Here is a 142,107-nt window from a genome sequence, read left to right on the forward strand (position 1 = left end):
ATGATCCATGTCCCAAGAACATTTTTGAGATCAAACACACTTGTGCAATGATCCATGTCCCGAGAACATTTTTAGATCAATCACACTTATGCAATGATCCATGTCCCGAGAACATTTTTGAGATCAAACACACTTGTGCAATGATCCCTGTCCCGAGAACATTTTTGAGATCAAACACACTTGTGCAATGATCCATGTCCCGAGAACATTTTTAGATCAATCACACTTGTGCAATGATCCATGTCCCAAGAACATTTTAGATACCAAACACAAGGTATATATGGAAGTCATACTAACGATACACATTAACATTCGCTGGATATTATACTCTTCATTATAGGAAAACATATTATAGGTTTATGTCATTACATATTGTTGTCTTAATGTTGACTCATGGTTAGTTTACTGACTGCTTTAACAGTCCAGATTAAGTAGTGAATCACGGTGTGACGATCCAGTCTTCCTGTAGATATCTACACATGTGCCTTTTGTTTACTATGCTTGGCTGTTTTGGCGGTTTAAGATCACTGTAACATTTAAACAGGATAGCGACACACGATTATTTAGTTCCTATCATTGATGAAGAAAAGATGATTGGTGAATTTCGAATTCTCTACAAATCCCAACTTTATTGATCATCCCGAATGGGCAATGTGACGAAAGAATAAATTGGTATATTTTTAATTTTAATTCACGCCTCACTGACCACCCAATATTTGTAAGCGCATTGATAAGGAAGAGGATTAATAAGTGTATTTCTCCAGACTTTATTGGTGACTTAAGAACATTGTATCAGTCTTTGTTCCGCCAATGGTCAGCATGGCAATTACGCCGATATATTGGTCAGTGTAATTTATTGACCCATACTCTAACCGGTAATGTATTCCTAGATTTGTAGGGAAATAACAACCACAGCAAAGCTATCAGTGTACCTGTTATATAAAAAAATATCACAGTTGTTCCTCTTGGAAGGTGACACTGATTCACAACAAAATCATTTGGAGACAGCACCACCTGCAACAATAAAACGTGTCGATGATAACAAAATTCTGACACAACGTATTTCATAGTCAGACTAATACACAAACAGAAATGAGATGAGCGACACTGTCAGAGTTACTGTAATGTATAGAAGGTTATTTAACTCGTGAGTGTTTATGTTTATATCACAAGAACCGATTTTAATCTAAGAGTAACCTCCCTTGTCAAGAGTGGCAGTATCTAATTATGTTGTCGGTGTTTTATTTTTTTTTATTTATTTATTCTTCTCGTCCTTATTCTTCTCATCTTATTTAACTTTGTTTCCTAAAATTTCCTTAATTTTTGTAAATGTAGCATCGCTATTTATTTATATCTTCACAATGCAATGGATTATCTTTGTAATACCTTTGATATTTATTGACGGGTGACAATAACATTTCAAAACTTAAGTTTTGTCTTGTGGGAAGAGTTTGGTTTTGTATTGCTTAACATACCACCAACATCTATGGTCATTAAAGGATCAAAGGACAATTATTCATTTCACTGCTTAAATGATTATAATTTCAAAATAAATTCAAAGGGATTGTATCCATTTCTCATAGATAAGCTAATTAGGTAAGTATTGTATCAGTTTTTTTAATTTTAGGGGGTGTATTTTACTGCATATATAATACTATTTTTGCAGGGGGGTTATATTGCCTAGAGAAGAGTACTTATATTAAATATCTAATGCCTATACATATTTCATTTTGCATCAAACAATCTTATCTAAAAAATACTGTCAACTTTGGAATTTGGAAAACATGATGGATATTGGAATCTGTAACATATAAACATACCTGTAGAAATGAAGGGTTGTTTTTATTGTGCCAACTTAAGGAGGCAACTGTCCATTCTGGAACAGCGTTGTGATGGAGACGATAACAGCCATGGTGGGTATGAGCACTCAAGATCAGGCGAGGTTTGATCCACTCAAATACCTGTATAAAACAGGTCACATACATCCCTAAATATACATTACCTCACCATCAAAATTAATACGATAATATATCTAGTCTATGAGATAATACATATAGCACATACTTCCACTATACTTTTAAAATTGTTGCGTTTTAGTTGTTTTTACCTGACTGCTGGACTTTTCTGAAAGGCAATCCCAATTCACCGTGAAAGGAATCTCTTTTTCATCAGGAGGTGCCGAGTCTGGTAAACTACAGTTTGCATCTGAAGGCCGGTACATTGGAAAATGCTGAAAAAATTATGGATATTTTTGCTCAAACTCATCATTGCAAGAACGCTTTATCTTCTTACGATATGGTCTAAGTTGTGAAGAAAATATGTTACCTTTAAGAGTTTAACTATTGTTCTTTAAAGTTGCCTCGATTAGAATCTTTGACGGTTTGTTAGAGTTATCTCCCTTAGAATCCTTATAGTATTCCATAATCCGTTTAACCGTGATTTCTTTAGAGTTGTCTCCCTTAGAATATTTCACGGTTTGTTATAGTTACCTCCCTTATAGTATTGCATAATCCGTTTAACCGTGATTTCTTTAGAGTAGCCTCCCTTAGAATATTCCTTGGTTTATTAGAGTTGCCTCCCTCAGAATCCTTATAATATTCATTAATCCGTATAACCGTTATTTCTTTAGAGATGCCCTTTTAAAACATTTAAATTCCTTCAACCAATACCTTATCGTTTTGGAGTTATGAGGTTAAATCGATTGTAATCTAAGTAAAGAAACATTCATCTTTACTTCGAACATATATTTGGTGAATATTACTGGTTAAGTATGAAACCTACAGCTTGAAATGTTACTCACTTGCAGTAATATTGGAGGAGAGTAGGCCATTTTTTCCATAGCCTCACATTCACTTGGGGGACTGTCACTTGATGTTTGTCCCTGAGTCATAGAAATAATCATCAAAATATATATCTGAACTGTACCTACTAAATTATTGCATTTCATTTATAAGATTTTATAAGATAATAAGTTGATGCCTGGCTGAAAGCAAACCCATATTAATTGCTGTTGAAAATAAATGTTATTCTATCATGCAACCAGTACGGCAAACCACTTAACTTAAGGGAAGAATTTTTATACAGTAATATGAAGGAGCACATATCTACCAATGCATTATTTAGTCAGTATCTACATATGGAGAGTAAAACCGATATTAACCTGTTGAAAATTGACATTATGAACACCTGTGATTTTAAGGGAAAGAACAAAGGAACGACCTTCTAGAAAAAGAACAAAATGAAAGTACAAATTTTCATCCCTAGATAAAAAAAATCAAAAAGATATAATACTGTCAGAGAAATTTCACAGTAGGGAATCTCGAAAGACACACATAAATATTGAATGCTGGAAACAGAAGTGCATAAGCAATTCACCATAGCAGTCAAGTCAGTAAAATTAAGATTTTCCTCAACAGTAAGAAAAAAAAAGAAATTACGAATATCTCAGCATAATCTTAATCCAAACTCAAATAAATAAAACCTAAGACAAAATATGAAAAAAAGAAAGATTTACACGGATGCTTCGGGAAAACGTGCAAGCAAGGAAAATAAGACCAGGTGTTCAGGAAGAGAAAGCGTGATGGAAAGCTTGCCATAGTAAGTGATGGAGAGAAATCTTAGTATCTTAAATTATTTCACTGTCAACCTGTACACTTTCTACTTCTTGATTAGTGTATAAACCTTGTGTTGGTCATGTCTGATGAATGTGACTTATGTTTAAGTATATTTTTTCAATTACCTCTGCACACTTGAGCTGCTGTGAGATTTTTTCCAGAGAGTTGACTGTCTCAGCACACAACTTGCACCCATCTCCTTCCATGGCCATGCTATTCATCAACACAAACAGGTTTCCATGAAACTCAAAAAGCTGGACTGAAGGTGACGAGAATGCTTTCTCAAATCGTCTGTTTCTATTTTCTTTCATCCTATAAATTGATGAAAAAATTTTAAATAATAAAATTGTCTCAAATTATATGCACGGCAGCAATAACAAATGAATCTGAATTTTTAGTCAAGTGAAACTTATGTTAATATCTAAAGCAATGACTGCTGATATATCATGTCAAATCAAATCAAATATAAAAACAGAAATGAGGTTTCTGCAAAGGAAACAAATGTATCATTGAACTAAGTCTTTTTTTGTTAAAGATTTAACCTGCACTGTGCAGAACTATAATTACACAATTTTCAAATTGTTGACTGATTTTAGTAAGTGGGTAAAGTTGTCTTCCCTTCAATCAAACACGTTTGATAAAGGGGGGTAACTGATCAGTAGGACCACATTGGATAATCTAACTTTAAAAAAAAAAAATTGGTTAGACCTTTTAACTGCAATTATGATACTGATTTTGCCTCACATTGAAGTGAGATTTGAATTTTATTTTTAGTTTGGTTTATTTACGCTTTACATTCTATTAAAAGTTTGGGTCATTTACTGACGTGCCAGGTTTGGTTGGTGGATGAAAGCCGGAGTTCCTGTATGATACCAACCTACCTGCGGTCAGTACCTGGCGACTGCTCCGCGTGCATAATGTAGTTGAGCATAAGTTGATAGCTAATGATAAAGACCTTCAGAGACTTTAACCTTGCCACCCCAGCCAAAATGCGACCGGCACACACAAGTACCTTAGTATCATTATTTCTATTACTTTCACTTTTTACCTGTTTGATTGCAGCCAATTATAGAACACTCAAGTTTTTTTTTACAATAAACAATATTTCATTACTGAAGGTACCAACCCGTACCATTCTTTAAGGGGGTGTTAAGATATTGTATCTAAATAGATGTAAAGAAATTCTAGCTAAACAGTTAGGTTTCTATATGATTTATCTAAAAATTCACAGAATTAAATTAATTAACCCCAACAAATCGAATGACTTCCCAGATCTGAATCAGAACCCCCTTAGACATGTGGAGAGATCCTGATTCTTAACCCGTCTGAATCTGTCCTTATAGAGCTGCACTTACATGTGATGAAATCCAATGTCATGGTTACCTACAAGTACCCTTGTAGTTGTATCTTTCGGTGTTGAAAACATTTTTTTGAATCTGGCAACATCCTTCTTGAACTCTGCATCAGTGGCCCACCTGCCATCATCTAGCAGATCACCTGTTAAATGACTGACTTGTATAATATTTTGAGTTTTAGGATGTAATTATCAGCATAAAAAAGTTCTGACATTAAACAACTTTAATCAGATTACGATTTAGAATAACACCACAGAATCAGTGATAATTTGTAAAATATATTAATTTTTGAAAATAAGGTAGGGTTTGCTGAAAACAGTTCTCTGTGAGAATTGAGTTCTTCAACCATGATCAAACTAATAATCAAACTGTGATTATGAAAAGGAAGCAATCTTTGGCATGTTGTTGACTGATTCACAGTCAATGTATTCCATTAACAGACGTGCATGTTTACATTTCATTAAACTAGTGCTCTTTTTTAAGGATTTTAGACCTTACAACACCAAGAGTTTAATAGCCAGCGAAAAAGGGAAACATCATAAGTATAGCTTTAGGGACAGAACGATAATTTCGAAATTGCAAGAAAGATAGAAAATGTGTAAGTTTGTCAGTCACTTCATATAAACACAAACTTCCACAGGATGTTATTTGGAATACTTTATCACATGGATTATCAAACACGAATATGTATACATTACAACTTAACAATACCTAAAATGAAGACCACATCAGGACGATGTATCAACATGCTTGTCTGGAAGGATATTTCCATCTGCCATTCTCTGGAAAAAAGACAGCCATGCATTATTTTATGGAGTTTCACAACACATCAGTCACTTGACACTGGACAACACAACTAAATTCACATGACAAATCGATGATGGTTTCTACAGACGATGCAGTAACACAACGGCTAACGTCATATGACGACTATGTCTACTAAAGATGGGGTCAAACAACAGCTAAGGTCATACGGTGGCTATGTCTACAGATAATCGGGTCACACATTATCCATATGACGAAGTTGGCTTTCATAAATTTAGATGTTACATAACAGCTTAGGTCATAAGAAAATATTATTATGTCTACAGTTTATTTGGCACACAACAGGTACACTGACATGACGAAGGAATCTACAGATATTGAGGTCACTCAACGAGTAAAGTCACATGATGGTGGTGTCTACAGATAATGGTGTTGCAAAACTTGTAAGGTCAAATGGTTATTGTATCTACAGATGATGGGGCCACACATAACAGGGAAGGTCAAATGATGTTGGCGTCTACACACAACGGGGCTATACAACAGTAAAGTCAAATGGTTATTGTCACTGATTTGGGGGCCACACAACAGGTAGAGTCATATAATGGCAGTGTCTACAGATAACGAGGCCATACTGGTAAGGTCATATGATGGTGGTGTCTACATATAATGAGGCCACACAACAGGTAAGGTCATATGATGGTGGTGTTTACAGAAAATTAGGTCACCTAGCATGGAAAGTCATATGACGATGGTGTCTACATATAATGAGGCTATACAGCAGATAAGATCATATGATGATGGTGTCTGGTGTCTACAGATAATGTGGCCACACAACAGGTAATGTCATATGATGATGGCGTCTACAGTTATTTGGGTCATACAAAATCTTAGGTCTATTGAAGATGTTACCATAACACAACAGCTGATGTTTCACATGACAGTGGTCTCCGAATCTATGATTATATGGAGCCACACAACAACCAAACTGTCATCTTGTTTTCAATATACACAGACAGTGAGATGTTGAATATTAGCAGTTGCCACTATGACAAAGAAATTCCAATTAACAGTTAATAAACTTACCTCCTAAATGCATCAAACCAATTTCCTGTCCTTATTCCAAGTAGGTGAGTGTCTGCTATAACCATGGCCTTGACTGGCTTGTTGATATCATCATTTCCATAAAGGAAACCTTCACTTTCCGGTAACTTTGGCCATTTACACATGAGCAACACAACAAAATAATGAAAGTACTCACAATAGAGAACCAACAGAAGCACCATGAAGAGGAATCGCACTACTCGCCTAGTCCTGATATAGAAGAACACACGCCAAGTGATCTGACATATTGTCCATATCACCGTAATAAGTGCTGATCTCACCGCCATTGAAACTTTGTACTGGTCCAACTGTTGTTATTCGTCACAGCAACCACAACAAACAACTGCCAAAATAAAGAATGCATTAGAAAATTATCATGATTTATGTTGATTTCACTGAACTGTACCAATAACCTTTTTCCATCAGATAAGACAAAAAAAATCAGATTTTACTCTACATACATAATAACTTATTTCATACAAGTAAAACACTATCAGGAGCGTTAGATGTCATTAATAAAGTGCATCGTACCATAATCCAACTATTGTTTTAAACCTCCAAACGTGTAAGACTGAATATGCTAATAGTGATGGAGACTTGATACTGTAGAACATCAGTAGTAGAGCCACACAAGCAGAGCATGATTATTAGATTTCGCTTGCATTGTGTCCCATCTGCTGAAAGGTAGACTGGCTGTGATAGCCGTCAAAGAATTCAGCAACTGACAGAGACGATGGCTGGTGAACATTATTTGGAAGTTTTATAGTCATCATACTTATCTCATTACATGATTGACTTACATTGACCAAGATTTACTTGGCGTTGCCATCGATCGGCAGACGAAGCTTGCCCTTTCGATATTGATGGTATCTCAACATTTCAAATTGGTGTTTAAGTAATGAAACCCATCCCCTAAAAACTAACAATTGTCTATTTTTCTATGCCCCTGAAATAAAATAGGAGGAGGCAAATAGCGTTCCCTATCCTTCAATTCTCGACAAATTTATTCTTACACAGATTTTATACAAAGGTCAATTACAAGTATACTTTGGACATTGTCGTGTTTCAGGGGTCAAAGGTTAAGGCCATGGTCAATGGCGCTTTTTACAAATGAAGAAAATATTATCTAGTTCATTTTAAACACTTCATTCTTTAATTTGATTTTGGTCATACAAGATTAATTATGAGTATATACTTTGGAGAACTGTCTGTTTGTTGTTTTTTTTCAACATGAAGATGTGTAAAAATGACTGCAAACAGGGGACACCCTTGTTTGTGAACAAGTACTATAACAATGATAGAGTTTAAACAATAAGATAGTTATGACTGGCATGACAGTCGCACAACAACGTCATAAATTGGATGATCAGCGGCATCTTGCACCTAGTGAGAGTTATGGGATTTTGAGAGTTATGGGAGGATTGAGAATTCTGGGACATGATTTACTTCCAGAAGTTCTGTAGTGGAGATTTATTTGTGTATCAATTCTTCATAAATGAAAACATCGCTGGACATTTACCCCTACGTGTCAGTTCAGCTATGTGTGCATTCTCCGTGTTAACTTCAATGGTGCATTTCATTACCTCACAGTCTGTCAATCAGGGTGATTTTTTTCATGTTATGCCAAGTGTGCAACACAAAAAACATTAATATAATCCACATGAATGAAATGCTGGGCGCGAAAATGTCCCAGGACGCTCATTAGGTACATCGACACATGGTGTCCCGTCTTACACATGTTATAATTTTAGGTGAGATGAACAACAGGATTTAATGTCACCTTGCAATGCGGTAATTTTGCTAAATATTTATACACATTTACAGGTCGGCTTAAATGAACTGTTATTAAATACATAAAAGATATGATATGCTTGACAAATTCCGCTTACTTTGAGAAAAAGGAGAGTCGCGTCGCTTGACTGATCTAGCAACCGTGACACGATATTTTGATTTCGCTAATTCTGCTTTTAAGTTTCATTTATGAATTTGAACATTGTATTGCTATGTTGAGTGATATTCTTTGACTTCAATTTTTGTGATGCATGTATTTGCTTTTATACGAATGCATGAATGCATGCCAGTGCAAAATATACTTAAAGTGAAACTGAAAAGTAGCTAATTCCAAGCATAAAGAAAAACATGTTTAAAACAAAATTGGGAAATTATAGCAAATAATATGATCTTATGCTTGGGGACGAGATTGACACCATTTTTGATTGGGATGCTTTACATGGTATTCTACCAATTTATGTCGTTGTCTGGTAAAAATAGCTTACAAAATCCTTCTAAATATAAAATCAGGGAAAACTCAAAATTTACACGGAAAAGATTTAATGGAGAACCAATTAATTCGGCATCCGATTCATTTCTATCTGAACAGAAAAAATGGTGGATTTCAATGAAGTAACTCTGATAAGTAAAAACAACAGATATATCATCAATGGAAAAGTGATATTATTACTATCAAATCTGTTTTAATGAAATTAATAAAGTCCTTTATTTCACCAGCACAATGCAATAAACCAGCATACATTATTACGGTGCATGTCATGATCAGGTCAGGTCACTCATTCTCAGTAAAGATACAAGCATACATGTCATGATCAGGTCAAGTCACTCATTCTCAGTAAAGATACCAGCATACATGTCATGATCAGGTCAAGTCACTGATTCTCAATAAAGATACCAGCATACATGACATGATCCTGTTAAACTAATAAAAAGTATGATATACAAAATGTAACATTTTTCACCTGTTACAGAGTGATGCATTTATATATCGCTGTTTTATATACAGAACAAAGCAATCTCATGAGCTGAAATGTTTCTCACTTTTTGAAAACATTGAATGGAATAGTTTTAAAAATTACAGGACCAGTGAAACAGAGAGGGCCTTGGACCTAGTGAATCAGTTCTACTTATTTCTATATTATTATAAAGTTATAATTTATATTATTATATTAAATCTAAAACAATATGTATATAAAATGTCAATTTAACAGCATCAATAAGAATTGAAATAGATACAGTAATCTTACCAGCCAATATTTACAGCAGTGAATCGTTTCTAGTGTGCTTGTTATCAAGTTTTGTAAATGGTATAAAGATGGTACACAATTTGATACTGAAAGTCATTTTACTGCAGTATGAAGATATTTTCGGAGTTTGTTTTCAGATTTCAATTTGACAATGGTATTGATTTCAATGACATGTTATTGTATGGTGATGAGAACAGGAACATTAAAGATGTTGAATCTTTACGTATGTGAAACTGTGATGATGGGAAAATATAAAAATGTATGTAAATATATAGAGTCAAGCCTATGGTTTCTTGAAAAACTGCCAACATTAATTTATAAATATTTAATAAAGTTAATAGCCTACACACTATGAAACGCTAGTTACATGTATGATATTTGACGTCGATAGCATATCTATATGTGCATAATTACAGAATATTATCGTGTATTTAAAGGACATAGATTCATTAACAGATAATATAAAGCAGTATATCAGATATACTTACCTTTGTCCGGTCACCTTCCTTCTGGCATTCTATCACTTTCTCTCCTATCCTTCACGTCTCATCCGTTATCTGATATCTTGTGATTATAATATTTCACCAGAGTGAAGATATCCTTCATCGAGTATTCTACATGGAAGAATTCTAATAAGTAGAATCAGTAATTCGTCTGTTTACATTTCTGAATAGTTAACAGAGGGAGTCGTGGTATTTGAAATCCAGCATGCGTGAAAACTGAACACGTAGAAATTGACAGAGGCCATGCGTATCACATCCTACGCTTTCTCATAAAAAGGTCGATTTATCACGTTAAATAGTTAAACAGAGTAATAACATATTTAAAACCGCAAAGAAAATTGGAAAATTTACTGAAATAAAATATTTTGTTGAAACAATTTGTTAATTAGTACATTTTATTTGTCTTTAAATACTGTATAAGAAATCGGTCGAACAAGTACTGTCCTTAGAGGTCGCTTATACAACATCTAATGAAGTGTGTCTCCATTGAAGATATTTCAGGTGGAACAAATTTTCTCTCGTCATGGATTTCTTCTATGACAAGGAGCTCAGGACAACTTGTACAGAAAAGTAATTTAGTGTCTTTATAACTTTGCATTGAAAAGCTTTGATTTATATATGACAGGTGCAAATGAAATAGTGTATTTGATATGTTTATTAGTAACTCAATGAAATAAACAGCATTGGCACAACAAACGAAATTATGACCTAGTGACGTCTATGGGCATTGACTAAAACAGGTTATGTTACACTTTCGTCAATAAACGACCTTTCATTCTGAAAAAGATCAATGGTATCAAAAGATATAAGATATCAGGAAAATAGAATACGCTTTGCCAAAGATTAAAGTCGGACACGATTTATCAATACATTATATTTCTAATATTTATTGTCTGTGTTGATTACAATTGACGTTGTAATAAAAATCGAGGTTTATATCAACACAGTATCATCAGTTATATGTACGTCGTTTGAAGTAAATACAGTTATAAAGTTTTTACCTTATTAAAGTCTACACAATTATATATCAAATAGAAAAATATTGTTGACCTTTTTAACGTTCAGCACTGATTGCTGTATAAAACATTTAAACAGATATCAAGTATTTTTATATAAAGGGGTCGAGACATTAACGATATTGTTACAATATATTTAAATACGTTTTCTGAACAGATACATCGTTTTCTATCTATAGTCAATGCTATTTCCTATTTAACTGTATGTTATGGGTCAGGGAACTACACGAAGAACACCCGCTACAATCAAATACACTATTCACTTTTCTTGACAAAGCTATTATATGAATATATCTGTACAATTGCGACGGTGTCAGAATTTTAAAGCATATTGATCTCAAGTGTCATCCTCTAAGATACTTATTTACCGAGGCGAGGCAAAATTGTGCCCCACTATTTCATAAATATATTCTGTAAGGTTATTGATCAGTGATATTCAGTGACGTGTTAAAGTTGGTTTCAATAAATTGTTGTCAACATTTTTTTTAATAACACATATATCCATGAAACGCTAGCGTTGCATTTTATTGTAAAATGAATAAAGTTTAAAGTTTTGGGGTGGACATGTTAAATTACAAATGCTGTATAGCAACAGATGAATAGGCATACACATCAAATCACAAACAAAGAGATTATATCTTTTGTACTCGACATTGTCATCGTGGTTTCCACTTTAAGCAACAAACCAGTACTATTTGTTTACCTTTTCACCACGGTCACAATAGTGGCAACAGCTCTAGAAATAGTACGATCCTGAAATATGCAGCAGCCAGGGACATATGATGAGGAGTTTCTAGGTAGACCCCAAACGCCAGGGTTATATGAGGAGTGGTTTCTAGGGGCATACTAACATCCAGGGTCAACAGGGGAAGGTTATTAAGGAGACACCAACACACAGGATCATATGAGGAGATGTTTCCATGGAGACACCAACAATCAGGGTCATATTAGGAAGGTTCTAGGGAGACTCTAACAACAAGGGTCAGAAGAAGAGGGATTACCGGGGACACATCAAAACCAAGGGTCATTTAAAGAGGGGCTTCTAGGGATACACCAACAACATCCTGGGCCATCAGGGGAAGGTTATTAAAGAGACACCAACAGCAAGGGTAATACGAGGAGGTGTTTCTATAGATACCAATAGCCAGGATAATATGAGAAAACCATAAACCAACATCAGATGAGGATTCGTGTCCAGGGACACTGTAAAAGAATACTGACTCCAAAAACAGGAAAGAAAGTAAAAGATATTTGTTGCAATAAGGACAGTGATCACGTTTGGTCTCTTCAATGTCTCTTCAAAATTAACATCTCGATTTATCGGCGTAAATTCTAAACACGTTCTTAGGTTTATACAGTCTAAATTCTAACTGATATCAAAAGGATTTAATTACATAGGTAAGATGCACTATCAGCAGACACGATGTGCTTCAAGTAAAATGACTTTCTAAAAAAAATCTGATAACACTCAACTGCTTGTTACATAGACATCTATCGACAAGCTAGAAATAGATGTATTTATTTGGTAAATAACCTCAATTAACCCAAGCTGTATTCATGGTCATGCACATGAAACTTCATCTTGGCGTCATGTTGTATCTGGTAAATTTACATGTAACAGGTAATTCATCACTTGAAATACAAAATGTGATAACATTTCTAAGTATAGGTGCTAATTTAGATATTGACTTTAGATGGTACATTTAATGATTACTTAATAAGGTGTTTGATTGGTCGCCACTTTGTGATCTTAAGATGTTACTGAGTATAGTGTTTGTTTTTGTGTGTACATAAACGTAACGTCGCTATAGTGTCATAAATATATTTCACGCGAAATACTGATATATATCTCACAACTGTTAAGCAGAAGTTGAAAAATAGATATCTCCTGTGATACGAATGAAATATATCATATCAAACAGGAAATCATTAAATTTCTTTTTCATTAATTTTAAATGTAAAACAAATAATAAATGCTAACCCAAACACAAAGAAAAAACATGTTTAAAACAGAATTGGGAAATTATAGCAAATAGTATGATGTTATGCTTGGGGACGAGATTGACACCATTTTTGATTGGGATGCTTTATATGGTATTCTACCAATTTATGTCGTTGTCTGGTAAAAATAGCTTACAAAATCCTTCTAAATATAAAACCAGGGAAAACTCAAAATTTACACGGAAAAGATTTAATGGAGACCCAATTAATTCGGCATCCGATTCATTTCTATCTGAACAGAAAAAATGGTGGATTTCAATGAAGTAACTCTGATAAGTAAAAACAACAGATATATCATCAATGGAAAAGTGATATTATTACTATTGATGATAAAAGCTTTTATATAAAATCTGTTTTAATAAAATTAATAAAGTCCTTTATTTCACCAGCACAATGCAATAAACCAGCATACATTATTACGGTGCATGTCATGATCAGGTCAGGTCACTCATTCTCAGTAAAGATACAAGCATACATGTCATGATCAGGTCAAGTCACTCATTCTCAGTAAAGATACCAGCATACATGTCATGATCAGGTCAAGTCACTCATTCTCAATAAAGATACCAGCATACATGACATGATCAAGTCAAATCACTCATTCTCAATAAAGATACCAGCATACATGTCATGATCAGGTCAAGTCACTCATTCTCAATAAAGATACCAGCATACATGACATGATCCTGTTAAACTAATAAAAAGTATGATATACAAAATGTAACATTTTTCACCTATTACAGAGTGATGCATTTATATATCGCTGTTTTATATACAGAACAAAGCAATCTCATGAGCTGAAATGTTTCTCACTTTTTGAAAACATTGAATGGAATAGTTTTAAAAATTACAGGACCAGTGAAACAGAGAGGGCCTTGGACCTAGTGAATCAGTTCTACTTATTTCTACATTATTATAAAGTTATAATTTATATTATTATATTAAATCTAAAACAATATGTATATAAAATGTCAATTTAACAGCATCAATAAGAATTGAAATAGATACAGTAATCTTACCAGCCAATATTTACAGCAGTGAATTGTTTCTAGTGTGCTTGTTATCAAGTTTTGTAAATGGTATAAAGATGGTACACAATTTGATACTGAAAGTCATTTTACTGCAGTATGAAGATATTTTCGGAGTTTGTTTTCAGATTTCAATTTGACAATAGTATTGATTTCAATGACATGTTATTGTATGGTGATGAGAACAGGAACATTAAAGATGTTGAATCTTTACGTATGTGAAACTGTGATGATGGGAAAATATAAAAATGTATGTAAATATATAGAGTCAAGTCTATGGTTTCTTGAAAAACTGCCAACATTAATTTATAAATATTTAATAAAGTTAATAGCCTACACACTATGAAACGCTAGTTACAGGTATGATATTTGACGTCGATAGCATATCTATATGTGCATAATTACATAATATTATCGTGTATTTAAAGGACATAGATTCATTAACAGATAATATAAAGCAGTATATCAGATATCCTTACCTTTGTCCGGTCACCTTTCTTCTTGCATTCTATCTTTTTCTCTCCTATCCTTCACGTCTCATCCGTTCTCTCATATCTTGTGATTATAATATCTCTAATCTTTTCTTATTTTCAATAAGTAGAATTAGTAAATCAGTGGGAGTCGTGGTATTTAAAAATCCAGCGTGCGTGAAAACTGAACACGTAGAAATTGACAGAGGCCATGCGTATCACATCTTACGCTTTCTCATAAAAAGGTCGATTTGTCACGTTAAATAGTTAAACAGAGTAATAACATATTTAAAACCGCAAAGAAAATTGGAAAATTTACTGAAATAAAATATTTTGTTGAAACAATTTGTTTATAAGTACATTTTATTTGTCTTTAAATACTGTATAAGAAATCGGTCGAACAAGTACTGTCCTTAGAGGTCGCTTATGCAACATCTAATGAAGTGTGTCTCCATTGAAAATATTTCAGGTGGAACAAATTTTCTCTCGTCATGGATTTCTTCTATGACTAGGAGCTCAGGACAACTTGTACAAAAAAGTAATTTATTGTTTTTTATAACTTGGCATTAAAAAGGTCTGATTTATATAGGACAGGTGAAAATGATATAGTGTATATGATATGTTTATAAGTAACTCAATGAAATAAACTATTCCGCGATTTATGACAGAAACAATATTGGCGATACAAACGAAATTATGACCTAGTGACATCTATGGACATGAACTAAAACAGGTTGTTACACGACCTTTCATACCGAAAAAGATCAATGATATTAAAAGATATAAGATATCAGGAAAATAGAATACGCTTTGTCAAAACTTAAAGTCAGACACGATTTATCAATACATTTTATTTCTAATGTTTATTGTCTGTGTTGATTACAATTGACGTTGTAATAAAAATCGAGGTTTATATCAAACACAGTATCATCAGCAATATGTACGTAGTTTGAGGTAAATACAGTTATAAAGTTTTTACCTTATTAAAGTCTACACAATTACATATAAACTAGAAAATATTAGTTTTCTGAACAGATACATCGTTTTCTATCTGAACTCAATGCTAATTCCTATTTAATTGTTGAGGGTCAGGGAACTACACGAATAACACCCGCTACAATCGAATACACTATTCACTTTTCTGGACAAAGCTATTATATGAATATCTATGTACAATTGCGACGGTGTTAGAATTTTAAAGCATATTGATCTCAAGTGTCATCCTCTAAGATACTTATTCACCGAGACGAGGCAAAATGGTGCCCCACTATTTCATAAATATATTCTGTAAGGCAATATATATTGATGAGTGATATTCAGTGACGTGTTAAAGTTGGTTTCAATAAATTTTTGTCAACATTTTTTAATAACACATATATCCATGAAACGCTAGCGTTGCATTTTATTGTAAAATGAATAAAGTTTAAAGTTTTGGGGTGGACATGTTAAATTACAAATGCTGTACAGCAACAGATGAATAGGCATACACATCAAATCACAAACAAAGATATTAGATCTTTTGCACTCGACATTGGCATCGTGGTTTCCACTCTAAGCAACAAACCTGTACTATTTGTTTACATTTTCACCACAGTCACAATAGCGACAACAGCTCTCGTAGTAGTAGTATCCTGAAATATGCAGCAGCCAGTCATAGGAGAAGGAGTTTCTAGGAAGACACCAACAGACAGGGACATATGAGAAGTTTCTAGGTAGACACCAACAGCCAGGGTCGTATGTGAAGGAGTTTCTAGGTAGATACCAACAGCCAGGGACATATAAGAAGTTTCTAGGTAGACCCTAACAGCCAGGGACATATGAGAAGTTTCTAGGCAGACCCCAACAGCCAGGGACATATGAGAAGTTTCTAGGTAGACACCAACAGCCAGGGACATATGAGAAGTTTCTAGGTAGACACCAACAGCCAGGGTCGTATTAGGAGTTTCTAGGTAGACACCAACAGTCAGGGACATATGTGAAGGAGTTTCTAGGAAGAAACCATTTGCCGGGGGCATATGTGAAGGAGTTTCTAGGTAGATGCCAACAGCCAGGGACATATGTGAAGGAGTTTCTATGTAGACACCAACAGCCAGGGGCATATGTGAAGGAGTTTCTAGGTAGACACCAACAGACAGGGACATATGAGGAGTTTCTAGGAAGACACCAACAGTCAGGTTCATAGGAGAAGGAGTTTCTAGGTAGACACCATTTGCCAGGGGCATATGTGAAGGAGTTTCTAGGTAGACACCAACAGCCAGGGGCATATGTGAAGGAGTTTCTAGGTAGACACCAACAGCCAGGGTCGTATTAGGAGTTTCTAGGTAGACACCAACAGTCAGGTTCATAGGAGAAGGAGTTTCTAGGAAGACACCATTTGCCAGGGGCATATGTGAAGGAGTTTCTAGGTAGACACCAACAGCCAGGGACATATGAGGAGTTTCTAGGAAGACACCAACAGCCAGGGTTATATGAGGAGTTTCTAGGTAGACACCAACAGCCAGGGACATATGAGGAGTTTCTAGGTAGACACCAACAACCAGGGTTATATGAGGAGGGGTTTCCTTGAGAACAGTATTTAGTTTTTGTGTGTACATAAACGTAACGTCGCTATAGTGTCATAAATATATTTCACGCGAAATACTGATATATATCTCACAACTGTTAAGCAGAAGTTGAAAAATAGATATCTCCTGTGATACGAATGAAATATATCATATCAAACATGAAATCATTAAATTTCTTTTTTATTAATTTTAAATGTAAAACAAATAATAAATGCTAACCCAAACACAAAGAAAAAACATGTTTAAAACAGAATTGGGAAATTATAGCAAATAGTATGATGTTATGCTTGGCAACAATATTGACGCCATTTTTGAGTGGGATGCTTTATATGGTATTCTACCAATTTATGTCGATATCAGGTAAAAATAGCTAACAAAATTCTTCTAAATATAAAACCAGGGAAACCTGAACACAGAAAGAATTTAATGGAAAACCAACTTATTCAGTATTCGCTTCATTTATATCTGAACAGAAAACGTTTTAATGCAGTAAGTCTGATAAGTAAAGGCAAGAACAGATATATCATCACGGGAAAAGTGATATCATTACCATTGATGATCAAATGTTTTATATTATATCTGTTTTAATTATAATTGATTAAGTTCTTTATTTCACCAGTACAATGCAATAAACCAGTATACATTATTACGATACATGTCATGGTCTGGTCAAGTCACTCATTCTCAATAAAGATACCGGCATACATGTCATGATCAAGACAAGTCACTCTTTTTCAGTAAAGATACCAGCATACATGTCTAGTCAGGTCAAGTCATCCATTCTCAGTAAAGATACAAGCATACATGTCATGATCTGGTCAAGTCACTCATTCTCAATAAAAATACCAGCATACATGTCATGATCAGGTCAAGTCACTGATTCTCAATAAAGATACCAGCATATATGCCATGATCAAATCAAATCACTGATTCTCAGTAAAGATACAAGCATACATGTCTCAATAAAAATACCAGCATACATGTCATGATCAGGTCAAGTCACTGATTCTCAATAAAGATACCAGCATATATGCCATGATCAAGTCAAATCACTGATTCTGAGTAAAGATACAAGCATACATGTCATGATCTGGTCAAGTCACTCATTCTCAGTATAGAATCTATTAATCTAATAAAAAGTATGATATACAAAATGTAACATTTTTCACCTGTTACAAAGTGATGCATTTATATATCGCTGTTTTATATACAGAACAAAGCAATCTCATGAGCTGGAATACTACTCACCTTTTGAAAACAATGAATGGAATAGTTTAAAAAATTACAGGACCAGTGAAACAGGGCCTTGGACCTAGTGAAGCTGTTCTTATTATTTTTTATATTATTATAAAACTATAATTAATATTATTATATTAAAGCTAATTGGGTTTTTTTCAGAATTTAATTTGACAATGGTATTGGTTTCAATCTTGGATCTTGGATCTTTATGAATGTGAAACTGTAATGATGGGAAAATGTAGAAATCTATGTAAATATATAGTCAAGTCCATGGTCCCTTGAGAAACTGCCCACATTAACATAGATACATGTGTCATAGGTTTACTGCTGAAAAACTTCAAACACAAACACAAGTTACAGGTTTGATACATGATGTTTACATGAAAAATTAATCCTGAACTCTGACACATGTCATCGGTACATATATGATATCTGATGTTTACATTAGGAATGAGTCGTGAACTCTAACACATATTACAAGTACACCGTTAAGTCTAAACAGAGAATGTAGGCATCTCATCTAATTTAGCAATGTATCATACTAAATGTATCATAATGCTAAAATTAACAACATGTATTATATTATAGGTAGCAGGCATATTTAATATAAAATACTGGTGTAATATTTTATATAGCCTACTCACTTACATCCTCGTCCCAGTTGAAAGTCGCACTACCGTTAAGTTATAGTGCGATTTTTACCTGTGACCGAGGATGTGTTACGATGGATGTTGTGGAAACTTAAATCTTGTACTTCTTGCTCTAATGCTAACATATATTTCCATGAACGAGTGGAACCAAGCAGGTAGCATTTAAGCCAAGGATGAAAATAATCTACATGATACCGTCTACATGTATATATGTATACAGACAAGGAATGGCTAAAATATATAATCACAATGGTTTATAAAACAAATAAAAAAAGGAAAGTAAAAGTTTTTTTTATTAACGTTAGGTATACATCAAAAAAATGATCACCTCTTACAGATTGCTTAAAAGATGGCGATGTACTGATGACAACCCGAAAAGGGTCATTGCCATGTGTATGGAAGCCCTTTTGATATAATAGGAATCACAAAGGGAAAGAAAGGCAGTATTTTTACGAATATTTTATCTCAAATATTTGGAGGTGGCGTGTCTTATTTGATAAAGTATACAAGGATTAGCCTTTCATGAAGGCGTTCGATGGGTGCTACTGTTTCCTCCAGCAGCAAGACTCCTCGCCCGCGTCCATCCGGACTGATTGATAAAGGTATGCAGTTTGTTTCGCAATCGTTGAAAAATAAATATAGTTTTTTTTTTATAATTAACATCTCTTTTTTCCCAAAAGCGGTATGTTTTTATAATATACATACGGAAAACTCAAAACATTTTCTATTGACAGACTGTAATCCCTGTGTAATGCTGGTAAAGGCAAAGGCTTCAAATTTAATAGCTGAATCATGTATTTCGCTTGTACTCGAATGAGAGGATAGATATAACCCTTGTGGTCCAATCATTCTAACCAGCTCTTCGAATTATCATTATTATTTATCAATTCATGGGCATGCAAATCAACATTTACATTTACGTTTCGTCAAATTTTACACGCAAGTGGCCTTGGTTCTTTAATGCTTTTGATAGTTGACAGCAATTATCACACCCTGAAAAGGCTCTACAGTAACACTTGTCAGATCTACGTCCTGTCCAACGGGAGACGAGTTATCCGTCGTCACGGCAACAGTTCCCTTAGTAGAGAACACCGGACCGGAAGAAAAGTCGTGCGTTGCACTCTGGGAACTCAGGTTGATTATAACAAGGTGCATCTGCCAGCCAGCGGCACTTCTTATGTATGATAGAATATCTGAGGTCACTTCTGCAAAATCCAGTTTACTGGTCTCAAAGGACGGGTACTTTCTTATATCAATTAGGTTTTTATAGAGTTGTAATATTCCACTTGCGTTTGCTTTCTGCAGCTGAAATAAATGATATACATGAATATGAAGCATTTTGCAACACATTGTTTGTTTAAACAGTTTTTAAACAAAACTGAAAAAATTAATGCTTGTACTAGAATGCTTAAGATTTTCCTATCATCATTAGTGATAAGGAAACAGCAGAAATTGTATCAAAATAGAAATTTAAAAAAAAAAAAAAAAAAAACACGAGAAAAGCGAATTATTTTTACACCTACCTCAACATTGACTTTGGGAGATTCTGGACTCAGGTGGAGCCAGGGTGTCGCGGAATCATTGGTAAACCCAGCGTTCAAGGCAGATGTCCATTGCATTGGTGAACGTTCCGGATCCCTTGTTCTATTCTCATATCCTCCCTTCAATTACGAAATAAAAATGGTATCAATTAAAGTAATTGTGTTTAATTCCATTGCTAATTAACACGACTGTGTTTTGTACCGATGGCAAGCTTAAGATATTATCAAAAGAGGGTAAGCCTAACAATAACATAGCCAGCATCAATGGTATTAGTTCAATGGGTGTTACAATAATCAGCAAATAAGAGTGGTCAATATTTGTCTAATTGCTATTTCGTTGCGGATAATAATCAAGTTATTCACTGCTCACGTTTTGAATGACATTTTCTGGTTTGGAAAGGTCCCCGATGAAAATTGAAAACATATTGCAAATTTTCACATATATGCGTGCTTCGGTTTGATCAATATTAAGTTTGTGAAAGGTTTATGAACCGGCGGGGAGATTCATATCTTATCTTATTTATTTACTTATTTTATTTATTTACATCGGTTGTTTCTCGAAACACCTAATGTTGCGCGTGATGCACCTGTAGAGCAGCACAATCCAAACGCCCACTCTCACCTTCCCCAGTCGGAGTCCAAATGAATCCTGACCCTCATCAAAAGTATAACGTACATCCGCCATGCCGATCTCCTCGCCATAGTAGATGATGGGGGTACCAGGTAGTGTTAGAAGAAGCATAGCCATCGCTCGTGTCTTATCATTGCCAAGTCTAGTAGCCACCCGAGAAATGTCGTGACTTCCCGTCTACAATAAAACCATGTCCAAGTATCAGAAAATCCTACATGATATACATCAAAGTTTTGTGTAGGGTTAGTACATGTAATTTAAATGATGTTCAAATCAAACTGATGTTTGTCAGCAACAACGGGACTATCAGAGAAAGGTGATGAATTATCAATACAGTAATTATTTCTCGGAGTTGACTGAGGATTTTTTATTTTTTGTTTGAGTGTGTGCGTGCGTGTGTGTGTGTGTGTGTGTGTGTGTGTGTGTGTGTGTGTGTGTGAGCGGTGTGTGTGTGTTTTTTTTTCTTTCTTTTTTTCTTGGTGATAGATATTGGCATCGTGAGTATATCTTTGTATTCATTGTATGCACGTGTCTGTTAAGCGCCATTAACGACACACAAATGGAAAGCACCTCTGCATTATAATTTTGAAATTTTAAAGGCATCATACCGCTGTTTCGTCCTTCTAGGAATGCTAAGGGCCTAGATATTGAAACCTGAGGTACAACCACAGTAATCGAACGAAAATTCAGATGCTGTGGGAAGGTGTCCTTAACCCATAATTCAATTAATTTCGTGAAAAAATGTGGTTTCAAAATTACGTAGCTGTCGGTGTATCCACGTGTGTTCAGTGAATATTGTATGCGTACCGGTGTAAAGATGTACATGCACTTTACCAATAATTAAATCGATTTCGTAAAAAAAAAAAATTTAGTTTCAACTTGCTTAACATATACGTGTATACGTACATTGTATGTGTACTTTGAGTATATTATGACATTGGTTACAAACGTTGATATAAGTATGAGAATGAAAAGTATCTTACTAAGAAAGTTGGCCAGTCGTTTGACCCCAGCTTTGTCATATATTCCGAAATTACGTCTCGCATGCAAATTCCGCCGCACGTCCTGTTGACCTTCTTGACCAGGTCAAAGTTGAATGGTATTGTGCCAGCATCGTAGTATTTCTTTATTATCTCGGAATCAACAGATGTGGTTTCTGAAAACATGACCCTGTACAGAGAAAATGAACGACATCAATCAACATAGTAATATACACATATAAGAGGGATATTTCATTATGGTATTCGAATGAAACAAATCCCTGTTAGCGTTAGCTTTTCAAATCAGGCCCCTTTCTCCACAGTCCGTTTACCTTGGCGGATTACTGTATGCGTCTAATAATTTCTTCCAATCTTTGATCACTGGAAAAATCTCCGGTAAATTCACAGTCTCGTTTTGTATCACCTGACCATCTATAACCTGCGATAAAACAAACATAACAATATTGTATATATATATTCATAAATATAATACTTTTCACCCCACAACAATAAAAATATTTCGGTTAAATTATAAATAACGATGTAATATATGTGTACTTAAGAGTGCCTGCAATGTTGTAAAATTTTTGTAATATCATTTAATGAATGGAACATGGTTTATCTCCAAGTCTGGATAATACGTGTTCTATCCCACTGATAGCTGGTGGACATCTATTCATTATCATTTGTTGTTCAAAATTTGATTCCTTTTCAGCTGTTTGAGACTTCTGTGTGATCTCCATCTTTATATTTCATTAAATCGTTAGATTTCGCCCAAATAAGTCAACTAAATCGATTTTGCACAGTTTTAGATTTGAAATTAATATTGATGGTAAAAAACTTATATACATACCACCTGGTCTTGAAGATCCTCACTCTCAAACAAGTGAACAATTGCGTCAATACGGAAACCAGCCACTCCCTTCTCCAGCCAAAATTTCATTACGTCCTACAGGAATTGGAAATGTGTGTAATTCATTTAACTTATACTGCAACAGTAAACTGCTCTCATATGCTAAGGTAGTCTTAATATGATAATAAAAATCTTGTGCTTGTATATTGAGAATATTTAAATCTACTGTCGCAGCGGAAAGATATCCTCGTACAAAGTACAAAGTTGTTCTTCCCTGTAGCTATCAAAATCTACTGTCTAGGTACAAAAATGTACCTCCGTGTAGCTATCAAAGTTTACTGTCAAAGTACAAAGTTGTTCCTCCCTGTAGCTATCAAAAGCTACAACTATCGCAGCGAGATTTTGAGAGACTTTGCATGTCCAAGTACTTACCCGTAGCTACCAAAATATACAAAGCTAGAGAGCTCCAGACCAAGTATATCGTTGTTGCTGTCGACATAAGTCTATTGAATCTTAACTACATATACATCTGTATCGTGAATTTACATGTTACAACTGGCCTGATAATCTCCAAACTTTGCCTGCGTCACCAATGTGTGTTTTATCTTTTATTTATATTTGTCGCTAGTTTTATCTTTTCCGTCTTTTCATTTAACCTTTATTATCATTATTATTACTATTTTCTTTTCTCTTATTGCTTGAAGTGAGATTGTAAGAAAAGCATCAAGGTGCTGTATTAATTACACCCACTCTGTATGTACATCGTGTAACTTTCGTTAAATCATTGTATTAGTTACGTGTAAACTGTATTGTCCCCTTTTCTTACCAGAACAGCGGCTTTGACGGCGGGGTTTCTGTAGTTGAGGTCAGGTTGTTCCTTGAGATAATTATGATAGTAATACTGTTGTCTGGTTTCACTCCATGTCCAAGCTGACATTCCGAGGGTATTATTCTGAAATGATACAACAATGTTATAGATACATATTTTCAGTTCATTATTTACTCTTAAGCATCTACATTGTAACAGCATGAAAATACCGACAGGTCATCAAAATCTCAATTTAATTTTTCAGTGAAATATTGGCACTTAATGAATAAAAGAAATATTCACAATGAGACACTTAAAAGTTTAAGGAAAACAAAAGCAAGTGTTACTCACTTACAAAACAAAACATGTGTAATGAAAATATGTTCATAAATTCTTTATAAACGTTCTTTGTTCATCAAAAGCTTTTAAGATCAGTATATTCTAATAAAAACCAGTTAAATGTTATCGACTAGATATCAGTGAGTTAACTTACCCAGTTGTTAGGGGGCGTGCCGACTGTACCATTTACCCATACATAGAAGTCTTCGTAACCTTTGACCCTATTTTCACTGTCAATGAACCACTGACTTTCATTGCTCGTGTGATTCGGAACGAAGTCGACAATCACTTGAATACCTGTAACATCAATATAACACCACGCCTGTGGGGCAACTGGAAACTGCGTGTGTTTTCGTTTTTTGTTTTTTTGTTTCTTGTTTTTTGTTTTTGTTTTTTTTTTTGTTTTTGTTTTTGCGTGTTCTCTCTTATATACAAATTATATTGCATTTAAATGTGAACTGTTTGTAAGAAAGGATATATATATATATTAAATTTATTTTCAATTCCGTTATTGTTCAGCTTGCCTATATGATATGATTTAAGATATATATCTCACTATTGACAAGACAATTTAGTATTTTGGTCTGCTCATTAACGCCAACTTTAGGCAAGTGAAAGATAATGACAAAAATATCATCCATATTGTTCAATCATACATTAATTATTCTTCATTTCCACAACCGATAAATTAAAAGCATAACACCAACAAAATAATATAATGTTTCCCACGACACATTTCAACATACAGTATTATGTTACGTTTGCCTCCTTCACTAGTGTAAAGGTGGCTTTGTTCACTGGTTTGTTTGTTTTTGTTGTTTCGTCAAAAGTTAAGGCGAAAACAAATTGTTTTGTGTATGGAAATTATGATATGATTGACGTATGTCTTCAAATTTTGTGGCGCCCTTGGAAAAACAAAACAAACCAAAGATCGTTAACTGAAAATAAAACCTATGTGTTTTAATATTTAATTTTCATTTGTTTTAATTTTTGTGCTCAACCAAGACGTTGAAGTTTAATAATATGGCTTTAAATTAACGAAAATGTGTAAAAAAAAAAAAAAAAAAAAAAAATGCAAGCGCCTTCTTTGCGTACAAGATGTTATGATTTAATATTAATTTTATTAACCTAACAACTTTTCACGTCCGTTCCGGAAAGTCCGGACGGCTAGGTGAAAGACAAGTGCGTTTCTTCTTCGCCATCCGACTAACCATGATTTAAGTGCTTTAACAAATCAAATTGGTTTAAATCTCGGAAGATATTTAAACTGTATCTGACACATCACTGATTAAATAAGAGTTAGGTTAAGTCTGACCCTTTTTATTGGCTTCTTCCAGAAGACGGTCGAAGTCGTCCATGGTTCCGAATATAGGATCGATAGCTGTATGGTTGCTGATATCGTAACCGTTGTCCATCATTGGAGACTCATAGAAAGGGCTTATCCATACGGCCTTCACCCCGAGGTTAGACAGGTACGATAACTCCTCTGTGATACCTGTACACATTAGGATACACCGATCATACCATAAACATTTTATTATCAGTGCGCATCGTCTGGTGATATATGTTGTTGACACCATCACCAATGAACATCGTCACATGATTTCTATAATCAATTGATCCTGATTCTCATATAATCCCTAAGCATCACTGAGAAGCTAGAAGCTGTATGATGCAGTTTGATTCATTAATTGACTCTTCTCTGTCTTATTCTTAATTTCTACTGAAAGTTTCTAATCACTTGTGTGTCTTAAGTACAACCTTCCTTGCCCGGTGGACATTGTTAAATGAAATCAAAAGTCAATGGTTATTGTTTATTGATTAAGTGAACATTGAAATCAAAAGCCAATGGATGTCAGTAATTGGTCCAGTGGACATCGTTGTATGAAAAGAAAAGTTTATAAAAAGAATTTTGTTTAGACTTATATCCGAAAACAGACAAATTAACTAGAATTAGTTGATGTTAACAAATTTTGCTTTAGAGAAAACAATACAAAATATTTCAATTCGTTAACTTCCACGTTTTTGTATCGAACTTTATTATCGCTCGTTAATATACATGTATTACTTACCATTGAGATCACCCTTTCCGTCATCATCCGTGTCCTTAAATGACATCGGATAGATCTGATAAACTGGTGTTGTCTTCCACCACTGCAGCACGGACGTATCATATTGAATCTTCTCTCGGACGTCTGCCGTGAAAGTGACCACACATATTACAGCCACACTGACCAATAGACAGACAAACACGATAACGCTACAACGAGTTTTAGAACAGCACGACTTCTTCGGGTTGTCATCAAATAAATCCATCTTTACCTTTCAGTACCAGATAAAAGCACAGACGACTCAAACCTTTATACTTTCTTCAGTTTTTTTTACCTTATTTGTCGGATATGAAGTGTATACCTGTCCTCCTGTAGCTCTATAAACAACCTGAATTTATCGTCAGCATTCTTAGGTTGGTAGAGATATCGCTTTGTTAACGTCTTTGAGGGTAATCCAACCTTGCGAAGTTTACCAACGTAGGCAATGGTGTTACTACGAGCAGAATACTGTTATCATTTCATAGGGTATGTCCAATATATTTGTCTGGGTCTAGATATCTTTGTTAAGTAAATAGACTAGAAAGCTTAGAATAAGTAGCATTTTAAAATATACAAGACCATATCAGGTTTAAAACTTGACAGAGTTGATATCTACAGCCAGGTGGATTCATCTCTGTTAAACATGTACACACGTGTACTGTGATTAAAGTCACGTGAGAAGTGTATTAAATCGCAGTTGTGATAAACATATTGCTTCTTTTTCAGCGCGTGACTGACATTATTTTGAAGACATGTGTGTAGCGAAGATTTCGACATGCTCAACAGAAGTGAACAATGAATTCTGTGGGATTTTGTTTTCTATGGTTTTTGAGGGTGATGGTGTGCGAGGATGTGTGTTCCATTTTTTCAAAGTTTTTTTTTATACTTTTAGTTCAATTTTATTTTATAATAAATTGGTATTCAAAAGAATGATATTTACTATCACCATATTTTTTTCTTCTTTAATGTCTGACGTACAAGTACCTTAAAACACCTATAGTCAATACAGATAAGTTCTCTTCCAGGTATTCATGTCAACAAGAGCAGATCCAGGCCTTTTTTCAGGGGTCATTATCATAGCCGAACCACAGTTTAAGATAATATTTTTATTACACAATGTTTGCCGTTTATCTTGTGATCGATCCTGTGTACAAAAGCCCGATAAACGCGAAGTATAGTAAACAAGTATTTTGATGATAACCTATATCTTAGCCTCGAAGATATTTTTTCTGAGATAGAACAATTTGTAACGTTTTCTATTGAATTAACAAGTTAAAATGAAACCAGATGACATAACTTGATACCACTTACACGCACAAAATTTGCTAAAATTGGCTATCAGCTGTTTATATAAACATATATTGGTAACCAAACTTTAGTAACTCTAACCAACTTTAACGCATTTCTATACGTTTCTATATCATATATATTTACATCATTTTACAGTGGAAGGTACATCTTATACAGAGAGTGAATCAAACAACACCACACGGCTATTTCGTCCTTCTGGGATCGTCAGTGATTATTAATTAGACTTATTTTGTGAAAAAAATTACAACTGATATCAGTCACTCTTGTTGACCCTCATGGAAGCTGTCTTAACTTTCATTTGCATTTTTTCACCATGAATCGTATCGCGAATACGGAACAAATGTAAAGTTAGGAACTATTTTTTTTCTGGTCCCGTTTCTTTCAACATTTCCATGAACGATATAATTTACTTCACAGCTACGTGAACAACATACTTTATTCAATATGGTCGAAAGCTCACTATTCACTACAAACAGACAGTTGATTTCTTCATACTTCGTATTAATGTAACAGAAATCATTATTTTTTGCAATCCTTCCGGTAGGAATCGAACCCGGGACCCCTGTTGTCATGCATATACCCTCCGTACCAGGTGCACGACTGACTCAAATGTGTTTTATTTCTTATGTACATTGTAATTGTGCATGTGTTTTATATGTCAGTATTTATTCAAATCTCTCTTTTATTATTTTTCTGTCAAGTACCGACGCGTGTAAAATAAAGAAATAAATGTTGGATTGATTGAGTTCAATATGTACATCCGTCAAACAGAAATTTGAAAGACATTTTCTGAGGACAGTTGTCACCCTATATCGCCTTTCCGCTGACGATCACTCGATAACTTAAACTGTCCGGCACATAACACTTGTGTTTTCCCTCAGTCGTTTTCTGACTAGCTCTTAGCCTAGCATAAACCATCGTCAATCGGGTTCATAGTTAAATATAATAAAAATGTTTAGTCGCACGTTTGTTGTAATGAATTTTAATGACAACAAAAAATAAACAAAACAACATTATAATGAAATGAATTTATATGCAATGATATTGGTACAGTATAAGATAGGAAACGTACCCGGATCGAGTAAATTGAAAGCTTCAACTTGAATAATACAAAGTGACTCCATGATTATATGATGCGTCGTAAAAAATGTCAGTAGTTTTACAAATGAACGCTCGGTTTGAAGAATTTATGTTTTACCGTCTAATATGAACATGAAATTATAACAGAACGGTTTGAGGACGTGTTTGAACGATAAAGAACAACCAATGTAAATATGCAAATATTATGACTAAAGCAAGCCTACTTATCGTCATGTGACCTATATTCGGGTAATTTGATCATGTGACTTCACACAGAGATAGTGTTCAAAATGGCGGACGGAGGCAGTGGTGTTGTGATAGTGAGATAGAATTTTGTTTATCATGTCGTACATCGAAGATGATGACGATGAGGAGGCGAGACTTCTCCAGACTCACCCACCTCCTCCGGTTTACAGGTAAGTAACTTTTTGAGTAAATCCAGTGGGCTGTAACCATAATGACCGATATACGTAACTCGTGTATTGTCACTGATCCCTGATAAACATGATACAGAGTGTGCGGGGTAGGTAAACAGTGACGCAGGTAAATAACTTCATCGTCGGGAGTTTGTTGAAATATAATATAGTTTCAAACTGTTCTATATACATGTATGAAACTGAAAATTATTTTGCAATGTCCACAACTTTCTCGAAAAGTTTTTTTTTTCACTCTGTAGTGACGAGTAATGTAGCATATAATGTCTTTGATATGTGACCCACGAAATGTGCACTGTATATATGACTCAGTACAAAAAGAAGATATTGTTACAACTTAATATTCACAACATAGGGAAAATGACATTGACACGAAACTTAATCCACACGACGGTTGTGTGGATAAGCACGGTAAGTTCAATCACTGAGTCTTTATTTCATTTTTTGTTTATGCAACTCATCGATACATGAACAAAATACAAATTGTATTACATTGAAGGTCCAAAACATGACCTGTGGAATAATAAGGATTAATATGTTTTCATAGCTACTTGATCATCTGCTATTCAATTAATACACAGTACAGTTGTATGCTAAATGCGCCTATTGAGATAAGACGATAACGATGGACATGTATCAGAAAACCAGTGAATCTAACTACCGACTCCAGCAGTAAAGATAAACAAGTTCCACGTGTTCGTACCCTGGGACCCAAAGATCATGTCTTCCGGTCCCTTTTTATTCAATTCTGCTTTTAAGGAAACTAGATGTTTCGGAGTGATATGAATATCGCAGCCGACAACGAAGGAGAAGTTTGGAACCATTTTATCTGTTGACTCGGGAAAATTGATGTCCTGGAATCAACGGTAAAGAATCTGAAATGATATTAAAGATTTGTTAGCAAATTATCTTATCAACACTGGAGTCGGCAAGGCTGTTAAGTATTAGTCTTGTTCGTTTTCGTGAAAATTTCCATTAAAATTCTTAAAACAGAACTTGACCAGCAATTTATTATAAGGTCGTAGCTCTTCGTAGTAACCAGGATGGATATATGTTCGTTTCTGTTATTTTTTTTTTAATTTGTTTCACCTTCAAATATTCATCTTGATTATCTGAAATTGAAGATTTTGGTTTTCTTTGACACATACTTATAAGGATAGGCTCAAGATACGGTATGTACATAGTTATTCGCTACTCCGCTACCAAGATATTGACATTTAGGAGATGGTTTTACATAAGCTTTAAGCTTGTTACCAAATCCTCTTAGTTAAGATTTGAATTATATGTATATCTAAATGTTAAACATTGAATAAAATATTGTTTAAACTAAGATATTGACATCCGGATTAGTATATATCTCACAAAGCATGCTCAGTTCGAACGTAAACCATTCTTTACATTAATGAAGGAATGCCTATAGTTACCGTTGTAATTGACTCTTAAACCTTTGCAATTCTGGTTATCATGTAGACGGATCATGAGTGTGTCTTTCGTGCACATGACTTGACCTCGTGAACAAAAGACTCCCTCGTAACGCCATCAGACCACACAGTGGGTTTGAACTTCGCGCGTTTTAAAAAGCATTCACGAAATAGTGTCAGTTTGAAACAAGGGCCTGAAGTCAATCTAGTCTAACTTTTGAGGTTTGACGGAATCTCAATAGGGTAAAGTTTGCATTTTGTATTTAGCAAAAGGTGAAATGAAAATATGTGGAATCAAAAAAACTATCTTCCGTTTCGTTGGTGTGGCATCAGAAAATCTGAAACAATAGGCTATTCCATGATGACAATTTTTAAGCCGGCAAAAGCGAAGTAAAATTTAGCAAAGTGCAATTGTAGTTATCATCTGATAACCTAAAAAAGTAGAACTAAAACCCAAAATAAATCTTACTATCTGACATCATTACATTTAAACGTAACTCGAATTGAATAATTAATTAGTTTATTATATCAAAGCTCGATACAAGTCGCATAATTCAACAGTTGTGGTAATTTTTGTACGTTCATATATAGAAGGAACCTCTGCCAAAAAACTCGGGTGTCGTCTGTGAGACAATACTACAGCCATGCCAAAACGGTTTCTCTTGCAAGTTTGCGACCGTATAATGCTTTGAAAAAGTGTTTTTTGTTTTACTAAACATTCAACTCTAAAGAGTACTCACTACATTAAAAAAATTATTGAACATTTCATTATCGCTACTGTGCCGTGTTAGGGTACCTGACCAGGAATTAGCAATGAATGTTTCGTCCGTTGTCTGTTCAACCATAAACTGGTCACGTTTAACACTGATTATAGAACGGCCCGATATCAATATGGCCGTCATCTTGAAGATCACATCATCCCCCCACGCCCCCCCCCCCCTTAGAACTAAGTAATCCAATGGTGTACTTTAGAAACGTCAAGTGATTCAGTAGATCAAGTAGTGTATCTTCATTTCAACATCCACTGGACATTCCGTCTCGGTTGAACATGCCCTATACAATTTCAAATATCATTTTAATATCAATTTCACTTTGTATACGTTGTTAGCCGGTGAAAATAATTAGCTATGATATACCTATTCTTGTCCTCTGTCTGTTCCATTTTACAATCTCATGTGTTTGCACTGTTGTCCGCAGCTTTGTAATTTTCCTGGCCCATGGCGGGCCACGAACGTTGTAAGTAAAGTCCACCGATGAATTTGATTCCCATTTCGTCTTGGCTTGCTGCTGGAGTCATTTTTCCCTCTCTCGGCCTTTGTTAAGTCATTGCTGATTTTTATATTTCTTCCAATTTCCGAGATTTTTATCTTATATTTAAAAAAAAAATTTTCTTTGATATCAACGGTATTAAGTGTTACAAGTAATGACCTGTCCTTTCTGTGCTCTAATGGTGTATCCTTGTTAAATCTTCCAAGTCCTTTAGACATGGTTCCATTTGTTCCTTCCTCCTGGGGAGTGACATTACATTTATGGAATATTTCATTACTAATATTTGTGTCATGCTTTGTCCTTTTCTTCCTGTCAGCTAATTTACATTCTGTCGCACCATGTAATATAATATTGCATTCCCTAGAATTTCTGTCACTAATTATTTTGGTAAGATTTTTCACTGGTGTTGTGGACTTGACTGCATCCTGTAGTTTTGGCCATTCAGTTGGGTATAGCTGCTCTTGTCGCATATTGTCGCTATTTTTGACTCTATAACAGAGATCCTCCCCACCCCCCTCCCCCAAGTCCTGAGCGAAAACTTTGCATCTTTCTTCTATTTCGCTATCAGTGACAATGCTTTTCTCGACAATTTGTCTGCAGACTACGCAGAACCACATATAGTCCGATGTTTGCAGGATCATGTAGTCCTCTTCTGATTTCCTTGGACACTTGATGCCGTGGTGTGATCTACGTCGCTCACATTCCGGATCAGGAAATACCCTGGTGCCATCCTTACATGTCCATCCATCTTCCTTATCATTTACTGCATTCCCCAATTTGAAGTTTACAGCGAAGTTATAACTCGATGATATCGACTTCAGATTCGTTCCCGATTCGGATTTCCTATTTTGGGGGTCTCCCTCAGCCTCGTCGTTGCGGGTTGCCAGGGACGCCGCCGCCATCTTTCGTTTGTTGGTCTTTTGACATGCCTCATGATCCAGCGGTTTCACTGCTTTAACGCCTCAAACTAAAAACCCGATTTCACAATTAGGCTCTAGCATCGGTTTGTCTTTCTGCTCTTAGCAAAAATGAAACTTATATTTTAAGACACTGACCATGAATTCAATTTATCGTTAAACCTTGATTGAAAATCAGATCATCAAAATTTTAAGTTTTGTTGTTCAAACGTTGTTAGCTGACGTTGACGTTACGCTGAATTTTGCCTGATGGCATACGCCAAAATATTTTGTTCCACGCAGAAATTTAGTTCCAAACGTCAACAGATACGATAGCGATTTTTAATTTTTTTTTTAAATAAACTTATTCATTACAACTTATAAAATCACTTATTTTAATAGTCATTTGTATTGTATTGATAGACTTAATTTTAATAAAAAAAAACTTCAGAAAGTAATTCTGTTCAAGTTTTCCATCACTGCCAAATGCAGAAACGTAAATGTGACAGGTGTATTCCGAAAATGGCAGTGCCAGTTGCTGGATAAAAATAGATTTGGAACAACTACATACGGACAAAAACAAGCATCTTACGCCAATTAGAATAACAGTTATACTGACCGCATAGAACTGTCACATCGTCGTGAGCACGTGAAACTACTTTAATCATTCCAAGAACACGAACTCGTGATCTCGGGGATGACCTTCCGGTCTGGCACTGTCTCCACATACGTGTACATTATTCCTGTAAACTTTAGTTTGTTAAATGTGAACTGGAACTTGTTGGGTTTACCTGCTATCCTATGTTAGAAGCTATCACTGATCTAAGACTACATTAATTGATAGTAAAATGTAAGTGACTTTGTCGCTTGTCCAAGAAACCTTATTATTAAAATGACATTGCCGCCGGTTGTTTTACTGTACAGTGAATCATTGACCACTCATTAGAAGTACCGTATTCAACATTTAAAGAGCACCGGGACTGATTCGAAGTGATTAAAAATAAATACTTACGAATCTGCCTGTCCTGTTGAATGGACTTTTCAGATAAAATGCATGTTAAATATGATCACTTGATAAATAAATCTTTGATTGAACAATATGGTATTATACATCAAATCTATCATAGTATTCTGATCCGACTTTTTCTCAATTATGTAAAAGATAAGCATTTCAAAAGTGCTAGTGCACCTCCTATTGTCATTTTCTGTGATCAGTTGTGATTTTCTTCAGTCGACGTCTCGGTTTTTAAGATCTTTATATGTAAATTTACGAGTCCTAAATACAGGAAAACACTGTATGACTTTCTGGCTGTACTGTATCTTATCTGAGTTTGTATTGAAATGTGCCATTCACTTGATTCTTTCTGTTCTGGTAACTATACTTCCAACACCAACAGCAAATTATGTAATTATGTAAATTTTTTTTTAATTGATCGTTCTGTCTTCGGGTTAATATTTCAATATAACGAGTCTTTATATTGACATATTCATGAACATCCCTTAAAAATACGTGTCTTCATTTAGTGTAATAGCACGTGATACTTTAACCGTAAATCCTCAGCAACATCATATTACCAGAACTTGAAAAGGTCTTTTGTCTGTGTAAATGAACTAGGACAAGGTGACGGAAGTGCTTGTGTATGCATGCTTTATAATGGAGTGGATTTCTAATTAGATGTTACCATTATTTTGCTCCAAGGCTAAAGACTTGAACACGATTACCTGGGTAGACACAGTCGCTCAATAGCGTCAGTCATACACTCTAGCAGAAGCCGGGATCGGTGTTAATGTTGTTATAGTGAAGTACTTTGAGCTGTGATTTTTCGTGAAATTCACTCAACCGGTCTCAATCATGACAAAATTAACAGTGTTGGAAAAAGGACCAATTCAGCTGCTAGACGTGAAAAAACTTTCACTCGGTAGGAAAAAACTGTAAGTGTATGAAATATCACTTATCTATTAGTCAATCCTCGCTTTACTGCTACAATTTGCATATGACTAGCTTATTTTGTCTGTTTACTGTTTATTTCTGTATATCCTTAGTATCGTTTATGGTTCCCTGTTGCTTTGGATGAAATCGCGCTGTTTTGGTCTAAACTGTTGATGTACCGTGTGATACCAGTTACAGGTATGCATGTTCTATTGTTTTATAAACGGGTAACTGAACTGATTGACTTTTTGTTGTGACATTAAGCTACCGTGTTTAGGAATCAGTAAGTCTCCACAACACCTCGTTTTCAGTCCTTGTACATCTCTGATATATCTAGGAACGTCTTCTTATGTACGTGTGGATTCTTGATGTGTTTTTTCTACATTAACATTATAACAATAAAATCTGGTAGTGATTTGCCAATGACTTGTATCAAGAGTGGCGGGTATTTTTCTAGCCCCTCTGGATATTGTTAAACATAGCTAAAGAATCACTTGCGTGTAGAAAAAAAATCTTAAGAATATTTTCAGTGGTTCGATTTTGTATCGACAAGCCACGGCTATTGTCGTCTCCGCCATCTTCTTTACACTGCTCTGCGCATGGCGCCACTAAAACAAGGTGACTGAACAAAATCCGAATATGCCCTTCGTGACATGGGAGCTGCTTTTCTGTAAATAATAATGAATTCTGAAGTAATATTTTTTTCTTTTTATTCGTACTGACAATGACCCCAAAATTTCATACCAATATACAGTAGATTCTAATGTACGTTATGTTCAACGTATTATTTCTTCTACTGAAATGTTTATAATATACCAATAAAAAAATCACTTGTTGAATATTCGTGTATGTCTATATGTGGTTAAATTGATCTTGTCTCATTTGTTAAGTAATAACACAGTTTAAACAGAAACCGTTCAAATAAATGCCGGGACCTACATCTGTAGACTTCTAGACAAGTCTCTTGTCAGCATAAACATACCGTTTTTTTTTTAATTTGCAGTAGAGATGAAACCATGTGAAAGAAACAATAATTTTATGCTTTGTTGTATATAAAGAACACGACTCATAAGTCCTGAAGAGCTATTAGATATCAAAATGAAACCTTTCCCTGAAGTTATTAACTACATTGAAATAATGCACTCTCAGATACCAGGTACAGAAATATGCTGACAAATAAAATCTTTGCACGATAAAATTAAGCGTAACTTTATATTCTACTTTTGTTGAATCTTTGTTTATTTTGACGTGAAGTATTTCACCGGAATAATTAACATACGTATACATTGAAGTGATACCTATATATAGCCTAATTTTAGTGTAACAAGATTTTAAGGAAGCCTCCAATTATAACTTCACCAATGTCACGTATAGGCTCAACAACTGAAGACATTAACGAGAATTCTTAGTTATTCTCTTTATTCATCGGCGTCTTGTTCGAAAATGACCAGAACGGCCGAAGACGCTACCAGTAAAGAATTCTCGGAACTTTCCTTAACCAATCGAATTTTATTTTACATGTGACTTTGAGTGGCGTTTCGGCCATTGACCAATCGGATCTAGCCTAACTGTTTCAGCGCACCTGTTGCGACCTGTCAACAATAGCTTGGCTTACATGGAGATACTGTGACACCATCGAGTAATGCTAACAGACCCCTTGATTGCAGACAATGAGAGTAAATCCTGACGCTAACTGACTAAAACGCTAACGCTAACAGATTAATTAAGAGGCTAATACAACGTGAAGCACCTTTGACCGAAACTTGTTAAGATGCCTATTTATATAGTTCTTTGATAATGACATGCTTAATGAGGTTTTAATGAAGACTTTACTTGAGAACATGTCCTAATCCTGACATTATGTAAAGTTTAGTGGCTTTGTAAGAAACAAACTGACAGAATAACTCTCAGTCCACAGTAAAATATCCAAAGAAAAATCTAAATTATCTAAACTGTATATACATATATTTATCTTTCTAATTATTTTTCCTAAAAAATACTAAAAGATAATGAGTGCTGGGACACTTCCTCCATGATTAAAAAATCAATTCCTCCGGAATTGTTCAATATAAAAATACAAGAAGACACAAGAAAGAACAAGATACAGTGAATATATATACAAAAACATCAAATAAATCAAAACAGATCAAGTCAAATATGAACACAATTGTTAAAATAAATAAAAACATATAAAATCAAGATATATAGTTTGAATCACACGAGGCATTGTCAATGTTCAAAGCGTATTTGTAACAGTAACAAAGGGAAGTAACTCCAGTCATGGATGAAAGGAAGGGACTCCCAATCATTTGGACCCAGGGAAACAATCTAAAGGTGATCAAAGGGAAATAACTCCAATTCAAGATCAAATAAATTCATACTGCTGTGAGTTGGGTCCTTGTTACAACCTTTTAACAGTATTCACTTCCCCCATTCTTTTGCACGCGAATTCAAAACACACTATCCCCAGAATCCATGTCTTGGTGTGAAATAATGCACATAAATTCATCATTTAATAAATCACCATTGATCCACACTGAGGAACAGATAAAAACCATTGCAGAATAAATGAAATGTAAAATTCGGAGCACATGTCACTTGTGCAGTTTGCAGTAAACAACGCTAATAAATGACAAACTAAAAAAAATGAAAAATGTCGACGATAATGAAGTTAGCTATATGATTGTTGGATGTCGTTAAAGGACAATCCAGTCACATTGTACCCAGCTGAGAATGAGCTCCATACTTAGATACACGTTTCACAGTCAGGTGAGTCTTTTGCTGTAAAAGTGGAGAAAATATGAAGTAATTTTCAAAGGATGAAGAATCAGTTTCATTGGTGAAAACCATCCATCCCATAAATTATTATTGAATGTTTTGAAATCCCACCCAGGACTGATAAAGAGAAAATCACAAACACTTGTTTGTATGTCCAATGAAACGCTTTCCGTTACTTCCTGAAAGTAACAAAACAGTGTCTTAGTAAGACAACGTAGTCATTAACTTTCATCTTTACATCGTATCGACACGTGTACTTAATTATTAAAAAGGGGTATGTTTTTTAATATCAGGCATTCTTTCATACTACAGACTATAGTCATACCAGATTTTGACTCTAACCGATTATCTTCTCGTTATCTCCCTTATATATGTACCAGGAAATAAGATATATATTGTATGGAGGCAGATGCTCTACCTCTTTATCTAAAATATTATATCTAAATTACTTCTTACACATTATAGTATTATGAGTTTGATCAACTATATACCATATATTATATATGTATTTGATCTGTTTAGAACAGCTTTTCAATGCATTACGTTCAGCAGCAACCATATACATGTACGTGTATATGTGTCAGGAGATAAACTTTTCACCAACTTTGTAAAATGAAAACGTGTTAGATGTTTCGATGTAGATGTCGTAGTGTTGATAATGAAAAGACCAGTTCATGTTGGATGTATTTTATTCGTCTGCATGGATTTATATACAATATACATGTGAACTATATACAACAACCATCCTTTACCGTATCAAAGTTTAGATGTAGAGATGTTCTTGCATCAGTTTCTGGTTACTTTGGTGTAGAGGTAAAACATCATTGTCTGGTTACTTTGGTGTAGAGGTACGGCATCAGTTTCTGGTTACTTTGGTGTAGAGGTACGGCATCAGTTTCTGGTTACTTTGGTGTAGAGGTACGGCATCAGTTTCTGGTTACTTTGGTGTAGAGGTACGGCATCAGTTTCTGGTTACTTTGGTGTAGAGGTACGGCATCAGTTTCTGGTTACTTTGGTGTAGAGGTACAGCATTAGTTTCTAGTTACTTTGGTGTAGAGGTACACTATCAGGTTCTGGTTACTTTGGTGTAGAGGTACAACATCAGTTTCTGGTTACTTTGGTGTAGAGGTACAGCATCAGTTTCTAGTTACTTTGGTGTAGAGGTACGGCATCAGTTTCTGGTTACTTTGGTGTAGAGGTACAGCATTAGTTTCTAGTTACTTTGGTGTAGAGGTACAGCATCAGTTTCTGGTTACTTTGGTGTAGAGGTACAGCATCAGTTTCTGGTTACTTAGCCTACATATCTGAGACTGGCAAATTGATATTTGCAACATATCTATGATTAGACGAGTTAACGTTCGATGATCGGATATAAAGAAACTACTGATAAATGCTTTTAAGTTATTTTGAATCACAGAATATGTCAATGCCACATTCGCACTTAAAATGTCTAAGAACATGCTCTATATTTCAGATAATTAGAAAACCCAACGATGTTTTGCTGTACTTATGTGTACATTTACGCTTAAATGCCGTGAACAATATGTGACGTAACGTCGATAGGTGTACAACCATTAATGCGCACGGCAGCGCCTATCTTCATTTCCGTACTTACACTAAAATGAGGAAATCAATGTCTTGTGGTTTTGAAACATATACCTTCGTCTCATTTGTTTTGGAAAATCATGATTTTCGATAAAAAAAAATAAGCTGTCGTGGTGTCTGTTTTATCCGCTTTTCTCGCAGGGTATCACTTTGAGTACACACACCTTGTTTAATACCAGAAGTGACGACATATTATAATTAACGGTTCTATTAATAAACACACGCGCTCTTAAAGTCCAACCAACACACGAAGACGAAGTTTTTGATCACTCTCAAAATTAAACAAATATTTTGGAAATATTGTTATATTTTTGGGTAGAGTCACATTGAAAAATATATGTTAGCAGTCTTTATATCATCAGTTTGATTAAATCTGTGCATGACCTCATTAATGGATATAATATTTATTAAATATTCTGTTCTACGCAATGCATTTAATATTTCAAACATTTCAATTTCAGTCCCGGATCTGTCGGTGTCCCCAGTACAATATTGGAACCTCCAAATGTGTACAAGAGCAGATGGCGATCAATTAGGGTCATGTACCTCACTATGTTTCTTAGTAGTGTGTCATTCTCCATATGTATGTCCTCCATATGGCCTTACCTACAGTTGGTAAGTATGTTTCTCTGTGTATGTCTCCCATATGGCCTTAACTACAGTTGGTAAGTATGTTTCTCAGTGTATGTCCTCCATATGGCCTTACCTACAGTTGGTAAGTATGTTTCTCGGTGTATGTCCCCCATATGGCCTTACCTACAGTTGGTAAGTATGTTTCTCGGTGTATGTCCTCCATATGGCCTTACCTACAGTTGGTAAGTATGTTTCTCGGTGTATGTCCCCCATATGGCCTGACCTTTTACGTTTTAGTCAAAACCTTGGCTGGTAACGTGTTCGGGCATCCCAGGGTGTTCCGTTTATGAGAATGTAACAATACTTTCCTTTCATTGATGATTTGAGATTTGTATGGCGAGTGTCGTTGATGAAGCAGAAGACGCTTACCCCTCCGGAAATCCTCCTTGTGTTTGTTCACCGTCCTTCCTGTAAATGTTTCCTTTGTCCACATTTTGCCTTCGTGTCGTAGATTTTTATTTTTAATCCCGATTCGTTAAAATGTCGGGTGTTTTATTAAGCCTCTTTATGTACCATAACGATGTTGATTGGCCTTATTCTTTATTCTTTACTAGCAGCATGTTATTGTACGTTGGTATGCCATAAGGGTTGAAACATTATTATCCATCATTATTGTTGATGGATAAATAATCAATTTTAAATGTATATTGCAGAACATTTTCTTCTGGTTGATAAATTCAGTACAGTAACAGTTGTTACAACACAATCAGTGAATGTTTTTGAGTGTGAGGTTTCGATGACTACACTGGCTAAAATGGCCAGTGCGAAGCTCACTAACGCTGACGTACATGGTTTAAGAGATGGTAAGGAAACGATGAACTTCACCAACTGTTCTATAATTTTATGTACATTAAAGTTGATCTATGACAAAGTGATAAAAAGCGTAGCCGAATTGACCATATTAAAATGCTACCATAATCCGTATTGTTTTGGTCTATAATATGTTTTCCATCTCGTTCGAACGAAGTGTATTTAAAGTGGATTAAAATGCAACCGATTTCCTACCATCTGGTACGCTACATAAGTCAGTTCGAGTACGCCTCACACAGGTCATTTGTCCGGTGAAGGTGACCATGTAGTCATCGGAACATTACACTAAAATCTTCTACTGGTTGTGTTATAAGAACTTTTATTCTAAATAGCCTATAACATCCTACCATGAGAAGGCAATATGAATCCACCAGTAAACATTATATCTGTTTGTTTACAGCTGGACCCGTCTGCTACCACTAACTTCCTAGGCTGGGTGGTGGCTTCATATAGTTTGGGACAGCTGCTAGCCTCTCCATTCTTTGGTTTCTGGGCTAATAAAAGAAAAAGAAGTCGAGAACCCCTGGTTGTGTCCCTTATCATCAATATACTAGCGACTGTCCTGTACGCATATCTTCAAAGTCTAAACTCGCATCGGAGTATAGCACTTCTTCTATCCAGAGCATTCATAGGCTTTGGAGCAGGTAGGCTGTTGGTTCAAATGCTACGGAAGAGTTAAGGAATTTCGTATAGAAATCTTCACAGGTGATTAACAAATAGGAAGGCACTAGAAATTATGTCTATTCGATAATGAAATGAAAAATCCGTTTCTCATTACTTTGTGCGATAAAAATAATTGTTCAGTCCTTCCGTACCAAGTGATAGATGGATACTACTTGCATGAATGGATCATCATGAGTTTTTTTCATTCTGTAATGCATTTGGCGGAAGCTGCATTCAACCTGCGATTGATGATTGGATAATACTTTCATGAAAATGCAGAAAATAATACAGAATGATTACTCATTGTATTTGCCATGTATTGTTGAAAATAATCTCCCCTAGTGGAGGATATCGGTAACGGTGTATTCTTGTTTTTATTCCATTTCATTGTATATTTCTAGTACAACTTATGCATATCGTGTACGAATGCATTTTTAGATGGACTACATTGGATAGATATACTCCAGGAGTTACAATCACTTTCGCTCTCTGCACCATGGAACATATCATTTCAAAATGAATTGTTCCAGGAGAAAAAACACTGACCAATCACAGGCTGATAAGCTCCTTTGGAAGATTACAAAGGAGTTACAACCAACTTTAAAGCCATTACAATATACCGTTATGCCTCGAGATTATTTTTGATATACATCAAAGTCTTTTTGACTTGTCCACAAGGTGACACACATGGAACCTTCACTTTTGCCATGAAATGTTCCAGAGGTGCAGAGATCGTAACCCCTGGATTATCGAGGATGTTTATATCCGTTCCCGTGTAGGCTATCTTAAAACGCATTTTTACATATAAGATATGTATGCGATCAAACTTAAGTGTTCTTCATCTGCGTCTTTGGTACTATAGGTAATGTAGCCGTTGTGCGGTCCTATGTGTCTGGAGCTACTACTACACGTGAGAGGACAGGGGCAATGGCTAGTATGAGTGCCTGTCAGGCAGTGGGCTTCATATTTGGACCATGTGAGAGTTTATAATAGATATAAGCATTTCAAAGTATATATTGTAAGAATGGAATTTATTTGTGGTATACCTATTTTATACTTATGTTATACTTATCTAGAAAATATCAAAAAGATAAGAAACAATGGAATTTGGAAGAGAGTTTTCACTGATATTTCAATATCTTCGGTTACTCTTGTGTTAATGACTTATATTGTACTAAAAATAACTGAAAGATGGCGATACTATTAACCAACATTCTTTAATTTGCGATTCCCTTTTCAATGGTTGCGTATTTTACGATCGAAACAAATTTGTAAAAGTTAGTCACCGCGAAGAAATAGAAGAATGGTGGTTCACAGTACTTAACTTCAATATGATACAAGTTCTACATGGTTTACATCAGTTATTTGTTTTGTTATTTCATTTTGTTTTTATTTCTATTTTATCAATTTGAAAAAGTAAGGTTTTATATTTTAGCAATCCAGACAGCGATGGTGCCTATAGGATGGCCTGGACCTGTCCACGAGGCTGCTTTCCACATTGATCTCTACACAATGCCTGCTTGGCTTAGCGCTGTTGTTGGCGTCATCAACATAATACTTTTGGTGGTAGTTTTTCAGGAGCACAAAGTTGACAATGATGAGGATATAAACTTCAATATCCAAGGAGGTGGTATGTTGATTACGTCGCTGCTGTGATAAAGTACAAAAGACGGATCATAACACAGTATCATGTTAGAATTTCCAATTAGAAATACTGTGAAAAATCAGTATTATATTACAAATGAAATCGTTTCTTATGTTGTTCAATACTTACTAAGTTGTTCAGTGCTTCATATTTAAAGTCGTTAAGGTCAGATATAATATCTGAAGCAGGTTTTCGCTTAAAGTTATCGCTTACTATTGAACAGACGAAATGCCCGACTACACACCAGATCGTACAGCTGTCATCGCCTCACTCATACTATTCTTCTTCGTTTTATTCCTCTTTACAGTGTTTGAAACGTAAGTCTGACATCGTCGTTTGTTTTAAACTGACCGAATTTTTACAAAGTAATGATACTTTATGTATGTTGTGCATTTGATTTTGCAATTTGTTAAAAAAGATACAACATCATGTTTTGTTTCCTTAATCAAACTAATGTTGACTTGTTAAATTTTTGCTGCCATTTAATACTTGTAATAGTGTGACCAATTTTAGCTCACCTGGTACGAAGGATCGGTAAGCTAATGCCATGGTGCGGCGTCCGCCATACGTCCATCGTTCGGCGTTCGTCAACTTTTAAGTAAAAATTGTTACCGGTCATACACTACAGAATTGACTTAATTTGGTCAGAATCATGGTTGGGGGAAGGGGGAGCCAAATTTATAAGAATTAATTTGATGAATGTTGAATCTGTTTTCTTTTCGACCGCAAGGGCATGATTCAATAGGAAAACTATTTCAGGAATTATTTGGTCATATTTGAAATTTATTAAATGACTGAATAGCTGAATTATCCAGGTGAACGATGCAAGCCTCTTTGGCCACTTTTTTCATGCTGTTTTATTTCGTTACAATATCTATCTGTTTTGGGTTGTTTTGTTTCCAGTATTGCCACGCCATTAACGATGGATATGTTTTCCTGGACAAAGAGTGAAGCCACATTGTATACAGGGATCATCCTAGCTGTTGGTGCAGTAGTCTCTGTTTTTGTCTTTTTTGTCGTCAAAATCCTCGTCAAAAGGTGAACCGAATTTATCCGATATCTCAAGTTTTCATTTATTCCTATCTTTTATTCAAATTAAGGTCTAAAACTACCAAGAATATAATCTATATAATCTTATTGGTTTAATCGGAATTTACATTTAGTTATATATTATATTGGTGTTAAATTTTCCAAAGAGGGGGTCAAGCATAGAGAGTCTATACCTCGGTCTTAGTTTGGTTATTCGGAGTAGACTTATATATAAACTTTTGAGTAATTACGTTTGTAACAGTTGCTGTGTTACATGTAATACTATAATAATTGAGTAATAAATTATGAACTAGAACACGTTTTATTGTTAATTTACTCTCTACAGTCACGCTATGTTTGAAATAATTTGCGTATTTCTAAGTAATGTGCGATATACCACTCATGTACAGGGTATTTTTATAGGACTTTTTTGTAATTTGTAACATTTGTTCTATAGGTATGTTAATGAAATACATGTGCATTTATATATGTATAATTTGGTTGCGGCTGTTGTGAATACTTGTTTTTATAAACCACTTTTTAGTAGTCTGTTACCTGGTCCTCGCACATAAAAACACTGCTGTCCTTTCAGGTTCAACGAGCGCTATATCCTAATAGGGGGATTTCTATTCTGCCTGTGTGGGTTCGCCATCTTCCTGCCATGGGGAAACCATTACCCAGATTACCAAGATCAAGGTCTCGTTTCAATATTGATGTTATTTTATTTTGCGATCTTATGACACCTTTTTTTGGATAAGACATTTTACACTTCAAAGTTAAATGAGGAAAAATAACATGTTTTGGCCTTTGTTTGATGATACTAATATAAAGATGTTGAGTTGAGGTGCTGTGATACTGCATTTTCATGAATGTTCGTTTTGTGATATAATATTGATATTTTTCATATGAAAACAACGTGATTTTGGCTTTATTGTTTCCAAAAAACACTATATCAATGTTACGTAGTTTGTGTATTGTCGTTTAGAGAATTCTGGAGTCCAATCATAACCAAAAGGAAACACTTTCACAACAAGCAAATAAAGCTACCTGACATCCGCGGTTTTAAATGTTATTAGTATTATTATTGTTGTTATTATTTTATAATTTGCAGTAATGGTATAAATTATTGGGTTAAATACATGTGTATATGAACCATTTGTTTTATTTCTTGCAGACTTAGTACCATCCGCACTAGCTAATCCTACAATTGCGCCAAACTCAACCGCAGCAACAAATTGGTCAACACCTTTTATAACGACCCCGGATAGCATTTGGTCAAACGCAGCAGACACAACGCATTCGTCAACGCCATTTGTAACAACACCAAATAACAACAGTTCAACAGGTGATGAACCCGAGAAGAGGGGTTGTCCTATTTCCTACAAGTGGTGTGCTTACACACCGCGAATACCTTTACCTCAGTTCCTCGTGGGCACACTCATGATTGTCATTGGCTACCCCATTTGTAACTTGATGATATACACACTGTTCTCAAAAGTCCTTGGACCCAAGCCGCAGGTAGGTGTTTAAGAGGTTTATCACGTGAATGTCCTGCTATTCAATGAATATACTTGTACTCTTTTGTGCGATATGAAGTTGGACGTATGTGATGCTCGTTTGTTAACCCTGTTGGTTCAGTTGTCGTACACCATATTCTCATTTGGGCAGAAGACATTACTTATTAATAAAAATTTACATGTTGGATGACCACGATAATTGAGAAAACTTTAAGACTCTGGTCTTATTTTCCTCGTACTTTTTTCAGTGGTTCGCTCATATCTTGCATTTTCATTTTGCATGTTTGGCATTTTGATATTAACAAAATGTTGTGGTGTACCTATGCTAGTTGCTCGCACCGCAATGGTACGCGAATCTTTTTATCTTTTATCCTAATGTACTTTCATTACCACCATCACTGAAAACTTCTGCTCTGTCATTTGAATGTCATTTGTATTACAGGGGGTAATGATGGGACTTCTCACCGGTTCTGGGAGCCTGGCACGAACCCTCGGACCAGTGTTTGTTAGTCAGGTGTATAATGCCTATGGACCGAGAGTAACGTTTATATCCACGTGTGGGATAATAATCCTGTCATTAGTTGGATGTTTATCAGTGTTTAAGAAACTTGTACCATTTAGATACCAACAAAGTAACAATTTGTAATGCGACCATATTAATAATGTGGTGCACTGGACTACTTATCATATCATGAAATAACCTGTGCTATTTGACATATTTTCAATTGCCAAGACGGTGAGAAACGCGAGACTATATCCAAAAGAGTGATGTGAAGAGGATACGATCTCTTTGCATATGAAATCAGAATACCCGATCTTTTGAATTTAATATTTCAGGGACGTTCGCATGAAATATGATATGAAATAGCATTACTTGTTCTTTCTTGATTCTAAATCATATTTTCACTAGGCGTTGAAAATATTAAGATTGATTGTATCTGTACTGTTAAACATGGTTACCACAGCAGCATTAAATCTTGATTCTAAATCATATTTTCACTAGGCGTTGAAATTATTAAGATTGATTGTATCTGTACTGTTAAACATGGTTACCACAGCAGCATTAAATCTGTTCTTTCTTTATTCTAAATCATATTTTCACTAGGCGTTGAAAATATTAGATTGATTTTATCTGTACTGTTAAACATGGTTACTACAACAGCATTAAATCTGTTTCAGTGCTGTATTTCTCCCATCCACATTTGGTTTTAATTATCTTTTCCGAGGAACATATCACTATAAGTGAATTTTAAAGAATGTGTTGTTGATGTTGAGTTCTCTATGTTTTAAATACTCGCATTACGTGATATATTTTTTTATTTTGGGTTATTTCATGTGTTCTAAATGTGGATGACAGTGAACGATTTTTGTTTTGTTTCAGTTTTACTCAATACTTGCCAATATGAAAGTGACTAAGCACAAACCGAGTTGTTTTCTGTTAAATATCAAGAGTATTTAAATTGAATTGTCATATCCTGAAACATTATGCTCTCTTAAGTGTGTATTATTGTCTATATGCAAGTATCCAATGTTTATTACTGATATTTTACTTTGATTAATGATGTATAATTGGATTTATAATTGGATATTATATAAAGAGGGACAGCGTTGATTATAGGGAGGAGGTCCGTTCCGTTATCCATTATATATTTCTAAATATTTGTTAAAGCATGATATGATATATATTTAAGAAATGACGTTATATTTAATATAAAGATCAAGTAATATTTGTGAGTTTTATTTATTACAATACAAAATAGATATATAACGTTTCTCTCGTTCAACGGACGATAGATCGCCATCTGTTTGTACAAAAGCTGTTTCTACTCAATCCATAGAAATTCTGGATGTAAAAACTAAGGACTTTTTATTTAGCCAGCATATTGCCATAAACGTGTTCACGTTTAAGTGTGGGTTGTAAGCACTTCTCCTTAATTTTAATTGTCGTAAATGAGTTAAATCAATGCGCGGCTTATATTGTAAATGTTTGTCAGCATTGGATATATAATAAGTTAATTATGTGTTCTATTATCTTGTACGTCGTCTGTACAATTTTCGAGATCGTAAGTGGAATACATTACTAGTGAATTTTGAGTCGTCGCTGTTGGCCTTAACCTGCAAGTCACGTTTCAATTCATTCATACAAAGTCACGGTTCAGAACATAAATGTGCAGTTGACATTCGTCTGATACATTTCTTTGGTGCACCTCTCATCCAGTTTTTTTGCTCTTTATTTTTTTTTTTTTTTTTTGAGTTTCGATTTTTTTCAGTTGCCTCCTAAATTCCTAATTTAAGCATTTTGCATCACTGACGAGTCCTATCCTTAAAGGACGAAACAGCTGTATGATGTAGCATCACTGACGAGTCCTAGAAGGACGAAACAGCTGTATGATGCAGCATCACTGAAAAGTCCTAGAAGGACGGAACAGATGTATGATGCAGCATCACTGACGAGTCCTAGAAGGACGGAACAGCTGTATGATGCAGCATCACTGACGAGCCTAGAAGGACGAAGCAGCTGTATGATGCAGTTTAATAAGTAGGTGGTTACTTTATCCACTTCTAAAGTTGTATCGAAAGGTGCTATTCTTTTGCATGTCTTTTGTTTGAAAATACTAGATTTCAATCTGATGTTAATATCAAACTTGCAAGACATGTAAAACTTTTTAAGCATGCAGACCTTTAGCGTATTAAGAACCCCTTAGTGTTCTTTTTTAATTTAACTAAAACTTAAGTTGTGTATACATACGAACGTACATGTGCATTGTTGTATCTCGACCCCAAAACTAACAAGAGGAAATCTAATCGATTTCAACCATGCTTTATTTTCAAATCATAAACAATGTTCCTAAATTTTTTAAACTGGTATGTTCCCGATATTTTACTTGTTATAAACAGGTCTCACCCTGCCATAATTTGTTTTAGAAACTATTCCAAAGTAGCTGGATTGTCACAGTTATTTTTATCACATGAAGCGCGAAATTTAGCTCACTTACTACAATGAATTTGAGATCAATTTAATTATACACGTGTACAACCTGGAGTACCGACCATTGCTACATATACGCAGACACTAATGTACAAGTTACGACCAGATAACTCAATTAATAAGGAATGCATACTATCAATTTCACTATATTTACAAAAACATGAATTAAATGCGTCCCAGTATTGAAAACTAAATTAACAACTGATAAATTAATAGATATATGTTGGTATATGTCAATTTTCTCAAGAAGTCTCAAATATGTCAATATTTTTTTAACACGTCTACCTGTATCTACTATATTTGAAGACATATCTTACCACATGATAACGATAAGCGATACCCGTTACCTGTCGTTTGTAACAGTGAAACGCGATCAACTGGAACGGCAGTCTAGTGATCGAAAGAAACTAACCACCGTCTCTACAACACATTGATTCCATACAATTATACGTAAAAGGAAACTGCAATATATCTGTCGAGAATACATGCACTTTACATAATCCAATTTCAACATCACTAACAGTATATGGCACAATACATTACGCAATGCATTATTAAAAGGCGTTGTCCGCCGCTGAAAGAACCGTCATAGCTGCCGAAGATCCCAAGAACAAGCATACAAAAATCACGTACTTACGGGGGCATTTCTTCATGATATGATACCGTTTAAACAAAGTATTTATCGTAGTCTGGTGGAAGTAAAAACTAAGACTATTCGAAATAGTAGACTTAATTCAAATAACAGAATTTCGATGCCACTGTTTGTATTATCAGTTATCCCGAATACTAAATGAAATAATATCTCATCTTGATATGGTGTATTTCGTTGCCGCTACATCCTCGATATTCCTGGGGTTACGATTAATTGCAGTCTTAGGAGTTCTAATAACACTCGCATATTGCGGTAAATTTAACCATGGTATACTAACTTCTTTTTGGCAGGCATGCATTATTAAAATATTTACAATGATTGATATTAAAAGCTGTCACAATATACTGAATTCTGTGATTCGCGGTCAAGTACAAAATTTGAATTCCTTAAACAATTACGTTTGTACTACAATTAAACCCCGTTATAAGTCTTATCAAGCTTTTTTGACGTCTCCGGACACATCGCCAGAACACTGACTTCGTCGGTGAGACGATACCCGGACATGCGAGGAGTCGCGCAGACGGAAAACCTGTCAATCAACCAGCCCGACCAACCAACAAAGTACCAACGGCTTCAAAGCACAGTGTAATATATAATCAAAATAAAGAAAACACCATATTACTTTAAACAAATAAATCAGAATATCAACCTTAAACTTCTATATTAAATAATTTATAAGTACTTTAACAATTTAGAATAACAAGTTATCTATGATAACAACAATATTTAAGACATACATATCAACAATGGACAGCAAAAAAATATATGAAAAATATCAACCATATGATATGGCACATGTTCACATGTATCAATGTAACAAAATTACAACATATAAATAAAAAATGCTCTTTACAAAATCAGGGGATAAGTGATATCACATTTCTCTTTTCTCCACTCTGATTTTATTTCAGTTGCCATGACATCCAAGGAAAACATCGGTCAGATTAATACAAAATTGATTACGGACAAGTTACATACAAAATATGATTACTGACAAGTTACATACAAAACTAATTACCGACAAGTTACATACAAAATTGATTACTGACAAGTTACATACAAAATTCGATTACTGACAAGTTACCGTCAACTGGTCGCTGACGTCAAAAGATTTAACAAAAAATTATTTGGATGAATTTGTTTTGATCTTATGTGAGTTTCCATTCGATCTGTTCAAAACAATTTTTTTCTAAGTCTCTACCATGCTAAAATTTCTAGAACAATCAGAAATTATAAAATAAAACACGTTTGTACAGTGCATGATCTTTCAGTGTTTAAAGAGCCAGACCCAGGGCAAAGAAGATGGCTAGTTCATACTTTTGTATCGCTCTCTGTTTGGCTCTCTCGTGTAGTATCACTCTAAAATCATATTCATAAATACTCTTATGGAATATTCGCTTTAGATAGATCCATTTCGCGATGTTCTATATGTTCGTTACCGTATCGTAGCCCCCATTTGAGGGCCTCTTTGTAATTAATCGTAGTTTTCCTCGTAATCTTCACGTTTTTGTGTCACATCTAAGCATTAAAAGATGTGATAAATACATACGTTAGATGATTTCCATACATGATATATAGAGTATTGATTGCATTTATCGGTAAAATCTCTTTACAAGCGATGTCACTTGGACGTACTACTCACCTCTTCCACCATTTTTGTTTTGGTTCTGACCGCGTCTGAACGTATCACGCGACATTTCCTCATTAATATTCATATCCTGGTTTTGATTATTAAGACTAATTCCGGCACCGATATCTCCGGTACCCTTTCAATTTCAAGTTCGAAACTTTATACAAGTCTTTATCTATATATTATCTATTAGTATACAACCAACATTTCCAGTCAATAATACATGAAAAAATATCTATAACGGAGTGGGTCTGGCTCTTTAAATGAAAGGTCAGTCTTGTCTCTTCGCTTTAATCATAAGACATCACTTTACTAAATTGAAAGCCTACATGCAAATTTCATAAATATAACATCACTCCTAAACTGTCAAAATTCTGGGGTACATCACACCAAAATGGGGACCAAGAGGAGAGCTTATCTATTTCTTCCGATTTTTCAGATCACCTTCAACAAAGCCGACTGCTTTTATATCAGGGATCGTTCCAGGACGGACTAAGGACCACGTGAATGCCATTTGATAATATTCGCATGGAAAATATTGATTTCATATATTTTATATATATATATATCTCCTAAACATAATTGCAATTAGGGGCAAGTAAACATCTGCATCTTGATTCTGACATTTCTTTCGATCAATTTTAGATTTCACATGTTTCAAAATTTAGGCCCTTCTCGTTACTGATGAGTCCTTGAAGGACAAATCAGCTGTAAGGTAGCTTGTATAAAAAAGTGCTTTTTACTTGCGTCTATTGATACAATCTTTCAGTCAAATGTGCAACATATAAGGTAGTAATACAAAGATACTGTATATGTACACTGTCATCTGTAGGAAAATGTATGTAATTCAGTTTCGCTATCAGTAATATATATAAAATTTGTAAAAAAATATATTGAATGTATAATTGCCATTAGAACCAGCAATGGCTATGATACTAAATGTGAAATCAACATAAATAGTTATAATCAGTTAAAACTTCAACAAAAATATTGTTATAATCAGTTAAAAACTTCAAAGAAAATATTGTTATCATCAGTTAAAACTTCAATTAAAACAATGTTAAAATCAGTTAAAACTTCAATGAAAACAATGTTAAAATCAGTTAAAACTTTAACGGAATTAAGTGAAGTTTCCATGGTCACATGTATCAGATCGACTCAAATTTAATTTGTAGACATTTTATTAAAATTTTGTATAAATATATTTTTATCATAATATAAATTGTCAATAGTGGAATAATACATATATATATAACATTTTATCTCAAATATACAATTTCAAAAATATATTTTCATAACATCTTTTCAACAAGGGAGACATTATCATAAGATAACAAAAAAGAATATATAATATAGCAACATACATCACTTTAAAGTTATCACTACTCTTGGCAAACATCGATATCAGAAATGAAAAACCGAGATATAACTGAATATGATATCATAAAATAATGATTTTGTGTCATTGCCGTCACTCGAGGAGGGATTCACAAATCCCTACTGGAAATATGCCAGATATACTCTAGATGGAGATAAGCAGTGAACATGGCTCTATTTAATGTTAGAATACAAAACTGTATTTTGTATGCAGCACACTACCATTCTAAAATGTATGCATGTCAAATTCAAAAGGGAGTGAACGTAATACAATGTCAAGCACTTATAACAATAAACAGCAAAAGAAAGTTTCCACTCTAATGGTAAATTATCCGACGTCAATGAAATAATGCATAATTTTAATTGATCGTGTCAGTCCTACAGTTAGACCTTAGGGCAAAACTAAAAATTTCTTACTAAAAGTCAGGGGTGGGTTAAATGTAGGATAGAAATTCTTAACGATGTATAAATGCAAGACTTGTTAAACGACAAAAAAGGCACGATGAATATAGTCTATTTCAAATCAAAGTCAGGAAATACCTTTAACTAAAACTTTGTTAAATAGTACTTCAAATATTACAAAGATACATTTCAAACCCATACTGTTCTTTCACTTAATGAGGAATGTTGGTTTCACTCTAATATTGCCGGTCGATGGCTAGAAAGTTATCCCAATTGAGAACGTCCCCAGTATCAGATCTTTTTCTACATTACAATAATTTCATATCATGTCTGATAACCTAGCTATAAACTCCTCCTCGAGATTGGAGATCTGCATCTTCTGTTCCTGTACTGATGCCTGAAATACAATTTTGATTGAGAGAGTAAATCAATAGTGCAGACATCGGAAAATTTAAAAAAAAAACACACACACTGAAGCACAATAATGTCAATAAATCTGACACTTATGAAGAAAATGCTGATTATTAAAAAGAAAAAAGAAAGACAAAATCCATGGAGTGACGAGAATTTCATCATATACTCATTTGGAATACAATATCATACAGTGCAGTCAACACTGTGATTCCATCTATCTTACCTTTAGTTTGAAGACATTTTGAAGTAGCCCTGAACTGCTCTCGCCAATATCAGTTTGTGTGTTGGTGACAGAAGACAGATTTCTCTGAACCTGATCGAGGATGGACTCTTGAGATAACAACAACTCGTTGAGCTGCTTATGTTTGGCATTGATCTGGTCTGCCAGTTGCAAGTATGCACTGTCGCTCTTCTTCTGAACATCTTCAGTAGACTTATTAACAGAGACATATTTTGGCTCTTCCTCATTGAAACTACTATTGTTGATTTTGTTTTGCTTAACCATCAGATTACTGCCATTATGAATAACATCAAAGTCTGCGTTACTGATTTTTCTGCTTCCATGTACTAGATGTAGCTTGGATGATATGACTTCTGGTATAGAGCTTGGAATATCTCCCGGTCCCGAGTGACACAGTCTTCCATGATTTTGTTGAGCACACCTGTGCGGACTCAATCCTGAGCGTTGCTCCTTGTAAAATGACGTTTTATCGTCAACATTTCCTGATGGCTCAGAAGAACTCTGAACAGTAGACAACAAATCAATATCTTCGTATGTAAGACCAGCTTGCTCAAAATGCAGCTGATTACTGTGATTACTTTGTACCAAATTAGACTCATGTCTGAACGATGTTTGACCTACAAGCATTGGAGGTGGTAATTGTGACAGTAGCGGACTTGAGATTTCTTTTGAATTCTTGTGGCTAGTCCAGTCTAAAGGTAAACATGATTGGCAAGCGTAATGATCTCCACATCCACTGATAAACTTTTTGGGGCTAGTCTTGGTAAAGAATGAAACTGGTTGTACCTGGCTAGATTGTGTACATAATGGACTTGATCCTTCACAGCTAGTGTGGTTGTGATCAACATTGGACTCAAAAGAAACATATGTATTGTAAGGTGTGCTAAATTGTTCTTGGTTAGACTGATTCTGCAAAAGGTTTGACTGAGTAGTGCTAGATTGATCAACTGGAAAGCTTGTCGGACGACTATGGTTTGAATCTACATTACATGGTGTGTTCAGGGAAACGTTGGCCTCTTTTAGATTTGTCTGGTCAGGACAAAGTGTTCGAAGCACTGTTGTTTTATTGTGACAAGCCTGGTCTTCATGTGATTGTGAATGTATTAAGATTGGTTGACTGAATTTTAAGTTTGATTCATTAGAACGGTTTGTATCAAGGCAACTATGAGTAGGGCTGCTTTTGTCAGACTGACAATGGACAAGGTTACTTCGATCAGAGTAAGCATCCTGGGTATTACTGATATCACTATCCATTTCTACTTCAGTAAGGTAATCGGTCCAGTTATTCACATTCTGTTTGTTCACCTGGGTTTGAAGCACCTGGTCACATAATGATCCTTCTTCTGTCACGCTTAATAAGTTTTCACAGTTTACTGCAGTGTTGGCATATGGACTCCCATGATGAACATGAGGTCTTTCCTCACTGTGTGACTGACAACTTCTAGCTTCGTGGTTATGAAAAGGGCTGCCTTCCCCACAAGGAACATAAAGACTTCCAACACTACATCTTAGAGCACTGTCTTCTCTCCCCGAAATCTGTGGACTCAAGATTGGTGGACTACCACTTATGGTTTCAGAAGTACCAACGATGGTCTGGGAGTTTTCCTAGTGAGAAACACTTTTGATGGACTGAAGGTCATCACTACAAATCGAGCGAGAACTAATGGGACTGTTATCACTGCCAGCCTGAACACTATTGTTACATGAGGTTCTGGAAGTATTGGTTAGGTCACAAACCAGAAGACTTTTAAGCAAAGGTGTGTCAAGCTTTTTAGCTCCTGAAATACTCCCACTACAACTTACTTCCATGGATCCTGAAGACATCGCTGATGCTTTGGATTCAAAATCTTTGTTGCTGGTGAGAGGATTTTTTTCACCCTTGTCACCGTCATTTTTTATCTCTGAATTTTCTGCTCCATCTTTATCATGAAGTGGGAATTCGGAGATATCTTCCTGGAGGCTAAGTTGTTTTGTAACTGCAATAAGGGTATTCACTTTCTTTTTCTGTTCTTCTAATAACTGATCTCCTTCAGTCTTACTGGAAATGAAGAAATAACGCAAAATAAAGTGACACCACGACATTTAATTTAAGACATCGCTGGTTTTGCTCAAAACTTTTGGGGAAGATCTCAAAATGTTTGCCTAAAATTGGCAATAATTTATCACGTTTTTGAGATTTCTAATACAACGTTATCTGATCCATTTTACTTCCAAGTTTTGATATTAAATAACATGGTGTATATGTGTAACAGAAAGGTGCATGCACTGGACACAATTCCTTAATGCCTTTTCGTCTGAGAATTTACTTTAAATGCAATCTTCAAGTTTCAGTGATTTTTGGGTCCCTGCCATTTTATGGGTCATAAGGATATTTGTATTTCTGTGAAGACAAATTTATACTAAAAAGTTAATACTGATGTCATTTTACAACAATGTTGATGATGTCTTGCTTACTCTATGATAATATTGATACTGGATATGAATTTGGCCTCCTTCGTCCATGTGTCCCGTACAATGACAGATCGGGACAAAACAAACTTCACCGACTGATTTGGTATCTTTAGTCTAAAAATGGTTTGTGGTACCTCATTGTCCGTCATTACTGTAAAAAACAAACAGGATAAACATATGATTAAAACGGTTTAAAATCATCAATATTCTTCATTACAGTAACTGTGATCAGATCGCAAGTCATCAATATTGAGTAATAGAATTTTACAGTAAGGCTGAGATGTCCCTGTCCACTAAGAGACCCATTTTTGCTTATTTTGTTTGCTAAACTTAAAAACAAGCTGTGAAACCTCTTCATCATGCACTCATCAATATTCCATGAAATAAACATTGAAATTGATGATGAAATTGATAGTTATCAATTTGAGGCATAGTTATCCTACGAAGAATTTGTGAGCAGCATCATAACAGGTGTCATCTGTTATACGATAGGCCCAAGGAGTGACAGAAAAATCTTGTAGTAGGTAAATGGGAAACAAATTTGTAAACGTGTAATCTTTTCTCTTGTCTTGCACTAGTGAAATCGATCATTGGGTTGAAATGAGATTAAACCAACAAGTCAATGTTCTTGAGTCAATAAATTAACTTTCGTTTTCATTTACATCAAAACCTGTCTCATTAATCTCAAACATAAAGCAAATATTTAATATCGGTGAGATTTTTAAAAATAATTACTGTAAAATAATAGATTTTTTTTTTCAAATATGTGGGCTACCTCAATCCATGAATTTCCACATCCATGAAATGATGAACAGATAAAAGTTGACACAGATTTCAATATTTAATATGTGACTTTGCAGTATAGCATAAAGATTCAACGATGATGTTTGTTTCTTTGCTTGATGTCTTGCATTGTGGCATCAACATTAGCCAGCTGAATGAATCATGGATGAACAGGCCAATGACCGAAGCTTCCAAAGTGTAGCACACAGAAATGACATTACCTAGATAAGGTAGCATACTACCCCTTTCTGTCATATCATATTAACACAATGGTCCAATAAATAGCACTCTGATCTTCAAGAGTTACTGCCCTTTGTTTCACTCTTTATGTACAGTGGTATAGTGATAAGCTAGACCTGATGGGGGCCAAGCATAATGAATAGTAACATATTAAAACAATTTGTAACAGACACACAGGGTAGTACACAGGTAACTAGTAAAAACATACAGGTAGCACTTTTCCTTCAATAACATGATAGAAAGCTAATTAATGACATGTATCATGTAACTAACAGAACACATAGGTCACTACTCCATCACCACTTCTATTCACAGGTAACACTTCTAACGCTCAGACTGAAGTTACAGGTCTGCATGTTACTGTTCATATTTGTCAATTGTGCATGCTCCTGCATGATACGCAGCTTTTTTTTTGGGGCAAAAAATTCTTGAAAAGAGCTTGCCACCTAGTGTAGATACATGGTTAGGTTAAATAATGTGTCTCCTGATTGAAAAACTATGCTTTTATGTGGTGTGTTCAATGAACTGCTATCTGTCATGAATATTGAAGCTGACGATTACAGAATCAATAGGGATCGACTGATAATCAAGAGCACACCCAGGCTAGAATAACATGCCCAGGCTAGAATAACATGCCCAGGCTAGAATAACCTACAGGTACCTGACCTAAGGTATATACTTGACAAAGAAATGTTGCATTTCATACTTAAGAAAAATATCTAGAATCTTACATCAAATTACGTCCTGTATATGAATTAATTTAAATTTGTTCAATCACTTTGTGCCTCATCCAGGATGAGTATATGAGTAAGAAAGATACAAATATCAGAGCTGATATGCACAGGTCCTTTGGTTCTTACGGCATGGATTAAAACTATCCGACATCAGAAAAAAGTCTGTGTTCGTCCTGTTTATACTATTTCATAATCTCTAGAGAACAAAATTACCTCATTACTGTTTTACCTCGAAAATGGACTTTCCCTTGATGCAAAATGGATGACAATTGGATATGTCTCTGGAATAATGGTGTCACTCCCATGGTTTAAGATAACCCAGCAATATTTTTTCCAACACTATCGCATAAATAATATGTAATATATATGCATCATTTCCATCAAGCATTTAATACGCAGCAAACCTACTTCAGCATATGTTCAGTGTTTCCAAAAATAGAACAAGTCGTCCCAAAGTGAGAACCTGGCTTCATCAGAAGATATAGATGACCTCAGATATTTTTTTCAGTGCTTATTCAGAAGGACATATATCTACCGATGCAGTGCTACAATTCTTCAATGGAAATGCTGCTTATGTTAATATAAATATCTTCATTATTAAAGTTACTCCCAACAACTAATTTACATTGTTCCATAATTCATCAAGATAAAAGTTGAACATATTAAGCATGGAAAAACATTTCTAATCTTGTGTTTTTATTGCTTTAACAGCACTGTACATTTTTTTATTTAGGAAGGCATTGATCTATTTATGAGCAAGAGTTTGAGCATGAACTTTCATGAAAATGCCTTGTCCTTGTGTGGATCACGTTTTTGAAAAACAAAAATTTCCCCCAAAAAATTGCATTGTTCACACATCACTGACAACTTTTTTCGAGTTTGCAATTTTGGCATGTCAAAGCCAGACATCCAATCACCAAAATATAAACGCATGAAAATCATTACAACTAACAGTATATGTTGATAGACTATAGAGATTACTTACTTTTCATATGACTGATGCTGACAGCCTGGATGTCCTCTGGTACAATGTATTCATAACAGGAATAGCCAGTACTCTCTTCCGAGAACAGACCCAGACATTGAGATACTCTGTAACACGATAACGTATAAATATTGCCTTGAAAGTGTGAGAAGATTTTTTCAGTGAAATTGGCTTGGTTGTAATTATAACTATTATCTTCTAATTGAAAAAGAAAACAATATCACTCTTTCTTAGCAAAAAAACCATAGAAAGGTCAGTAAAGCATTGATAATTTGGTCAAGCATTGGCCAAGCATCACTATATGACTTAACTGAATGACAATGTAGGTACATGTAATTAAATATCAGTTATGCAAAGTAATGAATATCATGTTATATACAACTTAAGTAATAAATCAAAACACGTTTGAATATCCTAACAAGAGATCCCAGAGGGATCTTGGCGCCCACCATATAAATAAGGATCTGTTTTCAGTTCTTGAAGATTTATTTATTTTTTTGTTACAGGTATTGTTCATGAACTGGTCTTCATTGAATGTACTCAATGATGGCACAAGATATTTTTATTAAGCACCAATTAGCAAATATCATTTGAAAAAGATCCCAAAGTATTATTAGATATCAGTAAGTTACAGGTGGATAATGGACATGGTCTTGAATCAATATGATAGAATATCGAAGAAAATATGCTTGGGCTGTATTACTGTCGACATCCAAGAAGGTTGCCAGTGGGCCACCTTGATTTCAAATCAGTCCAAAAAAGGTACAATGCACAACTGGGGATCAAGGGAAAACTGCATATGAAATTTGAGAAAGATCCATCCAGTACTTTCCCAGAAATAGCATTAACAAACTGTCGGCCATCTCGAATTTGAATCAGTCCAAAAAAAAGACAATGCACAACTAGGGACCAAGGAGAAACTGCGTATGAAATTTGAGAAAGATCCATCTAGTCTTTTTCCATAAATAGCGGTAACAAGAATTGTTTACGGACGGACGGACCACGGACGCAAGGCGATTTGAATAAACTGAAAAATAAGCCACCTCCAAAAATTCCTCTCACTTATTGGGAATCAAATTTGCAGTACACCTCAGTTCAAATAGGTGGGTAGTTTGAACACAGGATTTAAAAAAAATAATTTTCTGTCTAGTGATAGTTTGAATCCTTTCAAATCTTGTTTCACTTACATTTTGATATGCTCAAACATATTGTGAGACTGTATATGTGGTTACCATAAACATTGATGTTAAACCCTGTGGGTAGCGAGCCGTAAATGTCCATCATAAGCCAAGTTACACACATACATGTCACTTAATCAGCCCCTCTTAAGGCGATATTAATGTTCAATTAAGTAACTTCTCTAGATATGGAAAGTACTGCACTTATCATACCGTTGGTCATTAAAAAGGATTGTTCCATCCATACTGTGTTGACTACACCACTCTAGTTTGTCCAAACCCATCACAGACAACTCGTGTATCACCCTGTTTCTGACTGGCCGCCCAACAGCTACCAGCCAAGTGTTCTGTTTATCTGAAAATATAACAAGTTATTATTTTTTGATATCCCTTGAGCTGCATGTACATACTTGCCAGTGAGACACCTATCTCGAGAACATGTTCAGTAAACTGGAATCTTCTGATAAGGTAATAAGGATCCTCTAGCATCAGTCTTAATGATAGCATGACCAATAATGCGCAACACAATTTTGTGATTTCTATGACTTTTATTCAATCAAGATATGAAGGAGAAAAAAATAGAAAATGTTTATAAGACATCATTGCTCCTGTTCCAATGCATTTAAGTACTGTTATTTGATAAATTTGCAGAAGTTGTCAAATGTGACCTTTGACCCTTTAACCTTCACAAACAACCACCTTAATGTCATATGATGTAGAAGTTGATGTTATGATACTATGGGGGAAAAACATGAATAAAAATCTCATGGTTCTCATGATATTAATTTGGAGTAAGACAGGACACCATTAATAAAACTGTACCTGTATCTACAAAGAATGGCACTTTACTCATACTCTTTACCAAATACTACTAACAGTTCACAGAGCCTGGTAGTTCTCAAGTATGCAGTGGAGCTTCCTACCATCACAGCTCACCATATTTCCTTTTTGTGTATTCTACATCTGCAACTACAGCTAAATCATACATTGATGAGGAAATTGGCCATGGGCATGGCCATTGTAAAGCCCCCTGCCCCACCCTAAATTTCCCCATCATTGCTATATTTATTTTGGTGTCATTAAGTGTGGAGGACCATAATTAAGATAAAATATTAAGCCAAGAAACATGGACTGAAAATAAAGTATAGAGCGTCTTCACCATGGTGGGGTTCATTTCAAAATAATGGTGAAATGAACCACGGGACACTTTACCATGGGCTTATCATATTACACAGACCCAAACTGCATTGCAGGGTGGATAACCTGACTTAAGACAATCTTTGATTCAATGCAGAATGTAAATTTCAATCAAAGGAACAATAGAAGATGTTACTATGCGTAAGTCAAGGACAACGTTATGACCAGCAGAGAACGAACCATTCCCTATTGCACCATATAAAACGATTTCTTCATGCTGGACAAACAATTTGTCTCAGTGGAGGAGTGAAAAGCTTTGACAAACATGGATTGAGAATGGTTTCATAATACATTATGTGACTAGTGTTATATGAATACAAACTTGATGAAGGAACTGTTCTCCCACCAGTCTTTGTGTCATCTGTTGAGATCTTTCCTAGAAAATGGATGGTCTCATACTGCAGTTTGTCACCGTATTTTGGCAGAATTTGCATCTGTACCAGGAATGATCTGTGATTGCTCTTGAAAGTACTTACTATAAAAGATCATTATAAAGTACACTCTAAACATGTGTAAATATTTGCTGTTGTGAGCAAAGAGAATAATTAACTGAAAAAAATTATACAAATTGAATGTAGAAATAACACACAGAAATGTTATGTCTTCACATTTTATAAGGAATGTTAATTAACTCCATAAAGAAAGGTTATGAGTGATATTTCAATGACAGCACTCCTGATATGTCGTCTTCATCAGAAAATTGACAAGTGAGTGGGAGGATGATAAAACTGACAAGGTTTTTCAGCTATACTGTCAGTTTCAGAAAATATCTTGGTTACAGAATTTAACAGTTCTTTCTATTATTTATAGGCCAAAATAAAATAAAAAAATCTGTAACTATATATAATGAAAAATGTTTGATGTTATATCTGTGTTAGCGCATTATCTGTAAACCGAAAGTCAAAGTGTCATTACCTATGAAAGACAAAATTAGGGATTCATTCTTCAGATCAAAGAAACATTACCTATGAAAGACAACATTAGGGATTCATAATACAGACATGTCTTAAAAAAATGATGAATATGTAACAGTGTAAAACATACTGATGATGCATTTGTGTTAGTAAAATATCCCAAGTCAAAGATTTATTATCTATGAACTACAATAATAGAGATTTGTTTTTTTTATCTATGAACAAAAATGTCATTGATTCATGTTCTCTGAACGACAATGTTTGAGATTCATAACTATCAACAACAATGGTTGAGATTCATTATCCATGAACCACAATGTAGTGAGACAAAGCAAATCAACTTACTCTGTACTCTGTCCTGCTCAGTTGGCATACTGTTACTCATAAAAACATGTTCATCTGCTATCTGAAACTGTCGACTAAACGTCTCACAGTCATCACAATGCAGTAGAGTGGCAATCGGGAGACCTATAACATTCACCTAGATTAGACAAAAAGTAGATAGTAGATATCAAAGAAAATGTTCAGTCCATGACTTATGAGCAGAATGAAACATGATCTATATATATGCAGGTACTTGTAAAAACAATGGAAGAAGACTTTTATAGAGAATTTGCTCTATTTCCCTACTGGGCTCTGCTCCTCCCATCCCAAGTTTATACAAAATTATCTCCCTTAACCTTTGTATACTTCTGACCTAATTGGGATAACATCCAGGCATTCCTACTGAAGAAGGATTTTGAAGAATTTGCTCCATTTCTTCTATTGGGCCCTGTCTTGGGGGCTGAGACCTCCCCTACATTCTCTTTCACCCAATCATACAGACCAAATTGGGACAGAATCTTGATATTTCTACAGAAGAAAGGTTTAAAAGAATTTTCCCCATAATTGGCCCTATCCCTCACATCTCAGAAGTCCAGGACCCACTAGTTAGACAAAATTGAATTCCCTTCACCCAAGGATGCTTCAGATCAAATTTAGGTCAAATCCAATCATTCCTACATGATGAGTAGGACTTGATATTCTCTATTCCCCTATAATGACCCACCTTTTCATCAAAGAGGGCTGAGACCCATCGTTTATACACCATTCATCATTCAGCAGGCAAAACTGGAACAGAATTATGGAATTTCTACAGAAGATGGGTTTTAATTAATTTCCCCTATTGAGCCCCATCTATCAGACCCCTGGGGCCAAGAAACAATGCTTTATACAAGCTTGGTTTCCTCTCCATCGAGGACACTTCTAAGTAAAATTGGTCAAAATCCATTCAGTCATTTATGACTATTAGTGATTCTTAGTAAAAAGTTGATTGATGGCAGTGTCATGCCATTGCATAAGCTATTTGGGCTCCTTCAGACCAAGTGAGCTAAATACTGGTGCTTTATACATCGGGAATCTTAGTGATTCTTGGCTGTAGTCTAACATAGCACAAAGAAGCTGGGGAAATGTATCAGAAATATGATATGCTGGGAACAAATTCACAGGCAATCACTCAGGAGACAAATGAATGTACAGTAGATAAATGTACAGCAGATAAATGTACAGCAGATAAATGGATAGCAGATAAATGTACAGTAGATAAATGTACAGTAGATAAATGTACACCAGATAAATGTACAGTAAATAAAGCAGTAGATAAATGTACAGTTGACAAATGTACACCAGATAAATGTACAGTAGACAAAGGTACAGTAGATAAATGTACAATAGATAAATGTACTGTAGATAAATGTACAGTAGATAAATGTACAATAGATAAATGTACTGTAGACAAATGTACAATAGATAAATGTACTGTAGATAAATGTACAGTAGATAAATGTACAGCAGATAAATGAACAGTAGATAAATGTACAGTAGATAAATGTACAGTAGATAAATATACAGTAGATAAATGGACAGCAGATAAATGTACAGTAGATAAATGTACAGTAGATAAATGTACAGTAGATAAATGTACAGTAGATAAATGTACAGTAGATAAATGTACAGTAGATAAATATACAGTAGATAAATGGACAGCAGATAAATGTACAGTAGATAAATGTACAGCAGATAAATGTACCAGAGACAAAGGTACAGTAGATAAATGTACAGTAGATAAATATACAGTAGATAAATGGACAGCAGATAAATGTACAGTAGATAAATGTACAGTAGATAAATGTACAGCAGATAAATGTACCAGAGACAAATGTACAGGAGAAAACTTTACAGAAAACAGAAGTACACAAAACAAATGTAAAAGACACGTATGAATGACAAGTTTACGGGAGACATACGTACCGGTAAGTGTCCGAGTATACTTGAAATGCTTTCAGACACATACACAACAATTCCTGTGTGTGTAACAACCATTAGAAATCCACCAGCAGCCTGTTAAATAAGAAATAGTGTTCACATAATGTATAATAAGTAACCCTGATTCTAATTCATAACAACTTGATTATGGAAATTTTATCAAGATAAGGTAATGATGCTATTGAGATAAAGTATACATTTATGTGATCTCTTATAGATACAACATACATATGTATAATGTAGTTCTGACCTCATTCAGATACATTGTACCTGTAGTGTATGTAATGTACATATCTGTATTATGTCTATGACATCATTCAGATACATTGTACATGTAGTGTATGTAATGTACATATCTGTATTATGTCTATGACACCATTCAGATACATTATACATGTAGTGTATGTAATGTACATATCTATATTATGTCTATGACATCATTCAGATACATTGTACATGTAGTGTATGTAATGTACATATCTATATTACGTCTAAGACATCATTCAGATACATTGTACATGTAGTGTATGTAATGTACATATCTATATTACGTCTATGACATCATTCAGATATATTGTACATGTAGTGTATGTTATGTACATATCTGTATTATGTCTATGACATCATTCAGATATATTGTACATGTAGTGTATGTTATGTACATATCTGTATTATGTCTATGACACCATTCAGATATATTGTACATGTAGTGTATGTAATGTACATATCTATATTACGTCTATGACATCATTCAGACACAATGACAGTTATGCAGTGTATTTATGACTTTATATTACAGTCAAGCCAATGTCACTTGCGAGTGAGTTGGTTGATAAGTGAGGCGCTGCACATTGGGTGTGAATACCAAAAAGTATGCAGGGCGTGTAAGATTAATCCAAGTAAGTTTCAATCACAACACACATGAAGCTTCACCAGTGAGCAGGATATCTGCTGGGCTGACTAGTTAATTTGCCTCTGACGCAAAGCTTCATCAGGGCCTTGTATCAGAGATGAAACTGGTCAGTAAATATTCCACTCACTGGTGATGCTTGGTGTGTGTTGTGATTGAAACAGATGTGGATTAATTATGACTCCACTTAGATACAATGTACATATGAGTACTATACTTAAGATGTCTGTAAGGTATGTTTTTGTATGTGTTCTCTACCTGTAATTACCTTATCTATACAATGTATGCATGGAAGCCATTGCCTCATTTAGATACAATGCGCAATGTGCATACACTGTATTTGATGGAAATCAACATATTCTTCCTATGTGTCATTTGTTTCCAAACAGCAATATCAGCCAATTTTGATGCAGTAACAGTTTAGTAAGAAGCACTCTGATTGGTCAAAACTAGGAAAGTTATATAATTATAATTATCAATGCTGTGATGATATAACATTTTTTCAAACAGCTTAATTCCCATATTTCACTGGCAAAAATGTAATTCATTTCACAATTATACCTTATTCTGAAAGTGTTTCACTGTATCAATATGGCTGTTACCTCAATGAGACACTGTTGTAGAGTGTCAGATGACAGGAAATTTGGTTTCCATTTCTTTGGAGCCATCTTCTTTTCCTTAACACCTGAAACAGGAGTATATATGTCTGATAATTACTTATTACCTAGAGAGAGTTTGGCTTGAGTATCTTTACATAGCTAAAATGAAAAATTTGGTGAAAAGTTATGATTTTAATGGAAACCCAAGCAGAACTGTGCATAAAATGCATTTTGTTACAAAACTCATCCCTGTTGCTACTGGCCACCATGATTAGTTCTCTTTATTGCTTGTAGCTCACTTTGTGTATATGACCCTCAAAAGGTCAGAACAAAGCATTCTACTTGTGTAAATGAACATACTTAGAAACCCTTCCTCCAACCTGCCCATGTGTATGCAAATTTTTCAATTCTCTTTGTAACAAAGGTTGTTGAGCATTAACTTTCTACTATTTACCGATGTAAAAATGCAAAATATGTACTCCTAAGTTTAACATTACCTGTAGTTAACTGATACTTTGATTCGACCAAATTTCTTTAATAAATTCAAATTAAAATTTTCTCGAAATAGAATAAATAATCTACAAGTTTAAAAAACATCTCTTCTTGACATTTGTCAGATAAAGACATTGAAATTAAAAAACTCTTTATCTAATCAAAACACCTGAGGATGTACAGGTACCAGGTCTTTTTAATAAGTTAAAAACTTTTCCACACATTCAAACTAATATCACTGAGGTTGAAAAAGGTATTAATATTTCTAGATCATTATGAAGTGATCAAGACCCATTTACCTTTTCTGTTCCAATTTAACCGTTTGCATTTATGGCTTCTGTTTGTAAAAGATTCAGTTGGAAATTTTTCAGATTATAAAATAAAAAAAAATGTTTTAATCCTCCTCCACACAAGATATATTTTAATATTATGATTTAATTGTAGCCATATCTAAAAAAAATTTACAAAATGTTATCTATTTGAAGCAAATGGTTCCAAAAGACTCTGTATACACTTCTAAAATTCATAATTATATCAACTTATGATCATTACTCCTTATTAGCTGTCACAATGTCCTTTTGGTGACTAGATGACAAAATTTTTTTCAACAAGGGAGACAATCAAAATATTCAACTTGAACTGAAACAAATCTTGGCATTCCATAGGGTGGACCATTGAATATCATTATTATCATTGAATAAAATCCTGTTTTTCGCAAATAGTGCAACAAAATACGCAGTGGGCCACCTACACCTAACAAACAAATCAAAAGCAAATTGCATGATTCTCTTTTGAAAAAAATCTGCAAAATGTTCTGAACTCACCATGATGGAACTTCAGGTAGTTAACTGTGAGTTTGAGTATCTGTGAACGGTCTACACGGTGGTTTTTGTCAGAAATCCAAGGTATTTCCTGGGCAAGGACAGACAAATACCTCTTCATTTTGTCTCGCCTCAGCTTTTCCCCAGCTTTTCGGGACAATCTAGAATATTACATAATACACTGGTTTATGCTACGTCAAATTTATCACCAAATGGCCCAATGGATATGCAATACTCACCATTCAAAGTCAGGAAGGTCAGATTCATTAAAAACAGAATCTTAACCCCTTTAATGTCAATCCTCACGTGATCACATTAGAACAATCCTATTTCTAATCATTTGGCCCTTGAGACCTTGACATTTGGTCAAAGATATTGATCTGTACCATATAGCCTTTCAAATATTGGACAGGCAAAAGAATATGATCTTTGAACTCTTTTATAACAAACTGCATGACCATTCAAAAGGATTCATGTACATGTTTGAACATCTTTTGTCCTTTTTTGCTTCAAATGTTGTTTTTTTATTTTTTTTATAAACCTGTAGTCATTCTTCTCAACAAGCTACTGACTCATACAATGACTCTGCGATGGATGGTAATTAAAAAATGAAATTTTGACAAGTTTACCTGTTGTAAATCTAAAATATTGGCCATTCATGTCAATCACTTGCAAAAATTTGAAAACATTTCCTCCAAGCAATTTTCCTTCCGACACCGTTAAGAAGACATACAAAAAAATACAAAGCAGAGATATCAAATCAAAAACACAATCATAAAGACCAAGTAAAATCAATACATAACATGCTTGTAAGACTGATTCCTTTGTGAGACTAATTCCTTTGTAAGACTGTCCTTTGTGAGACTGATTCCTTTGTGAGACTAATTCCTTTGTAAGACTGTCCTTTGTGAGACTGATTCCTTTGTGAGACTGATTCCTTTGTAAGACTGTCCTTTGTGAGACTGATTCCTTTGTAAGACTGTCCTTTGTGAGACTGATTCCTTTGTACCTGTGAGACTGATTCCTTTGTGAGACTGATTCCTTTGTGAGACTGATTCCTTTGTGAGACTGATTCCTTTGTGAGACTGATTCCTTTGTGAGACTGATTCCTTTGTAAGACTGTCCTTTGTGAGACTGATTCCTTTGTGAGACTGATTCCTTTGTAAGACTGTCCTTTGTGAGACTGATTCCTTTGTGAGACTGATTCCTTTGTGAGACTGATTCCTTTGTGAGACTGATTCCTTTGTAAGACTGTCCTTTGTGAGACTGATTCCTTTGTGAGACTGATTCCTTTGTGAGACTGATTCCTTTGTAAGACTGATTCCTTTGTAAGACTGTCCTTTGTGAGACTGATTCCTTTGTGAGACTGTCCTTTGTGAGACTGATTCCTTTGTAAGACTGTCCTTTGTGAGACTGATTCCTTTGTGAGACTGATTCCTTTGTGAGACTGATTCCTTTGTGAGACTGATTCCTTTGTGAGACTGATTCCTTTGTGAGACTGTCCTTTGTGAGACTGATTCCTTTGTGAGACTGTCCTTTGTGAGACTGATTCCTTTGTGAGACTAATTCCTTTGTAAGACTGTCCTTTGTGAGACTGATTCCTTTGTAAGACTGTCCTTTGTGAGACTGATTCCCTTGTAAGACTGATTCCTTTGTGAGACTGATTCCTTTGTAAGACTGTCCTTTGTGAGACTGATTCCTTTGTGAGACTGATTCCTTTGTGAGACTGATTCCCTTGTGAGACTGATTCCTTTGTAAGACTGTCCTTTGTGAGACTGATTCCTTTGTGAGACTGATTCCTTTGTGAGACTGATTCCTTTGTGAGACTGTCCTTTGTGAGACTGATTCCTTTGTAAGACTGATTCCTTTGTGAGACTGATTCCTTTGAGAGACTGTCCTTTGTGAGACTGATTCCTTTGTGAGACTGATTCCTTTGTGAGACTGTCCTTTGTGAGACTGATTCCTTTGTGAGACTGATCCCTTTGTGAGACTGATTCCTTTGTGAGACTGATCCCTTTGTGAGACTGATTCCCTTGTGAGACTGATTCCTTTGTAAGACTGTCCTTTGTAAGACTGTCCTTTGTGAGACTGATTCCTTTGTGAGACTGATTCCTGATTCCTTTGTGAGACTGATTCCTTTGTGAGACTGATTCCTTTGTGAGACTGATTCCTTTTGAGACTGATTCCTTTGTAAGAGACTGATTCCTTTGTGAGACTGATTCCTTTGTGAGACTGATTCCTTTGTGAGACTGATTCCTTTGTGAGACTGATTCCTTTGTAAGACTGTCCTTTGTGAGACTGTCCTTTGTGAGACTGATTCCTTTGTGAGACTGATTCCTTTGTGAGACTGATTCCTTTGTGAGACTGATTCCTTTGTGAGACTGTCCTTTGTGAGACTGATTCCTTTGTGAGACTGTCCTTTGTGAGACTGATTCCTTTGTAAGACTGATTCCTTTGTGAGACTGATTCCTTTGTGAGACTGATTCCTTTGTGAGACTGTCCTTTGTGAGACTGATTCCTTTGTGAGACTGATTCCTTTGTGAGACTGATTCCTTTGTGAGACTGATTCCTTTGTGAGACTGATTCCTTTGTAAGACTGTCCTTTGTAAGACTGTCCTTTGTGAGACTGATTCCTTTGTGAGACTGATTCCTTTGTGAGACTGATTCCTTTGTAAGACTGTCCTTTGTGAGACTGATTCCTTTGTGAGACTGATCCCTTTGTGAGACTGATTCCTTTGTGAGACTGATTCCCTTGTGAGACTGATTCCTTTGTAAGACTGTCCTTTGTGAGACTGATTCCTTTGTGAGATTCCTTTGTGAGACTGATTCCTTTGTGAGACTGATTCCTTGTGTGAGACTGATTCCTTTGTGAGACTGATTCCTTTGTGAGACTGACTGATTCCTTTGTGAGACTGATTCCTTTGTGAGACTGATTCCTTTGTGAGACTGATTCCTTTGTGAGACTGATTCCTTTGTGAGACTGATTCCTTTGTGAGACTGATTCCTTTGTGAGACTGATTCCTTTGTGAGACTGATTCCTTTGTGAGACTGATTCCTTTGTGAGACTGATTCCTTTGTGAGACTGATTCCTTTGTGAGAGATTCCTTTGTGACTTCCTTTGTGAGACTGATTCCTTTGTGAGACTGATTCCTTTGTGAGACTGATTCCTTTGTGAGACTGTCCTTTGTGAGACTGATTCCTTTGTGAGACTCATTCCTTTGTGAGACTGATTCCCTTGTTAGACTGATTCCTTTGTGAGACTGATTCCTTTGTGAGACTTCCTTTGTAAGACTGATTCCTTTGTGAGACTGATTCCTTTGTGAGACTGTCCTTTGTAAGACTGATTCCTTTGTGAGACTGATTCCTTTGTGAGACTGATTCCTTTGTGAGACTGTCCTTTGTGAGACTGATTCCTTTGTGAGACTGATTCCTTTGTGAGACTTATTCCCTTGTGAGACTTATTCCTTTGTGAGACTGATTCCTTTGTGAGACTGATTCCTTTGTGAGACTGATTCCTTTGTGAGACTGTCCTTTGTGAGACTGATTCCTTTGTGAGACTGATTCCTTTGTGAGACTGATTCCTTTGTGAGACTAATTCCCTTGTGAGACCGATTCCTTTGTGAGACTGTCCTTTGTGAGCCTGATTCCTTTGTGAGACTGATTCCTTTGTGAGACTGTCCTTTGTAAGACTGATTCCTTTGTAAGACTGTCCTTTGTGAGACTGATTCCTTTGTGAGACTTATTCCCTTGTGAGACTAATTCCTTTGTAAGACTGTCCTTTGTGAGACTGATTCCTTTGTGAGACTGATTCCTTTGTGAGACTAAGACTGATTCCTTTGTGAGACTGATTCCTTTGTGAGACTGTCCTTTGTGAGACTGATTCCTTTGTGAGACTGTCCTTTGTAAGACTGATTCCTTTGTGAGACTGATTCCTTTGTGAGACTGATTCCTGTCCTTTGTGAGACTGATTCTGATTCCTTTGTGAGACTGATTCCTTTGTGAGATTGTGATTCCTTTGTGAGACTCCTTTGTGAGACTGATTCCTTTGTTAGACTGTCCTTTGTGAGACTGATTCCTTTGTAAGACTGAATAATTTGTGAGACTGATTCGTTTGTGTGACTGATTCCTTTGTGAGACTGATTCCTTTGTGAGACTGATTCCTTTGTGAGACTGATTCCTTTGTGAGACTGTCCTTTGTGAGACTGATTCCTTTGTGAGACTGTCCTTTGTGAGACTGATTCCTTTGTGAGACTGTCCTTTGTGAGACTGATTCCTTTGTGAGACTGATTCCTTTGTGAGACTGATTCCTTTGTGAGACTGATTCCTTTCCTTTGTGAGACTGATTCCTTTGTGAGACTTCCTTTGTTGATTCCTTTGTGAGACTGATTCCTTTGTGAGACTGATTCCTTTGTGAGACTGATTCCTTTGTGAGACTGTCCTTTGTGAGACTGTCCTTTGTGAGACTGATTCCTTTGTAAGACTGTCCTTTGTGAGACTGATTCCTTTGTGAGACTGTCCTTTGTGAGACTAATTCCTTTGTAAGACTGTCCTTTGTGAGACTGATTCCTTTGTGAGACTGATTCCTTTGTGAGACTGTCCTTTGTGAGACTGTCCTTTGTGAGACTGATTCTTTGTGAGACTGATTCCTTTGTAAGACTGATTCCTTTGTGAGACTAATTCCTTTGTAAGACTGTCCTTTGTGAGACTAATTCCTTTGTAAGACTGTCCTTTGTGAGACTGATTCCTTTGTGAGACTGATTCCTTTGTGAGACTGTCCTTTGTGAGACTGATTCCTTTGTGAGACTGTCCTTTGTGAGACTGATTCTTTTGTGAGACTGATTCCTTTGTGAGACTTATTCCCTTGTGAGACTGATTCCTTTGTGAGACTGTCCTTTGTGAGACTGTCCTTTGTGAGACTGTCCTTTGTGAGACTGATTCCCTTGTGAAACTGATTCCTTTGTGAGACTGATTCCTAACTCTTTTATGACGGCAGATAAGTGGGTCACAGTACATTATATGGCACATCTATATACATGTATCAACTTTGAATAAAAATAAAAACAAAAATAAATCATGAAAAAAATTACTTTACTAACCCATAAAAAGTTTACCTACTTTTTCATGTTGTCCTTGTCCTCATGGTGTTGGCATTTCTCTTTGTCCTTGCCATGAATGGGGCTGTTAAGCACATAAACAGATTTACATGAGACACCCAATATTTTGGGCAGTATTAAACAGAAATCATTATTTACTATAAAAAACTCATCTGCTCAACAATAAACAATTAGGTAGAGATTATACAATGAGTGGTTGTCATGTATGGTATTTCTTCCAATGGTTGCCCGTCAGCCATTTTGATTTTCACTTTCAACACAAAAAAAGGCACAACAAGGGAACTTGCATTTGAATTTTGAATGACATCCATCCAGTACTTTTCAAAAAACAGCAATATCAAACATTCAATGTCAACATGGCTGCCTGTTAGTCATTTTGCTTCTCTGATTAGTCTGAAAGGAAAAGGGCACAACAAAGGGTAACATGAACCTAGATCAGAAACTTCTCCAGAAATAATAGTTATCATTATGAGTAGCAAAAAATCAAGACGGCCTCCTGTCAGCTATATTTTTCCCCAATCTGTCTCATAACTGGCCATGCAGAACTAGGAACAAAGGCCTAGCTTTATAAGAAATCTGAAAATGATCCACTAAACACTTTTCCAAAAAGAGTGATAAAAACCAATATGACTGTCAAATTCAAAATGGTCACCTGTCAGCCATGTTTTTTTTTTTAAATCAGGCACAAAATGGATTATGGGTAACTTGGGACTAAGAGGCCTAGTACAATCGCAATGTAATCGAACAAGTAGACACATGTAACATACTTGTACATGTATGTGTAGGATTGATTCAGCTGTTTACACTCCAATCCACTGTATATTGTGTTCACATCATGGACAGGGTTTCATTTAATTGTCTAGTCTCTCTGACAATCCATCCACTATTCGTCCTTCTTTTCTTTTTCTTTTTTTTTTTTATCACCGACAATCCTCAAAAAGACCATTTTTAAACCATTGATGATAAAAAAAACACCTCAGGTTGATAGAGTTTGTCTAGATAAACATTAATAAATTTTACCTAAAACTGGGTCAGCCTAGAGTCATAATACAGCCATACACACAAGGGCATGTATGTATTCTGATGTACCCCATAGCTTGACAATAATCAGAAAACAATGACATAGCTTTTCATTCACAGACCGAGATATTTTCAACAACAAAACTCCAATAATACATGTGTAATAGAAAGGAGTACTGAAAACACCCTGTCATCACTGGGGTTCGAACTAGTGACCCTTTGGTCTCTAGCCAGACACTCTACCACTTGATTAAAGGGAAATTACCACTAGCTGAGACTTAAGTAAGGCAACCTGTACTCTCAACTTTAACTAGGTGATATGTTATCACTACACCCTCCTTCAAAAAGTCTTTGACCTCGAAGACAAGAACAACCAACATTCAATATCTCTAAGGAAGCATCTCAATCTCCTATAGCTTCTATCCTTGGAGTGGTCAACGGCACCAAATCCGTTATAGGAAGGAGTAATGAAAAAAACCTGCCACTGCTAAGGTTCGAACTTGTGACCCTTTGGTGTCTAGCCGAACACTCTACAGCACAACTACAGGTAAATTCCCAGTACCTGAGGCTAGTAAGACAACATGTACTCTCAACTTCTACATATGTAATATCTACTTTTGAACATAAATTAATTAATTTATCCAAACCATGCACCAGAAACCTTTTGTCAGAGAAAACACAGGTGATCATGAGTACATTCTAAAAAAACTTTTGATTTTCTTGTGCTCGGTTCTACTGTGAATGTCCATTGGATTACACTGTGCAGTGTGCGGTTTATTGAATTGTAAAAAAATATTCTAATTTTTTTCAAATATATGCATACATGTCATGGTTATTTTATTGTGAATATGCAATTTTGTCTGTTTTTTTTAATGAGTTACCTGTACACCGATGTGCGCATCCTCACAAAACCACTAATGTCCGTGTTATATGTAAGATCTATAAATAGCACCATTCAGCACTCTTATTAACAGCTGAATGTATTATATACCACGGGGCCTTTTCCTATGAATTATTAAACACATTGTTCATACAGTATATGCCTACATATGTATAATTTACACAAGCCTCTGTGATAACGAGATGACAACATGCACTCTCATACACCCATGCATTAACTTACCTGGGTGCACTCATGTCTCAGGCGATGACATTGACGGAGCCTGTTGCTCTTTGATTGCAAACATCAAAAGGACTTGATTTGTTTGTCAACACATATCGCGATTGTCGACCCTATATCCGGCTCCGAGATGTCAACGGAAAAAGACGGAAAGGACCGAACACTGAGATACATATACATTGTATGTACTAACTCCAAATAAAAGAAATTAAAGTATTGTACTACTGAGGACATAGAACACCGAAAAAAAATAGCTCTGATTGATGTGAAAGCTGTAAATGTTACACAAAATAAAGAGTTTAAAATATTAATTAAGACAGAAAAAATAAAGAGTTATGCGGATAAACTTTCATTACTTGAAATTATGTAGCTGGATATTTGGAATATGCATCAAACATTCTTTAAGATTACAAGGGTTGAGTATTGCTAATACACTGACACTTGCTTAGAACACGGATTGTAAGTCCGTGTTCAGACTATTGCGATGAAAAAAATAATATTAGGACCAGTTTTAATCCCAGTAATCAACGTGGAACTTAATTGATTTTTTTTTGTTATTTTTTGTTATTGTATGGAACACCCACACTACACACATAAAGGCAAATAGTCTAGAAATTAGATCGTTATCTGGGGAGTGTGTATTCACAGAATAGATAACGTATGATCAAATGTGAGTCTGTAACAGGTATGAAAATCGGTCGACCACGAACTCTTATTGTTCAGCATCACTAATTTGATACTGTGTTAACCTCTCTATGCTGTTATGTACAGGTAAATTTTTATCTCACATTAGCTAAATTTAACCTTAAACGACAGCTTTCCGCTCTTGGTGGGATTTTTTTTCGATAAGACCAATTGGATGGAGAAAGTGAAAAAGGTCATTCGAACTGTTTGTTGTGGAAAAGGTATCACAAATTCCTACACAGAAAAGGGCGTTGTTACTCCACTGTGCCGGGAGGAGATAGCCACCCATCCACAGAAAGCACCATAGATGCTAACTACAAATACCTCTGTCCATTCCATATATAGGTTTAAAGGTCTTTTATCACTATGCAGTCGACAATTTCTGACGGTTTAGTCCGTTTTCATAATTAATGTAATTAATGCATATGTTTATCAGTTCATATCCATATAATACGAAGTAATCTATTTATGTAATGTATATATGTATATATTTCAAAATATATTATAATTACGTTTAAAAATATACTTATTCTAAATATGTATATATATTTTTTATATTCTCATGAATACTTATATCAATACTTGTCTATAGATTACGCAACTGTATGCATGTATAACGAATATCGGCCTTTTATATCTTTCCGTCCGATATATACACTGTATCTACTGTAATATTACCTGCAACTTTGTATTATTTGTTGTATCCCTTGTTCTCATTTGTGAACGTGACATTACTTACTTGGATTGACCAAAGTTTACATAGCGGGTGTCGTCGATGAAGCAGGAGATGCTTACTCTTCCGCGACACCTGGTCTTATTCTCCTTGAACATTTTTTATGGGTCTCCGTGTAAATTTTTCTTTTGTTGTTATTTTGTCTCAGTTTTATTGAATTTGAGTTTGGATTATGATTATGTGGACATGCTTCATGCTTTTTTTTGTATTTCCTCATGTAACACTTTATATGTGTCTGAGTGTTAATCAGATCTTGAAAATCTTGGTAAACAGTTCCTCCAACATGATGTGAAACTTGAGGACATTGTTAAATCTTGTGTATTATCTGGATATCAAAACAAAATACAAGTTTGTAACATGAAACTTTCGTCAAAATACAAACGTCCGAACTGTCAGTGTACAAAGGGGCTTAACTTGTATAAAGGATATATTGGGTCGCATGTGATAGTGTATTGTGGATTTTCCTTAAATTTGTCAGAAGTATAACATATGATTATTCACAGTTCCTAATTGATATCTAGGCTAAATTTAATTATAATAACATGATATTTCGATGCTATAAAGTAGTATTGTGTAGTATTTGGTGGTATCGGGGTAGTATTTGGTGGTATCGGGTTAGTATTTGGTGGTATATGGTGGTATTGTGGAGTATTGGGTAGTATTTGGTGGTATTGGGATAGTATTTGGTGGTATATGGTGGTATTTGGTGGTATTGGGTTGTATTTGGTGGTATTGGGGTAGTATTTGGTGGTATTTGGTGGTATCGGGTTACTATTTGGTGGTATATGGTGGTATTGTGTGGTATTGGGTAGTATTTGGTGGTATTGGGATAGTATTTGGTGGTATATGGTGGTATTGTGTGGTATTGGGTAGTATTTGGTGGTATTGGGATAGTATTTGGTGGTATATGGTGGTATTTGGTGGTATTGGGTTGTATTTGGTGGTATTGGGGTAGTATTTGGTGGTATTTGGTGGTATCGGGTTACCATTTTGTGGTATATAGTGGTATTGTGTGGTATTGGGTAGTATTTGGTGGTATTGGGATAGTATTTGGTGGTATATGGTGGTATTTGGTGGTATTGGGTTGTATTTGGTGGTATTGGGGTAGTATTTGGTGGTATTTGGTGGTATTGGGTAGTATTTGGTTGTATTGGGTTGGTATTTGGTGGTATTGGGTAGTATTTGGGTATATGGTGGTATATGGTGGTATTGGGTGGTATATGGTGTTATTGGGTGGTATCGGGTAGTATTGGGTATTGGGTGGTATTTGGTGGTATTAAGTAGTATTGGGTGGTATATGGTGGTATATGGTTGTATTGGGTAGTATTTGGGTATTTGGTGGAATTGGGTAGTATTGGGTGGTATATGGTGGTATATGGTGGTATTGGGTAGTATTTGGGTATTTGGTGGTATTGGGTGGTATCGGATGGTATTGGGTATTGGGTAGTATTGGGTATTGGGTGGTATTTGGTGGTATTGGGTAGTTTTGGGTGGTATTTGGTGGTATTGGGTAGTATTTGGGTATTTGATGGTATTGGGTAGTATTGGGTGGTATATGGTGGTATTGGATGGTATTTGGTGGTATTGGGTAGTATTTGGTAGTATTGGGTGGTATTGGGTAGTATTTGGTGGTATTTGGTGGTATTTGGGTATTTGGTAGTATTGGGTAGTATTTGGTATTGGGTGGTATTAGGTGGTATTGGGTTGTATTGGTCGGTATATGGTGGTATATGGTAGTATTTGGTGGTATTGGGTAGTATTTGGTGGTACATCGTAGTATTTGGTGGTATTTTGTGGTAATGGGTAGTATTTGGTGGTATTTGGTGGTATATGATGGTATTGGGTAGTATTTGGGTATTTGGTGGTATTGGGTAGTATTGGGTATTGGGTAGTATTGGGTATTGGGTAGTATTGGGTAGTATTTGGGTATTTGCTGGTATTGGGTAGTATTTGGGTATTTGGTGGTATTGGGTAGTATTTGGTGGTATTTGTTGGAATTTGGTAGTATTGGGTGGTATTTTGTGGTATTTGGGTAGTATTTTGGTGGTACTGGGGTAGTATTGGGTAGTATTTAGTAGTATTGGGGTAGTATTTGGTGGTATTTGGTGGAATTTGGTGGTATTGGGTAGTATTGGTCGGTATATGGTGGTATATGGTAGTATTTGGTGGTATTGGGTAGTATTTGGTGGTATTTGGTGGTACATGGTAGTATTTGGTGGTATTTTGTGGTAATGGGTAGTATTTGGTGGTATATGATGGTATTGGGTAGTATTTGGGTATTTGGTGGTATTGGGTAGTATTGGGTATTGGGTAGTATTTGTATATTTGGTGGTATTTGGTGGTACATGGTAGTATTTGGTGGTATTTTGTGGTAATGGGTAGTATTTGGTGGTATTTGGTGGTATTAGGTAGTATTTGGGTATTTGGTGGTATTGGGTAGTATTGGGTATTGGGTAGTATTGGGTGGTATATGGTGGTACATGGTGGTATTGGGTAGTATTTGGGTATTTGGTGGTATTGGGTAGTATTGGGTGGTATATGGTGGTATATGGTGGTATTGGGTAGTATTTGGGTATTTGGTGGTATTGGGTGTATCGGATGGTATTGGGTATTGGGTATTGGGTAGTATTGGGTATTGGGTGGTATTTGGTGGTATTGGGTAGTTTTGGGTGGTATTTGGTGGTATTGGGTAGTATTTGGGTATTTGATGGTATAGGGTAGTATTGGGTGGTATATGGTGGTATATGGTGGTATTGGATAGTATTTGGGTATTTGGTGGTATTGGGTAGTATTTGGTGGTATTGGGGTAGTATTTTGTGGTATTGGGTGGTATTGGGTAGTATTTGGTGGTATTTGGTGGAATTTGGTGGTATTAGGTAGTATTGGTCGGTATTTGGTGGTATTGGGTAGTATTTGGTGGTATTTGGTGGTACATGGTAGTATTTGGTGGTATTTTGTGTTAATGGGTAGTATTTGGTGGTATTTGGTGGTATATGATGGTATTGGGTAGTATTTGGGTATTTGGTGGTATTGGGTAGTATTGGGTATTGGGTAGTATTGGGTAGTATTTGGGTATTTGGTGGTATTGGGTAGTATTGGGTATTGGGTAGTATTGGGTAGTATTTGGGTATTTGGTGGTATTGGGTAGTATTTGGTGGTATTTGGTGGTATTAGGTAGTATTTGGGTATTTGGTGGTATTGGGTAGTATTGGGTATTGGGTAGTATTGGGTAGTATTTGGGTAATTGGTGGTATTGGGATAGTATTTGGTGGTATATGGTGGTATTGGGTAGTATTTGGTGGTATTGGGTAGTATTTGGTGGTATCGGGGTAGTATTTGGTGGTATCGGGGTAGTATTTGGTGGTATCGGGTTAGTATTTGGTGGTATATGGTGGTATTGTGGAGTATTGGGTAGTATTTGGTGGTAATGGGATAGTATTTGGTGGTTTGGTGGTATTTGGTGGTATTGGGTGGTATTTGGTGGTATTGGGGTAGTATTTGGTGGTATTTGGTGGTATTGGGTAGTATTTGGTGGTATTGGGTTGGTATTTGTTGGTATTGGGTAGTATTTTGGTATTTGGTGGTATATGGTGGTATTGGGTGGTATTTGGTGTTATTGGGTGGTATCGGGTAGTATTGGGTATTGGGTGGTATTGGGTATTGGGTGGTATTGGGTAGTATTGGGTGGTATATGGTGGTATATGGTGGTATTGTATAAGTATTTGGGTATTTGGTGGTATTGGGTAGTATTGGGTGGTATTGGTGGTATATTGGTATATTCGGGGTATTTGGGTATATGGTGGTATTGGGTGGTATATGGTGTTATTGGGTGGTATCGGGTAGTATTGGGTATTGGGTGGTATTTGGTGGTATTGGGTGGTATTGGGTAGTATTTGGTGGTATTTGGTGGAATTTGGTGGTATTGGGTAGTATTGGTCGGTATTTGGTGGTATTGGGTAGTATTGGGTGGAATATGGTGGTATTGGATGGTATTTGGTGGTATTGGGTAGTATTTAGTGGTATTTGGTGGTATTTGGGTATTTGGTAGTATTGGGTAGTATTGGGTATTGGGTGGGGTGGTATTTGTATTGGTGGTATATGGGTAGTATTGGTAGTATTTGGTGGTATATGGTGGTATTGGATAGTATTTGGGGATTTGGTGGTATTGGGTAGTATTTGGTGGTATTTGGTGGTATTGTATTGGGTAGTATTTAGGGTATTGGGTGGTGGTATTTGGGGTATTTGGGTATTTGGTGGTATTGGGTGGTATTGGGTGGTGGTATTGGGGTATTGGGGTATTTGGTGGTATTGGGTAGTATTTGGTGGTATTTGGTGGTATTTGGGGTATTGGTGGTATTGGGGTATTTGGTATTGGGTGGTATATTGGGTAGTATTGGGTATTTGGTGGTATTGGGTGGTATTGGGTGGTATTGGTGGTATTTGGTGGTATGGTGGTAGTATTTGGGGTATTTGGTGGTATTGGGTAGTATTTGGTGGTATTTGGTGGTATTGGTGGTATTGGGTAGTATTTGGTGGTATTGGTATTGGGTAGTATTTGGGTATTTGGTGGTATTGGGTAGTATTTGGTGGTATTTGGTGGTATTAGGTAGTATTTGGTGGTATTTGGTGGTATTGGGTAGTATTTGGGGTATTTGGTGGTATTGGTAGTATTGGGTATTGGGTATTTGGTGGTATTGGTATTGTGGTATTGGGTAGTATTGGGTGGTATATGGTGGTATATGGTAATATTGGGTGGTATTGAGTAGTATTTGGTGGTATTGGGTGGTATTGGGTATTGGGTGGAATTGGGTAGTATTGGGTGGTATTTGGTGGTATATGGTGGTATTGGGTAGTGGTATTTGGTGGTATATGGTGGGTGGTATTGGGTATTGGGTAGTATTTGGTATTGGGTAGTATTGGGTGGTGGTGGTTGGTGGTATATGGTGGTATTGGTAGTAGTATTTGGTGGTATTGGGTAGTATTGGTGGTATTGGTGGTATTGGGTAGTGGTATTGGGTAGTATTTGGTGGTATATGGTGGTATATGGTGGTATTGGGTAGTATTTGGTGGTATTTGGTGGTAGTTGGTGGTATTTGGTGGTATTGGGTAGTATTTGGTGGTATTAGGTAGTATTTGGGTATTTGGTGGTATTGGGTAGTATTTGGGTATTTGGTGGTATTGGGTAGTATTTGGGTATTTGGTTGTATTGGGTAGTATTGGGTATTTGGTGGTATTTGGTGGTATTAGGTAGTATTTGGGTATTTGGTGGTATTGGGTAGTATTGGGTATTGGGTAGTATTGGGTAGTATTTGGGTATTTGGTGGTATTGGGTAGGAGGTGGTTATGGTGGTATATGGGTAATATTGGGTAGTATTTGGGTATTTGGTGGTATTGGGTAGTATTTGGGTATTTGGTGGTATTGGGTAGTATTTGGGTATTTGGTGGTATTGGGTAGTATTGGGTGGTATATGGTGGTATATGGTAATATTGGGTGGTATTGAGTAGTATTTGGTGGTATTGGGTAGTATTTGGGTATTTGGTGGTATTGGGTGGTATCGGGTAGTATTGGGTATTGGGTGGTATTGGGTGGTATTGGGTATTGGGTGGTATTGGGTAGTATTGGGTGGTATTTGGTGGTATATGGTGGTATTGGATAGTATTTGGGTATTTGGTGGTATTGGGTAGTATTTGGTGGTATTTGGTGGTATTGGGTAGTATTTAGTGGTATTGGGTAGTATTTGGTGGTATATTGTGGTATATGGTGGTATTGGGTAGTATTTGGGTATTTGGTGGTATTGGGTGGTATCGGGTAGTATTGGGTATTGGGTGGTATTGGGTGGTATTGGGTAGTATTGGGTGGTATTTGGTGGTATATGGTGGTATTGGATAAGTATTTGGGTATTTGGTGGTATTGGGTAGTATTTGGGTATTTGGTGGTATTGGGTAGTATTTGGGTATTTGGTGGTATTGGGTAGTATTGGGTGGTATATGGTGGTATAGTAGTATTGGGTGGTAATGGTATTGAGTGGTATTGAGTAGTTTTTTGGTGGTATTGGGTGGTATTGGTATTGGGGTATTGGGTGGTATTTGGTGGTATTGGGTAGTATTTGGGTATTTGGTAGTATTGGGTGGTATCGGGTAGTATTGGGTTTTGGGTGGTATTTGGTGGTATTGGTAGTATTGGTGGTATTTGGTGGTAGGTAGTATTTGGTGGTATTGGTGGTATTGGGTATTTGGTGGTATTGGGTAGTATTTGGGTATTTGGTGGTATTGGGTAGTATTTGGGTATTTGGTTGTATTGGGTAGTATTGGGTGGTATATGGTGGTATATGGTAATATTGAGTGGTATTGAGTAGTATTTGGTGGTATTGGGTGGTATCGGGTAGTATTGGGTATTGGGTGGTATCGGGTAGTATTGGGTGGTATTTGGTGGTATTGGATAAGTATTTTTGTATTTGGTGGTATTGGGTAGTATTTGGGTATTTGGTGGTATTGGGTAGTATTTGGTGGTATTGGGTAGTATTTAGTGGTATTGGGTAGTATTTGGTGGTATTGTGTATTGGGCAGTACGTATCACAATGAGTAATTGAGTAATTATATAATTATTGAAAACAAAATGGAGAAAAAATCACAACAAAACGACAAATACCTGTAGGCGTCATTAGAATGAGATAAAATGGTTATCATGTTTATTTCTTTATTATTTTTTTATTATATTTTTATTGAGTCTTTCCACGCACATATTCACGTGACAACATTTATTAAACTATAACAGGACATTTGGTACCAAGCCATTTTATACACAGAATATTCAGTCATTTTAACCACGCTCAGAAGTGGTTTTGTATTTGAAATTTTCACTTGAATATACATATGTATGTATATAGTGATTGTTGGTAAAAAATAAAAACACGCAATTACTTGGTGCATACTTGATTAAGAAACAAGTGTTTTAAAATAAATAAATAAAAGATATTGCTGTCTTTTCTTTAAATGTATCTGATTAATTAGTCTATTTTCAGGTCTGTTGTATATCTGTTGCTGTTACGTAAACATCAAATCTTAGATATTTAAATTTAGAGATATCTCTGTAACAAATGAAGGTTATTTAAAAATAATCCAATAAAAACGTTTTTATTTAAAAAATTCTGTTATCGATCAGATATTAACGAGATAAATAAAGGTGTCTCTTACAATTTATTATATACTCGTCATTGTTAATTATGTTCATTTATTTTCAGCTAACCATGATTTCTGACAGGTAAAATCGATCCTAGCGAAATAAAGCAAGTGTTTAGAAGACGACAGATGTGGAAATCCTTGCAGGAATCCTAGCCATGAACGGAAACTACCAAAATAAACCTCTGTTACATCTGATGATTCTTGAGACAGACTTAGCAAACACACATTTGTCATGTGACGGTTGGTTAACTCGTGCATATTCCATCGAAACATAGCGATTTTTTCAAATGACTTACGGAACTAATTCCTGTTGCACCCACCCCCTTTTTTAAGGATGAGATATCAATGTGTTTACAGAAAGTTCTTTTTGAGGGCACATACAATAAAAGAAACTAATCATACAAATACAAACGGAATCCCAGCCCTACACACATATATAATATATATGGTAAACTATTTGTTAATTATTGTTTAGGACAGGTTTGACATTTTGGGGGTTGCAGGTGGGGGTTAACCATTGTTTAGGACAGATTTGACATTTTGGGGGTCGCAGGTGGGGGTTAACCATTGTTTAGGACAGGTTTGACATTTTGGGGGTCGCAGGTGGGGGTTAACCATTGTTTAGGACAGGTTTGACATTTTGGGGGTCGCAGGTGGGGGTTAACCATTGTTTAGGACAGGTTTGACATTTTGGGGGTCGCAGGTGGGGGTTAACCATTGTTTAGGACAGGTTTGACATTTTGGGGGTCGCAGGTGGGGGTTAACCATTGTTTAGGACAGGTTTGACATTTTGGGGGTCGCAGGTGGGGGTTAACCATTGTTTAGGACAGGTTTGACATTTTGGGGGTCGCAGGTGGGGGTTAACCATTGTTTAGGACAGGTTTGACATTTTGGGGGTTGCAGGTGGGGGTTAACCATTGTTTAGGACAGATTTGACATTTTGGGGGTCGCAGGTGGGGGTTAACCATTGTTTAGGACAGGTTTGACATTTTGGGGGTCGCAGATGGGGGTTAACCATTGTTTAGGACAGATTTGACATTTTGGGGGTCGCAGGTGGGGGTTAACCATTGTTTAGGACAGATTTGACATTTTGGGGGTCACAGGTGGGGGTTAACCATTGTTTAGGACAGATTTGACATTTTGGGGGTCGCAGGTGGGGGTTAACCATTGTTTAGGACAGGTTTGACATTTTGGGGGTCGCAGGTGGGGGTTAACCATTGTTTAGGACAGGTTTGACATTTTGGGGGTCGCAGGTGGGGGTTAACCATTGTTTAGGACAGATTTGACATTTTGGGGGTCGCAGGTGGTGGTTAGCCATTGTTTAGGACAGGTTTGACATTTTGGGGGTCGCAGGTGGGGGTTAACCATTGTTTAGGACAGGTTTGACATTTTGGGGGTCGCAGGTGGGGGTTAACCATTGTTTAGGACAGATTTGACATTTTGGGGGTCGCAGGTGGGGGTTAACAATTGTTTAGGACAGATTTGACATTTTGGGGGTCGCAGGTGGGGGTTAACAATTGTTTAGGACAGATTTGACATTTTGGGGGTCGCAGGTGGGGGTTAACCATTGTTTAGGACAGGTTTGACATTTTGGGGGTCGCAGGTGGGGGTTAACCATTGTTTAGGACAGGTTTGACATTTTGGGGGTCGCAGGTGGGGGTTAACCATTGTTTAGGACAGGTTTGACATTTTGGGGGTCGCAGGTGGGGGTTAACCATTGTTTAGGACAGATTTGACATTTTGGGGGTCGCAGGTGGGGGTTAACCATTGTTTAGGACAGGTTTGACATTTTGGGGGTCGCAGGTGGGGGTTAACCATTGTTTAGGAAAGATTTGACATTTTGGGGGTCGCAGGTGGGGGTTAACCATTGTTTAGGACAGGTTTGACATTTTGGGGGTCGCAGGTGGGGGTTAACCATTGTTTAGGACAGATTTGACATTTTGGGGGTCACAGGTGGGGGTTAACCATTGTTTAGGACAGGATTGACATTTTGGGGGTCGCAGGTGGGGGTTAACCATTGTTTAGGACAGGTTTGACATTTTGGGGGTCGCAGGTGGGGGTTAGCCATTGTTTAGGACAGGTTTGACATTTTGGGGGTCGCAGGTGGGGGTTAGCCATTGTTTAGGACAGGTTTGACATTTTGGGGGTCGCAGGTGGGGGTTAGCCATTGTTTAGGACAGGTTTGACATTTTGGGGGTCGCAGGTGGGGGTTAGCCATTGTTTAGGACAGGTTTGACATTTTGGGGGTCGCAGGTGGGGGTTAACCATTGTTTAGGACAGGTTTGACATTTTGGGGGTCGCAGGTGGGGGTTAGCCATTGTTTAGGACAGGTTTGACATTTTGGGGGTCGCAGGTGGGGGTTAGCCATTGTTTAGGACAGGTTTGACATTTTGGGGGTCGCAGGTGGGGGTTAACCATTGTTTAGGACAGGTTTGACATTTTGGGGGTCGCAGGTGGGGGTTAACCATTGTTTAGGACAAGTTTGACATTTTTTGTGGGGAGGGTTTGTTGGTTCAGGTTGGGGTTTAAGTGGAAGTCTTTCCCTTTTTACAGTTCAGACTGTTCCTTGGAATAGTAAATGATCTCGTGTTACATTTATGTTGTTCCTCCAACCCCTTTACCATATTTGGTATACACAAAATACTGTAGCGTAGGTTTATAACACTGATCACTGATTGTTTAAGATTTTATTTGTGTATAAATAGAACAACAAGTTAAAACATAGATGTGATATTAGCGATAAAGTTGCCTGGTGACGTAGTTAATGACGTTTGATTGACCATACCAATTATTGTTTTATTTACAATCTGTGACGATTCTACTTCCGGTATGACAGCCCAATCAGGATACACGTCCAACCGGAAATAGGCCATACCCCAAGTGTTAATGGCGACAGTAACAATGGCCACACACAAAATGTTAAGGATCCAACCGGCTTTTACCTACAAAGGACAAGTACGGGTTTAATTAGTGCGATCAATTCACGTAGGCCTATCTATAATGAAATCTGTAGTTATTAGTAGATATACTGACATCCATACAAGGTAGTAATCACCAACATTTTCAAAGCCCAAGTAACTGAGCGGTCCATAACATCAGGAATTCGATATTTTGATATTTGATTCTGGAAAGTAATTATGTAAAGCATCAAACACAAAGCATACTTTACATGTGTCATACATGGTATTTATTTGTCCTGAAAATTATATTTGTTCAACATCTAGGCACGTCGACAAGTTTAATACATTATGCCAATGTCAATTTGATGAATTTGGTTGTACATAATGTAGTTCCCAAGATGAATGGAAGTTCAACTTAATTCTTAAAAGGAAATATATTTCAATTTCTGTTGTTCCAAGTCTGCATAAATAGTAGCATGCATCATGATTCGTCTGTGAACATGAGCCAGCTCTAAAGCATATTTTACATACCATGTCGATAATTTTTAGATATCCGTATGAGAAGGCGATGGTGTTAGGTGGTGTGGCTACGGGTAACATGAATGCAAACGAACTGGAAACCGCTGCCGGAAGCATAATATAGATGGGATGTACATGGATCCCCTTGGCCTGAAAAATAAAATAAAAAAGGTATCACTTGATCGTCTTGTCTTGATTATCAATGAAAGAACGTGTGCGGAATTTTGAATTTTGTTAATATAAAAATATTTGATTTTATTGGTTTTTTATGAATTGTTGTTGCATGAGAAGAACGAAAGATAATTAATCTGTCTATCTATTTGCAAACGAAGTGCACGCGAAGAAAAGAACGCAATAGTTTTGTCATATAACACATCGTGTTGATAGAGCCAAAAACAATAATATATTTTTTATCGTTGTGTTATACTGTCAGACTTATCTCAACCCTAATGTGATATATTAATTTAAGTACGAAAAGATGTTGAGGTCACCCCCAGGCAGGCAGTATTCTATCATTCAAGGGGCATCGTAAGATTTTCTTTCTCTGGTCTATATGACCTAGAGATCTACTCATCCTGTTTCCCTTCATGTTGAAGAATTGGCGATATCTAGCCGTGTTATGGGACATGATGACTCAGATACCGCTATCAATATGATTTTGTTTCATGACGATGAATATAAGGATTATTCGAAGTCACGCGCAAGAAATAGTGAGTGTATGCGGTGAAATTTCAATATGACACTTTACTCACCAAATCCGCCAGGATAGGCATAAAGATCGTACACACGGCGGTATTGGTTGTAACTTCCGTGCACAGTGAGATGATAAGACAAATGCTTGCAACCATTGCCCAAACTGGGATGGCAGTCATTACCGCCATCTGTTGGGCTAGCCACAGCGACAGACCAGATTCCTGTGAAGTCATAACTCAAGAATATATACTCATAGATATCTAGTTGTTTTTGCCAATTAAAATATACATGTATATTGCGAATGCGTTTTCATAAACTAAGCTCTATTATTTGATTGTATCTACATGGATGATATTCACGCAAGGCATATTATTCATGTTCATGTCAGACCTCAGTATATATTGAAAAGTACTTTTTAAGATTTCTCGTTTAGACTCCACTTGATCTTATGTTGTGCACTTGATAAGTCATTGTAGAGTTTTAACAGTCACAAAACAGCAGCATGATTCCTTAGAGTGAGCTAGGATCACATTTTATTCCTTAACATATCATATGTTTTTGTGTGGTGACAAACTCCAAAAGCTTACGCCATTGTGCAAATCATCAAGATCTTATTGCGCTAACTCTGGCACTGAATCGAGTATGTATGTTAGCACATTCAGCGTAATTCATTTCCTAACTAAACAGCAAAATTCGGTCTCTACCTTACATGCGTGAGCAAGAGCAAATCCCCCACCAAGAAGTAGGGCAACGCCCCAAGGTAACTTCCGGTTTAATGTTTTCCAATCGAGCAGAGTCCGACATGTTTCGTCTGTGGCTGAAATAAATATCGAAAGATTTACGTCATGTTTGCATAATGAAAAAAAATTATCGAAAACAATTTTAAACGGGCCACTGTAAATTTCATTTTGGAATAAGGTGTACCTTTCCGTTCTTCCCTGGAGCTCGGAAACACGAAAAGAAGACAACCAATTAACATGGCAGGGACAGCGTCACTGAGGTATCTGTTAAATAAAAAACAATGGAAAAAAGGATGCATCCTTCTGAATCATGAAAACAGCCAAAATACAAAACAGATGTCAATATTGCAATATATAATTGTATTATATATCATTATTGACGAACGACAGGAACTCTTGTTGTATTGACGTTTTTTCCAGAGACAGAGTAAAATCATTCAAAGTAATAGTTACCCGGGTTTGAACAGCGATCCCCATCCTGGCACAAATTCTGGGTTTAGTGTAAACCAGCAGAGTACTAGGATTACAAAGTGGACTATGACAGCTTTTTCAGCAAAACTGAATTTAAAACAAATCGTAAATGAAAAAATGTAAAATCTTGATGTGAAACACAGAATCTTGTTCATGTTCTGTCGAGATCTATCTACCAAATACTGACTCAAAATTTAGACATGATGGTTAACTTAGAACGCTTAGAGTAGCTTTTGGACAGGTTATTGTATTAAGGAATTTCAGGATTCATTATAAAAACAAAACCTACAAAGAGTACGAGAGATTAACTTATACCGCTGTCCAAAAAGTATGGAAAGTAGCGACTATGACAAAGATAATGATGCAAATATATTGAAACCCGTCAAAAATGTATAGTTGTTGACATTAAACAAATTACAAGCTCTGAGGACTGACGAAGGATGCCCGTGTTATTCATCATAATTGAAGATACCTAGCCAGTATAAGGTTACAGTGACATATATTTTATCTTTCATTAATAGCCGCTGTGTATGGGCGAAGGAAATATCATTGGAGGAGTGTAGAAGATGGTGACCGCACACTTAGGAATTTGCAGCAAACGTAAAATCATATGCCTAGTCAGTCCTTTCAGGAGAGTAACAAGAAGGCAAACTCTCAGCGATAAAATAAACATTCATATAAACATTCGAATATATGTAGAGTATATATCCTCCTGAATCGTATGGATGTTGTCTGTATTATTTTCTATATTATTACCTCATTTTTCCTAATGATTCATACTGGATGCGTATTATCTTCTTCACCGTCTCGCCTTCTGCGGCATCACCAGATTTAAACAGGTTTCTTAAAAAAAAGTGCCGATGATATAGATGGGTGAATAGGTTCGTAAGAATAATTGGATGTCTTATTTAAAAAGAGCATGGAAATGCTTCACTTCAAAAAAACTATAGAGCAATATACACTTATAGTTACCTCGAGTTCTTCAGAGAGAGTTTGATGAATTTGATACGGCCATTTATCTAGAAATTTACAATGAAGTTGATGTTTGATCTATGAAATCCCTCAAGAGGGCTGTCGCATCAATGACACATACCCAATGCCGAAGAAGACGACCTGTAGACACAGCCAGGTAATCAGCACGTTTATAAGGGCAACGGGAAAGGCGAAAATAAACCAAGACGTGAACGTTACTCCCGATTTCCCGTCCGACATTCTAGAGCAAAATGAAATAAAGCTGATAAAGCAATCAAGTACAGCATGTCTCTATATCTGCGCCATACATGTATGTCTGTAACACAAGAACACATTTCACTGTCGTTTCCTAACAAAAAAAACGGATAATGACATATAACAGTAGTAATTTTATATCAAGTTCGAACAAGTCTATTGAGATTTTCAATATCGCGAGCGAGAAAAGGAAAAATGCAGCAAAAGTATAGAGACACGTTTGCTTGTACTCACAAGTCTGCCTGTCCTTTCATAACCATGTTAGGGCCCGTCCCTGTTAGAGTACCAACACCCCCACAGTTTGCTGCGTAACATATCGACATGAGCATTGCCTTGCAGAGATTCTGAGAATCGGGATCTAGACTTTCAAAGTCAAAATCGTCCTCTTCATTCCTTTTCTTATTCTTAGGAACAAGATTATCTCTGAAACGGTATTAAGGTGTAAGATATAGAAAATAGAATTTTGACAGTGAAAACAAGTAGCAGCTTGCCAACTGAAACATCGGAAGACGAAATTACAAATCAGATTTGAGAACATCCAAGAATATTTGAACTAGTGATGAAACGAAATATTATATACTCAACAACATTAATACTTCGAAAAATGATATTGTCCGTCCATTTATATGTTTAACTTCTTAACTTCATGCTGATTATATATGCTACAAAACGACACTTAAATGGAATATGCTCACAGGTTTTACAATGCCGCTGGCCAATATTTTAATGTGGAAATACGAAAAATGCAATGCAACCAAAAATGCATGAGAAAGTTCTGAACCTGGAAGAAATTATTCCCAAAATCATGATTTTAATGGTAAATGTCTATAAGTGACGGATAAATTCACAAAAAGTGGGGGAAGGGTGTTACAAGGTAATGCAATGTAAAAACGATTATTGGAAATTTTTTATTGCCGCCTTTATGATCTCCCTTTAATGACCCTGGATATTGCGAGGACGCGAGTGGAATATGCTCGATAATCACTAGTATACTTGATAGGGTCTCTTATATGCTAGCTGGTTCAAATTTTGGAACGTCATATTACTAATAGTGACCACAATTTATATAGCGAGTGTAAACTGTAAACGCATTTAATCCGTAGCATTATCATTTTTTCATCAACAATAGTGACGGATTTGATCTTTTACAATCATTGCTGTATAAACAACTAGTAGAAACTGCATTTATGATAATACAGCAACTATTTTCGGGCAATACTGCCTGCATGCAAAATGCTTAATAAGGTTACATCTCAAACATGAAAAATTCCAGTGCTTGAAACACAATCTAATTCCCCTGTATGTTTTGCGATAGGAAGTTGATCGTGTTTTGTGCTCATTGATATGCCTGATGGTGTTTTAAATTGTTCTTATTTGGGAACGTGTCATTCCTTATTTGAAATGACCAAGATTTACATGGCAGATGTCATCGATAAAAAAACCTCTCACCCTTCTAGGTCTTATTCTCATTGTTCAGGAGTTTCCGTGTTAATCCTCCTCATTTTCCACAAGCTATATCGAATATGAGTTTAAATTAAGATTTTGTTGTGTATATTATCTTTGGACTTACAGAATCGCCTCCAGTTCAGTATTTATCAAAGTGGGAAGTTTGCATTAATACAGGATGTAATTCAATCTGATTTCCTCAAATGTGCTAATTACTTTGTCACGTGCATTTACTGTGTAAGCAAGTCAACGTTAACAAAATTTAGGTTTGTACTAAAATATACATGAAAATATCAACAACCAGAGTTGCATTAATTTAATTAAAAGTTAGTCTTTAATATCGTCTATTATTTCCTTCAAATTTCAGCGAGACCGATTTGAAGGACGTCGGACTGGCAAAGGCGAAAAATAATAACAAATTACCATAATTTACGTTAAAAGAAATGGTAACTGAAGATTGAGAATGTAAATTAATTCATTATTAGATATATATTGTGCTATAAATTCTCGATTTTGGTAAATTGTTGTTTTAATTAGTGTGAACATCATTATATACCAACCTCTCCATTTTGTTTGCATCTGGGTAAAGTTGTATGTTGACCATCTCGGCACTCTCAGCTGCTTCCACGCCGTCTGGTAAATTCAAATTCACTTTTGTTTCGCTGTTAACTGGTAAGTCCTCAATGGTATGTTCATTGTTCTCCTTGTTATCTGCATCGCAAATACGTTATAATAGAAGTTATACAATGACAACTATATAAAATCTTGAAGATTGTAGACGCTAGTGGTGGCAATTTAGCTTCCAAAGTTTGCCGTAACCTGCATGCCACGTTTTAATGCGTCTGAAGAGCGGCACGGTTCAGAATATACATATGTAATTAGCGTTCAACTGAAGTTTGTTTCAAGAAATACATGTATATAAACGGCATAATATTATTTACGCTTCACCAGAATATGTTTATTATCTTCGCGATGCAAATATATTCCAGTCCTCTAATTAATCAGGAAAACATTGTGGACATTGCGTTAACCTTTTTAGAGCTGTGGGATATACTGTGCAAGTACAATGTCTTGCGATAATCGAGATTTCAATGTTTGCATTAAGAAATCGCAGCAAATAAAGTGGAAAAAAAGCTAAGTTTAAAAATGATAATTTGAAAATATAAAAAAGAAAAAATATCTAATATCCATACATTATTACTCACCATTTTCACGATCACTTTGCGTTTGACGATTTGACATCCGCATGACCATTAACTCGGAAAGAACAGCATGGGCTATTGGAATCATCATGGAGGTGGTGGCAGTATTACTGATCCACATGGACAAGAAGGACGTGGTCAACATGAAGCCAAGCATAAGCCTATTGTCAAACAAATGCACAAAAGACGTACAGATGATAACACTTTTTAGTACAGATAATGTGCACGAATAAAACTTTAAATATCATAAAACTGTTCAGGTCTTCTAGAACTCATTAGGGCCTAACCGTCACTAGATACTAACAGCGAAACAATTATGATTTACAAATCGTAATATTTAGAGGACTAACAGGTTTTTTTTTCAGCAATGATAGATTTATATCAAGAGTATGACTTTGGGTATAGATACTAAAACTATTAGCCAAATGAGAGCGCAAGAGTGAAGCTATTATAATGTTTGCCTCACATAATTACAGTAAAACATAAAGATTGCACTTTGTAGACTGTATATAGTTTTCACCTAATACCTAATGTGGGGTGGGGTATGAGGGGATGATAAATGGGAAGTTTTCGTATTTTCTAACCATTTACAACTTATATTCACAGTTACAATTGATCATTTATCTTATATGTGCAGAACAATCTACAATCCCTTCAGTTTTGCCGTGGAGATTTGAGGGTGGGGTTGGGAGGAAGGAGGGGGGAGTAACTATAAAAACCAAAAAAAGAACTAAAGCAGTAAAGGAGTGGGAGGATGGGGGGGGCAACTATAAAAGACCAAAAAAAGCCCTAAAATCTAAAGCGGTAAATTACTCACCATTTTGGTGTGGTGCCCATTATCAGTAGCAACCGTAATGCTATACGTTTGTGGACGTTCCATTTCTCGACCGCTATAGCAACAGATAACCCACCAACTAAGACGAATGAAATTGGCTGGAAAACAAAATATCACCCAGAATTGTACTGATACGATAACATAAATTATAACTTTATGAAGTAAAATAAAAAATCTAATATTAAATGTGTGACGTCAGCATCTGTACGGATATCAAATATTTACACGTAAATAACTATCCGTTATAAGAAATATATAAATTTATCATTTATTAAACCAATTGGACGTTCATCGTCACCAGAGACAAGGTTGAAGGCAACTCTTAAGGGCATGATATTTGAGTTTAAACATGCATGTTATGTTCAATGCGACAAATGCAGAAGAGCAATCACATTGATATTTTAAAATGTTCATATGCAAAGTGTCGTCATTTATTTGTTATGGTTTTTGTTTTTACTAAAAATTTATGAATGGATTTCAACATTGAATCGTCTCAAACTCGAATAACGAATTTTATTATATGTATGTCTTAATAAACCTTGCCAACACGTTACAAAATCAAATGTCAATATAAATACCGTACATGGAAATATTTGGCCGACAAGACTCCCACTTTACTAACACCCATCATCGGGAATAAAACAATCGGAAGTGAGGCTGTAATAGGGACCGGAAACGTTTCTGTGGTCCAGTAGAACGCCATCAGAAGTAGACCGTATGCACATTTTAATTCCTGTGTCAACATAACGTGTAAAAGTAATATTAAGAAGTAATAAGCACAAAAGATGATTTGATGTAAATCAGTAGACAAGCAAATCATGCTGTATATCTTTACTGTATTATACTACATTTGTAGTAGTTAACTTATGATGAACAAATTGTGTCTGGTACCTGTGAACATCATTCTGACACAGTTTTACAACTTATATCAAATCCTTTTTAATTAGCATTATACACAATATATTTACAGTTGCAAGATATCAGCGAGAATTACTTTATCAGTTTAAAACCTTGTATAGGGCGAATATTTGTGAACATATTATTTACATTAATTTTTTTTTATCTGTCATGGCCTCCACTATGTGGAATCTCTCTATATTTATCCCTGTAAACCTACTAAAACGGAAATTCTCGCGACCAATAGATTTACAACCGCAAGCTTAGAAAGCCAATCAACCCCTGGGCTTGCCCGATAAAACTGCGGGTGTACCTGTGGAGGACATCGTGAAAAAGCGCTGAAAAGAGGTTTCCACCCAAAGATTGGATTATTCCACTGTACTCAAGATATTACACAAAATGAAAAAGCTGTACGTTGTCCAACTTCTGTTCATGTTTTTGGTAGAGCCCATCCGGTAGGCATTGCTACATGTTTTAGTTGTTATATTTCTACTTTTCACGGTGAAAGGTATGATCTACATGTTGCCAATTTGTGAAAAATGTTTGAGAAAGGCCTAACATATTCATGAACTATTGGCATGAATTTTTTATCATAACCATCAACGTGCTAGAGCGTGCTACGTGTACTCTCAGTATTATTCTGTTAGCGAAACATCTGGCTTAGAGATAACATAACGTGATATGGTATTGCTTTAAATGAAATATCGCAAAACTGAAATGTCCTTTCATGAATAATTAGTAAAGATTAAACAACGCCAATATTTAGGGCCAAGTAAAACTCCCACTCTACCAAGTCCTTCAGAGCACACTGTTGAATGTTGAAAGCCTTTGTTGAAGATACATATTGGTAATTTCCCCATGCATCCTTCTGACTATTCGTTTTTGGATTTAAATGGAATGTCTAATAATGTAGTGATAATTACCTACCTATGGGCATTTTTATTCCTGTAAATTATTTAAAACGTTGATTTGTTAAATAGAGTGGGTTATGACCAATCATTTTCTGTAACTTTAAGACTAATTTGTGGTTTATCAACGTTTCACCTGTCATTAATAATGATGAAATGTATAAGATCACCACAATCCTGCAACGAAGATTTACATCTATACCGCTAACGAAAATAAGAAATGGAGCGAAACAAAATGTCCACCACTTTATTTTTAGGGACTAACGTTATGACGTTAAGTGAGCAGATATATTATAAATTTCAAATTATACCAATGTGAGCAATATTTGATTAATGTTGTAGCAAAATCAATAAAATCAACATTGATCGGCATATCCTGTATTACAAATACAACGCATTTTGTCCTGAAATGCAATCCACTCACGGCACTGCCTTCACGTTCGTATCCTTAATTCAGTATTTAATTCGCAGATTACTGGTTTGAAATTTTTACGTCACCCTGACAACATACGATGAGATGGTAACACTTCGTATTGTTATGTAACAAAAGAAATATGTTTGCTGGACACAGCAGTACATCTTGCTGATTCATGCGTGAAATGTAAAGTACTTTGGTTTGTCTCAATGGAGGGTATCAAACCGCGCGCTTTTAAAACACCATCAGTGGTATAAACAAAACATAAAACATTTAAAAGTGAAACTTTCATTACACTGGTCTTGGAAAACAGTTTAAAAGTTTCTGTTCTAAAATATAGGACACAACTAAATATCACAAACAGTTCCATACACCTTTTATATAAGTTTTATATAGCTTTAAAATGCCTAATGTTTTGATCTTGTCGCGGTGTGAGATTTGTTTCACAACAGTGGTGGTATTAAAGGCAATGGAATATGGTATGGTTACGTTGTATAATGATTTACGTTAATTCCGAACATCTTCGATATAAACGATTTTAAAATAACCGTTTTATAAAGACATTGAAAGATCACGTGATATTTATTTTGTTGAAATTATATTAAAGAGAATAAGATATCTTGACTAAATTTAGTCAACTACAAACATCAATAAAATGAAATGTTCCAGTTTTAAACAATGATAGCAAACTGTCTTACTGCAAACCAATGTGGCTCACTAGACATCACCTTCCTTTATGATAAAAACAAATCACTTTGATGATGGCTTACCTGTGACTGTCCGGAGAGAGGTAGTGGTAAAAGAACGATAGGTGGAATAAAAGTCAGCAGGAGCGTTCGATTTTTCCGTAAGAAATTCCTAAATGTCATTTTGCAGATTGTCCCAGTCTACACTTATAGATATACAGGACAAAGACTCACATATATATATAATATATGTACTATAAATACAGGGTAACGGGGTAGAATAAGATGTGGTATGATATGACATGAACTCATCAATGATATGTGCATAATTAATATAAATATAGGTTAAATAGATACATTTCTGTAGTTAGGAACACCCTTGCGTTCAGCATGTTACACACACACACACACACACACACACACACACATATAGATATGTATAAGAACATTAGCTAAGATAAACGTATGAATTATGTATGATAAACCCTCAAAGTTGGTATACTTTTATTGAAGGCCAAAGAAGCATACTCTTAGCTAGGTTATACAGAAAACCATCTGAACATGACAGTTCATAATTATACCTGTATACCCTAATAATGATTTGTATAGTCACGAAGTAAAGTATCTAGCATACGATAATTCAACATATCGACAGTATATTTGATCACGCTGTTTTCTTCGCCTAAACCAAAGACTCGGAGTCACTTCATGTTAAAATCATCACTTTCAGGAAGACTGCGCATAAGACATATACGTGATAAACTATTGAAAGACAGATACAGTAGAGCCAAACAATAAAACATACAACATTTTACAGACATAGGCATGTGTGTACGTTTAACCCTGTCTGGGTGTCATGTCACCTAGTTAATGATTTTCCTCTTAATCCATTAAACATATTTAATTTATGTTACATCTGTCATGATATATCTCCACCACTTTCTTCTTAAACTTTATCAATAGGTATAATTTAACCATGCAAGGAAAAAGAATCAACTTAACAGACATAACCGGATTTCAAAATAGTTTCAAAAAATCTAGGATACTTTTCATGTAAGAGAAACTTATGTCACTATGCTATTAGTGTTTTATGTTGTGACTTCCGAATATAAGAGGAACTGTGGCACTTATTTGTCTATGCTTCGATTTTTAACGTGCATGCTCTTCTATCATAGGATCTCTTACCTAAGCCTATACTGTGAAACATCTATTGTTGAAATGAGTTTACAAGGATTGCACAATGCAATCTCGAAAGGAGTTGGTCATGTCATTATTCCATAAACACATATTCAAGAATACGCTTCAAAGGCTTGGAATATTGTAGAATCATACAGTTTCGTTGAGTTTAAATTTTGTGGTACTCGAGTACGTGGATTATCTTATAGGTTTTGCCAAGTTTACTATGATAGCGTATTTTTATCTTTTCAATAAGAATAATTACGAATTCAGCAAAAACGAAAAAATTGGTAATTTAATGGTTTATCTTTATTGACTTAACAACACCAATAACAATTAGCGTATAAGGTTATATTTGTATTTCGAAACATTTTTTCTGTTAAAATTCCTGTAACGTGTTGCTTTTATTTTTTTCTTTGTATCGGTTACGATGGGTTTGCTTCATGATATCATGATGGATGTTTGATTAATGACGTCACTAATTATTTTATTTAGCATTTGTGATAATCCCGAATCTTGTATGAATGTCCAATCAGAATACAAGTCCAACCGGAAGTAGGTCATGCCCCACGTGTTGATAGCGACTGTAACAACAACAACTACACATAAAAGGTTAAGGATCCAGTCAACCTTCACCTTCAAAATACATATAAATTCAAAACGATTCATCAGTTACTCTCCTTCACTCTTTGAAGTTGCAAATAACCACTAAAATTTAAGATGTCTTTAAGTATATTTTTAAAACAACAACTAACGTTTGAAATAGAAGGCACGAGGAACTCAAATCAACATTATTGGATTGTAGTGGAAGATGTCGGTATACATCTGTGATGTGTCTATCTGAATGTAAATTAGGTAATAAACATTCAATTAAGTAGTCGTCTGAATCGTTAATGTATATAACCAACAAAAAAAAGAAAGTCTGTATTAGCGAAAGAGCTGCACGAGGTTCTCTGCGACTAACTTGTATCTTCGCTTAAATTTCATAAACATTCAAACTGACAACTGTTCCTTAGATCCTTAGGACTTAGAAATCACCGAATCTTGCTATCTCTCAACTTTATCATTATGCATTGGCTGTCACAAGTACAGAGAGAAAGGGCTGTAGGCATGATCCAGGCTGGGGAGTCTCGCCGTCGAGTTGCACGGCATTTTGGTTGCAGTGTTAAGACAATTTGCCAGTTGGTAAGTTGTTTTAACCAAACTGGGTCAACATCCGATCGTCCCCGAAGCGTCCGACCCCGTAAAACGACTGCCAGGGATGACCGTCGTATACGGTTGATACACTTGCGCAATCGATTCGTAACCGCAGTAGAGACTACAAGGACATTGTTTGGCCGTCGTGTGTCTCCCCAAACAGTCCGCAACAGGTTGGAGGCCTACCAATTGAAAGCGCGGCGTCCCTACACTGGACCCAGTTTGTTGCGACGTCACCGTAATAATCGGCGTAACTGGAGCCGTGTTCACCGTCGTTGGGCCTTACGACAATGGAACAATGCTCTGTTTTCAGATGAGTCCAGGTTTTGTCTGCATCATGGTGACGGAAGGGGGGGGGAGGACTCGTACCAGGCTTGTTGTGTTAAATGGCAATTTAACCGGCATTCGATATCGGGACGAAATTTTAAGACCAGTGGTTCTGCCATTCTTAAGACGCCATGGCGTTGGCGCCATTTTTCAACAGGATAACGCACCAGCGCACACCAGTCGCGTCAGCAGAACTTCCTTGCAGCAGAATAACGTACAGGTGTTAGATTGGCCATTTAAATCACCTGATTTGTCACCGATTGAGCATGTCTGGGACGTTCTTGGGCGACGCGTGAGAGGACGTCAAAATCAGCCGTCAAACTTGCAGGAGCTGACCCAAGCCTTGATCGCTGTATGAAACAACATGTCTCCTCGAATTATCCGCCGGTTTACGAGTTCCATGCGACGAGGCTGCAATGCTGTTTAATTTGCAAACGGTGGCCATACCCGTTACTAATGGTGTTACCTTTGAAATTGACCCCAACGTCCTTTACAGTCGAATAAAATCAACTAAACGCAAAGTTTTATAATGAACCATGACTGCAGTTTTATCAGAATTGATCAATTACTTTATTCGTACATGATTGGTAAGGATTTATGAAGGGGTTAATTAATTAATCACAGAATAAAGTAGTGTTACCTTTCATTTTTTTTTTTTTTTTAGAACATATATAATCAGCACCCTGCGTTTGAATAGATAATGGAAGAAACATATCTCTTTGGCTTGATTTATGTTCTATAGGTTTCCGTTTACCGATATGATTTCCCGTGTAACGCCAAATTAAATTAAATATTTAATGCACGTCCCATCTTTACGCGTAATAACGATAAGAAATAAAATAATTACCCTTTTCTATGCAGGCGAAAACAACGAAAATATATATATGAAATACACCTTATTGATACATTCAACTGAACTGAAAATGGCAACAGGCAACATAATGAAGATAGGATGAAAATGGTCACCTTTAGCCTGTATAAGTATAATGAATGTAACTTTAATACTGTAAGTTAAACGTAGGATAATTATCTCTTGTTGAAGAATATTTGATATTGTCAGCAAATTATTCCACAGTATTTGAAATATCAAAATATTAATATATTCCCCTTTTCTGATGTCTTTATTGCAGGCATATTGTAAATGATGTTTATATATAACGAGAAAAGCGAATACTACCATGTTTATTCAAACACATTTACATATGCTTTACTAAAATAAAAGACACTCGCTCCAAAATATCAATTAGTGAAATGTAAATGAGGACGCATTTTATTGTGTGTTTAGAATTATTAGTCTTAATTAAGAAAATAATTATTCACGACGTCAAACGATGAAATAGCTTGATACTGGCTAAGATAAGTATTTGATAATCAAAACAAAAGAGAGAGAATATTAACATATGAAACGAACTCGTAACTCAAACTCTTCAGACATGGTATATTTTACACTGTAAATATGCATTGGAATATGGTGTTTGTGTCATTTGTGAATTCTTATTGGTCCAGGTGGTAAGCACTATTGATAGACTTTAGTTCTAGAGTTTCACGTAAACCACTTTTTCACTTAAACGATTAGTAGTACTTCATGTTTATTTTGAAAAATCTATATCGAAATTTATGATTTATATATAATATAATTTTATTTATCTTATTTAATTTATTTATTATTACCATTATTACATTTTTATCTGGAGGGGAGGTTTTTTTTATTCATGTTGTTTGAAGACGACCTGCAGACTACCAGGCTACCAGGACGTTAATAAATGTAACAGGAAGACGGAAACAAACCAAGTTACGAAGATTATTACCTATTCCCCGTCTGACAAGCTAAAATGTACAGAATATTCGCCTCCCATGTTTCTGCTTCTGTTGTAATAACAATTATGATTTTGTGTGAATCTGCTAAATCTTTGAGGTACCGAATCGAAAAACAAATTTTACTACACAAAGTTCTTTTTCATATCAATCGGTCATAACATTATGTCGATTTAATTTTAATTGGAAGGGCAAAACAGATTTTTAAAAAGACATAATATTTATGTATTTTATCACCGAATATGTTACAAATATTTCAAAATCAAAGTGAGCCTAACTTAAATTTTACTTTCTCACTTACGAATTGATCATGTGACATCCGCATAACCATTAAGTCGGAAAGAACAGCCTGGGCTATTGGAATCATTATGGAGGTGGTGGCAGTATTACTGATCCACATGGACAGGAAGGACGTGATCAACATGAAGCCGAGCATACGCCTAATAGATTTATCAAAATATAAATGTATAAAGTTACCATCTCATCAGAAACCCAACAAACATGTAAAAAGGAAATATTGTCAATCAAAAAAGTTACACATTTCCTGCTAAAATATTTCTCAAACATCTGTTATCTACAAAATTGCAGTTTCTGAAGCAAGGGTGCCAACGAAACACATCCTGATTTTTCGTCCTTAATAAGTGTTTGTATGTTTACTGCTACCAAAACGAACTTTGTCATCCTTTTCACAAAACTGTTTCCATCTCATACTCCATTCTTTCACTAACATATATGCAAACTCATTAAGTTTTATTAAGATAATCATTGAATAAGAGAACATATGCAATAAACTTATAACAAAATGTATGTCTATTTTGAGATATGTATTTTCAAGTTTTAGTAAATACACAAATTGAATGTAATTTCAGATGATACATTTATGGCTGTGTATTAACCAACTTAATTGCATTCTTTTTAAATAACCAAAAACCAATCATTATTTCTTCTCGTTCCTTTTTCTTGTCTGACCAATTTAATGGTAATAACGATAAAAGACGAGAACGTTACATCATCACAGACATGGAGTGAACATGGTGTCAAGCTGACTGGGTTTCTAGATGTTTCTTTTCAACTAAACAGATGTCATCAGTTTGACAAGCCGATTTGTGGTACCTTTGACAATTGACATATAAGACACTCTGGAAACGTTAAAAAAAAGCAGTAATGCTCGCCATTTCGGAGTTGGACCATTATCAGTAGTAGCTGTAATGCTATACGTTTTTGACGTTCCATTTCTCGGTCGCTATGGCAACTGCTAATCAACCAATGGAAACGAATGTTACGTTCTAAAATATTCAAACACATGAAACGGTCTTCAAAACATTATTAACAAGTGTTGCTTGATCTGGTTTAAATACAGGAGATGTTATTGCTCTGAATTGAATAGTTACTCAAAGTTCTCCAGACGAGTAAAAATTATCTTTGAAAATGCATAAATAGAATTAGAAAAAAGGGGAGAGTTGTTTAGCAAAACAGTAACAGAAAAGTAGTTCGGGAGCGATGTGGACAAAGGGATAATTAGAATAATAATCGGTCCCTATCGATTTCAAATGAAAGGTGACATCGCATTGTCATCTTTCCAAAAGTTGAAATATATCGATGATTTTAAAAAACGATTAAATTATTCAGTCTAGGTCTTCGGTTTCTGTTGTACAAGCTTCCGGAAAGATTCTGCCTTATGGATTCATTAACGAAATGTTTAACACAAAAAGTGAGTTGTTTCTGGTTCTTTCTTTGAATGGCCAATGTGTGCAATTTGAAGTTGTTTCAGAGAACAAGAAAATGAATGGTTAACAAAATAACGAACCTTAATTATATGTATTAAAACGTCTGATTAGTTAACGTACTGTGATATATTAAGCAGACAAGTCTCCAGCTTTCCTAATTCCCATTATTGGAAACTGAATAACCGGAAGTGCAAAGGTAACATCGACCGGAAGCGTCTCTGTGGTCCAGTAGAACGCCATCAGAAGTAGACCGTAAGCACATTCGGATTCCTAGATCAATTCAACGAACGATAGATTATTCTATGTCATAGAAAATGGAATAAAAATTAAAGAAGTTAAAACACAATAACTCGTCCCATCCTTGTAACATATGTTTCTGATAAAAAGCCATTTAATGATGTTCATCACCTAAAAACACAATCACTTGGTAAAATGTGTGTAACATCTGATCATGTCATCAAATACAATGTCTATATCAATTGTGTTTACCTTCTCATACCACCCCTGACAAGAAGTACCTTACCTAATTATACCATTCCTGACAAGGAATACCTCACCTAATGATGCCATCCCTGACAAGGAATACCTCACCTAATGATACCATCCCTGACAAGGAGTACTTCACCTAATGATACCATCACTGACAAGGAGTACAACACCTAATGATACCATCCCTGACAAGGAGTACATCACCTAATGATACCATCCCTGACAAGGAGTACATCACCTAATGATACCATCCCTGACAAGGAGTACATCACTTAATGATACCATCCCTGACAAGGAGTACCTCACCTAATGATACCATCCCTGACAAGAAGTCTATAACCTTATGATACCATCCCTGACAAGGAGTACTTCACCTAATGATACCATCCCTGACAAGGAGTATATCACCCAATGATACCATCCCTGACAAGGAGTCTATAACCTAATGATACCATCACTGACAAGGAGTACCTCACCTAATGATACCATCCCTGACAAGGAGTACATCACTTAATGATACCATCCCTGACAAGGAGTATAACACCTAATGATACCATCCCTGACAAGGAGTATAACACCTAATGATACCATCCCTGACAAGGAGTATATCATCTAATGATACCATCACTGACAAGGAGTACAACACCTAATGATACCATCCTTGACAAGGAGTCTATAACCTAATGATACCATCCTTGACAAGATTCTCACCTAATGATACCATCCCTGACAAGGAGTACATCACTTAATGATACCATCCCTGACAAGGAGTAATTCACCTAATGATACCGTCCCTGACAAGGAGTATATCACCTAATGATACCATCCCTGACAAGGAGTACTTCACCTAATGATACCATCCCTGACAAGGAGTACATCACCTAATGATACCATCCCTGACAACGAGTACCTCACCTAATGATACCATCCCTGACAAGGAGTATATCACCCAATGATACCATCCCTGACAAGGAGTATATCACCAAATGATACCATCCCTGACATGGAGTCTATAACCTAATGATACCATCCCTGACAAGGAGTATATCATCTAATGATACCATCCCCGACAAAAAGTACATCACTTTGTGATACCATCCCTGACAAGGAGAATCTCACCTAATGATACCATCCCTGACAAGGAGTACTTCACCTAATGATACCATCCCTGACAAGGAGTACCTCACCTAATGATACCATCCCAGACAAGGAGCACCTCACCTAATGATACCATCCCTGACAAGGAGTACCTCACCTAATGATACCATCCCTGACAAGGAGTACCTCACCTAATGATACCATCCCTGACAAGGAGTACCTCACCTAATGATACCATCCCTGACAAGGAGTATATCACCTAATGATACCATCCCTGACAAGGAGTACCTCACCTAATGATACCATCCCTGACAAGGAGTACCTCACCTAATGATACCATCCCTGACAAGGAGTACCTCACCTAATGATACCATCCCTGACAAGGAGTACACCACCTAATGATACCATCCCTGACAAGGAGTACCTCACCTAATGATACTATCCCTGACAAGAATCTCACCTAATGATACCATCCCTTACAAGTACTTCACCTAATGATACCATCCCTGACAAGAAGTCTATAATCTTACGATACCATCCCTGACAAGGAGTACCTCACCTAATGATACCATCCCTGACAAGGAGTACCTCACCTAATGATACCATCCCTGACAAGGAGTACCTCACCTAATGATACCATCCCTGACAAGGAGGATATAACCTCACCTAATGATACCATCCCTGACAAGGAGTACCTCACCTAATGATACCATCCCTGACAAGGAGTACCTCACCTAATGATACCATCCCTGACAAGGAGTACCTCACCTAATGATACCATCCCTGACAAGGAGTACCTCACCTAATGATACCATCCCTGACAAGGAGTACCTCACCTAATGATACCATCCCTGACAAGGAGTACCTCACCTAATGATACCATCCCTGACAAGGAGTACCTCACCTAATGATACCATCCCTGACAAGGAGTACCTCACCTAATGATACCATCCCTGACAAGAAGTACATCACCTAATGATACCATCCCTGATAAGGAGTACCTCACCTAATGATACCATCCTTGACAAGGAGTACATCACCTAATGATACCATCCCTGACAAGGAGTACCTCACCTAATGATACCATCCCTGACAAGGAGTACCTCACCTAATGATACCATCCCTGACAAGGAGTACCTCACCTAATGATACCATCCCTGACAAGGAGTACCTCACCTAATGATACCATCCCTGACAAGGAGTACCTCACCTAATGATACCATCCCTGACAAGGAGTACCTCACCTAATGATACCATCCCTGACAAGGAGTACCTCACCTAATGATATATCCCTGACATCACCTGACAAGGAGTACCATCCCACCTAATGATACCATCCCTGACAAGGAGTACCTCACCTAATGATACCATCCCTGACAAGGAGTACCTCACCTAATGATACCATCCCTGACAAGGAGTACCTCACCTAATGATACCATCCCTGACAAGGAGTACCTCACCTAATGATACCATCCCTGACAAGGAGTACCTCACCTAATGATACCATCCCTGACATGATACCAGTCTAGTACCTCACCTAATGATACCATCCCTGACAAGGAGTACCTCACCTAATGATACCATCCCTGACAAGGAGTACCTCACCTAATGATACCATCCCTGACAAGGAGTACCTCACCTAATGATACCATCCCTGACAAGGAGTACCTCACCTAATGATACCATCCCTGACAAGGAGTACCTCACCTAATGATACCATCCCTGACAAGGAGTACCTCACCTAATGATACCATCCCTGACAAGGAGTACCTCACCTAATGATACTATCCCTGACAAGAATCTCACCTAATGATACCATACCTTACAAGTACTTCACCTAATGATACCATCCCTGACAAGAACCTCACCTAAGATACCATCCCTACCTCACCTAATGATACCATCCCTGACAAGGAGTACCTCACCTAATGATACCATCCCTGACAAGGAGTACCTCACCTAATGATACCATCCCTGACAAGGAGTACCTCACCTAATGATACCATCCCTGACAAGGAGTACCTCACCTAATGATACCATCCCTGACAAGGAGTACCTCACCTAATGATACCATCCCTGACAAGGAGTACCTCACCTAATGATACCATCCCTGACAAGGAGTACCTCACCTAATGATACCATCCCTGACAAGGAGTACCTCACCTAATGATACCATCCCTGACAAGGAGTACCTCACCTAATGATACCATCCCTGACAAGGAGTACATCACCTAATGATACCATCCCTGACAAGGAGTACCTCACCTAATGATACCTCACCTAATGATACCATCCCTGACAAGGAGTACCTAATGATACCCTGACAAGGTACCTCACCTAATGATACCATCCCTGACAAGGAGTACACCACCTAATGATACCATCCCTGACAAGGAGTACCTCACCTAATGATACTATCCCTGACAAGAATCTCACCTAATGATACCATCCCTTACAAGTACTTCACCTAATGATACCATCCCTGACAAGGAGCACCTCACCTAATGATACCATCCCTGACAAGGAGTATATCACCTAATGATACCATCCCTGACAAGGAGTACCTCACCTAATGATACCATCCCTGACAAGAGTACCTCACCTAATGAGTACCTAATGATACCACCTAATGATACCATCCCTGACAAGGAGTACCTCACCTAATGATACCATCCCTGACAAGGAGTACCTCACCTAATGATACCATCCCTGACAAGGAGTACCTCACCTAATGATACCATCCCTGACAAGGAGTACCTCACCTAATGATACCATCCCTGACAAGGAGTACCTCACCTAATGATACCATCCCTGACAAGGAGTACCTCACCTAATGATACCATCCCTGACAAGGAGTACCTCACCTAATGATACCATCCCTGACAAGGAGTACCTCACCTAATGATACCATCCCTGACAAGGAGTACCTCACCTAATGATACCATCCCTGACAAGGAGTACCTCACACCTAATGATACCATCCCTGACAAGAGTCTCACCTAATGTACCATCCCTGACAAGGAGTACCTCACCTAATGATACCATCCCTGACAAGGAGTACCTCACCTAATGATACCATCCCTGACAAGGAGTACCTCACCTAATGATACCATCCCTGACAAGGAGTACCTCACCTAATGATACCATTCCTGACAAGGAGTACACCACCTAATGATACCATCCCTGACAATGAGTACCTCACCTAATGATACCATCCCTGACAAGGAGTACACCACCTAATGATACCATCCCTGACAAGGAGTACCTCACCTAATGATACCATCCCTGACAAGGAGTACCTCACCTAATGATACCATCCCTGACAAGGAGTACCTCACCTAATGATACCATCCCTGACAAGGAGTACCTCACCTAATGATTCCATCCCTGACAAGAAGTCTATAACCTTATGCTACCATCCCTGACAAGGAGTACATCACCTAATGATACCATCCCTGACAAGGAGTACCTCACCTAATGATACCATCCCTGACAAGGAGTACCTCACCTAATGATACCATCCCTGACAAGGAGTACCTCACCTAATGATACCATCCCTGACAAGGAGTACCTCACCTAATGATTCCATCCCTGACAAGAAGTCTATAACCTTATGCTACCATCCCTGACAAGGAGTACCTCACCTAATGATACCATCCCTGACAAGGAGTACCTCACCTAATGATACCATCCCTGACAAGGAGTACCTCACCTAATGATACCATCCCTGACAAGGAGTACATCACCTAATGATACCATCCCTGACAAGGAGTACATCACCTAATGATACCATCCCTGACAAGGAGTACCTCACCTAATGATACCATCCCTGACAAGGAGTACCTCACCCAATGATACCATCCCTGACAAGGAGTACATCACCTAATGATAGCATCCCTGACATGAAGTTCATCACCAGATCATATGATCCCCGATAATAAGTATCCCACTGATTATACCATCACCTACATGTCTCTCATGATGATACCATGATATACATGGACCTTGTATCATCCAGTGATACCTTCACCTACTTGTACAAGGTGTTGAGTCTCGCCCTGTAAACATCATTATCATATGGTACATATGATCTTAAATTTTATATCACAAGAAACCTGTCTTACCTGTGATTGGCCAAATTAAAGGACAGGTTATAACACAATAGGTGGTATAAAAAGAAATTCCACAACACTCTGAAAAATGCTTCTACATATATTCAAGGAAGGACAGACTTCAATGCTGTGTACCTATAATTTTGAAATATATTCATACTTTGTTTATTTTCTTTTCATTGATCATGCAACAGTATACAATTTATTTCGGGTTGATATGTGAATATGAATTTCATGTTGGTCTAACATTGTATCTACAACAGCACAAATGAAAATATTATGCCACAGCTAAGACATTGGTTTTCCATCTCTGTGCATATTTTAGAAGTGTAAGAAATTGATTCAAATGATCATTTCAGAGAGTACACAATATGTAACATATACTGTGGCATTACTGTGAACCAGTGAAGATTAGGTTAGATTTATTCAAATTTTTTTTAGGTACATTCAAGCTATTGATATGTAAATGCATGATTTCTACACAAAAGTAATCGGAAGCATGTTTATGCTGTTTTTCCATTAGATATGTGAATCATCTAATAACAACTTTAAGTATAGCTGTAGAAGATTTTCACTGGAGTTATTTTGCTGTCTAAGCAAATTAAAGACTACAAACTTCCTGTATGTCAATCAACCCTGAAAAAAATTCAACTCTTAATCAGTGACAAATTATCAAAATCCCTTCATTTCTACCGGAAAAACTTCAAAATTCTGTAATTGTCCCACTCCTCAGTCTTTAGCAATGTACGGTCAAAAAAGGGCCCCAGCATATTTTCACATAATTACATCGTGTATTTTGTATTTTTTTTCTGTATTTGCATAAAGTTATGATTATTCCAAAAAAAACGTAATTAATATAAATAATTTTGAGTTTAAGTAACAAATAACACTATATATCCTACCACAATTACCTTCCAAACATATTGATGTAGATATGTCAATAGTTTTATAAATCAGAAATCATGCATGGACTTCCTCAGCATAATGGTTGTCTATATTTGTGATAAAATTGGTGTCATTGATATCTTTAGGAGCTATGTTTTATTGAAAATTCCCTTGAAATTTAATTCAAGAAATGTGCATTGTATGGTTTACAATATACAGTGTACATGTGTCTGTGAGCATACACTTAAGCACTTATAATGATGAAAAAAGGATCTTACAAGAGTGTTGATACAGCATGTTAAATTAATTAAACAATTTGATATCAAATTATAGGACAAGTTTAATAACTTTTACAGCAGCAGAAGTGTAAGATTCTGTTTGTCAGAGAATTTGAATTTCTGAAAATTAAGTGCAAACTCTCAAACTGATTTCTCTTTAAGACAAACTTATTTCAATGAGGACAGTATGGCTTTCTCTACCTAGACAATCAGGTGATGTCACCAGGAAACTACTCAAGGTCACAAAATTATTATGCATGCACATGTCTCATGATATTTTCATTGCTGATATGGCCATATCAACCTGACACAACCAGCCAGATATGTAAAAATATCTAATACATGCAGCACATCCAATGACATGTATGCACAATAAAAATATTACCCCTTCATAAAATTCAATGCCAATGTATATGGCCAATGGCAGCCATCTTGAAATAATTTCAACATGCTCAAAATCATAGTATGCACAATTTTAATTGAACCCATACAGTTTACATTGAAAGAGTTTCAAGCCAATGTCGGTAGTTTACTGGTTTTTAATGGAGATCAAACTATACAGTGATCAAGTAATTATTGGGATTCAGTTATTTGAGTCCAGCTGGGCTTGTATTCATGAAACCATTCTCATGGTCAAGCATAGATTTTGTGCTCAAGGAAACTTTTTTATAATTCACCTAAATAATATAAAATAATACAAATGTCAAATATAAACCTTGAATATAGCTTTGACTTGAAGTCCTTTCAAAATTGTTTTTAAATTTACGGCAAAATCAGTCTTATTTATTAATCTTTAACTTAAACAAGACATAAGGCTTGAGCACAAAATTCATGATTGAGCATAAGAACGGTTTCACGAATACGGGCCGGACTCAAGTCAAACTTGGAATTGGTTTACAAGACTCGCTGGAAAAAATGCTATCAAATTCCTGTGATCATAAAAAAAATGAAAAAGAAGGGAGGGAAGGGCCAACTCGCAAATCGATATGCTCATCACCAGATGATGGTGGGCTAAAGATTAAATGACCTAATCCTTGGGATGCTTTTATGGCATCTGTTCAATTACTGTAATGCATTTTCTAGAGCTCAAGAAAAATAAATACAATGTTGAATCAATCAGATACATTTAATTTGTGAAACAATGTTAATGGCGTACTCATGCCTCTTTAACATTCATACTGGATCTCAAACATCACCTGGCTAAGCTGAAACTATTTAAGGAAAGCTTCACATTCTTCAAACAATATTTCAGTAACTGAAATCTGAGTGTTAATAGATTTCATTGCTTTTGTAATATGTTTTGTTTCTGGTTACTGTCTATAATCACATAATGCTTCACTTTGTAGTGGCGTTTGAGGTCTCTCTTCAATCCAAATTTTGTAGAACACATGCTACAATGATACAACCGTTCAGAATGGTTTCTTCGTACATGATCTTCTATGTTTTTCAAACAGTATGTACTGTAGTCACAATTACCACAAACAAATGAAGAACCATGTTCATTTGTTTCTTTAAAAAACATTTTGGTTCCCTTTGTGTCAATGCCTGCCTGAGTATGCAATGATCCAGATTTTTTAAACCTATTTTTCTTTCGTTTGCCTTGACCACAAACAGCAGGCACTTCTTGGGCCTCTGTTGTTACCATCGGTGACACTGTGAAAGCGTTTTCATTTTCAAGATCTTTTGTACCAAAATTAGAACTAGTGCCACCACGGTCACAGTCTTCCAATTTCATATGCATTGACAAGCCTTCATTTTGCATCATAAACATTTGCGGCTGCTCTGGAGATTCCTGAATATGACCAGTCATAGAAATATTGTTGGAGCTTTGTGGCTCCGAACTTGTTTGATATGCTTCATCACCATACTCTTGCTTAATTTCTATTGTGGTATGGGCATTAGACACATGCATAGATTCAAGTGATTCTTGTTGCTGATCATGATCAAAATTTTGAAGACTTTCAAAATTAACATCTTGGAAATCTATGACAACATTTCTCCTTGCGCTGGAAGGTGCAGATTGATCACAATTCGAAAGTTGAAGATGATCATGCTCAGATCTTGATACAGAAACAGTCTCCATTTTTTCACTGATTGGTGTTGGTGAGAATTTATTTGGAACTGGATTATATGGATCCATTCGATCGTTGTAAAGCTGATACATCGCCTGCGTTGCGTTCTGTTCACTTTCTGACCTATCAGATTTGGTCATCTGCTTTGCTTCTTGATTTTGCACTGAATGTTCCGACGGAAACGATTTATTTGTCATCGAAATTTCTTTAGCGTGTAGAAAACTTTGGATGTTTTGCTGGAGCACAAGACTTGTGAGCAAGTCATACGAATCTCTTACGGAATGCCAAGATCCTAATAGTTTTGGGTTAACGCCATCTACGAAATTCGCACCTGTCAACTTACAAATATTTGTGAGCAACGCTGAGAAAATAGCAGTTGTAGATCCAAAATCTGTACTTGTCACTGGAAAATGTTTAAAACACAGTTCCCTCAACTCTGGGGCGATATCGGCATGTACTTGTGTGAATATGTATGCCATATTTCAGACGTATTTAACAAATAACGTAGTCTTCGAAAGTAAACAGAAGTACTTGTTTGTTTTCCTAAACTAAAGATTTCTACAAGGGTAGATAACTGCGTCCATGACTATAATAAGTGCCAAAAAGTAAACAAATATGTATTTGATAATTCGAGGTTTTCGTGCTACTAGAGAACAGTTTGATTACATTTTCCACAAATTTCTTCTGTAAGATAAACACCATTACCAAATGATGTCTGTATCTTTTTGTCATAATATCAATTAATTTAAAAAAAGTGAGATTTTTACTTCTCAATGCAAGGGAAATTAAACGTAGTACTAATACCCGGTGTCCTCCCTACGGACTAACCAACAATATTAGAGATAACTTATTTAAAGGGTTTTACGTCAACTTTTACGGCCTTTCAGTCTTTCATCAGACGAAAAACAGATACAGATACGGAATATTGATTTATAGCATAACATGGTTAACATACAGTGAACAGTTGCATATGGCACCCATCCTACCCCTCATTTGGGGATAAATTTCTGTTACAAGAACTGTATTTTAATCAAGAAGATCATAATGGTTAAATGGTGACCCTGTATTGTAAGAAATTTGCCTATTCTTTTTAAAGCTGCAAGGGACCTTCCTGCAGATATCTAACACATGGTCATCGAACATGCGTATCTATGTGAATGCCTAGGAGTGACATCCTCAGCATGCTTATTTTGGTTTAGAACATATGTTATTTGTTCCTTAAAGCTCTAAAATAGTTGCTGTCTACCGAAGTTGTTTTTTATTTTTAGCTTTTATTTTAAAAATTCCAAAATGCTCAATATTTTTCTCCGTTTGATTCCGTCGTCCACGAATCTGCTTGCACAAGTTTTGATCTTGTTTCCAGTAAGATGTTAATTTTTGAGATTAATGTTAACTTATCCACAAGTATTGATGGACTATGTTGCTTCCTCTCTGCAACTTGTGTCAGTCTGTTAAGGGATTCTGAATTGTTGTTGGTCCAAATTGTTAACATTACTTTTCGTTCTTATACATAACCCAATAATTTATTAATTTGTCACTATGGTCAAAATCCGTGCTAAGTTCATCTAAACGTGCATTATACTCGATGTCACTTCTTACTGAAAAGTTTTACTGTCATCGCCATTAGCAAATATGATATTAAGAATGCGTTGTCTTGAATTTAAAGAAGGTCCTGATTTTTTAAAAAAAACATGTTCACATTTTCACGCAAGTGTGTTGTACATTGTACATACTTCGTCTGTCCCTATCATTACATCGTCTGTTCCTAATCTAGCACTAATTTGTTTTAAAAAAGAGTGATATGTTGTCATTTCTCCATCCCAATGCATAAACATAGGCTCTATCATCATAGCCAATATGTTTTTTTTTTTCGTTTGCTCCCCTAGATCGGAGAAGTCGTCTTATACGTTAAAATACTTTACTATTACCACATGTTTCTGATATTAGTTTTCAAAATTGTTAGATATAAAAATGTGTTTTAGAATGATAAGAAATGGGGTTTTTTTTTTTTTTTTGTATCTTAGGAAGCTTTTATAATCAGAGATTTAGATATGCACGTGCCATGATTACGATGATTCTGAAATGACTTTAGATTTGTTTATCGAAGTGTTAAAAAAACCCGAATACATGATGCTCTGACTTCCTTAGATACAAAAGAATGTATTCCAGGTAGCAAAATTAGCTCGCTATTCCAAAAATTCGTTAATGCTGTATTGTAATATTATGTATTATGGTCTGCACCAGAGACAACAGCAGACCTTGCGTGCGTTCGTTTCGTATCAAAGCTTGTTACATACGCTCCACAAAAGGAACAACACAACTGTAGTAAGGGTGGGAAATCAATGACTGATCTCATTCAGCACTACGCTTCTGATTGTGACGTCACATATGCTGTCAGAGACTCGTTTATGACAGAAATACTGAATGTATGTGGAATACAAACATTCCTTGCCCTGGACACTCAACAAGAAGAAGGATTTGTTCGAATGTTATTTGGTCGTCACCACCCAGATGTGGAAGAAAACAGACAATATCACATGATGGCCGCTCGATTTCTGAGAGCAGCATCGCACACCTACCTGACAGCGCAAGACAGAATATAAAGCGCGTATCCTAACGCGATCGCGTACGCGCTATCAAAATTACAAGAGACTGAGCCAAGTTTATGTCTTTAATTGTGTAATTATCTTTTTTGCATTTTCGCATTTTTTGTATCTCTAAAAGAGGAATTAAAGAATGAATGAATGAATGAATGACTCCAGACTAATTAATTCACTTCTATTTTTTAACATGAATGACATACTATATTTATATAGGAAACGCCTTAATAGGACCGTTTTAGTTTAAATCAATTTTATTGCAAACAAAATACAACAGGATTGGACAAAAGTTATAACAACTTACTTACGCCCTTTCCATAACAAATTAAAACATACAAATTAAGATAGTCACGCAATAGCCTTAGATCTTTTCATAGTTTTTAGTTAAAGATAGGCTTAGAAAATGAGAAAAGAAAACAAAATTGGGGTAAGGGGGGTGGGGAGGGGGAACCGACGAGTTATTCTCTGGATTTTGTGACTGTCATTTCCTTATTCAGTAGGCAAAGAACTGACTCTTTACTGTACACACATTGCGTTCTACTTATCTAAAATGTTCAGTCACATCCCGTGCTTTAGTTGTCGTTCTCCTGGATCACTCCTTGTCCTTCTACGATGCCGTACTCTACCTGCTTTGCCGACAATATTAGGATTGGGACCGTGCTAGTGTTTCTTGCCCTTTTTATGATCCCATCGATAGATTTCAGTTACCAATGTCAGGACCTGTGGGTAGGTCAGGCGACCTCTCCATCTATTGAACAGCAAACCAGATTTTCACATTTCTGTTGTTTGCCGTTTCAGATTTTCTCTCTTACCCTTGAGCAATCTTAATTTGGTTTTGTAGTTTTATCTATATGTATTGTAGTTTTGTTATTCGCTGTTATTGGCTGATGTAAATAGAATAATAAAATCATGAAAAAATAAAAACCAGCTTTTAAAGTTCCAGAATGAATGCCGAAAAGCTTGGTTTAAATTTATCCAGTACAGTTTGCGTAAAAGTAATCAAAAGTTCTGTCAAGACAAATAGGAATTTCAGCGTCGTGTTTAAAGACTACGATCCCAGGTTTTATCGGAATTGAACAAGACTTTATCCAGATTCGACAATGGACATTATCATCTTTCTCTGCTGTTTATCAGTCTGACGAATCCATTTGGTGTCATGTGACGTTCCTATAAACGATCAATTTTTAGGGAACAAATCGTATTGGACACATGTTTACATATCTGTTTTAAGATTGTCTTCTTTTTCTACAGTAGTAAAACTATAAATAGAACTGAACCTTATAACTTTGGTCTCTTGGAAATGTCTTGTTCCTATATGCAAAGTTTCAAATCAGGGGGAGATAAGCTATTGTAGGAATTTAGCTGAGCTGTTCCTTACAAAAACATAGGAGCAGGTTGCTAGTCTAACCCACTTTAAACGCCCACGTAAGCAGGTCTCGTATCAGTCGCGCCAACTTGTCCTGCATTTAGAGCGCCTGTCCGTAAAGGAGACCGTCGTCACGCTAGATTGCAAGTGGGTCGTCATTTTCTTCTGTTTGAAATATATACATTGTAAATATCAGAGACGTATATAACGTCTCTGTAAATATATAACCGTTTGAAACTATTGCAACGTAAATACAAGATAAATGAGCGAAATGTGAGGTACCCGACATGTAATCATTAACGTTAGTGTTTCACAGGGAGTGAGATCAGATATATCTACTAGACTCCTTTACGGACAGCTCTGAATTCGGGACATGATGTGATACACTTATTGGACACTAATACGATAACGAGGCTTGTTTACAATAACGGCACTTCAGGGAAAAGACGTACTATAAAAGAGTCTGTTCTAGTCTTGTTTGGTCTAGTCTGCTGGTACGATCTGATAACAAATTTTGGTCCGGTCTAGTCTCGTAGTTTAAATTTCTTTTTATTTGATATAATATCGTTCATTAAATATAACACAAAAAAAATAAAATTCTTTGGTAACATTCAATCTACCGTCCCACATTTGATATTATATCACAAATATCATAGTTATTCGTCTTACTATCGGTTATACATATTTTTACCCTTTAAAAGACGGCACTGACTTTTGAAAGTTTTCCCTTTCAAATATACTTATGGTACTGTTTCACAAATGTAATCATGTGTAATGTTGAATTCTGCTTTTGAACCATAACTGCCTGTTGTCTTGGCGATTTTTCCTGCTACATACACGTATAGAACAAATATATTTTGAAGGAATTTGCGAAACAATCTGCTTCGATCATTCGAAATCTTGTCAAAAAATTATGTTATTTTATAAATGTACCAGTTAAAATAATTTAATATGTATCACTAATATTAAGCAGACAAAGAATCCATGATAGTGAAACGTACATGAAATTAACAGGTCGCTAACTTCTCGACAGTACATTTCGTTATTGTCACGCAGCTGACGTATCATGGTTCGAATCCTGACGAGGCGTTCGGCATAGATATTCTTCTGACGAGGTGCTAGGCAAAAATATTCTTCTGACGGGGCGTTAGGCAAAGATATTCTGACGAGGCACTAGGCAAAGATATTCTTCTGACGAGGCACTAGGCAAAGATATTCTTCTAACGAGGTGCTAGGCAAAGATATTCTTCTGACGAGGCACTAGGCAAAGATATTCTTCTGACGAGGCACTAGGCAAAGATGTTCCGTTTGGTATTGAAAGTTCTTGTTAAGGATCGGAGAATTTCAAGAAAACAGATGTATTAGTGTTAATGCAGTGTTAAAACAGTCTATGTCAGTCAGCTGATGGAACATTCTTCTTTTGAGTCAGTTAGTAACCACTACAGAGTGCCAGAGACAATGCTGTTATTCTTGTCGGACGCTCGGCATAGACGTCCCCTTACGGAATCCACCACAGATGCATTATACAAAATATTGCAACTGACAATGTTTTGAAAAGATTTTATTGAACTTTGGACTTTAAGCAAGGCCTCTTGGTGTTGATAACTACAAACTTAAATGTACTGCCTAGATATTGCAGCAGTTGCCAAATAAAAGGTTGCCGACAACAAGGTGAGAAACAAAATAAGCGGAACAATTTATGTTTAAAATAGTTCAGACCCTGTGAGACAGAGGTCATCTGACCACGTGATCTTTATACTTGTGTATAATATCTAGGTGTTTTTATATATCTCTAATTTCATTATTTCATTCTCTGATTTCAACATGACATTTGAACTTAGTATTTGAATGAATAGCATTGCATTTAGCAGGATGGTTTTTAGTGTTTGATTTCAACCAATTTTGCTTAAATGATAGTACAATTTGTCCCACGCTAAGAGATGTAACGTTGGACTTCACCTCTGATCTCCTGATTAAGGTTTTTATCTGTTGAAATATTGTTTAATTTTGATGAGCATTGCTTAATACTCTTATTTAAAAATGTTAAACAATTTCAGGAATTCAAAATCTAACTCCAACCTTGAACCAGATCTCATCATTTTGATATCCCATAGTTACTGCCCTTCAATTCACTCTTTCACTACACCGATAAGCTTGAACGCCAACGGGGACCAAGAATGGACATCCGTAACCGTTGGCCATTTGATCGTTAATTCCTACAAATGTTGATTCATAATGTGTCAAACATTCAAGAAATAGAGAAGTTAACGTTGACCCTTGAAAACCTAAATTCTTCGAAGACGACAAAACAGAATGTTCACAAGTTCGCTAATTGCGGTATATAGGAAAAATTAATATGCAGATTTAGTTTCAAAATGTGTAAAACAAAATTGTAACACCCCATAGTAAACGTAACACTTACACCGGTGTAGAATCCATGCGCATAAAAGCAGCACCCTTACTCAAGTTTCAACTGCGAAACACACGAATAAGGCTACGCCGAAAAAATTATTTGTTTGTACTCTTTACTGTCAAACTATTGGATATGGTTCATAATGTGAATATGACATCACAGAAATGTAAAATAGAACTGATTACATCGTTGTCTCCATACAAACTATTGTAATGTTTATGATTGTACTGGTCTGGGAATTTGGGGGAAGGGCGATAACTCTGTGAGTCACTTGCTGAACTCTTCAGAGTGTGAAGAAAGAAAAAAGAAAAAGAGAAGAAAAATTAGAATACACGTGGAACAAATGATTTCTTTTTTTTATTTTATGTGAAGTCGACACAACATGGTGGAGAATCCAAACTGAGTCAGTATATTTCCCCATTTATGTGTTTATGTTAGACTATCTGATTTATTGAGGTAAATTTTCATATCGGACGGTGTTCGCCCCGTTGAATGTCACCAATTGTTTCGTCCCAGTATCACCAGATCACTGAGTATAGTGTGAACATACATCCGACTGCCAATTTTCTGACTTCTGTTCTTTATCGCTGTCTTAATGAACAGCAGGTGTATTTTACTAAGCGATTCCAGATTCGCTGGAGCCAACATAGGCTCAATTTCCCTCCGAGTTTATCCAGGATCTAGACAAAGGGACCAGGTTAGACTCGTACGTCAGTTGGATAGGAGCTACAAACTATACATAATCTGTGTAGGTATTAATGACATACCAGATGATATCGGCGACTATTCCATCTGTGGGCGAAACACATGCTTTAGTTCTATAACTAAAACCATTTCGGACATTGAAAGTGAAATTCTCCGCCAAAATCCAACGGCTCTCATCTTATTTGGCACAATCCCCCCAAAAAATTTACAATCTACAATTAGGAAATACCCAAGTAAATCTAACTTAACTCTATCTACTGTAACAACAAACCATCAACAGTCATTTGAGGATTTTGTATCAAGACTTAATGCATTTATAGGTGAATTTAATTGTGCCCATACAGGAGTTCATTTACCCCTCCACACACAGCTGCGCATTCATCGGTCACGTGGTAGAACGTCCCATTTTCCCTATTATAACATGTATGATGGTATTCATCCACGACACTGTCTACTAAGACTTTGGGAGGTGAAAGTGTTGGAGGTTTATCACAGATTGTTGAACATTTAAAGTGTTGAAAGCCCACAGGCCGACACTTTTGATTTTTAAGTGTGAATAAACTCACCTAATATACTGTGTTCCACATACATACACTGAACTGTTGGTTATTAATGTCGAAAGCCCACCGGCCGACATAGGTTGCAAGCCCACCACCCATCAGTGATTGTTCTTGAGTATGTGTTTGAATTGTTTACACAGAGCAATTAAATGTTGAAAGCCCACCGGCCGACAGAGCTCTATGTACAGGCTCTGCAGTTGTAATTATGTTTTAAGATTTAATTTCCTTACCTGTTTCAATTAAAAGAAAACTCTATCTTACAGACCAACAATATAATGCAACAAATGTAACGTTAACATGTTGTCATGAGCTGGATATCTCCAGAACCTATTATTGACCCGGATGTTGATAATGATACAGACACAAATGCTATAGACAAATGTGGTATTCTTGATGATGATTTTTTAGACCAACATCAACTTTCTATTGACCCCCATACCAATTCTGACATTACATCTGTATTTTGCAATCCTCAATCATTTTCAAGTGTCTTCACAAATGACAATTTCTCAGATGTTTCACTGCCAGACCTACATGGGTTACATTTCTCAGCAGACAATTTTAATGACACTTCCTGTCCTGACCCAAATGAACATACTTCTTTAAATTCTTTGAGTTTCAGTATGGCAAAGTCAATATCTTGTTCAAAATTCACTGGGTATCCCCATGAAAATGGAGAAAAGTTTCTAAATGAATTTGATTCCTTCGCTACATTGATAAATGTTGATTCCTCTCCAAGGAAGATAGCCGCGTTTCATCTTCATTTACAAGGCCCGGCCCTTACTTGGTTTAATAATCTGTCTTCAAAACAGAAAGCAACCTGGGATACAGTGTTGGAAGCATTTAAGAACAGATTCCTCACACTAGACTGGCAGAGTCCCCACATGCTCTCTGAAAGTGCCAATTTCCAAGCTTTGAGACTCCTTCCAGGACAACCAATAGAGGATTTCTATTGCCTTGTTCTTGAAAAGGGCAAGTTGATGAACAAGTCAGAAAATGAATTAATGGCTAAATTTATAACTGGCTTGCCAAAGGAGTTAGCAGTGTATGTTGGCGCTGGTTCTCCAACAACTTTAGACCAGGCATTATCCAAAGCAAAGATGGCGGAGAGTTGTGGAGCAAGGGCAGACAACCCAGTTTGTGCTGTTACATCACCAAAACCACATCTATCTGAAATAGAAGAACTTAAAATTCAAGTTAAATCCTTAACAGAAATGGTGTCAGCGTTAACCATGGAGAAGTGGACACATTCCCAGCCACGTCTACCTCATGCAGCTAGAACTCATAGTTCAAATCAGGATGATCAGAGGGAATGCTTTACCTGCCATGGCATTGGCCACCTACGTAGACAATGCAACTGGACTGGAGTTGGTAAGTCCGCCTCTGGCATTCAGTGTCAGATCTGCTTTCAGTTTGGGCACCCAGCGTTCCAGTGCCGCCAATTCCTGCCACCTCAGCAACGGCCCTTTTCTCACAGTGACCATCACCGGGGAAACTACAACAACCTGAGGAGAGATCGACCCAGCTCCTCAGGACCCCGAAAGTAAATACAGCCAATATGGGGTCAATCTCTAACGATGTAGAGCATCATGCTGTGTCTTCCACAACCAGACCACAATTTCTTTTCCTTCCTGTAACTATTAATAACATTAAAATTTCAGCGCTTTTGGACACGGGCAGTTCCTTAAATATTATCAGTGAGGATTTCTTTTCACATATACCTGAAACATTTAAATTTGCATTTGAAATCTCTGAAAATAGTGAAGTAACTCTTGCAAACAATCAGGCTATAACTCTCATTGGTACAGCAACTATTCGTGTGAATGTGTTGGGCAACACCCACATTATACCAGTTCACATCTTGGCATCAACATCTCATCCTTTGATTTTAGGAACTGGCTATTTACACGAAAAAGGTGTTATCCTAGACTTTTCTCAGCATTCCTATTCATTTGGACAAAATCCTGTCAGATGCCTACATAGAACCACTATACCTGAAAATTCAGAAATGGTAATTTGGGGAAAACTTCCTAACCACGTACTGTATGGATCCCAGGGAATTTGTACAGGTAGTACATATAGTTCCCACCAGCATCTTTTGATTGCGAAGACGTTAGTGACAGTTTCTCGTGAAAACTCTGTTCCAATCAAAATTATGAATGCTACCTCCAAACCGGTAACTGTTCTTGAGGGAAAGACTCTAGCTCACTTTACTTACACATCAATAGATGATGAGAGTTCTCGGTTATCGGATAATTTTGTTCAAAATATCCAGTTAAGCTCCACTCAGGACAACAAATCAGACAGTTACTTTTCCAACTTTGATATGCCTGATCATTTGTCTCCACAAGACCAGTCACAGCTCAAAGCTCTCTTATGGAAACATAAACAACTGTTTGTTACTGCTGATTCACCTGATTTAGGTTACACCGATGTTGTCACTCACAGGATAATCTTAAAGCCGGATGCCAAACCAAAACATCAACCACCATACAGACTTCCCCCTGACAAAAGAGAAGTTTTACGGCACCAGCTGGATGAACTCTTGCACCAAGGAATCATAGCACCAGTTAATGAAGCAGAGGAAATCATTATAACAAGCCCTGTGGTTCTTGTTTCAAAGCGAGGTAAAGGCAGTAAACCTACGAAACCAATCACTAAGGATTCAAGTCTTTCATAGTTTCGTTTTTGCGTTGATTTCAGATACCTGAACTCTCAAACACAAACATTTCAGTATGCCATACCGAACCTTCAGGAATTAACAGAATCACTCTCCAATCGAACCCCTCGCTTCTTCACTTCCATCGATCTGTCTTCAGGGTTTTTTCAAATGCCGATTGACCCAAAAAGAGCAAGACAGACAGCATTCAATACTTGTTACGGAACTTTCCCGTTTCAACGGTTGCCCATGGGATTGAGTTCAGCCCCAAGCACTTTTCAACTTCTCATGGACAAAGTTTTGCGTGGATTAACTTTTAAGTCATGTCTGTGCTACCTTGATGATATTCTTATCACTTCATCGTCATTTTCGCAGCATTTGACAGATTTAGAGGAAGTGTTTGACAGACTCTCTACTGCTGGACTGAAATTAGGACCCAAAAAGTGCGCGTTTGCACAAAAATCTTGCATTTTTTTAGGCCATAAAATCTCGGAAGCAGGAATCTCACCACCTCCGGATCGTATAGATGCTGTATGTAGCATCTGCCGTCCTGAAAATACCAAATCTCTTCGTCGAATTTTAGGTCTCTTTAACTGGTTTAGAAAATTTATTCCAAATTATAGTGTTGTGGCACAGCCATTGCTCCGACTTACACAGAAAGGAATTAAGTTTCAATGGACGAAACAGTGTCAGGATGCCTTGGATCACTTGAAATTCCTTCTCGAACACTCGGAAGTCTTAGCCTTTCCGAACTTCGATCAAACTTTCCATTTGAGCGTTGACACTTGTTCAAAAGGAATAGGATACATGTTATACCAAAAAGTATCAGATCCTTCATCAGAGGATATTCGTGTAGTACGATTCGGATCGAAGTCGCTCAATCGTTACCAGCAGTCATATGGACCTACTAAACTCGAATTACTGGGCATGGTTACTGCTGTTCTGGACTGTGCAGCATACCTGAGAGGCAGCAAATTTGTAGTTGAATGTGATCACCAGGCCCTAAGGCCGCTCTTCCAAAAACAGATGAACGCTGGATAGCGATCTTGCAGCAGTTTGATTTTGAAATCTGCTACAAACCCGCATCCCAAATACAAGTAGCAGATACACTCTCCAGAGATTGTCCCAAGGTGGAAGGCTTCCAAAGTCCGACAGAATATGATCCACATTTTCCATATGTGCCTGAACCTAAAGTTGACATTATCATACCGACGGACCATTTCTTAAGAGGCCTTCTTGCGAATAATTCCGAGGAAGATTCCAGTCCCGTTGAAGAAGTTAATAATGTTGACCTCTTTGTTCCAGATGTTCCTTTGCCTTACCAATTACCGGTGAAACCTCAGGGTTCCGAAGTGAATCTGGACAATGGTTATGACGGAGACACTGACGAGAAGGTTGAATTTTCCTGCCGGAAGAAAGCAGTCAAGCGACGTGGTGTACAAAACCTCTTGCGAAAACCTTGTATATCCAACAAGGAAACTCCGATTAAGGAATCAACTGATAATTTGGTTGACTACACAGACCATGTTTTGTCTGCTAATTTTTCACTTTTAGACACACAGGATAAGACCTCTATTGATTTACCTCAACAGAATTCAGGTATCGCTGATTGTGCGCCCACAGGCCCGATCCTGAACGATACTGCTTGCCACATGTCTGGTGTGGAGATCAGCGACTCATCTGTTGACAATGTACAGGACGCTGACCAAACTGTAGCGTACTTGGATGCTGATACCGTCCAGACAAGTGATGATTCAATGGTTGCCAGGATCAAAGACAATGAAATGTTTTCCAACGGTACACTTGATCTGAGCAATATTAAGACCCTACAGAGTCAGGATAACAACTTACGAAAAATGATTGAGTATCTTTCTAATGAACAATTACCTACCTCTCAGAAAGAATCTCGGAGGATTTTGTTAGAAAGCACTGACTACTTATTAGTAGATGGTTTGCTGTTCCATTCTAGAATCGCAAAATCTGCTAGGACTAAAAGCCATGCCCATTATCAGCTTGTCGTCCCATCCGTTATGATTAAGACTATTATTTCTCTGTATCTCGATTCGGCTATGGGAGGACATGGCGGGATACAGCACACCATTGATTCACTCAAGGACACATATTATTTCCCTCGCCTAGCAACTATTGTAGCAGATTATGTTAGATCCTGCCACCAGTGTCAAACAAAAAAAATTACAAAAAGTCATACAAAGACTGGCGTTGTAGCTTTTCCAACTCCTGCTTTTCCATTTGATGTATGGGAAGTAGATTTATATGGCCCTATACCTATTTCAGGGAAAGGTAATGCTTATATCTTTACTGCCATTGACTTATTCAGCAAATACTTGTATGCTGTACCAATTCCTACTAAAGATGCGATTATAGTTTCGGAAGCCATGTACTCATTGTTTACTACCTTTGGAGTAAGCAAAACAATCGTGTCGGACCAAGGTTCCGAATTTATCTCAAAGTGTACCAAAGAAGTTCATCGTCTTCTGGATATTAATCAGGAACTGACGCCTAGTTTTGCGCACCATTGCCTCGGGTCAGTTGAACGAAGTCATCGTACATTAGCCGAGCGTTTAACACCATTCACACAGAAGGGAAAGCAATGGGATGAAATTCTTCCATCTGTTGTGTTCTCTATGAACAATACTGTGAATTCCACACTTGGTTACAGCCCTTTTGAAATTGCGTTCGGACGTCGACCTCGATTTCCTCTCTCTGCCCATGTGCTTCCTACGGATTTCAGTGCCATTCCCAAAGACTGCCAGACATATGTCAAAATATTTGCTGATCGTCTAGAAAGTATTCGGGAGGAAGTAAAGAGTCACGCAATCTCCAAACCAGAAACCTTTCTTCGTTATGCGAACTCAAAAGTCAATTCTTTAATTGTTGATATCGGTGACTACGTATATTTACTGAAGGAACCTACTGGTCAAGGACAAAAGTTTCAACCTCGCTATGCTGGTCCTTACAGAGTTCACAAAGTTTGTTCAGCTCACCTTATTCAGTTACAGGATCTTTCGTCTGGAAAGCATCTTGCAAGACCTATCCATATCGATCGACTCAAACTCGCCTACATCCGGGTTCCTGAGCCGACCGGTTATCAGTTGTGACATCTGAAAGCCAGATCCCTGTTGGGGATCAACGCGATGAATACCTTGCAGACACTCAAATTGATTCTTTGACAGATTTCATGATGTCCTCAGAGACTGATGTTCCGGGGAAAGTTGCGTCTTCTTCTGACGATAGTGCTGCCCTATCAATAAATGTAGATGTACCGAAGGAGCCTATTTCCAATTCTGGGCAAGACCTTTCAACAAGTACCAATTATGACGAAACAGTGCACAGGAGACGACTTCTTCCTGCACCAAACCTTTGTAATGGACATGCACCTTCTACACACTCTAAGGCAAAGAAGCGGCTGCTACCAATGCCACCAAAACCGCATGCCATTTTACCATTGAGGGAGCAGTCACCCCAAACAAACACAGAAGATAAGGCAGATGTTTTACCTGTATTGCCACAGGCATTGAAACGTTCTAGTCGAATGCGGCAGAAACCACTTCGATATAGAGATAGTGACCATGTGGATCCAACAGACGTTTTGTCTAGTGGCTCTTGCCATGTTCATCGTGTTCTTGCACGTAGATCTACAAGTCCGGATGAAAAGTTTTTGGTACATTTCAAAGGCGAACCAGCACAGAATTCAAGATGGATGTCTCTGCATCAATTAGATGAGAAGACTCGAAGGAAAATACGTACCAACCCACCACCTAATGTTTCTTGAATGACCTAATGTTCGATTGATGACATTGTTTTTTGTACTAATTGTACGACATATATTAGATAGTGCTATATACGCAATATTTGACTGTGTTTGATGACGGCGATTTTGAAATACCTTGTTCACTTTGCTTCTCGTGTTAGTTTCAATGAATAAGATTCCAGTATTACTTGTGTTTGCACGAACTTGTTCGGAGTTAGAGTTTTAATGTTAGTTTTGTTCCACAAACTTGTTCGGACAGAAAATGATTCAGTAAATGTTTATAATTTCATTATGTAAAGAATTAGTAATAAGTACCTATGGTATGGCGTCAACAGCTGAATATATTCACTGTGTCATAAATTTAGTCCCCTCTCACAACATTGAGATTGTTACAATAGTACTTCTATATATGCTTTTATGCCAAGTAAATTGATTTGATTTGGATAGAATGTAATATGACAAGGATATGTGTCTTGCAGAGTTTTCTTCTCCCCAAATTTCAGACCAGTTTGCACCCTGTGCACATTTTGTAGTGGCGGGGATGTAATGTTTATGATTGTACTGGTCTGGGAATTTGGGGGAAGGGCGATAACTCTGTGAGTCACTTGCTGAACTCTTCAGAGTGTGAAGAAAGAAAAAAGAAAAAGAGAAGAAAAATTAGAATACACGTGGAACAAATGATTTCTTTTTTTTTTTATTTTATGTGAAGTCGACACAACACTATACGATTAACACAGTATTTCAATATTTTCATGAATGATTTGATCACTCGGACACAGTATTGTCTGCGACTGGTATGGCAGACAGTATTAAGATTAACAGCATACGATCGTACACTAATTTAGAAATCAGAATCAGAGATGATAAATCAGACGAAATCGCGCTCAACGACAATGTTTGTCTCATCGTACACTACACCAATACACTACAACCAATACAATGTTACACTCATCGTACACTACAACCAATACAATGTTACACTCATCGTACACTACAACCAATACAATGTTACACTCATCGTACACTACAACCAATACAATGTTACACTCATCGTACACTACAACCAATACAATGTTACACTCATCTTACACTACAACCAATACAATGTTACACTCATCGTACACTACAACCAATACAATGTTACACTCATCGTACAATACACCAATACAATGTTACACTCATCGTACACTACAACCAATACAATGTTACACTCATCGTACACTACAACCAATACAATGTTACACTCATCGTACACTACAACCAATACAATTATACTGTTATAATATACAGTATTACACACGTTAAACAGTCTTAGATGATGGTAGACGCATCATAAGATATAACAATGATATAATAAAGTACTACTTAGTTAAATCATAATACAATAAATCATATATTATTCTTCCACACAGCAAGTTTTGACAAATTTGTAATACCAAATCTCCAGTGTCACGAACGTAATTCATATCTTAGTGTTTTTAAATAATTGTTCTAGCACGCGTATAACCAAAGCAAAGTTTGATAATATCTTAATCTAACATATTGGTAGTAATCATTTCGTTTTATCGACGAATTGATTAAGAATGCATTCGAACATAAATACAAATAGTGGTACTCGTTTAACACACCTTTTGAACAAAAGGTGCACATTCTTCACGTTCTGTCCAGGCCTATTGCGCGATATAGGTAACTAGTTCCTAAACAGATATTCTATCTGTTTGAATGAGTCTAGTCAAATATTCAAACTGATTCTCAAAAATTGCATTCCTCTGACCTTGTGAATTTTCAGTATCAGGTCACCTCTGTATAAATTGGTCAGACAAAATAGTTTTAAATTGGGTCTGAATGTGGTTGTTATTTAATTTAAGGTTATTTAATCATGTGCTGTTTAGTATGCTCCTAGTACTTGAAATCCATTTAAAGTCAGTGAATTCATGCTTTAGTAAATACAACATAAACCTGTTCTTTCAACTAGTTTGTACCAAAGCACATGATTTATGGAGATTTATTTTCAATATTGAATCGATGCCTACCAATTTTACCACATTCATTTATATCTACTGCGGAACTACACGTTAAAATGTTTTTTTTAAAATTTGTTTTGTTTTGTTTTGCAAAACTTTAAACGCTGTTACTCCATCGTACTTGTCTTTTCAAATCCTCAGAATATCAAAACGTCAAACAATTCACGTTGCAAGTATATTGTTAAGAAAATATTTCTAACTTTCTTTTATACATCCCCCTCTCACAAAACAAACCCCAAACAAACAGACTACATGTATATATATCTTGTATGTCCAGCTGTTCAGACATTAAAATGCAAGATATGGTTAGTGTTTTAAAATACATGCTGTATTTTGGTGAGGATGAAGAAAGGAAAAGATGACGAGCCACTTTTGTCTCTGTGTCCCGAGTCAAAATGTAGCTTATATCTAAAGACACTGTCCATAATATCCTATTTATCCTGTAGCACTGATTGTGTTTCTTTCTTGGTTTCAATGTTAAATATGCCAGTAATTAAATCTTAATTTAATATGACAAAACATTATGTGTATCGTGTATAAAATTTTTTTATCAATAGAACTAGTTTGTACATAGCGTATAAATTTATTCATCATCCAGACTTTGGCTTTGACAATGACCAGTATTCACGTGTCCAATTGAGCTCGAGCCTTCCATTCAACCACCAAACGTGAAAAAATAGCCCAAAATGGACTTATCTATTGTTGGATCAAAATAAATCATTTCAAATTTATTCACAAATTGGACATCTTTTGACGATATGATCAGGTAATCCACAAAACTGGTATATCTACATGTCCTTTTTTCCAACATGTTGACCCACTATCTGTTGAATACAGGTTTATTTCCTTTACGGAAGTCGGAAGTTTACAACCATAATTGTTAGGTCTAGATAAGCACCAGCTTCATCACTGTAATGGACACTTGACACAGTCAATATTTTTTAAAATCGTTCAAATAATCCTAAAACACGTCATTATGACTACAATCAACAGTATTAGTGAGAACGGTGTCTGGTATATTATAATATGGACGGTGCCAAATTTTGGCATGTAAATCACATCAGGGGACCAGTTTCGGGCGGTATATAAACACAGTCTAAAAGGGCATTATTTTTACGGCTGTTTTAAAATGATTTAACACATTAAACGTATTCAGAGTCAGTATGGGTAGAATTAAAAATGAAAAATTAATTCAACTTACATTGAAAATAATGACAATTGCTACCTGTTCTTTTATTTTGATCGGTGTTCGTGAAATCTGAATTTACCTTAAATACATCGATATTGACAGTTTCAGTTTCAACAGAAACTGGAATATCATGAGACTCGATATCATTAGTTTCGACAAAAACAAAAAGAGTTTGGCTTTAATGTCACAGAATTCAGAAAGATTATTTTAATAAAAGAGTTCGCGACATCGTGGTTTTCATGATGTCCAAGATTAAGACCTCTTGTAATGCCTCCCAAAGTAAGGCGATAGATGTTGACGTTCTGACGACTGTGCGAGTAACGGTAGTAGAGAGAATCTCGTCGATATATAACTTGTCGACTTTAAGCGTATCATATAGTTCAGGAAACATTTCAATTTTTGAGCGACAGCTGTACATATCTGCTGCGACCGAGTCAGTAAAAAGGGCAGGCGGCGACCGCACGATGGTGACGCTGAGAGGATTGGGGTGGTGTTCGCAGTGGCAGGGATGGGATTTGCATTGGAATGAAGCTGACACAATCTGTTGAGGGAGAGTGGTATTCTGGATTACATGTGTTGGAAAGTACATTTTCTGCATTAGCCACAGTATTTCTCGATGAATACAGAGAAGTTCTGTTAAATCTAGCATTGGTACAGTATATCATCCGTCAGTTCAGCTGTACAATACATCAATGCAGAATCAGGATCAATGCAGTAGATCAAACTGAGTCTGGTATTTATTACCAGTCTTTATGTCCTTCGCCTTCACATACAGTTCTGTCTCACCGAATACAAGCGTCTCCTCGACCTCGGCTGGGCCTGGACCAGACTGATCCAGCGGAACCGTCAGGATACCTAACAGTCGACAGCCTGGTTCGTCCACGTACGTAGGACTCTTTTGGTCAGAGATGTAAACTGCACACTGTAGACATTCCTCGTCTGCCTTCAGTGCTCGGAAAACCTGGGATTCGGAATGTCCTGGAGTTAATTGTTGGCCTTTTTCGACATATACTAAGAAGACATCTTTGCATCGTGCAACTCCTTCAACAACGACCCGCTTATCTCTGCGATAGTAGTCGTTGTAAGCAGGCCAGCTCTGGACACCGTACGTGTAACGAGCGACTCTGCAACCGATTGTACGTGGTTTGTGACCAAAAAGTACAGCTCCTTTTAATACGGCCAGACCGGGATCATGTGGTATAATTATCCTTTTCAATGTAAAACGTTTTTTAATGGAGTCCTGTACAAGTTTACATTCCGAAAATCCACCCACCATCACAATTGTGTCAACATGTTGAAATTTGCTATCGTAGAATATCTTCTCCATGTGTTCTAAAATTCCGGCAATGGTAGGTTGGAAAAGATTTCGAAATAATTCGCTAGAAATTTGTAGTTTGTGATGAGAAAATGCCAACTGTTCACCATATGGGCTTTGTTTGATGGCTGCGTCCATTGTTTTCAATTTCATGTCCGATTTCACCATACTTGTTAGTGTAACAGGAAGCGAAAAAGACTCTTTCTCCCTCGTTGTTGAGGAAGCAAAACTACGCTTTTTGGTTTCGAATTCACGAAAAATATCAATGTAGTCCTCCATACTTTGTTCTCGAAGTTTTTTCAGTTTTCCTTTCCCAATGATTTCACAAAGAAATTTTTCAAACGCGTCGTCTACGGATTTACCTCCATATGCACCTCCTGTTGCCTGATGCAGCTCCTTCAGTTCACTGTGCCCTCCTAGGCGGCTCCGTTGATGTACCGTGATGTCGGCAGTGCCACCTACATGTTGAAAAAGAAACATCAGTAACATAATATAACAATGGTGAAGTTTACCTACATATATACATCAGGTAATTTATATAGGCAATGATCAAGAAAAGACATCTACTATTGTATAGTCTTACTGAAAGTCATATCAGGTACAGTGTTCCTCGACAGAAAGCGTAAAGGTTTATATACAGAAAGTAAAAAGTGCTTGTTCACAAACAGCGTAAAGGTTTGGATAAAGAAAGAATAGCAAGCTCGTTTACAAACAGCGGGAAGGTTTGGATAAAGAAAGAATTGCGAGCTTTTTCACAAAGAGCGTCAAGGTCTTAATAAAGAAAAGGATAGCGAGCTTGTTCGCAAACAGCGTATAGGTTAAGGCAAAGAAAGTATAGGGTGTTCGTTACCAAACAGCGTTAAATTTCATATATAGGATGTAGAGTGCTTGTTTACAAATAGCATAAATTTTTCGACAAGAAAGTATATTGTGGTTGCTCAAAAAAGATTTACAGGTTTAGACAAAGAGAATATAGAGTGTTTTTTTTTAAATAAGGTAAACGTTTAGACAAAGAAATTATAACGTGCTCGTTCGCAAACAACCTAAAGGTTTAGATGCTTATTCACAAATAGTGTAGGGGACTATACAAAGAGAGAATAGAGTGCTTGTCCACAAATATTGCAAGTTTTATACAAAGAGAATAGAATGTACTTGCTGGTTTAGGAATTTGGTCAGAAAAAAAAATGACATCATTTCAACCGAAGACATATTTCAGAGGCAACTAAAGTTTACTATGTAGCATGTTGTAAAACATATGCCATTGAAAGTGACAAAATGTACTGACATTCCTGGTTTTTCATTGGATGTTGTGAGTAGATTTAAACCACCCTACCTCCTACATCTACCACCATGTATGTGGCTTCTCCTCCTCCCTTGCCAAGTGGAATGTTCTGACAGTGAATAGATGCAGCCTCAGGTTCCAGGGCAATCATCAGCTGGTCACCGCTTATTCCACCCTGTATACAATTTTTTTTCAAATGAGTGTCGTGTTGGAGATGGACTCCGAGCATATCCAATACTATTATATACAATGTAGTTCATATATAAATTCAACGTTTGCTTCAACACTGTTCTTAGGGACTAGGATTGCACAAAGGACACACAAATGAATAACACATTTAAATATAAATTTAGAATAATGAATTAAATTGCATCATACAGCTGTTTCATTATTCCAGGAATAGGCCTAAAGTGATAAATTTTGAAACCTATGAGACGAAAAATGAAACTCACTAGCACCATACTTAAATAGATTTAGTAATTCTCACACATCTGATAGTTGGAGAAGAACATCCATTACACGTGTATTCAGCTAAAGATGTAGAACACTATGTCAAAGTTACAATTGACTTACTAACTGTTATGCTATATTTTGGTCGATTTCTTCTGGGGTTTCAATCATCAGGTACATCATTAGATCAAAGTGTATGTTGTTTACAAAAAGTATCCACCACCGATCTTTCTAAACACCGCGTAAATTTTTTTTAAAAATCTCAGAATTTGATATCACGGGCACAAAATAATGAAACATAAATTCAATGAAGATGAAATTAAAAGATGTCAAGTTCACTAGAGACGAAATGCCTCTTCTGTCTTTTGAAAATATATCACAAATATTTCTTAGCAGTGACTTCAGTAATCGAGCTATATAAATTTTACATATCTACATATATATATCAAAGTATCATATACATTCGTGAGTAAATTGAAAAAAAAAAAACAATAATCGGGTCATTTGTGATACGAACGACCATGTTTTCCAAACGAACCGTCTTGGCTTATTCATAATACAAAATAGCTTAATACCTTTCTGGCCGCTTCCCGCATGAACTGTTTGGCTTTGTCGTCCCAGATAGCTGGCACAGTAAGTACATATTGAATGTCCTCTTCCTTCAGTTCGCCACCGATATGGTTGTTTATTGTATCAAATAAATGTTGTTTGAGGAATTTGATGGAATGAGAAAATACATCAATGGCAGGGAGACTTTTCCCGGTGGTATCCTTAACTAAAGTATCCTTTCGCAGGTTCTAGAAATGAATTGCGAGTGATAGTTAATACATCTCCAGTGCACTTGATAAGAAGATTGATTTTTTTAGTAAATATAAATATATATATAAACATTGTCATCAACTGCTCTCTACTAATGTTTAAGTATTAGATGTGAAAAGAAAATATTATCATAGATGTGATGATCCAGTACTGCTTAAATAATGCGTGCTAACAAACTTACTACAATAAACTCACTGAATTTGCGAAGTAATAAAACTACTGGTTCTTTAATAACAGACGTAAAAATTTACCGGGTTGTCGTGAAGAATCATCTTAAATCTGTGAAAATAATAATAGTCTTCGTGCTCCTCCTCTTCCACAAGCTGTGAGTAGTCATTCTCTGCATCGTATCCAAACGATTGGAAAGATTTATCTGGTTTCAATAACAGAGCTGTCGGTGCCTTACTGGACAAGAGGGACCTCGCCCCAGCGTTCCATATATTGGCCTGAATGGGAACGTCTTCACCTTCCTCAAGTTTTTTGTCCAAATCTGCCTTCGACGCAAAGGCGTACCCAGAATACGTAGTCCCAAAGTCTATGGCAGCCACAAAGAGAATCTTTGATGCCCCACCAGTCGCCATCATAAGCAGTGTTGTATCTTATAAAGAAGTGATTTCCTGAAGAAAAAAATGGAAAACTCCATGTTGATTTGCATATTACACCACCTATCTGTGAAATCGTATCTGAAAAAATGGTATCACTGAGCATACCTGTACCAACTGGAAGTCTTGGAAACACAATTATTGACTCCTAGTTTCATAGGGTGCACAGGGTATTGTCCCTCAACACCACTTTGTTTAAATCTCAGAAGTAATAATAAAATTATTGCTTTCAGCAATAAAAATTTGTTTAAGAGACTTTATTTTCAGTATAGTTAAGGGTTAACTATTGTCATTTCACTTAAATACCATGTTGTAGGCACAGTTACAGATAATTTTTTCTTGTCTTTTACACAGAAGACAACCTTTGTTTCCTGATAAATCACATTCATTGCTGAGCGTCAAGCTTTAACACTATCTGAATTGAACCAATATACTAAGTAAAATTGGTCCTCGTATTGACAAAAACTTCAACTTGAAGGCCCCAAATATTTGTTAATTGCAAAGGAAATTTTGTTATTATTATTATTTTTTTTTTACAAAATGTATTTCTTACCGGAATAATATTCAATGCCATATACTTGTACAACACCTATGTAGTTTTCTGCAGTTAATATAACTTTAACTGTTGATGAAAATTGTTTTCATTGGTTTGACACTAACCGGAAAGTGGATTGCAAAATTCAGAAATAAAACAAACTACTTAGTCTCTTTTATAATAAATAGATGTTTCTTTTATCGTGATACAATATACTGGTTTTGAGAGATGTAGGCCTAGATGTGTGAAATAACTCGGGGAAATAAGCATTCTTATCGAGTGCTCTGACTAGGAATCAAACTCGAGTTTCCGGCATGATCAGCACGCTCTGTCAGCTGACAGCAGCCGTATTAGCCACGCCAATCCTTGTTCTTCCACAATGATAAAATGTACAATACTGTTTATAGGAAACGATGCAATTTTTCCTAAATGCATCTGACTAATTTTATCATTCACAAAAATATTGAAAACTATGTTGACTGAAGTGGAGAAAAATACTGATTTCAGTAGCATATGGTAGTTAGTGTATTTCAGCACTGCCAACTTTAATGATGTACGTTTGTACCATATTTGACATTTTCAGACATCTATTTTCCAACAAACACCGTGGGTTTACTCAAATACACATTTGCCCGTGAGGATACACGTGAGTTGTGTAAACATTTACACCTGTGTGTATATAGTGTATACGTGTCGAATGATTTTGTACCGGAAGTAGATACAATCAGTAGTATTGCCTATATAATACCCCTTAACAAATTATACTCGGTGTTCAAAGAATAAATTGTTTTATAGACATAACGGAACTCAATGTATTTACACTGCAGCAATTTTTGACATTGTATGGAGTTACCTCTAAGCACGGACTTATATACACGTGTATATAAGTCCGTGCTCTAAGTCACTATGTCAAACCATACGTTGAATCAGGTTTGTTCCGGATCACAGCCCAGCTATATAGATATATCATAAACAATAAACATAAACAATGCATTTAAGGCAATCACGTGTGTGGTATGTACAGGCGGTTATGTGTGGTAGACAATTTCGTGTCTCGATACCTTATCATAGTATACGGATCTGAACAATACGGAGCAAATAATATTGTATATTTAACATCATAGTCAAACATGGCTGCCGCTCATGGGAAAACTGTGTCATTCAGGAGCGACCGAACTAGGTTATGTATAGCATGAACCATGCCAGCTTAAGTCATGGTTACTGCCAAATATTTCCACGGAGAAACTTCGATTTGACAAACATCACAATTTTAACGGACCTATATATATAAATATAGCACATAACCAACTCCACTGCAAAGTGCGTCGGCCAGTCGGGGAATTTCCCAGCCTGATCGAATGTGAAGTTAGCCCTACACGAAAAGACATGCGTGTTTTACAAACTTAGAGGTGACAAATAGTGCGCATTCTTGAACATCTCTAGATCTACGGTACAGATGAAGAAAATAAACCTGATTTATACAGACTTTACCTTTCATATCATGACGACGCCCGACACTAAAACGAAAGTTGAAATTGCGCATGCGTATACTGTCCACAAAATGGAAGATCCGAACACGAAACGCAATTATAATATAATATAATAGACTTTATTTCAGGTCGATAACACTTTGAGTCAAAGACTCTTCTTACAAGCGGTCGACAGTAAAATGTATAGTATTTACAACATTAAATTACATTGTATTATTAAAAGGTTATAACATCACATATAGAGTAAATGTATCATAAAGCTCATGATGCATATATATTGGAATTAAAACACATATTCAAGTGTCCAATATACATATATGTCAATGTGACAAATAATAAAATTTAACCGACTATACGCTAATATAGCATATATTAAAATTGATTGGTTGTAGCTAAAAAGATGGACATTTAATTCTAAACTAAAAGTTACTGGACAGTCATATTACTAAAACCTTACAAGGCCACTGGAAAGTAGTTAGAATCATAACTAAGATAGATTTAAAAAGTGTTTTTTGCATTCCACCTTGAAAGTTTTTAATGTCCCACTTCCAGTCACAGTAACTGGTAAACTGTTCCAGAGTAAAGGACCATTGTATATAAATGAACTTTTAATTTTTTCAGTTTTGTGTTGACGTAATACATATTTACCTGAAGTTGCTGACCTAGTTTTCTTGTTATGGACATTGGAGACCAGGGTATTACAATTTAGATAGTTTGGACATAGTTTGTTGATAACTTTATACATCAGTATACACTCATTATACTTCACCCTGTTGCTGAAAGGTAACCATTTAAGTTTTAAAAATAGTTCATCTCCAGAGACAATGTAGTCAGCATCTAAAATTATGCGGAGTATTCGTTTTTGCATTCTTTCAAGTTTTTTCAGGTATGTTTGAGAACAATGCCCCCAAACATTAGAACAATAATCAAAGTATGGTAAAATGAAACAGTTAAAAAACGTGATTCTTGAAGATACTGGTAAAAATTGTTTAATTCTACACAGTTGGAATATTTTGAAATTTACTTTTTTGATTACTTCTTGGGCGTGTTTATCCCAAGTAAGTGTATCATCTATGCACACGTCTAGTAATTTTTCGTTTTTCACATTTTCTAATTTTGAATCACCAGACTCGTCACATAATATACACAGTTCATTTGACACTCTCTGTTTTCTCTGTTTGCTACCTATCAACATTACTTTTGTTTTTTCTGTATTAATAACCATTTTGTTTGATTCACACCAACTTTTTACATTAGAAAAATCAGATTGCAGACAAGACTCAATAACATCAATATTTTTGTCTGCTTTTTGCATTGATGTGTCATCTGCATACATGAAAATTTCACACTGATTTGAGTAAAGAGGCATATCATTTACGTACAATAAAATTACAACTGCATAACAACAAAGATATAATCCGCAAATATACTCTTCCGTAAATTTAGCATTCTAGTTTCGTTATTGTTTTAATTTCACACAAGTTGAATTGTTGTAAAATACCAAAGATATTGAATCATAATATTTACGTATTAAAGAAGTGAATTTAACATTTGTTATTTTTAACACAAATATGTGAAACCTAACCCAGGTTCATTGATCTTGGTACCATAAGTGTCTTATATTGTTCTTTTTTTTTATCAAGTATAGTAAGTGAAGATAAACTCGGGTAAAAAGAATGGAGTGTGGTTTAATCTTGACACATATACTATACCATACACACACTACACACCCTCACCGTTACATGACACTTTCAAATCTACGGTTACAAGATCCAACTTCCACGAAGATAGGCTAACAGATTTTGAGTAGTTAAACGCACCCATATATCTGTAAAAGTACGGTGGCTGATAAATGCAATTTTCGCAGTTCAAAATGAAAAAAAAAAAACGAAATTTAAGCATTCCATTTTCGCTTTTTCGCGTATTTCTTACAGCACGAAAAAGCGAAAAAGTGAAAAGGGCACTAATCAGCCAGCACAGTAAAGTGCTAATTCCTAACGCTATACATTCTACTATAGACCACCTGACTGCATGTGACTCCATATATAAATAATTTTGAAAACTATACTAAGACCATATTTTAGTTAGAACTATAAGATAATGTAACAAAATAAGATCCGATTAATAATTATGCAGTTAATAACCAATCAGAGTTAATTAATAATATTTTATATAATTGATGATATTTAGTGCAGAGCTATCAAACCGTTTATCGGTCAAGGAATTAGATAAGTACATAGTCTTAGAGATAATATCTTATATAATTGATGATACTATCAAACCGTTTATCGGTCAAGGAATTAGATAAGTACTTAAGGTCTCACGTTAAATATATAACTCAAGCATTTATGGTCAGTTTATAGAACTGGACCTACGTCATTGAATACGTATGAAACTTCAAATTGTGAGATCAGCACGGAGTATTACAAAATTTGGGCTAATTCTGGTAGGGTTAGGAACACTTGACCATTTCACATGCTTGGCAACGTGATCGTTGTCTATAAAATAGGGGCTTGCACTGTTGCTAACAGACTTGGGGAGAACGACTGGCCAGAGAACATCACCAGTGTTACTCTCTCTCCTCATTTCTCATATTCGGCCAACGGAACCTAAAACTTGTTAACTGTAGACTTTATTTCAACTTTTCGAACTCTTTCGTTTTAACTGCATGGGAAGACTGGAGAACTTGTACTACCTGGTTGTATTGTTAAGCACCTGGAGTGTTACGAAGTACTAACTATGAAAAACCACTATACGATGAAATAAACGTTTCGGTCAACCCAAGTAAACACTGTGTTTAGTCATTGTGTTACAATAACTAAACTTTACTTCACCGGAAAACTGCAACTTTCGCCTAGAAACTAATTTTATCATGCGCATCCCTGGGAGGAGTGCAATTGTGTCGACTTCGTAGCAGGGATGTAATTATGATTGGATAAGAAATGAAAACACGTCTACAAAGTAATGATACACAATACTGCACGCATTGCCAGGTCGGACATTCCTGCTGATGAACCAGTGCATTTAGAATCATTCGCAATCAGAAACTGTTCCGAACATGGATTTATTAACACGGTGTAATGCATACATCATTGTTGTTAAATAAACGATATCTTTATCGTAACCGTAGATACACATGATTATCACATCTACGCCATCTTACCTACGAGGTATACCAACATGTACGTGGCTTCACCTTCTCCAACCAAGCGGACGTCTTGGCAACAAATTGTGATACAGCCACTGGTCCAGACCAATCATCAGCTGGTCACCATTCATTCCTTGATGTATGTGAAAAAATAATGGAAGGATTATATATAATAAAGTGTGTTTTCGTGAAATTATATATTACATAGCCACATTGATAATTCTCTCCAGTAAGAAATAAATGAAGTAACTGTAACAAAGATACATACGTAACCATTCCATAATTACTGATATAACATATAACTGACGTTTAGTTATCCACTGTTACAGAAACGCTATTTTATGAAGAGATGTTTATTTCGCAGTGTAGAGAATGAACTGGAGATATGGAGTCGTCTATGCTCTAGCATGTTTAGGGTTAAATAACGTCAATTTATTATTCGTAGTGTTCATCCTACGAATGGAATATGCAATCAGCTGATATTCGTCTTTGGTCTACAACATTGGAACGGAGGGAAGATCATCGTTAGGATCGACATGTTAGCGTATGTCCATCCTCGATACTGCATGGTTTACTATCAATTTCGCACCCCTGGAACATCTCATGGCAAAATTGATCGCACAAGCGAAGTAATTTGATTGGTTCCGAGAGAAAGAACAAAACTGACCAATCACATGCTGATCTGTTCCTATTGAAGGTTACAAAGGAGCAAAACCAAACTTCAAAGCCCTTACAATATACTATTATGCGACCTCGAGATCCGTTTGATATACACACAAGGATCAAACTAGTCTTTTCGCCTTGTCCACAAGGTGTTGTGCATGGAACCTTGTAACCCTTGGAGTATCGAGGATGCTGTATATCTATAAGGGAGTTTGGAATCGGGGTACATAATTATAGGAATAATGATAACATTGCACCACATTGTTTGAATGGAACACTATTATCCACATACGTACGTACGAACTATATTACGTATGAGAGAGTATCACTGCATTTCCGGTAATATTATAATCCCTAACATAAATGAAACTTCAAAGAGACACGACTTATCACCTCATAGATATTACAAGGCTACTTTCGTAACTTTCATAAGTGGACATGCAAATCTTTGATTAATATTGAACAACTTTAACAACCCCCATTCTGCCCTCCTTGTTTTGTCTTTGTAATTGGATTCTCTGATTTTAGACATATCCATTATATAACACGTAAATTGTGTTACAATGTTCGATGTATCAATAAATTAACACTATGCATCATGTACAGAAATGTTCTTGATCTGAAAGTTCCAGATTTTAATTACGTGACGTAAAAGTATGCGAGATTGATTTGTGTTATTTGTTTTTGCAGAAAAAAACCACTTATATACATTGTGCCCCTAGTGTTCATATCATGTAATTAGACAATATATTACTATGATGTCGAGATTTTCCAGCTGTCTATAACGACAACTTCATTACTTCCTTTTGGGGGGACGTCGTACTGGTTTAATGGTATGGTAGTTTCTAGGCTAGGCGGTTTTGTGCCGTTGATCTGGAGTTTATTTTCAATAGTTATTATTTTACACGATTCGTTGATGACAAGTTCATTGTTTGGGTTTCTCAATGATTTTATCACTACTGAATACATTTTGATGTTTTGTCCTATCACAGACGGCGATTGCGTGAATAGCGTTAAAACAAGGATAACAGACGCCGTTTCCTGATCAAAATCAGTAGCGTGTGTTCATACCCCTGGCTTCAGTCGCTGCTCTTGCTATCCTTTACATTGATCCCATTAAGGTGTTTATTGTCATTTGAGGGATATTATTCTAATCCTGAATAAGGACCTTCGTGAGTTGAGCGACGTTATATGGACATTGACGCGCTTCCTACACATCCTGTCCAGCTCCTACAAATGCTCAGTTTGGACAAATTTAGACTGTATGGTGGCCAATAAAGAACTGGGATGTTGTTTTAAGCCAGTTCTATGTCTCATTCTATAATATTACTTGTATTTATGGAAGCAAATACAGTTCTAGGCTTCATTCTGCATGGTGCAGGAGTACCCTGGATGCACGCTTTCCTGAAAATCTGCTAAAACATGCAGTGTCGAGCAGGGTCACAGTCGACTGATTTTTTCTATAACTGAAGAACTTTTTCACAGTGCATGGAGGTAGTTCAGTGTCAAATGTAATCAAATTGTGTCAAAAAGTTTTATTACAAAATCAGAATTTGAATTTCATTTTTTCGCAAGTATATATACATATTTACATATACATATGTTTATTCAAAATAGGTCGTTTGAGGTTTTGACATATTTGATTTCTATGACCTTGATCATGGCCATTATTTGCACAAACTTGGTAGCCCTTTATTACAATTGGTACACACACCAAATAACATGAGCAAGGACCTCTGGGTTATAAAATGTAATGTGACCTGAAAATTGAGTAAAAAGTTATCCATTTAAATTTTTGAAAAAAGTATCATTCAGAGGGGGGAGAGTGGGTGATGGTGGTGTGGTGTTGGTGTGGTGTGGTGTGGTGGTGGTGTGGTGGTGGTGTGGTGTGGTGATGGTGTGGTGTGGTGTGGTGGTGGTGTGGGTGTGGTGTGGGTGTGGTGTGGTGTGGGTATGGTGGTGGTGTGGTGGTGGTGTGGTGTGGTGGTAGTGGTGTGGTGTGGTGGTGGTGTGGTGGTGGTGTGGTGGTGGTGTGGGTGTGGTGTGGGTGTAGTGGTGGTTTGGTGTGGGTGTGTGTGTTATAGAAGTCCTCCATTACCCTCTTTCTAAATGTAAAAAGCAGGAATTCCATAGCACATGTATCCCATTACAGTACTGTACAAACACTCCTACATCATCAGCACAATAACGACATCTAAAACTTTATCTAGTTTTAAAATTGTGATGGAAACATTTCAATTTATCAATGGCACTCTCCTGACAATAAAGAATTTTAATTTTGATCAGAAATGACAAAACCGGTCTCTTTATATCAGATGATAGCTAAACTACATGTCAGCTTTCTGTGTATCAACCAAGAATATGGATAAACTCTCAGATTTTCTACTCACATAGAGGATGCCATCAAATTACAATATCCATTTTGGTTTGCCTTCTGTTCTCCTGAGATGAATAGTTTCTGTCCATTAAACAAAATGTTAATAAAAAGGTGACATGATTTGTTTACTGTGATGTGATCTCTCCATGATATAGAAAATTCTATGGTACAACTCGGTAAACAGATATCATGAGTTTATACACATCCACTGACCAATAGCAGCAACACCATCCATCACAACTTGACATGAAAGTACAGAAGTTGAATTTTTAAGTAAAATTTATAAACAGCACCAAAGTTAGTACCAGCAAAACTAACCTGTGACTCTTAAAACCTTCACAAAATATATGGATTTTAACAAACAACGAAACTGTTTTATGAAGTTAATGTCTCCATACATACTATGCATGCACATGCATTTGCTGTGTGTACGCAATTCAAGTTTGTTGATAATTCTGTTGTTCAATTATGTACCCATATTTGATAAAATTTCAAACAACAAACTGATTACACTGCCAGAACACTGATGTTCCTCAGTGAAGAGATACTTAGCGACGTGAGGAGTCGTGAAGAAGGAAAAGCTGTACCGAGCTTACTAACAAACAGATACAATGTGTATTGAGTATATCGAGAGATAAGGGTTAGTAGACATTCTGTATCACAGTTGGGACATTAGTTCTAGTAATTGCTACTTCACATACAATTGTTTGCAGTTGTATGGGCAGAAAAAGACAATATATCACAACTAAATGTACATGCATGAAAAAACACAGGAATTTTGCCTTGACTGGACTTTATTACATTTTCCTCACAGGAAATTATATCCAAGTACACTTCATTTTATTCCTACAGTAATTATCAATGATACCTGGTACCTGTAATTCACATTAACATGTGTCGTGCTGGCTGTAACATTATAATGAATACAAACTTAATTTATTTTACAACAATTGCGAAACAAGTTATTTTAACTTATACTAATCACTCATGTTGGTCCGGATGTAAGCGTGGGAGGGGTCTTATTGTGGGAGGAAACCCGGGGAAAACCCGCATAGTTGGGCAGGTGACCCCTTACCTTTTTATGTCTGTTCTGGGAATCGAACCCCAGACGACTAGGTAAAGGCGAGTGTGATACCACTGCACCAACGACCATCCAACATTAACATTATAATGTAAATCTATACAAGTCACAGACATTGATGGTAAAAGTATTCAAGTATATTTAAAATTAACATCACACAAAAACTGAA

The 142,107-nt window shown here is 36.2% G+C and overlaps 6 protein-coding genes across 6 annotated transcripts; 1 reads left to right on the top strand and 5 right to left on the bottom strand.

The window, feature by feature from the left end:
• Positions 1 to 843: 843 nt before the first annotated feature.
• On the bottom strand, positions 844 to 7,122 carry LOC132557174 (metallophosphoesterase 1-like). The gene is made up of 8 exons (XM_060221669.1): positions 6,818 to 7,122; positions 5,681 to 5,751; positions 4,970 to 5,111; positions 3,740 to 3,926; positions 2,801 to 2,881; positions 2,108 to 2,230; positions 1,821 to 1,961; positions 844 to 1,014 (listed from the first exon to the last, which is right to left on the bottom strand). Exons 1-8 carry the CDS (start codon positions 7,120 to 7,122, stop codon positions 844 to 846), a joined length of 1,221 nt encoding a protein of 406 aa, XP_060077652.1.
• A 13,164-nt stretch (positions 7,123 to 20,286) lies between these two features.
• On the bottom strand, positions 20,287 to 26,812 carry LOC132557176 (maltase 1-like). The gene is made up of 10 exons (XM_060221671.1): positions 26,569 to 26,812; positions 25,812 to 25,991; positions 24,651 to 24,793; positions 24,176 to 24,301; positions 23,350 to 23,445; positions 22,829 to 22,905; positions 22,500 to 22,686; positions 21,508 to 21,693; positions 20,868 to 21,005; positions 20,287 to 20,649 (listed from the first exon to the last, which is right to left on the bottom strand). The coding sequence occupies exons 1-10, from the start codon at positions 26,810 to 26,812 to the stop codon at positions 20,302 to 20,304; spliced, it is 1,725 nt and encodes a 574-aa protein (XP_060077654.1). The 3' UTR covers positions 20,287 to 20,301.
• Positions 26,813 to 34,849: 8,037 nt separating this feature from the next.
• LOC132557171 (major facilitator superfamily domain-containing protein 8-like) lies at positions 34,850 to 46,349 on the top strand. The gene is made up of 11 exons (XM_060221666.1): positions 34,850 to 34,929; positions 39,772 to 39,925; positions 41,154 to 41,397; positions 42,279 to 42,392; positions 42,852 to 43,046; positions 43,285 to 43,378; positions 43,965 to 44,099; positions 44,683 to 44,786; positions 45,265 to 45,359; positions 45,423 to 45,608; positions 46,050 to 46,349. Exons 1-11 carry the CDS (start codon positions 34,850 to 34,852, stop codon positions 46,251 to 46,253), a joined length of 1,605 nt encoding a protein of 534 aa, XP_060077649.1. The 3' UTR covers positions 46,254 to 46,349.
• Positions 46,350 to 52,976: 6,627 nt separating this feature from the next.
• On the bottom strand, positions 52,977 to 85,141 carry LOC132557164 (circadian locomoter output cycles protein kaput-like). The gene is made up of 13 exons (XM_060221660.1): positions 85,039 to 85,141; positions 72,036 to 72,186; positions 66,924 to 67,081; positions 65,611 to 65,693; positions 64,084 to 64,173; positions 62,140 to 62,275; positions 61,203 to 61,355; positions 59,897 to 60,038; positions 58,506 to 58,612; positions 55,767 to 55,914; positions 55,116 to 55,350; positions 53,295 to 54,917; positions 52,977 to 53,054 (listed from the first exon to the last, which is right to left on the bottom strand). The coding sequence occupies exons 1-13, from the start codon at positions 85,139 to 85,141 to the stop codon at positions 52,977 to 52,979; spliced, it is 3,207 nt and encodes a 1,068-aa protein (XP_060077643.1).
• Positions 85,142 to 85,487: 346 nt separating this feature from the next.
• LOC132557165 (Na(+)/citrate cotransporter-like) lies at positions 85,488 to 95,895 on the bottom strand. Its single transcript, XM_060221661.1, has 14 exons — positions 95,797 to 95,895; positions 93,390 to 93,539; positions 92,789 to 92,904; positions 91,975 to 92,132; positions 91,330 to 91,480; positions 89,558 to 89,746; positions 89,190 to 89,309; positions 88,853 to 88,939; positions 88,079 to 88,183; positions 87,810 to 87,889; positions 87,590 to 87,702; positions 86,945 to 87,106; positions 86,205 to 86,342; positions 85,488 to 85,715 (listed from the first exon to the last, which is right to left on the bottom strand). The coding sequence occupies exons 1-14, from the start codon at positions 95,893 to 95,895 to the stop codon at positions 85,488 to 85,490; spliced, it is 1,896 nt and encodes a 631-aa protein (XP_060077644.1).
• A 32,458-nt stretch (positions 95,896 to 128,353) lies between these two features.
• Positions 128,354 to 134,701, bottom strand: LOC132557168 (heat shock 70 kDa protein 12A-like). The gene is made up of 5 exons (XM_060221663.1): positions 134,671 to 134,701; positions 132,294 to 132,659; positions 131,799 to 132,020; positions 130,825 to 130,948; positions 128,354 to 129,949 (listed from the first exon to the last, which is right to left on the bottom strand). The coding sequence occupies exons 2-5, from the start codon at positions 132,624 to 132,626 to the stop codon at positions 128,883 to 128,885; spliced, it is 1,746 nt and encodes a 581-aa protein (XP_060077646.1). The 5' UTR covers positions 132,627 to 132,659; positions 134,671 to 134,701; the 3' UTR covers positions 128,354 to 128,882.
• Positions 134,702 to 142,107: the final 7,406 nt, after the last annotated feature.

Source organism: Ylistrum balloti, unplaced genomic scaffold (genome assembly GCF_031769215.1).
Source record: "Ylistrum balloti isolate Yb309-2 unplaced genomic scaffold, AGI_CSIRO_Ybal_v1 Utg370636, whole genome shotgun sequence".
In the NCBI taxonomy this organism is placed as follows: domain Eukaryota; kingdom Metazoa; phylum Mollusca; class Bivalvia; order Pectinida; family Pectinidae; genus Ylistrum; species Ylistrum balloti.

Coding starts and splice junctions, on each gene's coding strand:
- LOC132557168 (XM_060221663.1), bottom strand. CDS start 132,626: ATGATGGCGACTGGTGGGGCATCAAAGATTCTCTTTGTGGCTGCCATA. Junction 132,021..132,293: donor TGATTCTTCACGACAACCCG/GTAAATTTTTAC, acceptor ATTCATTTCTAG/AACCTGCGAAAGGATACTTT. Junction 129,950..130,824: donor CATGGTGGTAGATGTAGGAG/GTAGGGTGGTTT, acceptor TTCAACATGTAG/GTGGCACTGCCGACATCACG.
- LOC132557171 (XM_060221666.1), top strand. CDS start 34,850: ATGACAAAATTAACAGTGTTGGAAAAAGGACCAATTCAGCTGCTAGAC. Junction 41,398..42,278: donor ATTCATAGGCTTTGGAGCAG/GTAGGCTGTTGG, acceptor TTGGTACTATAG/GTAATGTAGCCGTTGTGCGG. Junction 45,360..45,422: donor TTATAACGACCCCGGATAGC/ATTTGGTCAAAC, acceptor ACACCAAATAAC/AACAGTTCAACAGGTGATGA.
- LOC132557164 (XM_060221660.1), bottom strand. CDS start 85,141: ATGGCTAACCCCCACCTGCGACCCCCAAAATGTCAAACCTGTCCTAAA. Junction 72,187..85,038: donor CAAACCTGTCCTAAACAATG/GTTAACCCCCAC, acceptor ATTGTTGAGCAG/ATGAGTTTTTTATAGTAAAT. Junction 61,356..62,139: donor TGAGCAGGACAGAGTACAGA/GTAAGTTGATTT, acceptor GATCTTTTATAG/TAAGTACTTTCAAGAGCAAT.
- LOC132557174 (XM_060221669.1), bottom strand. CDS start 7,122: ATGGCGGTGAGATCAGCACTTATTACGGTGATATGGACAATATGTCAG. Junction 5,112..5,680: donor TGATGTGGTCTTCATTTTAG/GTATTGTTAAGT, acceptor GTCATTTAACAG/GTGATCTGCTAGATGATGGC. Junction 3,927..4,969: donor GACATTGGATTTCATCACAT/GTAAGTGCAGCT, acceptor ATCAATTTATAG/GATGAAAGAAAATAGAAACA.
- LOC132557176 (XM_060221671.1), bottom strand. CDS start 26,812: ATGGATTTATTTGATGACAACCCGAAGAAGTCGTGCTGTTCTAAAACT. Junction 22,906..23,349: donor AGGATCTTCAAGACCAGGTG/GTATGTATATAA, acceptor ATACAAAACGAG/ACTGTGAATTTACCGGAGAT. Junction 21,006..21,507: donor TTGGACTCCGACTGGGGAAG/GTGAGAGTGGGC, acceptor TCGTAATTGAAG/GGAGGATATGAGAATAGAAC.
- LOC132557165 (XM_060221661.1), bottom strand. CDS start 95,895: ATGACATTTAGGAATTTCTTACGGAAAAATCGAACGCTCCTGCTGACT. Junction 89,747..91,329: donor GATGCAAACAAAATGGAGAG/GTTGGTATATAA, acceptor ATACCGTTTCAG/AGATAATCTTGTTCCTAAGA. Junction 87,107..87,589: donor CTCTTGCTCACGCATGTAAG/GTAGAGACCGAA, acceptor ATGACTTCACAG/GAATCTGGTCTGTCGCTGTG.